Below are 130,977 nucleotides of genomic sequence, written 5' to 3'. Positions count from 1 at the left end.
CTCGGAAACTCGATGCCTGACCGCTTCAGGATAGGCTGATCCTTTTTTTCCGGCTGGCTGCCCCGCTTTCCAGAATACATCACACCGATACGCTAGGACGGCGCAAATTTGCATAATTAATCCACGGATGATTTATTAATTCCTCTCACAGCTTTACGCCCTTGTGGAAGGCGGTTGATGGGGAGACACGATGCCACTTGAAACGGGCGGCACTTATCCTGCCAAGGGCTAGACTGTTATCCTGCGAATGTCGGAACCTCGTCTGGTGAAACCCCGGGCGGGGAAGGTTGATACATTTTTATTAGATTGCCACGAATGTTGCCCAAAATCGCTACAGACCGTCCGGAGCGTGGTAACATTATCTAATGAAGTGGTACCACCTCCAGCCATGATTATCTTTCGGTTTTATCCTTACCGGGAGCGTCAGGACACCACCGCCCGTTTTCGGTTATTGTTAGTGAGTGTTTTTCTCACGCTCTTTGCAGTGGTGCGAACTTCGGCGTTCATTGATGCATTTTCTATTCATTATTTAACATAAATGGCCGTTTAATTTCACTAATTAGCTTGTCTTTGATTGGCTCTTTGTTGTTATCAAGCTGGCACGCTGGAGCGTCTCTAGAACCGGAAGGAAGTTGATTTCGAGTCCTTATTGAAGTCATTTTTTTCTCTGTTGAAACACCCGAGCCAATCAGTGATAAAACCCTTCCGGATACCTGTCCAAACAGCGCACTGGCCCAATTCGAAGAACATCCTCACCGCAGGATCCGGTCGCCTTACGGACGGCATTACGTTTCAATATGACTGCGGTTGGGTCACAGCTGTGCCGAGTCACAATCAGGTCGTCTAATTGGTATGCACGGGAAATTGCCTGACAAAGCCTCCGGGTGTTTTCTTTGGCCAGACCAAATTTGCCATCGAATGCGGGGTTGCAGTGCATGGCTTGCTGCAACAAAACACCACGGCATCCCGACGATAAGGCATCCCCACATGCGTTCCCGCTGTGAAACGCATACGTAGGCTGCGTGTGCCTGCTGAAGACGTCCGAAAAACCACACACAAGGTACAGCAACAGGACGTCAGGAGCATCAGGTCATTTGCATACGTCACCTGGTGAGTAAATATCCGAAAGGCTGCAAGCCACAACTCCCGAACCCGGTGGAGTAAATGAACTCACCCCATCACCGTCCATTTTTGGATTGTAAACGGATGTGATAGAAAAATAGTTCCCATCCAAGCAGGCCACCGCATTTCGCACTCGAAATGGCACCGAAATAGCATCGAACGAGTGTTTGCTTCCCAATGCAGAGGCAGAGGTGATGTGATTTGGTATTCATTAGAAACCAGTGCCAGTGCGGAAATGAAAGATGGCCGTATGGTCGCAAGCTGCTGGTTCAGCACGATCAAGGCACTAAATGCCAGGCGAGTCGGGGCAGCACACAACCAGACGGGGCAGCCTTAGGTGAATAACTCCCTTAGCTCATTACACCTTGATCTGATGGCGAGTGCTGGCGAGTGTGTTGATGGCAAGTGTCGAAAGGTCCGGGTGGAAATATGAGTCCCTAGGGCTTGCAGCTTGCGTTGGGAAGTCAAAACAAAACCATTTAAATGGTTAGCCTAATGTTCTTTGCTGGGCTTGTTTTCGTTGCTCACTAGCGTTCTTTAATTTGTCCCGTTATAAGCAATTTTGACCGAACTAAACAATGGTTTTTCTCTTCAAAATAAGAAAAATGACTCATGTAAGCTCTGTATCTTTAAACATAAATTTTAAGAAAAATTTTTGTCATACTCCATTAAATAGTACACTTTCAGTTGGTGTTTGATAGAGAAATGGAAACAATTTGAATTATAAATCTACAGAGCATTTTTAAAAGGCCGTTGAGACACAAATTAACAAGCAAGAGGCCTAGAAGGCTAAACGCCCTCGAAATCTAAATAAATTGAACGAAAGTACTAAAACCCGTGCCTGAGACAAAGCTGCATGAAAATGTAATCCATTCTCCGGAATTCTAACATCTCCTAATCAAAATTCCCACTGATACAAGGCATGTTACCTTCGTTTACGTAGGTGAGGCATACCTGAGAGCGTGTCATTAGCAACTTGAGTGGTTTTGTCCAACGGCCCCATCGATGCTAAGGGCGATGCTCGGAAAGTTTGTGAATACTGATCAAACTTTCGTTCGCCAGCTCGCTTCAAATATCAAACCTGCACACCCTTGGTTCAATTCCACGCCCTTTTCAAAAGGGTTTACAAAGGGGTACCCATCCGATCGGGTTTCAAAAGTTTCGCACACTGTGTCAGGTGTCTTTTTTCACTTTAAATTAAATTCCGTTTCCATGTAGCCATGTTGCCTTGTTTGTTTCACTTTTCCGTGAGCGTTCCGTGAGCTTTTCCGAGCGGTTTTTTTTTTAAGAGAAGAATACCTGGTTGTCTGAACGCCTACACAACCAAGACATATCCGATTTTCAACCGCTTGCCGACACGTCTTTGAGGAGCGATCAAATATCATCAGTTTCTTCACAACGTGTACGCTTAGAAGCATTTCATTAAACTCTAACTGAGCCACTTTCGAGCGGCACATGATTGCAAATCGCAAATTGGAAACGTCACCGGCCGTGGCATTCGCGAAATGGAAAGTTCGTTTAATTTTCGATTAGAGATACGTGAACGTGAGCATGTGCCACATATTAATGCTGGGGGCTAAGTTCCCGTCAATTAGCAGCTCTCTCAACCCGGCACGGTTGCAGCATCCTTGGGGACGTCTTCCAGCTCTCCAGCTCCAGGTCGCCTGTTTTGCCAGGAAAACCCACCACACCGTGCAGGCCCGAGATGGCTAATGGAACTGTTGACATACCATTTGGCCGGTGAGCGTGGAATTAGCATTTCAACCTCCCCGACAAACCGAGCACCGGCGAAGAAATCTCGACAAAGATTCGCATGCGAAGGCGCATACGACCGGGAGATGCATTTGCGATTCACGTTGCAACGTTCCAGGCACATTCCGTTCTAATGAACGGTGAGCCAGCCCCGGCACATGAAGAGCTTATTAAATATACATCAACAACAGGGCGCACCTTGGAGGACTCCGCTGCCATCGTCATTTGCAAAAGGCGCTGCCGCTGCCATCGTCATTTCCATGAATAATAACAATTCAAATGGGCCCGGATATGCCCGGAACGGACGGATCCGCATCCGGGTGTTTCGGATGCGTTCCGGGCGTCCGAGAGCCCGGGTGACCGGATGACCTTACGGAAGCATAAAAATAGCGCTGAAAAAAAATAAATACTAACTGTGCGGGCGAATAATGGCGCGTCGGTGGCAAATGGCGCGCTTTGACTGGACTCATAAGCGACCTTTTTCTCGGAATTATTCTTCCCATGAAAGGCGGGCGTCAGTGGCGCTGGCGGTTGTTGGTATTCTATTCTGGAAGCTGTTTCCATTAACAAATTAACGTAGTTCGTTTCCACGGGCGAATGATCATGCTAGATCGGTCGTTTCGAGCACGGGTTTTTTTTAAGCAAAAAAAATTACAATGTACCCTTTTGCATAAAAATAACAATACACATTTCGTGAGGGTGTTGCTGCAAACAAAGAGAAGTGGACATTTTTGCATCGAATAATAACCATTACACTGTGCTTGCTTGAAGAATACTTTGCTCTAGCCGCAAGGTCTGAGTTATAAGGAAAAACACAGAATAGCTTAAAATAAGTACAATTTTTTATACGGAAATTCATATCAAGCTAGCTTCTGTCTAAATGAAAAGCTCCTACCAACAGTATAAAATATGCTATTAACAATATTACTTTTGATGCACACATTATGGTTTTTTTTAAATAGAAAGTATCCCATATTGGCTGCCGAACAAATTTGATTACATTTTTCCCTTAATTTTCCGCATCCTAGCAAAAGCAAAACAAAACCCTCAATTTAGGTTGTGCAAACAGTTGAGTAAAACATTTTTTTCCAATTCCCCTGCATTATCTCTTCATCAGCTCGTGTTAGACAAGAACCTTTTTTTTGTAAAAACGCAACAAAACACACCCAGCAAGCACGTACAGACTACGAAGAAAAAAAAACAACATTCGCCTTAGTCAACACGAGCTGAGTTGTCAATGGAAGTCATTTCCCCTCGCTAGGACTCCATTCATCCGTGGCAGTACACATGGAAAAGCTCGGCATTAAAACCCGACAGCATGTTCGTGGCATGCAACAGTTTATCCCGACGACCGAGCTGCGTCTGGGGCGCCTGGAAGTGTACCACCTTCAGCTGGAAGCATCGTCTTTCACGCTCTATTAACCGCAGGTCGCCAATGGAAGCACCTGCCAGTGAATCGCTGGTTGTCTGCTGGCGAACATCTGAAAGCGGCACAGGAACCTCGTTTTGGATTATGCCTTTTGTTGCAGGACGCCAGTAAGCATAGGATGGCATTCGATCGAAGGTGTTTGGGAAAGAAGGAAAGCTTGTTTTGGGGGCGCTTTCAATGTAATGCACCAAAAAGCGTTACACTCCAAAAGCAGCAAAATATGACATTGATCGAAAGGTCAATGAACAAGGATGCGGCTGTATATGCTAGGTGTTTCGTGCACTCGCGTAAACTCCTTATTAAATGCTTCTCTGTTCCATAACACTCGTTTGGCGCTGCTATCGCTCTAGCGGAGACAGAAACATTATTTCACGCGTCTCGTGACTCGCTGGCTCCCAGGCGAATAGCCAGTTACACTGTGAGAAGCACAAATTTGTACCCCTGCTTAGTATAATGATAGCTTGTGTTGTATTTAGAAAGCAAACCAACGCAATTATTTCACGCTCAACACGGTCAGCGACCGGTGTGTAATAGCGATGGAGGCGCCTGGTGCCCCACGATGGCATGCGTCGAAGGGCAGAATTAGTCGAAACCGTTGGCGCCAACCGTTGGCGATATTCTAGCGGTACAACATAGCGAGAAGAGCCCGGGAGCTGGTGGTGTGTACTTTGTGGCCAAAGGATTACGGCAATGATTACAGCGTCGGCTAACATTGGATGTAACATTCAATTACCGGTTTCAAAATGCAGTTGACATTGCAAATGGCACAAAACCGTGCGTCAATGTAAACCACCGGAAGTGTTTAACCGCACGGAGGTCATTTTCGCGAGCAGCTAAAGCTATTTTATAACCATACAAGCTATCCTGGCGTGTGGAAGGGTGGCAAACGATGCTGTAGAAAACAAAATAATTACTGAGCAAAACGAAACAATACAATCTTGGTTAAGTCAATACGTACAAATTACTTAGAACCATGCGATTGTATTTTTAGTAATTATATCATATTTGTGTTGAGCAGATCATTGATTTTTGGTATGAGACAACCAATAACTAACGAAATAGGGAATAGTTTCACAATTGCATCATAAAATCAAAGCATTAACAATCAAAAACAAATGCAGTTTTCTTTGATCTTAAAATTCTCTTCTTTTTTGTACCAGCGCTTTATCAATCATCAAGCTTTGATTCAATCATTGGATAAAACCAATAATTTGTTTTTTAAAATTGGACTCATATCAACAAGTTTGTCGAACAAATAATCATAAATCCAAATCAAGTGTTACATGCTCTTAGATAATCGTAGAGCGTTCTAAAATTTAATTCATGCAGCTTTCATCATATGTATACATAAGATGTGGCATACACCAATCATTAACTTGCAGAAAAAACATTATATCATAACTCTGCTCAGTTGCACTTCACTTCTTACTTGTTATGTATTGGTAAAGACTTATTCATTTAACGTTTCATGCGTAATCATCAAAATGTGATTATTTACATTGGTATTTTGTTAGTTTAAATCTTATAATAATCATGATATTCTAAATTGTTTCAAACAATATTCTCTTTTCATCATACCTAAATTTTACTCGAAAACAAAACAAATAAATCAAAATGAAGATACGCTCCTTGTATTGTAAATGATTAAAATACTGGTTATTTTTATGCAAATTGAATTGCATAAAGGTTGATAAAATGTTGTTTTGAGCTCTACGACGATTTTAGATTATTTGAAAACCTAGCATCGCTCAACATTTTTAAAATAAAATTGATGTTGAAGACAGAATTAAGGGAATAGAAGCCTAGCAACTAGGGAATTGGAGCAGTGGCGTCCTTTACTGCTTTTTTTTGCTGAGTTTTTAAACTAAACTCAATGCATCCAATCAAATTAGTTGATTATGTTTTGTTGAATAAATAAAAATTAAATTTTGCATAGGCTAAATAAGGTCAATTTTAAACCTAACGTAGACCTAAGCTTTTGATTGTTCGTTTTGGTAAGACGTAAATATAATTTAAAGCCTTATCTACCATAAAAATTTTAGGTGTTTTGTATTTAAAGGTTTAACGGTTCTAAGCAAAATTTAGAAAATAATTTATTATATTCAAGAAATCGAAATTATTATTTTATATAACTCACCGGTGCAACTCTAACAAAAAGTGCCAACGGAATTGCTATTTTGAGGTAGAGACAAATTTCGAGGCATGATATGAAAACTACTACATACGTGTACACATACTCCTTTTGTTAATAAACATTTACAATCATTTAAATTCCGGTTTCTTGATTTTTTTCCAAGTTAGAAGAGCATTGGCTGCATACTTTCAGTCGTTTCCAAACATTATTTGAAAACGACAGCCTCTAAGGGTTAAATACTGAAGAGTAGCGACAACATGGTTGGCTCAAACTTGTTGAACTTTAACAGATTAAACATAGTTTATTTTATGTTATCTTTTGCAATACCAATCTACAAAATATTGTTAAACAGTGTGTTTTAACTGAATTGCCAAATTTTCAACCTTAAACTCTTAGGCGAATTTTAGTACAACGTGCAGTTCTGCACCGTATATTAGAACGTCCGTTGCCCCTCAAATTGTGTCCAGTGTCATATTGCTTTCTACTACTTGGAAATATTTATAAAATAAATCATTTCCGGACACTTTTCTTATCTTTCTACCTACATTCTGCCCCGAAGTGCATACAAATACGGCTCATTTTCCCTCGTTACCAAATTTTGGGTGCGAACTGTCAAACTGATAGTTGCTCAGTTTGCTCAATTTGCTGCGACGTCTCGGGCGCCCTTGTCAGTTGCGGAAACAAAAAAATAAAACAAGCAACAAGAAAAGCAAGTCCTCGGACTCCTCCGCACGTGAAAAAAAGATCATTAGCTCGCGAGGAGGCGAAAAGCAGTGCGAAAAAGAAAGACCTCCTGTTGGACGTGAACAACGGTTCCTCGCGCCGCCAAAGTGTACGGGAACTGCGTCCGCGATCTAAGCGATACGTGCGTGAACAAAAGTGCGTGTTCCCGTGTTCACCGACCAGCAGAAGGTGTTTTGATGTGTTTTTGTTTTTGCTGTACCGTGCATCCGCAGTGAACGCGGTCGCAAGATCCTGCATACGCTAAAGGGAAGCGTACGTGTAGCAGTTCGCACAAGGCGACGACGCGCTTCAACAGCAACGGCAGAGCTTGCAATCACAACCCGCATAACCGTCTCCTGCAGTGATAGGTACGTCGGTCGGGGTCATCGTGTTTCTTCCCGCAGCACATCATCCCCAGGCACGGCTGAAGGTGCACGCTTGCTAGCAAATAGCAGTGGATGCCCTCGTTCCTTGTGCGAACGGACACCCGTTCGGTGTCCCCACGGTGGACTTGAGATTCGGTGCGGAAATTCCCAAAACGCGCTTTCCAGTGCAGCTGGCTGCAGCGCTACAGTTATGCGCCCCCGTTCGCGCACACATTCACACACACACAAACACGCTTTCGCAGCAAGAAAACGCAAAGAATGTGCTGAAAATGTGCAAATTTAAAAACAAATTATCGATTATCTCCTCCCGCAAAATCGCAACCCGCTGGTAGCGAGCGGGTCGAGAGCGCAACGTACGGCAGAGAAGAGCACAAGTATGCAAGGGAGCCCCCCTTTCGGTGCGTCGTCGTCGTCGGGGGAGAAGGTTTGCAAAAGGGAACACGACATGCTGGCATTGGGGTGTAGCTCGACGAAGCGCGGGGAATTTGACCTTATGGTAAATTGAAAGTTATAGTACGTCCGTTTGGCTGGAGCCCTGTGTATGGTTTTTTTTTGTCTTTCCCCCTCACACCAGCCAGCCTTGCTGTTTGTGGGTTTGTGTGTGTGTTTTTTTCTTCCCCGCTCGATACCCTTTACTCGATATGGAGCGCTTCACCGTTCCGATCTCGACGAGTGACCCGGCTACCGTGGCCAAATCGGCAATCTCGCAGTTCGCCACAGGCTTTTCGGCGACGTGATTGACCGTTCATTAACGATGACGTCAGTGGCACCAGCGGGCGCCGGAGGCGATTCTAATTGCCGCTCAACCAACTGACCCTCTCGGTCGACCAATGGGTGATGAAACATTCCACAAGAAAGCTGGCTGTTCTCAGCTGGCGCTGGTTCCATATATCCCGTCCCGGAGATCGTCGTTTGACAGCCGACGTTTTGCTGCATCGTGAAGGTGCGTTGGTGGTAGTGTATGCTAGCTACCATCACACCCCATCCGTCGTGGCCATCTAGTAGGCTCCGGTCCCGTGTGGTCCATGGCACACTTGGATGCATTTTTTTTTTGCCCCACGTACGTGTCCGCTCTCCAGCGTGTGCATTCGAAGAGCAGCACCAGCATCTCGCGCGCAGACAAACACGTGCTTTTGTGTTGTCCTTGGCAGAGGGGGTGGCTCGTGAAAATTGGTGCCAGAAAAAGAAAATCCATTGATGCAATCGTAGCTCGGGAGTGGATGCTAAACGTTTAAGCTAAACGTAATAACTGAAGGGAAAGGGTTCGAAGTAGAGAACACCCCCCCGGGGTGTTTGGAGCAGCCAGCACATATAAAGGCACACGAGGACCTTCAGCGCTAGGCGACTGCACCAGTCACGTCCGATTAACGGGCTGTGTGTGTGTGTTTGCGCACCGTGTACCCTTTTTTCTTTCTTTCTTACAAACCGAAGGACGCGCGAGTAATGGGCAAACGTCCATCAACCTGTTGAATTTATTGTTTGCAGTAATTGAGCAGGAATACACACATGGGGGGTGGTGGGTGGGGAGGGGTGGTCCCTCACGTTTGGCCGCTCTCACACGTTACTTGGTGTAATCTCTCGCCGCCCGCTAGCCCGTTCACTTTTTAATGTTGCCTTCGCTTTTTTTTCTCTCGTTCTTGTTTTTCCGTTTCAGAATCCTGTTTGTGTGTTCCCTCCCCCCGTGCCGTAATCAGTAGTGACAATGTTGTGCCTGTTGCACTAGCAAAAACGAAAGAGAGAGAGAGAGCACGAGCACGGAGAGAAAGAGAGCAAAACAGCAAGGGTGCCCGTTGGTGGCGAAGAATTCATTATTCCGTGTTTGTCCAGCTTTGCAGCTTTTCCCCGTGTGTTTGTGCCCGCATTTGTGTGTCGTGTGTGTATGTGTGCTCGTGTGACTTGTGTGTCCCGTGTACGTGTGCCCGTCCGATTATGTTGGCCATGGCACGCGAAGCCCACTAAATCGACCGTGTTGCAGCAGCCGAGATAAGCCTGCTAAGAGATCGCGTTCCTCCAGGAGCGCGCGCGCGCGAGAGAGAGAGAGAGAGAGCAACAACAATCACAAACCCAGAAGGCACACACCACTATCGGTCGAGGTGGTAAAGGGGCAAAATCCTGCCAGGAACACGCGCCATAGTACACGGCGACGACGACGACGAACCGGGTTGTGGCACGGTTTCGATGGTGGCACAATTTGACGCGACGGAACGACGCAACGGAACGAGCGCACAAGCGGAGAAACCGGCACCCGTTCCTTAATGCGCCCGTAATCAACCACCGGGAACCACCGGGACGTGTACGCTGTAGTGGGTAGTGGTAGTAGTGGTGTAGTAGTAGTAGCAGTAGTAGCAAAAACTGATTGTGTCACTGGCCACGCTGGCTTCGGCGCCTTCACAAAACGAGTAACGTTTTAGCAAAAAGGGCCCCTTTTTTTCGCTGAAGGACAAACGGTGGGCGAAACAAAGAAAAAAAAACCGCCAGCACCCAAGCGAGTAGAACCCGTCAGCATCAAAGGACAACAGCTGCAGTAGCCAGTGTGCACCATTGTTACCCGCCGGGCCCGGCAAACCAAGCAAACGCAAGAAGGACACTGCGCACCGGAAGTACCGCAAGCAGCGCGTTTCCCGCGCCCCAGCGGGTGCTTAGTGCGCGAGATGCCACTGTTCGGGAAGAAGGACTCGGGCAAGAAGGTGCGCAAGGACGTGAAGGATGGCTGCGACAAGCTGCCAAGCATCGACGACAAGTACGTCATCAAGGAGCTGCTCGGGACGGGCGCGTTTTCGGAGGTGCGGCTGTGCGAGCACAAGGAAACCGCCCAACAGTACGCGGTCAAGATCATTGACAAAAAAGCGCTCAAGGGCAAGGAGGACTCGCTCGAGAACGAGATCCGGGTGTTGAAGCGTTTCAGCGCCCGGCGTAGCGATGGAAGCGGTGTGCACACGACCGGTCCGCCACTGGGAGGGACACCCCGGTTTGCGCATCCCAACATCGTCCAGCTGCTGGAGACGTTCGAGGACAAATCGAAGGTCTACCTGATCATGGAGCTAGTGACGGGCGGTGAGCTGTTCGATCGGATCGTGGAGAAGGGCTCGTACACGGAGCGAGACGCGTCGAACCTGATCCGGCAGGTGCTGGAAGCGGTCGACTACATGCACGAGCAGGGCGTTGTGCACCGGGACCTGAAACCGGAGAACCTGCTGTACTACAGCCCGGCGGAAGACAGCAAGATCATGATCAGTGACTTTGGTCTCTCGAAGATGGAGGATTCCGGGTTTATGGCGACCGCGTGCGGTACGCCCGGTTACGTCGCACCGGAGGTGCTGGCCCAAAAGCCGTACGGCAAGGCGGTGGACGTGTGGAGCATAGGCGTCATCTCGTACATCCTGCTGTGCGGGTATCCACCGTTTTACGACGAGAACGACGCGAACCTGTTCGCCCAGATCCTGAAGGGTGAGTTCGAGTTCGACTCACCGTACTGGGACGAGATCAGCGACTCGGCGAAGGACTTCATCCGTAATCTGATGTGCGTGAACGTGGAGAGGCGGTTCACGTGTAAGCAGGCCCTCGCGCATCCCTGGATCTCGGGCAACGCGGCCAGCAGCAAGAACATCCACGGTACCGTGTCCGAGCAGCTGAAGAAGAACTTTGCCAAATCGCGCTGGAAGCAGGCGTACCACGCGGCAACCGTCATCCGGCAGATGCAACGAATGGCCCTCAGCAGCGGTACGTCGGCTGGCGGTGGGGGTGGCGCGTACGGACGCTCTGCGTCACGAATAAGCAATGCACCGGCGGACGAGCAAGCGGCGGACACTACTGCCTCTAGCAGTAAGTAATTGGCCGAAAGCGGCCAGCCAGTCGGGTGCCCTATAGCCGTAGGTTAGAAGCGGATGAATTTGTACGAATTGTACGGTAGGTCGCAGGCCGCGGGTTCCGAGAGCAGTGGAGAGTGGGATTACCGATCTCTCCGTGCATTTTGCGCGTCCTAGCGGTCTTGTTTGTTCGCTTTACTCGTGATCGTGGTCCTTCGAAAACTTGCGCTTCAAGTTGTTAGGTTAATTGTTCACGTGACGTGGAGAAAGCTCCTTGTTTTGTTTGTTTATTTGCTTCTTATCTCTTTCTCTTTGGTTCACTCTCTTTCTCTCTCATTGTTTCACTCCTTTTTCGTTTTTATTTGTTTAGTAATTTTTTCTTTTTTTTTAATAAGGATTAGGACAACTACGCGGTACAAAACGAAACACATCCGCTGTTGCTATATAGACTAAAGCAATGTACTTTTTACGGGGTAGATGATCAGTTACTACCCCTTGTGTGTGGCATGCTTACCGAATCTTAATCTGTCCATTTGACCACCTGCGAGGCAATCAGTACTTGATGGGCCGATTTGTTGCCTAAATCGCTTGCCAATAGATTGATACTTAAATGATGCGGAAACATTCGCGAAACCACAATTGTGGCGCTTAAACGATCTTCTTGAGTTTTTACACTAATAAACTTCTTTTATACAAAAGATTCGAAGCGGTTCCAACAAAATTAGGGACGCTAAATGATTCCAATTGTGTGCAATAGCATGCGATACTCACTTTTAAAACTGGAATGACTTCCAGTTTTTCACGAAGGGAGACGATCATTCCAATTTTCGTAACGGCTCAGTATTCGGTCTTGAGCATTCAAATGATTCCCTTCTTTCAAGCGCTAAATGAGTGTTTTGTTTTTATTCTTGTTTCTTGATTACCACTAGTAATAAATGATTTTCCTTTCGCTTCTATTCGCCCGCTCATCCTAAGTTTGTTCAGCCCATTAACGATAGCATGTAAATGATCTTTAGCTCCGGCGAATGTCACGGAGAAGAGGGTACCCGCCGGGCTCTGGTGATAGTTGGGTTGAGCTCAGCATTTCTTATAACAAACACACTCACACAAATACACAACTCCAGTAACTAGCAATACAGAATGTTTAAGAAAAGCCGATGAAAAGGCTTCGTATTGGATGGAGGCGAATAGTTTGTTTTTAGTGCATCTTTCCACAAAACAAATGCAGATCGGCTTGTGTGCCGCCGTGCTCGTATTTGGCGGCACTAGACGATTTAAAGAGCGAGCATTACTGTTAGCATTCTAGCCAGTTTGATATTGAGATCGGGTATTTTTTCACAGTCAACTCCTATTAAAAAAAAGTGAACCGAGCATATTACTATAGACTAAACGATGTTTCATGACTTTCTCTACATCCTCTAATGAATGCGTTTCCGTTATCTGTAGTGAAACTTAATGGAACAACCGAACAGCGGTGTACTAGGAATATTGTTTAATTGTTTGCGAACGGCATTAAGAGCTAGCAGGAGTCGTTTCGTCACGGAACGGGAAGCTAAAATAATTTGTATCCTTCTAGCGATAGACACAGCAGTAATGCTCGTTTTAGGCACACGTGCGTGCGTGAATCAGCAGGACTTAAAGACCGGAAGACACCGTCGTTACGGTCACAGATGAATATATTTAAAACGGTCTTTTTAACCATTCCGCTGCAACCATAAGGGTGCCGTATTTTTCTTTTACCGCGAGTCGTGTTAAACGAACAGCAGCAGGAGCGCGTAGGGTATTGTATACTTATGAAAACGAAACAAGCTGAAAACCTTTCGAATCTCGGCCCACAGACGGCGTCGACGTCCGTCGCCTTTCATGAAGGGCAAGCGAACGAACGAACACTTAATAACAGATCCATATCATCCACATGACGTAACGAAATAATCTCTCTGTAGCGTGTTTCTTTCCTTTTGGAGTTTGCCTTTTTTTATACACATCATTTGTTTGTGATCTTACCCGTACTTCCTACTAGTTCGTTAGTTTCGCTGTACTAATCTCTCTCTCTCACTCTCTCCCGTTGAATGATCTTTTTTCTCGCCTCGGAAGACTTACCGTAGTAGAGGGCAACAACGATCGAGGGTTTGTAAACTATATTACTAGGTGGGAACGGGCACTTATTTAGGGATAGCTTTGTTTGTCCGTCTGGTACGTTACGTTTTGGCATTGTGATCGTTGTGAGCGGGCCACATGTGGACATGAGGCGCATGATGATCCTCTGGTGGCTAGTAAACCTCTTACCACGTAGTTGAACGTTGAACAAGTAATAGAAATACTTAGCGGCTAACTTAAACTCGTTGTTGTGGCTTTCGGGGGTGAATTCGCCGCGTGATAAACGAATAATGATCAGGAGGAAGCTAACCAATTGGACACGAAAGTCCGCCACCGGGCGGGAATGGATAAACAATAGACGAATCAGGTTTTTAAAACAACTCAAAGCAAATACTTGAATTACGAAGCATTATGCCGATCATCATCTGAATGTGTTTGTTATCTGCGGCGTTCTTGTAAAAAAAAAATACACACAGAGAAGTAAAATAGAATCACATCTCATCGATTAAACGATGGTGGCAAAAGGGCGATGCTGGTAAAAGGACTTAAAGGGGTATGCTAGCAAAACGGACACGTATCGTAAACAGTTCTTTGCGCTCTGCTTATCAAACAAAAAACAACAAAAAAACAGGCACGATCGTGCCGGATGTCCACTGGTAATGGCGGACAATATACAAATCACTAGAATATGAAAGTAAAGTCCCTATTGATAGCATACACGTTAAATCAATCCGAGCGTGCCATGAAGCGCATGCGTAATAATTGTACTAAAATCGTGGAAGTAGCGTTCCACATATTATTTGTTGCTACCGGGCGTCGCCGTCTCAAGCTAAACGAACGAAAGCGTTTGCAGTTCTCGAAGGTGCAGGCCAGGACTAGGATAGAAAAGCGAAGCTGAGCTTGGGCATCGACAAAAAAAAACAGCAAACAAACAAACAAAATATCATGCAAAGTGTGTTCCTGCTTAGCATTGAACTATGCTTTGATAACGAATGTGCGTGGCGATATCCTGGGTGTGAACCGTTATACAGTGGTAGGGAAAATCTTCAAAAACAAAAAAGAACAAAGAAAAACAAAACACAACAAAAAAAAGCAAACACGAAAGACTTACGAGGGATGCGGCAGTAAACGGGGTAGTAGAGCTTTTTATATACAGTTTTATTTCCGGTGTTCCCGCGTGTATGTTTCCCACCCCAGTTTAAAAAACAAACAAATATGGCTCAAATTAAGGCATGCGACATACGAAAACGCAGATTGGCGGGGTGTGTAAGGCGAGGAAACGACTACTAACATTCCATTTCTGCTTCACTTAAGCAAAGACTTAAATATAGATATATATATATATATATATATATATATATATATATATATATATATATATATATATATATATATATATATATATATATATATATATATATATATACATAAACGTACATATTACATACCACATTACCGCGAATATGCTTTTCCTTTCGATGGTATTTGCTTGTTCTTATTTTTTGCGTTTTCGCGACTTAACGCTTCGGCATTCCACTGGTTGGCCACGTGGCTCGTGCCATGGGCCAACACAACCAGCATAAAGGTGTTAACGAACGAGCGAGCCCTAACCTAACCACGTGGCTACTTCTTTCAAGCGTGTAACTCGCGCCAATTCGCGTTATCACGCACGCAAGTTCCTACGGCGCACGGGCGCGATCCGATCTGCTGCGTTGTTCGGTTTGATTCCACCAATTCAACTTCGAGGCCATCAAAAACAGCAAAGCTCTGCCGGTGTTATATGGAAACTGGCTGGCACATGACCCTTCGATTCCCCCATCAATGCTCTTTGTTTTTTTTTTTTCGTGTATGAAGATGGCTCGGATTGCGATTTGACCTAATAAACCAGCCAAGATAAGGCGCATTGGAAGTCGTTATACGGTACAAACAGCTAATAGCATTACAGCGCCAAGAAACACTACGGAATCTCTTCAAATCTCTCGAACGGTTTAAGCCGACTGCTCAGATCGCAGTAGGCAGTTTAATATTTTAGAGGCGCAGCTAACTAGATTCGTGGGCTATTTTTTTGTACACTGTACACGGGGAGGGCATATATATATATATAAAAAAAGAAAGAAGTAAAAACAATCCGTCATCTTACATCACACCCATCGTCCAAACGCTAGGGCAGTTTATTGATTTGTTAAAGTGATGCGGTACTGCGGCCAGAGCAAAATGTATATTAACGAAGTAATTTTACAAAAACCCGGGCACGTGGGCAACACAACATTTAAGAAGCGGGAACTGCAAAGAAAAACCGATAAATTGACAGTAAAACCTAACATAGCGAAACCAACCAGCGTGGATGTGGAAGGAGGCGGAGGGGAGGATGGGGGGGGGGGGCAGTATGTGTACCTTTATTATTATGGCAGAAGTAAAACAAAAAAATATATATACATATATACATATACATATACGGATTAAAATGAAGCTAAATATTTTTAAACTACTTAAAGGAAACCCCAAAACAAACGTGGGCAGGCATATATTTGTAGCTTAACCGGGGACTCTCACCCCCCACGCGGGGGAGAACCGGCGGCGGGCAGTGGGAGGCAAATTTTTTTCTAACAATTTTTAAGTAGATAAAACACAAAACGTACCACCACACTTTTGCCCGCCAAACCGTACGGGGGTGGGGTTGGTTGGTTGTTAGTCTGTTTCTTTGTTGGTTCCTTCCGTTGGTTGGTTTGTTGACTGTGTATGTGTGTGTGTGCGCGTGTGTGTGTGGAAAGGAATCAAAATGTGTCCAAATTTCCCGCAGGGCGCATGTTACGCGTGAACGGAACGACGAGATAAAAAGGGGAAAAGGGGCGCGACGATCGAGACAGGTGCATGCATAGCAAAAGGGGTGGGTTTTGGAAGGCGCTGCCGGGTTAGGAGAAAGTTCAACTAATACAATAATTTTATTATGTGGTCTATGAATGTGATCTATATATTTAACAAAAAATGAAGAAAAAAAAGAAAAAAGTAACAGCAAAACCTAGTGCTAGATAAGTAGATGTTATTTTTAAGGACGGCAATTCAGAAACGCAAAAAAAGAAGGCAAGAAACAAACAAACAAAAGCAAACCAAGCGAGAGAAAGAGAGAGAGAGAAAGCAGAGATGCAAGGATGACATGCAAAGCAACACATAAACTCTCACAAACGCAGAAGAAGAAAAAAAAATGCAAAAGGACTAGAGCAAGGGACGGATATTAATGAAGTAAAGCGAAATATACGCACGACGAATGTAGTAGGGGCAAAAAGTAAACGATACGCGAATGCTGCCAAACAGAACACAACGGGAAGGTGGAAAACAATCGAAGGACAGGGACGTTATATACACTAGAGGCGCAACAATTATATCATAAAACTCATCACAATCGCCATCGTCGTCGTCGTTGTCGTCGTCACTGTCCAACGTTCACCGGGCGTCACATTTTTCGGGCGCGCTTGATCGAAACAACAAAAAAGAAAACAGAGAAGCAAAAACGCAAAGCAGATACAACAAAAAAACCCACAACAACAACAAAGCAAACAGCAACAAAACAATAGCAAAGCAAACAAACAGAACCTATATATATAAATATAAATATTAAACGAAACGTGTAAGCTAAACAAATGAAACAAGAACATATTAAAATAATCTGGTTATACGAGATGCAGCTTGCTGAATAGCATTTAATAATCTCAATAAATTCGTTCATTGTGTAACTGAAGCCCCCGTTCCCCAGGCCAGTCGTAGTTTGAATTGGTTGACCAATCGGAAGCTGTTGCCAGTGCGGCAACAAACGCGCACATAATTCACGTAAGTATGGTACGATCAAACCCGGGTTAATGTAAACTAACGATCGCGTCGATGTACGGTTGGGCCTGCTGGCCAACAGGCTGCTCGAAAAATGGCGGCATTCCGTTTGAAATTCACCCAAAATCGTCCACCGACCAGCAGCACATCCACGACATCATCTCACGCCCCGTTGGCCATTTGGAAATGCGTGTGGCGTGATGTGAGCGATGGCAGGCATAATTCGGTTTGCTGAAACAACGGCACATGGGTAGGCAGGCACAGGCTCCCGTAACGTGTGAACAAATAGGATTTCAAAGATCAATTTAACGCACACCCGGGCTCTTGGCCACAGACACACACGCACGTATCGTGGAAGGGTCGTAGGGTGGTTTATTTTCGGTCCGGGTACCCTTGATTGGGGTGGCCATGACGCATACGATGCCCCCGAATTGAGCAGATTGGACGGGGGTAATGTCGTCTGCTGGTTGTCGGCAGTGGTGTGGCGTTTTTTTTTGTTTCTTTTTTGTAAGCCTCTTTCAGCCACTGCAACGTTTCTTGCCGCGGTAAATTCAATGGAGAACACTTTTTTTTGCTATAAAAGGTCGTGCTATTTATAAAACATGTGCTTAGATTGTCTATCAAAACAAACCAAGCTTTAAAGGCTTTAGTAATGTGTGCCAATATTTGTGTATAAAATATTGAATATTTTGTACATTACTAGTGTTTCAATATACTTGAACAAAAACAGAATTTTTATCAGTTCTAGGTTTCGAGTATTAAATACACACATATATCATACGCTATGGAAAACCAAGAAGGTTCGAAAAAACTTATAGATACTACTCCGTTGATTCAAATATGGCCCTAAAATTCAATCCAGTGTGTTTTTCCATCATCTCAATAATTCTTTAACTAAAAGAAACGGGTAAGGACATGGTCGATATGGTATTGCTTGCATTACAATGGAAGATATTTAATAAAGATAACTCCCGCAAGTGAAGCAGAAATATTATTACATCTTACATCATATGACATTTCGGCTTATCAAGGATTTCCCGAAGATTTCCTTGTGTGATCTTTTTGCGAGTTGATCAAGCAAGAAATTTCGAATATTCAGTATTCTCTGAATAAAATGGAGGAAAATATCCTATAAATGAAAAATATAGAAACACCGGAATGAAAGATATATTCTCGGTGGGATGATCAAAATTTACCAGAGAAAAAAATTCAAATCCATCTTTTGCACCAAACACTATCTACATTCCCGCCACCCAAAGTGATATAAACATTCCATCATAGAATGTAAATTATAGTCGGAAGGAAAGAACTCTTAGTCGTTGGCACGAAATATACCTTGAGGAAGCCGCTGCTCCAATTAATCATTAACGTTAAGAGTGAGATCTTGTTTCCCAGCTAACATTAAAGCAAGAATGGCAAATTTCACCGCACATGACTACCATCACTCCACACATTGTACAGCCCGGCGCGATCATCCATCGTCGATACGTGACTTTTTTCTAATTTGATCATGATCGTCTCGGTTGCTTCCCCGGAGCCATATTCCAAGACGTGTACAACGTCTGTTCCATGGCATGCTTTGTTTCACTTGACCCTGGCTGTTGGCATTTGTAATAATTATCGACAATTATGAGTCTTTAGTCAATAACCCCCATAAGCTTCGAGCACGATACTTCTTCCACAACACTCGATATTAATCAACCGAATCCCGCTGCTCAGCATCAACCAGGTGCGAAATAAAAAACGCTGATAAAAAAAACCCTCCCAGAACAGAATGCGAAACGCGGTGTGTTTATATGGACAGTTTTCGTTTATTTGTACCTTAAGTATAGATAGCGGTTAGCGACATGTCGTGGCCGTTGCGCTCGTTGCCGTGGCAACCGTGGCAAAGGCCTGTTGAATTTGCAAAATCAATTCGCACACACCTTCTCTCTCTGTCTCACACACACACGCGGCGGAGGGGGCGGGGAGGCCTCACTCCCGCGAGCGGCGCATCACTCCACTGTCTCAGTAGCAGTTTTCGATTACAATCAATCTAATGTTTCACCTCACTTCGACTTGTTTCTCGTTTTTTACTTTTTTTTGTTGCTTCATTTATTTATGAACTTTTAGTTATACGTGGTTTTTTGTCATTTTCAATCATAGATACTTTTAAGAATGAGTTTTACTTTAAATTTGATGAGTTAACACACGCCAAAGTGTACTGCTGGGGATTTTCTGGGATGGTGACGGTCAAAGGGAGGGATCTCTCTTTGCTATAGTGTTTTACATAATTTTCTTTTTTATTAAATTAACCGTTCTGCTACCCTCCCTGCAACGCAGCTTTGGACCTATTATAGAATTACTGCTGCCTATTCCGCCGAGCCTACATCTCGCCTAGTTTCGTACCGCATTCGCTATCGGTTTGAGTTCTACAACTAAATAGCAGCACGCTTCGCCTTGTTGGCTGCTGATGGAAACGCACTGAAGGATTGCGGTGGCAGGAAACGTATTCCAACAATAAAAAAAAATAAAGAAAGAAAGAAAGAAACCGCCATGCCGCCCCTTCCATCGCCCTAAAACATCAGCAGCAGCATGTGTGTCTGTGTCTGCCTGCCTGCACAATGAGCCTAATTGCTTCCGAAAAGGGAAACCCCTTCATGGGTCGCGTAAAAAATAGGTTGGCCTCGCAGCACACCTAGCATTAAATAATAGTTAAAATACGAATCTAAAAGCCTTAAACATAAGGTTACCTATATTGGTGAGGAGCACTGAGCGGCAAACATAGGTATAATTATTTTAACATGGTCGTCTCGCTGACGAACGCGAGAGGAACGAAATCAAAAGTCAAACAAAGGAGAAAAAAAACCGATAGAACGGCAATCACGACGTGCGCCCGGATTGCCCGCGCTCAGACCAATGGTGACCCAAGGGGTGGTGACTACACATATGTTTATATTTATAGATGTAAAAGAAAAAGAAGCAATCCTAACGGCCAATCCGCTTCCCCGCTTACCGTGCTAATGTTGAACATCGAGCTTTGTCTTAGGTATTTTTAAAACATATTACACATAAATTACGCCCTTCCTTTTTTTTGTCGCACCCGCTTACTCGCGTCAGTCGTCGCAATTCGCATAATTCGATCCTTTGCCCTAAAAACAAACAAAAAAAAAACACACACAAACCGAAATGTTCGTGCCCTTACAGCTAAACGAGACCTGTATGTGTGGATGTGTGTTTTTGTCCTGATTACCATAGCCTGGACCTGCGTGAAGGGAAAGTAAGCTTCCCGTGTTGTTAATAACGCTTCCCATGTACGACTCTCTTCTGTTAACGGCCATACCGTGGGTTTTCTTGAATGCCACCTAAACTCACTACTCCCGGGAACAGATTGGGGCCGCAAACCGAGACGCAGGTGTACTAGTAGCATGCTTATTTTTTTCTTCACATGTTTGAGAGGAGCTTTCGGTGTCTATTTTGTGGGTGCAAAACCAATCCGCCATGGAAACGGATCCCGTGTCGTGTATCGAATGCGTGTTTACCATTCGTAATGCGTGCGTGCGTGCGTGCGATAGCCGCGTGTTGTTTTGTGTGCTTTGTAACTGGCGCCGGGAAACACTTCCGCTTCCTCCTACTAATGTTTCTTTTTGTTTTTGCAAAAGGTGGCAACTCATACACGCGCTCAAGCGCTACAATTCATTTACATTTTTTACGGTAAACTTTACGTCAGGTTCGATAGCTTAAACGATGTAAAGGAAAGAAAGTAAAAACCACCACACACAAACACAACCACTGCAGGTCGACCAGCTTACGACATGCTGGTGGAACCGCCACCGCCGCCACCGGAACCCTTCGAGTTGTAGCCACCGTATGACGAGGACGAATGCTGCGCCCCACCACCGTACTGATTCCATTGGGCCGAGGACGAACCGGATGCGTCGTCGTTGCTGCCGTTCGGTGCAAGTAGGTTGTTCAGGTTCGACTGTGGAGAAAAGCGTGATAAGGGAGAGAAAACAGAACGTTAGAATGTTGTCGGACCGTCAAGGATCTTTTTGGCGGGGGGCATGGGCATGGGGGGCGTCTCTGAGCAGGGGGTGGGTTACGAATGGTAGAGGACAGAAAGAGGGGTGCAACGCGGGATGATGCGATGTGTGTGTAAAGCGAGCGAGTGAGGTGAGGGAATTATTTGAAAAAAAAAACACACGAAACAAAACAAAAGGACACTAACGGGACAACACAAAACATTGAGAGAGAGAGAGAGAGAGAGAGCCATAAAGCCCCCCAGCCCTACACCGAGAGGAAGCAGAAAGAAAAATGCAGCAACCACCATTGGAAAAGCCCTAGCCATTCTCTGCTAACCGTAATTAGGGGGGATGCATTTTGGAATGAAGAACTCAGGACTTGAGATGGAGGAACAGAAAAACGAAAAAAAAGCATATGCCCACAACACCCAACAGTGAACGAGCCAATATGTACGCTAAAAGCGGGAAAGAGGAGTGGTGGTTCGAGTGGTTAATCACCGGCAAGCTCCACTCCACGTGTTCCGGCTCCATTGTGCTCCCTGTTTAGCAGTAGAGGAAGAAGAAAAAGGATATGCAAAAAAAAAGGAACAAAAATGGATACCGCGCAGAATGAAATCAGCTGGGTGTGCGCAAGAACAGGAAGAACAAGCAGAACAAAAAACAGACTCTCATACACACACACACACACACACTACGATACGGTGAGAGCACGACGACGAGGACGAGGATCCGCTTACCTTCCACAGTCACGATGGACAGGAAGAAAGTTGGAGTCAAGTTGGGGCGCTCGATAGAAGGGGCCTTCTCTCCATTGGTCCTCTCGCTCTCGTACTGGGCCGGGGAGGGAGAGGAAGGATATGCGGGGCTTTCCGGCATCCGGCGGCGCTGGGTGTGTGTGGCGTGGTTCGTGCTTTTTCCTCTCGGGTTTCCCTTTTCCCACTCAAAGCACTCTTCCGACGAAAACACGCAACGCAAGATCGCAACGCGGACGAAAGATGCCGAAGATGATCATGATCGTGGTGGTGGTTGCGATAGTAGTGGTGAGTAGGTGGTGACAATAATGGCGATGAAGTTGAAATGGATGGACCACGGCTTGTGGTGCTGACCATGGGAATGGATCGCCTTCCTCACAGAGGTTACAAATGATGTATACTATTACTGGTTTGCGCCCGAAGATGCGATTTACAACAAAAAAAAACGTTAAGATGCGGTACTTCTCTGCTCTATCGGTCTAACCTGATAATTCGCCTCGAACGTGCGCCTTTCCGTGCGTGTGTGTGTGTCCGGCCCCCCCTTTACTCACTCTTTTTGCTCAAAAGCTCGACGAAATTACGAGAGGGAGGAGATTTGGGGGAGTTGGTTTGGAGAAACAGTTGGTAGGGCCGTTCATTTATTTACCTCAAAACGAATCGCAATGCTTGAAATTATTCACGTGACACGCTGCTACATCTAATAACACACTAAATTATCCTTTTCCTCTCACTCGTTCGCTCGCTTTTTCTTGCATCCTCACTATCTCTCTCTCTCTCTATATATCTTAGCTTTTATCTCCCGTCTGGTGCTGCGGGTCGGGCGGATATAGGGTATCTTGCGGTCACCTCAGTCAGTTCAGTGTGTGTGGCGTGTGTTACACTATAGCTAATCCTCGAGGATAAGGGGGGACACAGTCTAAGCACTATGCGCGCATGCCTTCCTTCAGTGGCGTTAATGATCCTAGATACACAGCAACATAGACAATGGACACATTGTATTACGCGCGGTCATTCTCTTCTCATCTGAAGGGTAGTGAGTGGGTGGAGGGAAAATAGAGGGAGGGGGGTGGGGGGGGCGAGTGGTAGATGACGCAAATGTTTGGATGCATATTCGAGCGGTTCAATTTTCAGGCCAATTTTTGCTGCCTCCGAGTTCGCCCTGAAGCCATCGCGAACTGAGCGCATCCACGCAACTATACTATCGTGTCGAGGGGTTGAGTACTGATTTGGGACGAGGTTTGCTAACGAAACGTAACCTCAAAAATGCGGCTCGCAATGTACACCCAAACATTTCATCGCCATGTTGTAGAGGGAGGAGAGAAAGAGAGAGAGATAGCGTAGAACAGAGCTGGGGGGATGTGGGCTTAAAAAGGGCGATCACTTACTTGCCACCATAAGTACCACGAATCCGAGTTGCCCGACTTGGGATAGCTGTTCCACTGCTGCGACTGTCCACCTTGCGAATTCCATCCCGAACCGTTGTTATATCCTGCAATGATGCAAACACGTCAATAACATATTATCCGTTTATCATGGTATGATTATGAGTATGGCATAAAATAGAATAGCATCTCCTCTACATCTGCAACAGCAACAGAAGTACGTCCTTAAAGAGCGAACGATGTCACATTCGTAATGGAATATATATATTTCTTAATATAAACCAACTTACCCCGACGATCGCGACGACGTCCATCGTATCGGTTATTGGAATGATCCTGCTGTTGCTGATGATAGCCACGGTTGGAATAGCCACGATCGTTGTAATATCTACCAAGAAAAGGACACAAACAACGTGAGCAACGTGAACAGCACCATCCCAGGCGAGCCGTACTCACCCTCCACCTCCACCACCGCTATTACGAGTCCACGAATCGTACCGGTTGCCTCCACTGCCATAATTTCCCCCACGATGATGATCGTCCCGGCGACCGTATCCATTGCCGCTGCGATAATCCCCAGCACGGTGGTGGCCGTACTGCACGTCGGTCGATTTGTTACCGTACCGGTTGCCATAACCCCCACCCTGGCCGCCGCCACCACCACCACCACCATACCGGTTCTTGCCGTACTGCTGGCCACCGCCTTGCTGGCGATTGTTGTGGTTCCAGCGTGACGTGTAGTTGCTGTTCGCGTTCGCGTTGTTGTGCTTCTGGCGGTTCGACTGGTTGGCACGGTTTCTGCGCGGTGGCAACAGCTTCCGGCCTTCCTCGTTGAACTTTTTGATCACTTCCTGTGCTTCCGCTTCCGCCAGCTCGGGAAACACGAGCTCGGTGTACCAGTTTTGTTCGAGCGATGGCACAAACATGTTGGCTGCAGAACGAGAATGAGAGGAGGAAAATAAGCGTTACGGAACCACTGGGCCACTTGGGCGCGTGATCACTCACCCTTCATTGTATTGAGAGACGTTTCAGGTACTTCCTTGCCGTACTGGGCAACCTTTAGATCATACCGTCGTTTGTACTCTTCCATGCTGGGCACGATCGCCACAGCACGGCGTGTCTTAAATCCACCGAATCGCTTCAAGCGTCGCTTCTGCTCTGATGCAAACACATTTGTCTGAAAAGGGAAAACACGTGAACCATGAGAAACATGTCCTCCATACCAAACCCAATCGCTAGCAAAGCTTCCTTACCTGATCGATGATGAAATGTCGTCGGCGTTTGCAGGCTACTTCGATCAACCGAGCCATGTTGCGAGACAGCTGCTCGATTATCTTTTGCCACTCGGGAGTGTTGGAAGGTTCGCGAGCTTTACCCAAAACCTACGAGCACGAGACGTGAACGAATCACACACAGAAAGAGAGAGAGATCAATTAGTATTGTTTGCGCGACCTTTTGCCACAGGGAGCTGGTCCTGGTGGTCCGTTCTCACCTTCATGTTTTCCAGCAAACTTTCGATGCTCAGCAGCGTGAACGTGCTGTCCGGGTTGTCCTTCAGATACTGTTGCAACCAGTTAGTTTTTCCACATCCCGGAAGTCCGATCGTCATGATAAGCTGCAAAAGAAAAGGTGTCATATTGAGTATCGGAAGAACACGCCTCACCGGGTGATCATTCCCGCACCGCATACCTCGCAACAGTCCCTCGCCGACGGTCCCTTCAGCCCTTCGGCGACGAGCTCCTCATTTTCCTCGGTAAAACGGTTCAGAAATTTAAAATCTTCATCAAAAGGTACACTTTCGACAACCACAGGTTCGGCCGGTGGAACCGCTTCATCGGTCGCTACCGCCGGCTCGTCTTTTTTCTCTTCCTCGTCCTTCTTCGTGTCCGCGTCCTTATCCGTGTCCGGTTTTATTTCCTCCTTGCCATCCTCTTCCATCGCCTTCGCTTCCGTCGCCGTATTGTCTCCATCGTTTTCCTTCGCTTCTTCCTTGGGCGTTTCGGTGGCCGCCGATTGCTCCGTGTTTGAGGGGGCCTTCTTCTCCTCGGCACTCAAGGGGAAACCTTCCGACACCGTGCCAAAGTTTACTTTGAACGCCAGATTCTTCGCATAGACATGCGGAAACAGCGCCTTGCCGTCCAAGCTGTCCTTCTCGAACTCGAACGCCTCGCCCTGCCGCACGCGGTTCACGGTGAACTGCATCCTGCACGGAGACGACTCCATGTCCAGGTATACACCGACCACATCGTTCTTGCCGTATGCCACGCCGTACTGTTCAAAGTTTCCGCCGGTCACCTTCTTTCCGCAGCTGGAGTATCCGTACGAGTGTTCCGTTTCGCCGAGCTGCAGCTTGCCCTCAACGGCCGTCGACCAGCCCAATCGCATCTCCAGCGTCGGCGTTTCACCATCCGGAACAAACCGTGACTTTGTGGCCGGTAACAAATTGTCCGTTACTAATACTTCGTAAAACACCTTCCCGCCAAGGACGCCCCTACTCGCACGGGCACCGGCCCATACCAGCCCGAATATACCGTCGGAGAGGGTTTTCGCCGAAAGCAGATCCTTGTCATCGATGACCATGTTCAGGTTGGAATCATCTGTAACAAGCGAGAGATGGTTAGGGATGAAGAAAGTCTCAAAAAATCATCACACGGCAGCACTTACACCAACTGAGCGTGAACGTGTTAGCAGCCTCCTCCGGCAACTGCGGCTCGACCTCTTCCGACACAAACTCAATCATGCTGTTCTGTGCCTGGTTCTGTGACGAGTCCTTCTTGTCGTTTGTTTTAGCGCCGTCCGTCTTTGCTGTCTCGCTGGGCGCATCCTCGGCGGCCTTAGCGGGTGCCTTCTCGTCGGATTCATTTGCTGCCACTGGGTTGTTGGCAGACTCGTCCGGTTTAGCTTTCGTGTCGTCACCCTCCGTTGGTTCCTCCTCTTGCTTGCTCGCAGGCACCGATGCTTCGACCAGTGCCGTCTCGTCAACCGTTTCAACCGCCGGAGGAGGCTTGACCTCTTCTTCTACCTTTACTTCCTGCTTCGCCGTTAACACCGGCTCGAGGGATTCTTTGTATTCTTCGACCTCCATAGCGGAAACAGGCTCCGTCGACGCCTCGGACGGTGCCTTTTGCTCCGAGGGTGTATCATCGGGTACGGAAGGCAGTTCGTCACAGGGAACCACGGTCGGCTGGGGCGTCGGTTCCTCTGTGACTAACCGCTGCTCGGTCCCTGCGACAACCGGGTCCGGTTCTTCTTCTTGCACCGACGCCAAACAGGGCGCTTCGCTCATGAGCCGCTGCGGAGAGGGTGACTTTGTCATTGATCGTGATCGGCCCCGTTTGCGTGCACTTCCCATCAGTGACGCGTGTGGATTGTCCGCGGAACTGTTTGTCGGGGATGGCGATCTTGTCATTGAGCGCCTCACACTGCGCCTTCTAACCGGTGTATCGACGCGTCGGTTACCTAAAAAAGGAAAACGTTTATTATTAGGCAGGCTCTAGTGCATTCCTCCATTCCCGCGGCTTTGTTCGATGTGAAAGACGCTTTAGTTCGATCACCGGGCGGCACATTTAAACCGTTTTCAAACGAAACCCCGCAGAAACATTGCACCAGACACAGGCAAACATAACAAACAACACACGCGTGTATTGCTCTTCCCAGTGCGTTGTTTAGTTGTTTACAACGTGTTCTATTTCTTGTTCTCCTTCGATATTCGTACACATCGCGGGGGAAATGAGCGCAATCTTTGCCACCCTCCTTTGCTGCACGACTGACTGCGCGTTTACGCACACTTTCTCCGGTCTCACACACACACACACGCGCAAACCTCCCCACGAGCAGCGCTTTAAAAACTACGCGCGCGACGGCGAGTGTGTGCGTGCGCGTACGTACGAGTGGAGTAAAAGTAGAGTGAGAGCGACTATTTGGACGCGCAAGCGGGTACGAGCAACTTTTTCCCTTCACAAACAAAATGGCGCGCTCTCCGCAGAGCGACGAGCGCACGGCACTGGCCACAGAATGCGACGGGGGGGTGGACGAATCGAATTACATCTTCTTTCACAATGATGCAAAAACGGCGGACGCACAAATGCACTCACTGGGCATGGAAAGATCCTCGATGAACTGCTGCTCTTCGGCGTGCATCTCGGCAGCCATCTGCAGCAGCTCGGTCTCGTCACGCTGCTGCTGAAGAAGCTGCTGCTTCATATGTTGCTGTTGAAAAAGGAGTTGCTGCTGTTCCTTCTGCTGCCGTTGTATCATTAGCAGCTTTTCCTGGTGCTGCTGTTGCATTAGATACTGTGAAGTCATATCGACGTTGGCGTTGGCGGAAGAGCTCGATTCTCGTTCGAGTGCCTCCTTCAAGCGCTCCAATAGCACCGCTTTCACACCTTTGGTATCTAGGTTTCGCGCAGCAAGCTCGGCCTTAAGGTCGGCCACCTTGAGTTTGGCTAAATCCATTACTGGTCGGCACCGTACGCACGGGATGCACCACGCAAAACAGGGCAAATAATATGCTTTCACGGGTTTTAATTTTACGCACAGGACGATTTGCAAATCTCAAGCCACCAACACGCGACGCACATCAAGAATGTATTGAAGGGAAAATCTTCTTCTTACTCGTTCTACTGCGATGACGGAACCGCTCTCGTGCTCTTATTCCGGAGCCTTGCTGCTTTCTCTTTCGCTCTCACGCGCTGCTGCAGATGTTTATCAATAGCAGCTTCTCTTTCTACAATTTGTAATACTGCCATGCGTTCAAACTCATGCGTTTGTTTCTTGCGCGTTATGACATACCCTGGGTTTTTTCTAACAGCCACTGTTTGAAATGATATTTTGAATCTCTAAGGAATGTATTATCAAAGGATAAAAATTTTCATTGCTCATAACTAATACAAAATATTGCCACGAATCGTTATTCTTTCCAGAAAAATTACCTTACACAATCTCACGTATGCCGTACGTGCAAAGCATTACAAAGTACATCCTTGTGAAACTGTTGTAATGCTTTCATTAAATTTCATTCCACAAAACGCCTTACAATTTGAAATATTTCACACGCGTGTTCAATTTGAATTTTCATTAACTTTCCAACGGTAACAATACATGTTTTCTAAATATTTCTTTTTGTAAAGCGTAAATTTGACTTTTCGCTTGGCTTGAAATATCAATACTACACAAAATACTAGAAAACAGAAATTCGTTTGCAGTCATTCTACATTGTAATCGTTATTCCGATCGCATTTATCAAATAGGCTATCATTTCAAAAGAAGTTTTACATTCGGGGAAGAAAATACACAAAATAAAACAATTTTTTCGATAAACATGTCACATCTTCCTCAAAACAAATTCAAATCGTATTTTCCTTTCTTTCAGATATCCTTTCTATCCAGAGAGCCAAAAAGGTAATACAATATGTCTCAATCTACTCATCCACCGACTCATCGAGTTTGGGAACAAAATATCAACCAACCCGTACAGTTTTCGGATAGCCGGGTATTAGACATAGAGTTCGTAACGATCTCACGCTAGTGATTATCTCAACGATTTATTGTTTGTTATTTGAAGCAAAATATAATCATTGTTATTGTTAATTTTCCTACTGTTTGCTCTTTTATATCTAGTGCACTTCAGTTAAGCGTCTATTCGATTCGTGTGTATTATTAGATAAGCTAAGAGATATAGCTAAGAGAATTGGTATTTGTTTGTTGCAGTGTATATATGAATGCTGTCGTAAGAATACTATCCCCGAACCATGCTTCTCCATGCAAACGGTTCCGCCCGCTCAAACCCCGTCCCTATCATGTCGATTGCTTGTTGCATACGCGCGATACGTTTGAAATTTGTCATGTAAAGAGAGAGTTTGCGGATGTAACACGCCACGTGCCACCCCAAAAACATTATGTCGATGTGTGTGCGCCCAAACAGGCGACGGCCTGTTGCGTCTCTGCTGCTGACCTCCGGGGACTGCTGCACTTGCCTTCCGGTGTGGACTCCTTCCACCGGCCGGCATCCTATGTACAGATACTAGCATTAACCTCTTTGTGTGCTTGATCGTGCTGGCTGTACGGTCTCGTCTATAATATCAATAAAGTAACAGAGTTCGATATGGCGGATCGCGACTTCCGGTTCCGTGGTCGTGGTCATGCTTGCTGCCACCGGACGTCGGTGGCACTGGTTTCGCTGGTGGCCGGGCTTTCACATCACTTTGCACTTGTCCTTCAGTGTGCCGCTTCCTTCACCCGCCTGGCCCGGTTGTGCGGTTCCGGCCGCTGCCTTATCCTTCCCATCCTTCGCTTTATCCTTCTCCTTCGCTTGCTTTTCCTTGTCTTTGTCCTTGTCCTTCTCCTTGCCCTTTTCCTTGTCTCGTTGCATCTGTTTCTCTTTCTTCTCCTTCAGTAGCTTTTCTTCCTTCGCCTGTTCCTTCATCATTTTCTTCTTGTTTTTCTTCTTATTCTTCCCATCGAGCTGCAGTGACACGTTGCGGTTCTTCTCCATGTTGAGCAGCTCCTGTTGAGTCAATTACCATTACCATTCTCTCTTCCCGAATGTCCTTGTTGAGGAGCTATCCTTGCTGGATAGCACCTAGCCCAGCACACTTACCTGAAACAGTTCGGTCACGTTGTGGTTTTCTTTCGCAGACGTTTCCATAAACGACACGCCCCAGGTAGCGGCTTCCGTTTGACCCTCGATGTTGGTCACCTCCCGGAGGTCCTCGCTTTCGTCACATTTGTTGCCCACCAGCATGACCGGTATCTGGGATATTTCTTCGCCCTTTAAGCAATGAAAAAAAAAGACACAGCCGTGCACACGATCAGTACACCAAACGCGCGATGGCACAAACAAGCTCGAGCATAACGGAAGGACTCCTTCGAAACCCCCACACCCGGACACACGTACCTTCAGCTCCCGGATGAGGCTCCATATCGGTCGCAGCTCTTCGAGGCTCTGTTTCGAGCAAACCGAGTACACCAGTATGAACGCGTGGCCCTTCGTGATGGACAGCCGCTGCATTGCCGGGAACTGGTGCGAACCGGTCGTGTCGGTGATTTGCAGGGTGCATATGTTTTTATTGCAGCTTATCACCTGTCCTCGGCATCGCCACCAAAAAAGGAGGTGAAGACAAAACCAAACGGCAAGACGATAAATAATTTCGTTTTCGAAGCGCTCTGGCGGGGGACGAGCGGGCTTACCTGCCGGTACGTATCCTCGATGGTGGGAATGTAGCTCTCACGGAAGGTTCCCTTGATGAATCGAAGCACCAGCGAGCTTTTGCCAACACCTCCGGCACCGAACACCACCTTCCGGGGGTGGCGAGGTGGAAAGATACGGATGCGTCCAGTGGCAGACGAAAAAAAAACAACAACCAGGGGCCATAGAATACAGAAGGACACCCACCCCCACACACGCACACAAACACGCAAAAGGATTCCACTTAGTACATATGCGACTAATCACGGTTTGCATGCAAGAAAAAGGGCTCTAGAGGCACATGACCAGGAAGGAAGAAGAAAGAAAAACAATGACAGAAACAAAACAAAACAAAAAGATAAGCGCTAAGGAACGCCACTAGAGGTGCCTCTAAAAAAAGGTGCCAGGCGCTACGGGCTGCCTTTCCGAGCCTCTCTATTGGGTGGGATGGTGTGGGAAGGAGGGATGATATGGGAATTTATACATTACGCTCGTACCACTCGGTAGTCATTGCTTTGCTCGGGCATTTTGATGTTTTGCAAAATTTTCTTGTTATTCCTATCCATTTCGCCCATCTTGGTGGATGTGTTTGTTGATGCGGTTCGCTTCCGGGACTACTGGATGGGAGGATGTTTGTTGCTTGCTTTGGTGCAGCTGGTTTTTTTTTTGCCGTGACCGCTAACGGAGCTAACCGCCCCCAAAATGCACTCTAGCCCAAATGCACTTTCTCGACCGAAACGAATGCGTCTAGTGGGGTAACTACTGATTGGCGTGGGGACACTGTGCGTGTATCCTATGGTGCGTACTTGAGTGTGTATATATATATATATGTATGTACGTTTGTATGTATATATGGTGTATATTATTGTGTATATAATATATGTATAATAACTCTAACAAGAACTGGTTTTCGCTTCAACTGGCAACAAATCGCGATTTCGATTCCCTTTTTTTTGTTTGTTCTAACTCTGCGTGTATGTATGTGTGTGTGTGTTTGTGTGTGAGTGTTTTTTGTTGCTGGTTTCCTTTCTGCTTTGCTTGCTTCCAGTTACTGTGCTCTCACTAACAACAACATTTGTACAACGCCAAACATCACAAATGCTTGCTCACAGTGAAACGACGTGACTAAATTAGCGAAAAATTCGATGTTTAGCTGAGGACGAACTGCGTTCAGTATTGCGTTACATTTGCCAACAACAACAACAACAATAACGAGGGCGAGAAGTAGTAGTAGTTGTACAAAAAAAAACAAGCGATGCCTCGATTTTCCCTCGATATCACTCGCGAGCGCGACACAACCGTGGGCTGTCCGAGCTCGTCGCCTATTAGATTTCCATTTTGGCGTTTTGTCCTGCCTGCGTGTACGCGTGCCTGTGTGTTTGTACGCTTATGCTAGTGTGTGTGTGTACCTACGCACGCATATGGGTGTGGGGAACTGGCCGCGAGCAACGGAAAATGTATGCTATACGCGTGTAGGAGGGTTGCTGGGAAATTCGCTGAGTCGCGCGAAAAATTCACACCCCGCTTCCGAATGAAAAAGGATAACGGACGATACCGCACGAGCGAAGGGAAATGCTTGCTGGCAACACCTTTAAGAATGGAGCCTCCCGCTGGTGGTGCCTCCCGACGCAGGATAACACGCCCGGTTGGTAAACGACATAGAATTTCACTCCTGCTCTATTTACGGTGGGTTGCCGTTTTCTTTTTTTTTTGGTCGTGCTGTGGGCACCGTCGAAGGCGCCTTATCTCTCGCTCGCTCGTGCTCTTTCTCCCGTCGAGCGTTTTTCGCCCTATGGCGTTTTTCCCCGTGTCATTTTCCACGCGTGATAATGCTTTATCGCCCACCGAGGCGCAACTGTCAAAGTGTGGGTTTTGTTTTATGGCACATTTAACTGGACGGTTTCGAGAAATAAAACCGATCCTTGTGGAGATCCTGCCGTGCTGCGCATCATTTGTATGAGCAAAGCATGACCCTCTGTACGAAGGATCGCTTGGAAAGGTACAATTCCTCACGTCCTTTTTGCAAAATGTAGCACGCTTTCCCTCCCAGCCGTAACGCACGGTTTTTCACGCACCCCATGCCTTGTGAGACAACCCTGCCACACAACCCTGCAAAAGGATCACGGTCGGATCCTTTTCCCTTCACGCGAGCATGCGCACGATGGGATGCCACCCTACTCCGTGTGCCCTCCAGCCCGCAGGCGTTGCTCGCATTTTATTGATAAATCAATACCAACCAGCCAACGGAAATGTCAACGAAAGCGCTAGCAGTGCTGACTGGGTCGCTGGATTAAACCGCACGCGGAAAAACATGTGTGACCACCGGGAGTAGTAGCACCGGAAAGGACACCAGCTAACGAGCGACAACAAAGCGGACCGACGGTTTAGCGGGAATCCATTTTTGGAGTCCATTTTTTCACACACCATCGCTCTCTCTCTCTCTCTCTCTGTTCTACACGTGCGTCGTGGGTGAAAGTAGAAAGTGGAAGTGCAAGTGAACCGCCACCTACACGCGTCAAGGATGCACGGTTTACCGCGACAACGAGCCGCATTCTCGAGCTGGTGGTTTCTTCTGGTGGTGCCTTGCGAGTGAAGCTGTGGAAGCCGTTTACTTCTTCTTCAACTTCGTCCTGCGAACGGCAGAAACGGGGCGCGAAAAAGGCTCGTTTGGTTTTATTTGTTGATACTTCCTTGCGGTGCTGTGCGGTGAAAACGTCGCAATTCGCGGATACAGAGGGATGTGTGTACCATATTTTGCTAGAGGAATGTCTTGAAAGAGCGGCTAAATTTGCGACCGACGCGTACGATAACAATCCTCACTATTTCTTACACACACACACACTCGCACACAACAACAAAAAAAACACAGTACTTTTTACTGGCTTACCATATCTGATACACAACTTTTGGCTGTTTGGATCGAGTTTTACCCGTCAGGGCGCGGGAGAGGAATATATTCAGCACATTTTTTACACACACCGTAGCCCGTAGTTTGGGGCTGCTTCGTACCAAAAAAAAACAAAACCTTTTAAACCTATTGCCCTCCTCCCAGAGTCCAAACCGGCGGCCAGTATTATCAGCGGATTGTTGCGGAATCGTGCGTTTGTCTTGCCGTTTTTTTGGAGGGCACGCATCGTTCGTCTGGCAGGATATAGGGAAGAAAAAAAAACCGAATGCATATCAGAGAGTCCCTTAGTAGCGTGTAGGTTCGTGCAAAACAAACGCAAACACAACAACAGCACACACAACAACAACAAAAAAACATACAAAAAAAGGCACACAAAAAAGAAAGTCCTTTCGCCGGATCGTTGAATCGCCAGCGCGTCGCGGCGTCGTGTGTTTATCAACAAGTGGAGCAGTGTGCTCGGTGGCGTCCTCGTGGTTTTACGACCGCGTGGGGAGGTTTGTGGGAGCAACAGCAAAGCGATTGAATTGCGGTTAAGGACCCTTTCGAGTGGTGGAATAGCGCCAGTAGTGTGGGAAAGTTCGGTGCGGGAAAAAAGGAAAACAGTAAGCCATGAAACGCAGGAACGACTATAAGGTGGCGATGGCCGAAAGCGTCGAGCTGGAACCGTTAGGTGGAATGGATAAGCTCTCGGAGACGGACAGCAAGAAGCGCAACGGCATAAACAAATTCGGTAAGTTTACGTTTTTTTTTTCTTTCTTCCTTTAAATGCAAATTCTAGAAATTTCCACAAATAACCTGCAAGGTGAGAGGATGCAATGCAATTTCCCCTCGAAATGGGGGCGCCTTTTGCGCTATCTCGCTCGCACGTGCAGGGGTTGAATTTTAATTACTCAACTCGCCTGCCTGCCATCGCTTCCGGGCGATCCTGCTCTCCGGAAGGTTACAAATTGGTGCCATTTCCTCATTAGGACCTTGCATTAGGCCCGCGCTGTATGTTTGCATTGCACACATGCTGACTCGACCCGTTTCTCGAGGATGCACGGCAAAAAGGACACCGTTCCTTTCGGCACGTCACCAACACAGCGTGCTGCACTGCCACCGTGCGCGTGTGTGTGTGTTTGTGTCCTTCCTTCTGGCAGGACAGCGGCGACGTCGACAATCCATGCAAAACCCGAACCGGTGCGCATGTGCCGTGGATGTGTAGATGTAGAAAAGGTGAAAAAATATTGACAGATTCGCTATCATCAGTGGCGAGCAGGCCCGTCCTCTGCAAATAAAGCGAAACGCTTGCAGGCCTTCGCCAGTACGCTTCCGTCCTGACTATTTATACGCGAGATGGCCGCCCCACTAGGCCGCCGTGTCCGTTGTTGTTTCGCGAGTTTGTGATTTGTGATTTTGTGTAGCACCCAGCGCTGCAGCATCCTTCGCACCAGTAGAGCTCCGGACGCGCAGCGCAGTCAATAGTTACCACACATTCCGCTTCCGGGAGCAGGGCTGTCGAACAGAAAAAAGGGATACGCCGTTGGGAATTGGTTGGCAAAAGCTGGTTGCACGGTTTGCAGGCAAAACGCCACTATCTCGCGCTGATACGCGCGTGTGCTTCACCGCAATGGCCGACCATCGATAAGGCGCTGTTGGCTGGGAAGGATTGCGTTACATGTCGTAACGAAAATACATCGAAAGAAAAAAGAATACACAATTTCCAAGCTCGCTCGTAGTCACATCCGGAAAAGCGGCTCCCGTTTTGGAGTTGGTGCATTTTGTGAGAGCTTGTGTTTTTGTGCCTCGTCGCCTACTGCAGCAGGATCGTTTCGTTACTGCACGCCATTACTTTGCTCGCACGAACGAGCTGTCACTTTTGCTTGTGTCATTCGCCTCCCCCAATGTCTTGGTTCTTGCGAAAGCAATTTGGAAACGCCAACCACTCCAAAGCCTACTGAGCTCGCTGTTGGGTGACTTCCAGCGCAAGAACAAAGCTAAATCCCTGCACCAGGCCTACGTGTGTGTGAGTCAGTGGAACACCGAATGTGTTGTGACAGTTGGGCTCATTTCAAATTCCTGGCCGTGTCCTGCGGCGTCACCGTACACGAGTATTCCTTGCGAAGGATATGAACGGACGGTTAATTTCGCTGCATCCTGCATCCACCAGACGCGTTATCCTTGCGTGTCCTTAACGTGTCACTCCATCCCCCATCCCCCCATACACACACACATCCACTCCGAACTGCCAGAGCAGAAGCGCGCGAACCCCTGTAGCCGGGCTTGCAGGGTTGTTCTTAATTTAAGTCCCCCCTTTTTCCCGTCCTCGTAACGAACGCGCGAACCCGTGCCGAAGGCAGCCGCCGGGTTGGCTGGCGAGCAAAGAAAGGGCGGCCCCGTCAAAGTATCGGTCGTTGGCAGTGGTGGCCCTAACAGCAAACCGTGGCGAAGAGAACGCATCGGCATGACCGAGCCAGACTCTGACGACGATGCATTCCTCACAGGTAATCGAAGTCCTTTTGCATCCTTTTGTTGGTCTGAGCTCCTGATGGGTTCAAGGCTTCAGCTTCCATGAATGGTACAGCCTCAGTATAAACGATAATTTGTTAGGGCTATTTTTCCCATCCATACAAAAAAGCATCCCATTTAATCGTCTTTTAATTACGATTTATTTCCAGGAGGCGACAGCTCGTCACGCCCGGTCCGCGATGGGGTGGCCGTTTGTTCACAAAAGCGGGCCCTTTTTGTGACGGCAATTGTCCTCGGGACATTACTGGGTAATTATCGGTCTACGCCACACCAACGGAACCTAACGTAGCTAGCTCGAGAGTTCATACTCCTTTTCCTTTTTTTATTTTTTTTATCATAGCGACGGCCCTAGTGATAGCTTACGCGGGTCCTCAAACAGGTAGGTGTTGTTTTATTCGTTAGCTATTTAAAAATTGAAACCATTGATTTTTGGCGTGCTTGTGGGCTTCCCTTTTATTTTTGATTTCGGATTTTAGTTTGTCCATGTGCTGGAAAAATACCGCCCGGGTACGTGCCCGATGGGTACAACAGCTCGGAACCATTTCAACCGATCGCGACCAACGGGCAGCCGTTTCCGTGGCTGTTACCAACGTTACCGAACAACGTGAAACCGAATCGGTACATTCTAACGATACACCCCAATCTAACGACGCTGGATGTTAAAGGTAAGAAAAAAAAAGAGAGCTGGCAATAAAATACATTAGCCACATTTATGTCTTGGGTGTGGGAGGCGATTTACGTTGCCGTTTAAATGATTCTATCCATCATTTTGCTCACCTCACAATGTAATGCCGTTTTTTGTGGCCAACCTCCCGGCCAACCCCACAGGTCAGGTATCGATAGAGCTGTTCGTGGAAAAGGAAACCAACTTCGTGGTTCTGCACGCACAGGATCTAAACATCACCGAGAAGGTAGGCGGCGTTATCAATATTGCATTTTGTTTGCCTTTCCCTCCAAAAAAAACCCTCTCCGCCGGAAGGATCTCATCAAACATGCAGCAGGTGTACTGAATTCATTTGTATCGCTTTTGTTTTTGTACCAAACCCACGACTCGTTGTAGGCGCTGGTGGGCCCGAAAGGATTTGCGCTGAAAATTCTCCGCATGCTTGAGTACACACCGCGCCAGCAGCTGTACATCGAGACGCGTGAAAAGCTGCGGAAAAAGGCCAATTACACGCTCAGCATACGGTGGCACTCGAAAATGATACTGGACCAGTTTGAGGGAGATTTCGACATGAAGAAGTACGTGATTGGTTCGATAACAGCGTCGTGCTGGTGCTAAAATTGAGTGTTATGTTTTCACAGGACTCTGGCGGCTACGGTGTTGAAGCCTGGTAGTACAAGGAAGGCGTTTCCGTGCTTTGACGAGCCGCATTTGAGGGCTGCATTCAAAATATCGCTCTTTCGCGATCGGTTCCATATAGGGTTGTCGAATTCCATCGTGCAGGACACTGACGACGTTGGCTTTTACATGGGCACTGGATTGGTAAGTGGAAGGCTGGTTTCGTGATCGAGTTTTACGGCTAAATGCTCATATACACCCAATCGTATTATAGCTGAGAGATGATTTCGCTGAAACTCCACCATTGCCACCGGATTCTGTGTCCTGGGTGATCAGTGATTTTAAGCGAGAATTGCTTAAACCATCCGCTAAATATCTGCGCGTGAACGCGAGCAACACCGATGCTGAGAGCGTGGCCGCAGGAAAATCGGCACCCGACACAGCTACCCAGGCTGGACCGAGCAATGGAAAACCACCTGCTGGCAAGGTCGGAAAAACGGAGAAGAAACCATTCCGTAACCTAACCACGGTGTTGCTGTCGAAGAACCTGTTCAAGCTCACTAGCAACCTGCCGACGAAGGAACCTGCCGTGAGTGAACCCGTCACTGCGAGTCCTGTTGATGTAGGGATGGCAGTCAAGTCGACACCTGAGCAGGACGCACTGTGGAATGGTGATACTTCCATGATCCGAACGGCGCCGGCTTACTCATTCTACGCCCCAGAAACGCACATCGCTAAGGGTACCTTTATATTGCACACATCACGGGACATCCTGGAGTACCTGCAGCAGTGGCTTTCGGTGGCATATCCACTCTCGAAGCTCGACTTTGTGGCTCTGCCCTCGCTGCTTGATGATCTTTCCAGCTCACTCGGACTCATCGTGTGCCGGACGTCATTTCTGAACGAACCGACAGCCATCTCCTCCAAGGAGTACCACATGTCGGTAGTGAAGATATCCGAGGGCATCGTGAAGCAATACTTTGGGGGATTGATATCACCGAAAGCCTGGAAGCACAAGTGGCTCTGGGAAGGACTGATACGCTACCTGAGCAGGTTCTTGCTCGCCACCATCCAACCACTGTGGCCGATGAAGGAGCTGTTCCTGATAGACACCCTCACGAAGGCGCTCGATATTGACGCCTTGCAGGGTTGGGACAGCATAAGTGCCGGAGCGAGTGACACCGGCGACAATGATCCGTTTTATGTGGACAAATCGGCGGCCCTGCTGTCGATGTTGCAGTCCGCGATCGGTGAGCGCAACTTCCGCCAGTGTTTGGGGAAGTTCCTGAAGACGTACCAGTTCCAGACGGCGGAACCGAGCGACCTGTGGGCGATCTGCTCGAAGCAGGTGAACAACAGCCGATACGTGCGGGAGATGATGAACCAGTGGACCAACACGGCCGCCTTTCCGCTGCTGAACGTAACGATGAACGGGACCAGTCTCATTGTGAGGCAGACCGGATTCCGGCCCGCCGAGTACCTGGCAATCTACGACGAACCGATGGAGGAAATCGAACGAGACGGAGACACGACGATGAAACCCACAACGACTGCGACTTCGCCGACGGATGCCACGGGCAGGGATCCTGCCGGATCTCGGTGGATCTTTCCCATCCACTACATTACGGATGTGCTGAACACCAACGATACGGCTGAGGAGGATAAAGAGCAACCGAGCCTGATCACCTGGCTAAACTCGAGCGAAGGTATGACAATAAGTAACTGCTTGTGAACAACACTCCCCAGTGACATCTTTCTTTTTGGTTTTCCAGTGATCATTACACTGAATCATACAGCACAATGGATCAAGCTTAATCACGGCCAAACGGGATACTATCGTGTTCTATACGATGAAGCCAACTGGGCGAAGCTGGTCGAACAGATGCACATCAACAATGCCGTTTTCAGTACACAGGTTTGTGAGCGTGCTCGTGGTCTTTTTTGCGTATTTTGAGCACCTTAGCTAATTCTTGTTTTCCCTCAAATGTTAGGACCGCGTTGGGTTAGTTTCGGACATCTTCACCCTGTGCCACGCCAACCTGATACCCTGTCACGCTGCCATGGAGCTAATATCGTACTTCCCGAAGGAAAAGGAATGGGGTCCGATCGTGTTAGGCACAAGCCATCTGGAGAAGTGGCGCAAGATCCTGAAGTACTCCGAATGCTACCTAGTGTTGGCTGAGTACGTCCGTCAGAATCTCGCGAAATCGATCCAAGAGCTCGGCTGGGAGGATAAGGGCGAGGACGAAGCCAAACTACTGCGTCCGGTGCTGATGCTTAGTGCGGCGCTCTGGGAAGAAGCGGACACGATCAAATTTGCCAAGGGACTGGTGACCAACTTTACCACGAACTCCGTACCGATACCTCCAAATTTGCGGGCCGTGGCCTACATCGGATCGGTTCTGTCCGGAGAGTTCCAGTACTGGCAGTTTTGCTGGGATCGCTACATCGCCGTGCGGCGTGAGAAAAGCTCGGTGTTGGAGGAACGCATGGAACTGCTGCGATCGCTAGGAGTCACCAAGGACGCTTGGCTACAGAATCGACTACTGTCGCACGTTATCACGCTGCCGGTGTTTGAGATCGTGCAGGTGTTGGAGGCGATTGCCGGTACGCCGACGGGCGGTGCGATGGCTTGCCGGTTTTTGCAGGCAAAGTGGTACGATTTCCAGTCAAAGCTTGGTCGAGGTACGGTGCAATTTGCGCGCGTCATTTCCGCCATTACGCAGTACGGCTCAACGAAGTTTGACTACGATGAGGTGAGTGTTTTAAAGACTTCATTTAGAGAGAGCAAAATGACACCTTTACCATTCCTTTCAACAGCTAAAATCCCTGGTGGAGCGTTTCGGAGACGGACCAGGTCTGAAGCTTCTCAACATGACGCTCAGTACGGTGGCAGCCAACGTGGAATGGGTGAGCCGATCGCAGGCTTCCATATACAGCTGGATCGAGAGCAAATATCACTTTTGATTGAAGAGGCGAACGACGGGCGGCAAGGAGTAGATTTCTTTTATATGATAGTCCAAGGGTTTTCCATCTATTCGCAAACTATGTTTCGTTTTTCCTTCTTCATTACTGACATACTTTGGGAGACCTAGTTTCGCGATACGAATTTTGAGGACAGACAACACACACCCACATACACTCACACCAAAGCGAGCGAACAGGAAGATGAAAGAGTGAAAGTGGGTCTAAGGAGCAGGTAGCAAAAGACAAGACAAAGAGATAGTGAAACCGAAGGACAATTTCGAGGACAAGCAAAAAAGCGGCAAGAATGCATTTATCGTAGTACAATCTCAAGACTCCTTTTATAGATACCAAGAGGACGACGCGTGCAGGAGGCGAAGTGTTCTTCAATCTTCCACTGTCTACGTTTAGGTATATAGGTGTAAATATATATATTCGATAACATATAAGTTACCAAAGAATGCAAAGAATAGTTTGTGTGATCGACAATTTATATCGTATATCTCGCCAGTAAAAGTAAGAAACATAGCGAAAACCAGGAAACGAAAATCATAACAACCGAAACCGCAGTACCGATAGTGATTGGATGGGGGGTGGGCACATCGTCGGCAGCAAACCCTTTGGTGTGTTGTTCTTTCATGTGCGTTTAGCTATTTAGGCTGTTTTGTGCTGAATATGCCCGCTCGGTGTATGCAACGCACCTCTTCGACTGGGTGGACTTCTCCTTAATGTGCTTGTTTGAGCTATGTACAAAAATTAAGGGGAGGAACGGCGAATCGAAAATCAGAGCAGGGGCTGCTAGTAATGAGTATTTAACAACAATCCTAGGTTCGGTGTTCAGTGTGTGCAAATCCGCCTGAATGTCGCAATTATGCAGCAGCGTCAGCGATTTATGTTGAATATATGAATAATCAGTGTTCAGTATTGATTTAGTGCATATATCATCTCTCAAACTCGTGTACTTTCCTTTGCAGGTTAAACAAAAAAAATGGAACAAGCAATCTTAAAGCCGCATACCATTGAGAACAAAGAAATAAAAATGGTGTGATCTAAAGCACAGTAGTTTGTTGTTTATTCATCGGTGCGAGTAATATCAATCAGTCCATGGGTTAATCATATTCAAAAGTATCATAAAATTCGAAATCCGCTGAACGCCTTTGCGGACTTTTAAATTAATAACGGATCATTAGCCGTGCTGATAATTTGTTTGTATCCTGTAAATGTGTTTACTTCTTTTTTTCGCATGTAACCAGACGTTGCGGACAACGGCATATCTAAATCATTTGTATCAGTGCTCTAACTCTGGCCGCACATTTCTAAGTCTTCGGCACATTTTACTCCACTAAATTATTCGCTTCACTTCATTTCACTCCACTTGATAAGAGACCAGTTTTGTATGATATGGTAGTGACACAAAGCTGAAGAAAAACTTGGAGCGATATTGCAGTGTTCCAATAAATTTTCACCAACATCACAGGTTATCAGACAGGTCTGCTGCACTGTAGCTTTACTACGTGGCGATCGCCATTAGGCAAACGTACGTTAGGAAACAAAGAGCAAACTTTCAAAATCTAAAAAAAAACATTTGTAAACAGTAGCAAGCCCACGTGGTGTCCAAACACATGGTGCGTCTCCATCTGAAACATCAGAAGTTTAAATATATTTAAAGGATTGTAGACGTTTAACACCACTTGTACTGTTAGACATCAAACTAACAACGTTCTTCTAGACGTCCTCACTTACTTATCTATTTTCTTTCGAAATAACCCTTTAGCCAATCTACTAATACGCTTTGGCATGTGTTATACATTTTGCTCAATGAAACAATTCGTCGTTATCCAAAGATAAGAGTAACTTATATTATCACCATTCGTGAATAATCGTACAACGATGAAGCCGCAAACAATTTTCGTTTTACCAATGAAACTGTTTGCTGCTTTCGCTTTTAAATAGTTCATGCGCACATCTAACACACTTTCGTAAGTGTGGCTCTTATCAGCTAAATCAGAGTTGCTATAGTTGTTTGTATTTGCTTTTGGTTTTTTGAAAATTGTAGTAGTACAAGAAAGATTTGTAGTCGCTGTATTTTGTTTTTGGTAATAGATTTCATCTTGTTAGCAGTTGAATAGTGCAACGTAAAATATTTGATGAGCAGATGTAAATTTCAAATACACGGTTTATTCGAAAATGTCCTTCATCGACACCGTACTATCTGAGATTAACCTATATGATTGGATCTTCCTCGTTTTCCAACACGGGATATAATTACAGCGTTCGTTGTTGAGAATGAAACAGAGGATTTAGTAGAAGATAGCGAGAAAGAAAACTCACGAAAGAAAGAGGAAAGCAAGGAAAGCGAAATAACAAAACAAAAACACCCCACCCCACCCATGACCATTTTCCTTTATTCGTTTCATTGGGTTTTTCACATTCTGACATTTTCGGTTACACGAACAGAGCGGTTGACATTTACGAGGCGTTTGACAAGCGTTTGGGAACTGACAGCGAAGTCTTGGTCAGTGTGATTAATTTCGTACTCGTGTGTCCAAGAGAGAGAGACCAAAATCCCATCTTCGTTCGGCACAGCGCGTGAAACTTTGATTTTGAACACTGTTTTGGTCTATTGTTTTACGAAATAAGCGTGCAAATCTTACGGTGTAAGTATTTACAATGCAATTTGTGTAGTGCAGCCGCCGACGGTGTGTTTGTTGTTCGCGCACAGATTCCTCCGTGGCGCACGAGCAACAGGTCCCTTTTCTTGATTACATTCAGCCGCAGACTCTGTGCTTGCATAAAAACTCCGGTAGTGGTAGTGGTGTCTCGGAACAGTCGGCACCGATGCGAGATAATGCGCATCGGACATTGGCGGGATGTTCTAATGAAATGTATGTGTTTACCATAGGGAATTTGCACATGGTTTTTTTTTCTGCATTTTAGGCCCGAACTCCGATGGCGGATTTTGATTTACCGCGTATGCAATCGCTGGCGCCGGAACCTGATAACATAACGAGCCCTTACAATCATCGACTAATGGCAAACCCACACCAGGTAATGTTGAACAGCTGTACCTTATGCTGATGAAACCCATTCCATGCCTCGATCCATTTAGCAATCATTATATAAACACACTAAACCCGCTTTTCTCCGCTCAGCATATTGTTGTATCGCATCCTATTTGTAAACGTGCTGTCAAATATAGAGTAAATAAACCGACATATAACATCGCAAACTAAATCAACATCATGGTCATTTTTCTCATCGGAAACATCATTCTATATACTAATCATCGTTGTGTGGCTTTGTAGCCACAAAACATCACTAGAACGCCTTATCAGTGGCTGAAATGGCAAGCAAACAATATCATTCCCCGTAAAGTATTTCGGGCGCACCACTACCATTCCGTTCGGCGGGCCATAAACATCCGGTAGTGGGAGAATCATTTCACGCAGTTTTATGCACGTAGTCTGCGGTGCAAGGAATAATAAACATAATTGCAAGCACGCGCGATCATACCGCACAACTTACGATCCATGAGCATCGAATATTCATGCTTTGTTTGTGTACGCCCAAAAATTAACATCGACAAGGGAGATCACCTAGTAACCGTAATTATTGCCGTGAAGAGCCGCAAAAAAATACGGATCTATGCTTTCTGCGTGTCATTATGTATTTAACAACAAAAAATATAAATAATTCGTCTTGCTGATCCGGAACGAACGAAAGGGCGAGCGAGAAGTCGCATATTGCTATCCTTACGCAATCTGCTCTTGACGCAAACCGGCATGTATTTACACATGACACTCTGGAACTTCAAATATCTTGACTCATCGTTAGAGAACACGCATTACTCACGCGATGGGCTGGCTGGACGAGGATGTTACTCACCTGCTACACTGCTCGCACATGTTTGCTCGAGGTGTTCTATGGCAATACTACCGAGAAACATACACGTGCTTCCAGTTTTATTGGCAATCCTGCTGGAAATGCTTTTTTCCGCTTTATTTTCACACTTGCCTATGTTATCTACACGCAGTCCGTTGTAATTGCTTCCTCCTCCGGATGGAGATTGATTCCAGTGACATGAGCGTTACAAACAAAAAGTACGACGCATATGTGCGCTCGTTGTAAGCTGAGCGTACGTACGGTTTGCTTTCTAGAAGAATCGAGCTTGCGGGTATTGCGGTCAAACCGGCGGGTTGTCGTTAACCGCTGGAACGTATGACCACGTCTGCCCAGGCCCTTTGCAAAACAGCCCTGCCGCGACATACGGCGGTAGTGCGGCACAGCGCTTGACGCGGCCCTGTAAACGCACCGCCGCAGTTGAATGTTTGCGGCGTTAGTGCGAGTGTGCGAGATGGTTGTATGATAATCGCGATTTCACCATACGGCTCCCTCTTGGGGACATTTTCCCGTCTCTGTTTTCTTTTAATCTTTGTTTCCAAATAATAACTGTCGTTCGGTCGCTGTAACGCCGTGAATACGCCCGTCTTGCTGCGAAACCCCGTAGGTCCGCGCGTTCGCAGTCGCCTGCCCTCGGCTAGCCTCAGTTACGTACTCAGTTTCGACGGATGAAACGAAATTACTCACGCAGACAAGAGGGCAAGATCGAACGGTGTTTCCTAGTGTGCTGTGGCCCGTGGTGCAAGAGGGGCCGTCGAAAAGAGTTTCTCTGATGTGTACATTTTCCTTCCGTTCGCCCATCCGTCAGTTGCGAATCGCGGTGGCGTACCGTCGCGCACGAAGTCGAAGCTAAAATTGGGAACACTCCATTGCACACGCCATCTGGAGCGGTTGAGGTGCATCCGAGTGCAGTGCGCTTTTCGATCTCCCTCTGTTGTATTTTGCGTGCGCGTGAGTGTCGCTCGGCACGGTGCAAGGTGCATAATTAAACGCGGCTGCCTGATAATAAAGGCTAGCGGGCGCGCACGGACATTGTGCGCTTGTGGTGTGTGAATCATACAGCAACGGCGTGCGCGTGTACGACGTGTGTGTGCATGTCCGGCGGGTTCGACTACTTACGCGGAACAAAACGCGGCCTGCTGTGGTGGGCTCGTAAAGAGCGAATACATTAACCGGTTCGGTTCGCTTGCTGATGTAAAGCGACGAACCTCTTTTGGCTCTCAAGCAGCAGGGGCCAAGAGGAAGTAAAACTGTCTACGGTAGTGCGTACGGTGCGTGTGACTGTGTGTGTGTGTGGTTCGAGTGAGCCACCCAATCGCGGTTGTGGCGGTGTGATTTTGCGTGGCGAAAGCGTTTCGTCAGCCAGTTGTTGACATACAAATTGTGCAAAAAAACGCACAGAAACCTTCCATTTGGTGGACCGAGAAGAGTGACAGAGAGAGAGAGCGAGATCTGACCGGCAACCCGGCGGGTGGGTTCGATGTGCGTGGAGGCGCAACCCGCGTCGTGTCCACATCACCGTCCCCACCATCATCGCTAACCGGCAGCATTAATTATGCTCTCAACGAAGAAGCTGTTCACCGAGCACCTGCTAACGCTGGTGCTCACGCTCAGTCTGCTGAGGATCGATCCCGACCATTACCTGGATCTACAGTGGGGTGGCCGATTGGCACGGGTTGGGGATGCCGGTGGATGGCAGCTGGAGCTGTTGGCCGCCGCTCCCGACTACTCGAACCAATCGTACGTAAGCCGTAAATTCTTGCCACCACTCATCGAGAACCTTTCCCGATTCGAGCAGCCCTTTATCGAGCAGAATTACCGTGGGCTGCAAACGTACCTGCTGAACGTCCTGAATGCCACGGAAGATGCCGGTTCCACGGCCAGTACCATCGCGGAAGAACGTCCCACGTCACCGGTACCTTCGGTGGGCTCGGTTACAACCGGAACCGGACATCCGGTGGTGGCCCACAACGCCACGGTGAGCTCATTGACGAACTTCGACGTGGATGCGGAGGACATCTTTCTCAGCACCAACCTATTCGAGGAGACGACGTCGGTGTTTGAGCAGAATATGGCCGATTTAAGCGAGTACGATGCGGTGGCGCTAGAATATCCCACACTTAAGTTTGATGCTGGAGCGGCCCTGCCGGATCTGGAGGGCACCATAATGAGGGCAAGGTCACTGATGAACGAGGCAAACAAGAAGCTAAACGTCAAGCAGGAGGACGAAAAGGCCACCACGAGCAGCACGACGACGTTGGCCACGGTTGGTGGAAGTTCACCGAGAAATGGGACACGTCCGGATGAGGGAGAAGAAGACGATAAGAAGACCGTGCAGCAGCAGATCAAGAATATCCAGCAGAAGCACCTCGTTAGCACGGATTTGGACAGCACCACCGAGGTGACGGTGAAAGAGGAGCCAATTGCGCACAACGACACCGCATCTGACACCGTGACACAGGATCTAACGCAGGAGGTAAAGATGATCGCGAGTGAGCGCGTGTTTTTTTTCTGTCTTTTTCAAACATTGATGTTTGAAAGCAAACGGCCAGTGCAACTAACCGGTGGTACACAAAGGCGCACGACCGCCATAAATGCGCCACGGACACTGACACCCACGACGAGAGATGGAGAGAGAGGCCATTAGGGGGTGCGTGCGTGGGCGAGGAGATTTTTTTTTGCGTATAAATTATTACATGACGCGGCCCATATTCGCAGCCGCAAAATGTTCAAGCAGCGCAAGAGAATGCACGCCGGAGGTCGTCGAATCGTCCTGTCCTCGTCGTCGGCACCGAAGGAAATGGCAACACAACACAAAGAACACCGCCGGCGCCACCTTCCCGCGCGCCTGTGTGTGTGTGTGTGTGCCGAATAAGATTCGCTGACCTTTTTCGCGGGTTTTGGCGAGTGCAACAATTTCAAGGCGTTTTCTTTCTTTCGCCGGCTGTGATGCCGGCCTTTCTCGAGAATCTGCCATCTCGCTCGCACGTTACATCCTCCGCACGCAGTGGCCACAACTCTGTGCGAGGATCATCGGTGCGGCGTGGTGTTTCTTTGTTTCGAATATTTTTTTCGAAAATGCACCGAAAACGGATGATGGCCTCTCGCTGGTGAAAAACGGAAAAAACCGATGAGAGGATGTGTAAAAAAGGACTGTATACAAACCGTGTTATTTATAAGGCCGGGTCAGTGCGTCAAAAAGGGGAAGGTGGTGAACGGAGGTGCGTTCGACCCCCCCCCCCCTGTGTGTGGGGAGGTTGTGCATCGTATATGGGTGAAGTGATTCACACAGGTACATGCACTCGCATGTCAACAAGCCGCCTTCTCGACACGACGTTTAATGCGCAGCCAATGGCAATCGCGATTTGATAAACGGGCAGGAAACGGCCCTTTCGTGACCTATTTTACGTGCGATATTTGCCAGATGGTTGAAGTCATCTACGGTTGAGGCGCACAAAGGTAGGCATGCGAACCTACGCTACGGAGCATCGAGCGCTCGGATGTTGCGTGGAAGGGTAAAAGTATCGCCACTTTCCCTCCAGATTTGGAAATCTGACAAAAAAAAGTGAATTTTAAACCGAATTTAACCGGTTGATGGGTTTCGGTGATGGTGCTGCCCTCTATGAGCAAGCGGTGACACTAGCGCGAGCTGTACTAAATGTCTGTACTAAAAGCTCAGCGAACGTGGAAGGCGAATGTATGAAGCTTTCTGTTTTGTGGTTTTGAGCTGGTCGGTTCGGAATGTTCAATTTTTATTGCGAAACCTCTCCAAAATCTTGTTATGATTTTCAATGATGATATACAAATAAGTTATGAATCGTAATAATTCTTGCTAATGACTTTTTGAATGTGTTATGTTCGTTGATGTTGCAAGCATCTTTGCATGATGGAAGCTGCGGAGAGTCAATTTGATGCCAAAACGTTACCTCTGAAAACCATACCTGCAAATGTTATCCATCTGTTGGCTATTTTAAATAAGCCTATCATCAAAATGAGTGCTTTTGAGAATTAAATTAAATTAATTTTCAACTAAAACAGAATTGATAAGCGAATTCCCTAAAGCTCGATTGCCGACGAATTAATATCTCAGCTACTCGACGATGCGCTCGGAGATTATCGATGAAACCAGCATCATATTCAAACGAAATCGATAGCTCAATGTCGCTGAACGCGCACGAGGCTATTTACTTTGCCTTTGCCGGCTTACAGATCCCTGCGAAAGAGACAGTTAACGTGGACGATCCTTTTTCCACAACGAACGCCGCGACACAGGAGGAGCTTCGGCCGATGATGGATGGACTGTCGGAGCAAATATATAAGCTTTATGTGACTCATGGACGCGCACACACACACACATACGGTCAGCCTCACACACATGTATACCAGCGGTCGCAGTGGGTTTGGTGCTAGTGGTGGTGATGGTTGCAACTAATGAAAAGCAAACCGCGAAACTCCACGATTACAGTAATCTCTCTCGGACATTGATTATTTTGCATTCGATGCCCAATTTTCCACCTTCCGCGTTCTATTGTGGCTTTTTTTTTGTGATCACCCAAGAACCCTGTGCCTCCATCCATCCATGGTGGCGTGGCTAATGATGCTTTACAGATGAAGATTTCATTCGGGCGCGTTTAAACCGCACGTTGCAAAGTCAACCCTCTCCGTTTTGAAGTGGCCTGGAAAGGCGTAAATAGAGTGCCGATTCGCAGCGGCTCTGTACAAACATTACCCTTACCGCAATTAACGAATGTACACACCCGATGGGATCTCGTTATCTGCTATGCTCCAGCCAGGAGAAGGAAGTCAGGTGCGCGCTACGGTGGCTGCGATATGTTGCTATTCCATCGTTTCCCAAAAAAAAAAAAACTGGGGGCCCTTCAGAAGGACAGATTGTCGCGTCGCAGCACCACGCTAAAACCATACCATGGGTTGAACGGCACCTTCCTTTTTTGTTTCGACGGAAACCCCGCACCGACGGTGGAGACTACGGCTTTGGTGCTTTATCTAAATTTGGCTCTTATCTTGCGCCGTTTTTGTTCGCACCCCGAAGCCCTCCCGATAAAGGGAGCACTTATCAGTACGGAGCTGCGAATGGCAAACTGACCGTGGGGGTACGGGAAAATAACCATTTCTGGCTTCAATTAAAACGCAAAGAATCGCAGACCCCCGTGCACGGTACGGTCGCACGGTTGCGGCTGTGCTCATCTTGGCAGCAACAAAAAAAAAACGGTTAAAGTGCTCCTGCTGAACGAGAAACGAATGTTTGCTCGAACGTTGCGCGGGTGTTGCGTTTTTTGTGTAAATTCGTGCCACAATTAAACACGCGCCTCTTTTCTCATCAGCCCACAGGGAATGAAACACATTAAAGAGGTCATTTTTGGTGTGGTGCAACGTTTTCGCTTAACCCATCCTTCGGTTCCAGTGTTGCCAACGAATTATCACGAAAAAGCCACTCCAGGCGATTTCGCGGAATCTTTCAACTCGCTAATGTAACCCTACTGACGTGGATTTGTTTTTTGTTTTGTTCTTCGATTGCGATTGTGTTGCAGGAAATGGATCTGATCGAGGTCCTCTGGAAGCAGGATGTCGATCTCGGCTTCACGCTCACCAATGCGGCACTTTCCACCACATCGCAGGGAACGGGAACGTCGGACCCAGCATCGGCCACCAGCATCAAGTGCGACAGCGAGGACGATCTGGAGAAGCTAAAGGTGCTGCTCGAGATCAAAAATGATAAGGTACCTGCGGTCGCACGAAGGGCCTCTAATTGACACCTGTTAGTAATCGGTCTTTTTTATGTTTTTTTTTTGCTTGTAGAATGCCGACAACGAGAAACATCGCGATTCTGCCGATGACAGCAGCCTGGTGGATCCTTGGGCCGGTCTGTCCTACACAATCGACACGGAAACAGGTACGTGGAGGAAGAGGGACCCCTTCATCATCACCACCTCTGCACTGTCAGTTTAAATTAGGCGCATTCAGCGGGCAAAATTCCTTCAGTCAGCCTCTTGAGCATGAGGGCAATACGCGTGCTTTCATGCGCACTGGCCACGCCACGGTTTTCGGTGGTGTAATTCATCCTGCCCCGCAAACAATCGGCAAACATACGCACCGGGGCCAAGGATCAACGACGTGTATCATAGCATAGGTGGTGGGATTAAATATTTAGACGCTTTTCACGTATCGCAACCAAACAAACACTCGCGGCCGATTGTTGTGGCCCTGTGGCGGGCGGTTTGAATACGGTGGGAGAATGGCCCCATGGAAAGAGGCAGGTAGAGACCCGCTGCTTTGAGGCTACACTGCGTGGACACGGTTTCGGTGCGTCGGTTGCATGGTTTATGAAATCAGAGCATATGAAATCGATCGACGGATCAGCTTTGGCCACCAGATGGCGCTGTGCTTGGTGTTGTTTTAGGATTGCATTTGCAGAGGCCTACAGATAATTGAGAGGGCTATATGAACTCGAGAACGATCTAACAAGCGGTCGACTGCTTTACGACAAGAAAGCGAAATCGAGCCTCATTCAAGGGAAGCTTTTCAAACGAACCCACTCCGGTTCCGGATGTTGCGCATCTTGTTTGGGGTCGTTTCGCACCGTCGAATGTTGCTTTCTCGCTTCGAGCTGGTACCCATCCGTTTCGACGACGGCTGGCCACCGCCCTGGACAGAAACTAACGCCCCGCAGTGTAGTAATCCGCCGAAAACCGCACCGAATAGAGGTGAAAAGCTAACAAACGAAAATCCCCCCGTTGGTGTGAAGGCTCCGTCGGGGTGTACCGTGGGCTCTGCGGGTGGTTTGCAGCGGTTTTCCAATTCCGCCACCGCAACCACCAGCGTACAATATTTTCTTCTCTTTTCCCTCCACCGATCGCTGCCATTGTAGCCCCCAAGGAGCAGCATGATATTTTCTGAACTGTGGTTTCATTGGTTCCATGATGCTACCTTCCCCCCACCTAACCAAGCCTCCCCCCCCCCCCTCATGTGTGCGACCTGTGGCCACAGTGTGTGTGTGTGTGTGTGTGTGCGCCATTTCTAAGGGAAGAAAAATGTGATAAAGAAAATAAAGCGCAAACAAGAGGCCGACCGATGACCGGTGGTGAGGCGGCGGGGGTGAGATGGAAACGCGGCGGCGATGCTTCTCGAATAAAGGGATCGTTGATTGCCGCTGAATTGTGTACACCCATCGCCGTCGTCGTCGTCGTCGTCAGTCGTCAGTCTGTCAAACTGGCCAGGGCGGTGGCGGCCATATTAAGGTGCAAGAGGCCGCGTGCGTGGGGTGTCGCGTTTGTCCGTTACTAACACACATGCTGGGTCCCGGAGGTCCCGGAGAGGCTCCCAGGGGGTGGTGAATGTGTGTGTGTGTGTGTGTATGTGTGTACGCACACTCAGCGTCCTTTGGCGTCGCGTATGTGTGTGCGCGAGGCGGCGCGTGTATATGGAGCAGCAATAAAAGAGATATATAATTCGGCTTTCCATTATTTTTCGGTGGAAACTGCAAGTTCATTTCACGTTCATTTTTCATTCCGACCCGCCGCCGCTGCCACCACCGCCTGGCTCGACGCAGCAGCAGCGATGGTACGTTCTGGTAGAGGGCTTTTCGCTTGTGCATTTCGCTCCGTTGCCCACCATCGGGTCTAAGGGTGCAAGCAGGGTGGTTGGTTGATGGCAGGGACGGAGATCGACGATCCAGACCGTCGCCAACCATGTGGTGTGCCGCGTTTGCCGAAGGGAGTTTGTATCCCGGACCATGCCGGAGGAGAGTAATACGTGCTACGTTCCGTTTGTTCGCTTTCGCGGATTGAAAAGTCGATGGGAGCGCGCCGTAAGGACGCGGGTTTCGGAATGGCTAGCGGCGTTCGTGAGGTCCTTTTCGGCATTTGGGCACCTTTCATTTGAAATATTTAACGGTTTCGTCTTGGGTTGGTTAGCAAGGATGCGAGAATGTTTGAAAATGTTCGTTGTAATATACATTTTTAATTTTTCTAATTTACAGATATTTATTTCTCAATTTATTCATTGCTAACCATTTGAAGGACCAATATTTATTCAAGGATACGGTTCATACTAACTTACAATGTAGTTCATTTATGCAGTGATTGACTTTCCCACTGCTGGACAATATACATTTGGTTTAGTAGCTTAAGTTAATACTATCTCTTTAATTTAGTTTATATTGTATTTATTATATTAGTATTTTCCTATGATAATTTATAAGAGAAGCATGAGTACGTAGGTACATGTGCAATATATACGAAAATATTTGCAGAATTGGAATATTGTGATCCTTTTAACAATTGCTAGATATTCGACTCATTTTCTTGGTAGTTTTACCATCTTGGCCATTTATTTTATATAAACTATGTTAAACTATATCATTGATTTGATCGGCACTTATTGAAATTTGCTACAACTCTTATTTCACTTTTTTAAGAAAAGCTTGTTGTTTGTTTCGTTTTCGAAACGATAATTCCATTCGAGCATATCATGCTTCAAATAGATAGTAAATGTAAAAACATGTGAAATGCAAAAAATGCTTCCTGCCCAGAGGACAGAAAGTGGTTATGATTCAATAGAGCCCCTTGGTGTAGTTGTTGCAAAACACCTTCTATCTTGCATAGTTCAATCGCATCTTGGACCATTCGGACCTTCAGCTTAGTCTCAAACGTGACGCCGTTGTGCAGCTTGAGCTAATCCATTGCCAAACTCTCCCCACTGGCCATTCCACAAACTTATCGAAATCCGCTTCTCTGCGTGGTTTCGAACACGCGTCGCTAGCTTAGCTCCTTACGACCGTACGAACCGTGGAACGTGCGAAAGTGCGGGCGCCCTCGTCCCAGGCATTGATGGGCGGCTTAATAGGGCTCTCGGCTTCGGCCTCGGCCAAGAGAAAAGTCCTATACCACCAACTCCCCCCCAGGGTGGTCAGACGAGCGACGGGAAATAGCATGCGAGCCCCGAAGCGAGTGTTATTAAATGTATCATCTCTCTCCCCGAGCATTATCTGGCCCGTCAAACGACGAAACGCCGAGAACGTGGTGGAAACGCGGAACACCGCGATGGAAAATGGTTGTGGGTGGCTGGCCTGAAGGTTGAGGGAAGAAAAGCGCGAAGGTAGCTTTGTTTCGCGGTATCATCAATCAGTAAAAAGGACGACGCCCAAACAAGGGAGGGAGTTCTCATTCTAGGCGCGCATGTATACGTACATATATATATATTGCCCAGTTCCGTGCTGGTAGGTTCGTTAAGGATTCTCTTTTTTTCGGCGACGACGACATTCGCTCCAGCATAAGTAACGGTGGGACTGGGACGGGAGTGGCCAATGCTTCGATCGAAGTTAGCCTGCACGATATGCAGGCACGGAGGGTTGCTCCTTGGCCCGGACGGGGTATGTTTGGGACAGCAAGGAGCTGGGTAGAGGGAGTTAAAATAAATGAACATAGCACAGCTTTGGATGGGCACAGGAAAGGAGTTCCTTTTGGGGTGGAATGGAAGCGTTAGAGCCTACATTGGCTTGGCCAAGTCGTTCCCGTTTCCCGTTGGTGGAACAATGGCGATGAAGAAAAGCGATGCCAGTTATCAATCTTTTATCATGTGGTATACTTTACTGCCCAGTGGCATTCGATGATTATATTGGCAGTATACTTTGTATCTTATATTGCGCATCTATCAAAGCGTTCGAGGCAAGGGATGCTCGTTACCATTCGTAGAATCTCTGCTTTATCTATGCTTTAGGAGGAGGTCTTTTCGGTTGCAATTTCGGTTTTATGATAAATCTTCTTCTTCTTCTTAATTGGCTCGACAATCGGTGTATGATAAAGGTCTACCTTGCTATGTTTAGCTAAGGCTTTCATGACTTAAAATTACACGTAGCTAGATAGTCAGTCCTGCGTGCGGGGGGTATAATACCTTTAGATAAATACCCTTTGAAAATTTGTGGAAAAATTTAAACAATAGTCCATTGCACTGCCAAACGAAATATGCAGCCATCAAAATTAATCTAATAGTTTGTCTTCTTGTGTTACATTTTCAAATTATTGCTCATTGCAATATCACATAAGTGATGCAATTTGCCTAGAGCAATCATTATCAGCAATTCCAGTTAAACATGTGTGGTGCAATTTTTCTCGCCCACTACCTTAGCGCGATTCTTCCAACGCCCAAAATTTGTTGCGTCAGCAGATGAGTTTCTATTTGATGCGTTCCTAATTAATTGCCCTCACGTGGGTGGGTGAGTTGAACACGAACAAAGTCATAGAATTGCTCAACTTTGGAGCCACCGATTGCTTAATCACAAAAGCGTAAAACGGTAGATCGGAAAGGTTCTAACGAAGCGATAATCTAAACGCTTTGGTGTAGCTATTTTATGCTTCCATGAGTACCGCTGACTGTAATAATGCTGTAAGATATCGGCTTATTACACCCTCATAATGGCGGTCATAATTGAAACAAACGGGTTTTGGAGCTGTATTGTAAATGCGTTTAAATAATTGCCGTTTGACCAAAGTTTGAAATAGGGCTTGTTTTTTTGGTTGGCATCTACATGTATGTTACAGCTTGCCAGTGTAATTTATGGGAAAGGATTTAGGCTCAAAATGGCACTGGTTTCGATCGGAAGCCGTTGTGTTTGATGTGAAAAATGTATTAGCATTTTCGCGCGTGCTCGTGTCACGTTGTGTTTTCCATCGCGTTTATCAAACTCGGTGCCTTTGGAATGTGGATCTCCCGAACCACGAAAGACACAAGAGTGATGGGAGGAATGTTTTTCCGACATTGATAAATTGTTGCCATTGTCGTTTGAAACATGAAACCACCACCACCCACCCCCTATGTGTAGCGCAAAACGCTTCGCTTGATTGAGCAGCACTCGACGCGACGTGAAATTGGGATGGAATCTGTTCGTTCGTTCGTCCGCCGTGATCGAAGCACTGCGCGGCGTCACCTTTCTTGAGGCACATAAGGCGGAAGAAGACGGAGGGCGGAAAAATGGCCACATGGAAAATGGCAAAGAAAAGAAAAACCACCACCCCCGGGAGGAGACTCCATTGCGCATGTCTCGTGGCCGTGTGCGCTCACATACGATTTAGGGCGTTACTTGTACTTGCGTTGATGGCGATCCTCGTTGTTGTGGAGTAGAGTAGCGTAGAGTAGGTGGCTCCTTTTGTGTCGAAACACACACCAGCACCGCGCACGGTCGGAAAAAAGGACGTTCGAGCTTACCACCTCTCGTGCACATGCTCTTAGGCATGTTTAATGACATTTTCTACTTTTTCTACATCAGCACATCTCAAACTTTTCGCATGTTCCATTTGCAAGGAAAGTTTGAAGAACTCGCAAAAAAAGTGTATATGCCTTTTTGAAGTATGCGGTGGTTGGCGGCTTAGAAAGCCAATAAAAAATGGATGAAAATTTATGCTGATAAGCGTGTGTTATAAGCCCATTTACCCTTATCACAGAGCTGTCTGTCAGAGTGCCGCACAGAGTATTGAATGAATTGTATGTTTGACAAAAAAAGCAGTTTTTGCCCGTTCTAAACCCACTGGGATAATGGGATATTGAAGAAAGTGCATATTTTACAGAAAACTTTTCTGTTGCTGATTTGTATTTTAAAGTTGTTTTTGATTGAAATTTACACGTAATAACCAATACGCGCCTGTTGGAACGCAATGTAGCTTGACCCAGTAGTTTAGCTGAATTCACCATCATCCAATCCTTGAGAATGTAAAAATCATCGTTTATTGCGCAGCAGATTTATGCTTTTCCAGGCCGTCCCGTACGGGCTGAAGGAGCATATTCGGAACTGCTAACACAATTCTTGTGTATTGTAATGATCTAAAAGCGATCAAATCAATTTTGTCGTATGTTTTACTTTATTATACTATGTTTATGTGTTTATGGTTTTGTTGAATTACATTTGTTTTACTATATACTGTTTATTCGTGCCTATTCTATTGCACTACATTTATTTATCATATTGTAATTTATATTTCGCTATTCCTGACACTGACGAAAAAAGTGTTATTCTTTATAACAATATTACAGCTTTATCTTTATAAATATGTTCTCGAAACAAGTTATTTTTATCATACAGATATATTAAGTAGCACCATTAGTATTATTGTAAACTCAAGTTTTTAGTATGTTACGCATTCTATGGATATAGATTATGCATCAATCGTCGAGGGAAGGTTATTTTGAAGTACACAGCAGTGTGTTTTTTATTCTCATCCATCTCCATATTGATCACCGATCACGAAAGCGATCTATCTATTTTACAACACTGAAAATATACCCAATTGTCACACATAATAAGTCAATAATATGCTCGTCGAGGCGCAAGGCCCATTGGAATGATACTTCCAAAACATTCGCCCAAATCTCAGGCCCCGCATTTGCTGCTGGAAGAAAGTTGAGAATTAATATGACAGACACTTTTTTTTCACATTCGTCACGATTGTGCTGCACAAACGTTTGATGATCTGCTACTTTCGTAGACCTAGACCGTTCCTCCGTCCGAGTGAATGAAGTGAAGAGGAGTTTGAAACGTGTTGGAACCACTCGGACGAATTGGCTGAAATTCGTGTGCTCTCCATTGTATGGTTGAGTGTTGATCATGGAGTACGTTGTTACTTCTTTTTTTTTGCTCGTTCATCTACAGCTGCCCTGCTCTGCCGGGGCAACAAACGAAATTGTGAATTCAGGGGAATTATCGGCGTCTCTATTACGGTAATCGGTGTCGGTGACTAAACAAACAGGTGATTTTTCAGCGGATCATGACTGTGACGTGTTGACCTTTCGTGGGTCAGTCTGGGTGTGCATGTATCATATGAAAATGGTTCATTTTTTGAAAAGGATAATTCCCATTGCTTTGTGGGAAGCCATTTTAATTAGAATCTCACCATCACCCGCTGGGGAGGCGATGGTTTCGCAATTGCTTCTTTGCATCTCGATTTCTCAACCCCCTCTGGGAAGGAGGTCGAAAAAGGGTCCGTAATATAGCGACTTCATTACTCTCCTGTGGCATGGCGCGTGATTATGAGCGATTCGCTACGGCAGCAGCATTCGCACCGAGCGTATTAACGAATCGGAAAACAAAAATCTCCCACCCGTGGATTTTTTCCCATTATAAATTATATGAGCACAAGATATTTGTCGCCCACTGGGAGGGGAAACCCAACGTCGCACATCTCATCTCGAGTTCATGCCCGTTTCTCTCGATCGGTCGAATTAAACACGCTTCTCCGGCGGCAGCGACGGGTTGGGTATCCTTTTTTCGAATGGCCCCCCGTTCGAGAGGCGGCACGCTTTATTTCTTTTCTGTTTTCCAAGCGAATTCCCCTTTTCGAGCCGGTGGTGGGTCACAGTCGGGAACACAACCGCGGGGGTCTAAAAGAACCAGAAAGAGAGTGAAAAAGAGCGAGTGAGAGAGCATTTGGGGGGATGTAAAATAAAGCGCGCCATTCGGGAACATAATGGCGCGTCCGCATGTGTGTGTGTGTGTACGTTTTGTGTAACTCGGCAAAAAAAAGGCAAAGATTAAAAGGGAACCCTGCTCTCGCGCGCGCACGTACACTCGCACGCACACGCGCGCTCTCTTTCGCTGTGTGCGAGAGAAAAATGGGAACCGAATCAAACCACGCCCTCTGCGTACGAACGTGCGCGCGCTTTGCTTAACAAACATGGCACACTACGATGGTTTCCCTGAGCATGGCTGCTAGTCGCAAGGGGTTGCCCTTTATTTACTGGTCGTTTGATTAATGTTACAGCGCTGTGGGCTCCCTTTTGTGGGTTCAGAGTGTTACAGGCAACAACATATCAGAACGCCATCAGGGGGCCCTTTTTCCGTATGTTATGGCGTAGGTTCGAACCAACAAAGGGCTTGCGAACGCTTGCAAACGTGCAAAAGCACATATTAGCGACAAAATCCCAGCTCGTACGCGCATACGAAAGGGCTTGTGTGTGTGCGTATGTAAGCGTGGTCTCTCCACAAAGGGCGAACATGAGGGTGCGCACATAAAACACCCCCAACCCCATTTGGGGGGCTTTAGTTTGTTTCTCGCGCCTCCATGCTTTGTTGCGGCATGTGATATGTATTGAGCATTGTAATTCCACCATATAAGCTCGGTCCCACACACGGGCACACATACACACACACATGCCTGCGTGCGTTTGGGCGGCAGAACCGCTGTAGCGAATGGGACACGACCATTCGTCGGCTCAGCAGTTAGTAAAGGCCAGCAGTAGGTTTTTTTCTCGCTCCTTTATTTGGTGCCGTTCTGTTTTATCTTTTTTTTTCATTTCCTTCGCTCTCCTCTCTACTTCTGGTCCTGCTGCGGCACACAGCACACAACGATAATCAGAGCGTCGCCCGCTCGTCCGTCCACCACCACTACCACCATCGTACCGCCGGTTCTGCTTCACCACCGGGCTCACTTCGCTCTGGGGTCATCCTTGTGCAGAACATTTTTCCTCGAGTCATTATTACATGGTGATTTATATTGTGTGGTTTGTTGTTCGGTGCGCGCTGCGTGCTGGCTGCCTAGTAGGCCGTGTTCTGACCGTCGCTAAACGCCACGTTCTGGGGAAAAAGATGGCGCATCTCTAGGCGCAGTTTGTGGAGTTTGCATTTTTTTGTGGTCACCCTGAAAAGCAACATTCTGGTGCATCTTTTGCGTGAGTGCAGTGTGCTGTGTTGGAGTTGAGTTTTTGGCCACCCCTGGTTGGTTTGTGATTTGTGTTCCCTGGAGCTGGGAGAAGTAGAATTTTTGAGCTCACGGTGAACGAAACGAAAGCGTGACAAACAGAGGGATATCCGTTGGGAAGGATTTCTTGGGTCTCGCGAAACGGTTACTGAAGGAAGTGCCGACTTTGCTAATGTCGAACGAGAGGTGCACTCATTTGGCTTGGTTATTGGTGAAAAAGTCTCAGTGCTCAGGAACGGGAAAGCGTAGTGTTTGACGTAGGTGATTCGTGAGAAAGCGATTGCAGAATATTCACTGACGCATATTTATCGAATATGGCGTAGTATGAAAATCTAACCCGTGAAAATAGTACTTATTGACGTGCGGTTGCAAAGTGTGAACATATTGAAAGTAACAGAAACGAAGCAATATTCGACACAAGCGACAGAATATCGAAATTGCTCGAAGTGTATTGTTAACTATAGAGTGTTAAATTGATCTCGAACAGTAAGCCGTAGTGTTCGATATCTCAGCTTCAAAAATTTGCTCCTTTAAGGATTCGACGTCCCTTGAGAAGAAGGTATGTCTCATAAATGATAAGTCATGTACTGATGCTTGAACCATACTTTCTGTTATGTACTGATCAAACTACATATATTGTTATACAAAAAGTCTTGCAAAAAAATAATGCGAGTTGGAATACACTTCAATATTTAAAAGTATTGCGTTTGATGGCCGCATAGCCAGCATTGTTTGGATTGATGGTTTTGAAATATCATTCAATTAGTCGGTAACTTGAAAAAATACGGAATGTTCATACCTTTCCAATCAAACGTAGATCGAATTGAAGTTGATGCGATAATTTCCAAACTTCATTTTTCGTATTTTAACCATAAAATTGGCTCAAAAAATTGCGCAATTCGGTTTGTATCAAACTCTGAACAGGTATTGCGATCCATAATCTAGTGAATTGACTGCACTAGAGACAAACTTTTACTCCGCATATCGGATATGGATATTCGTAGTGATAGCTTTTGATAGCCATGTGAAATAGATTTGACGCGTGCGTTTTCCGATTAGTCATTGACTGTTGAATCACGAAAAATAAATATATATTAGTTCAAGCATACGCGGAATGCGTGCTATAATATTGCTATTTAATATCGTCTATACCTTAAAACTGAATGTGAAATATACAGCCTTTGAGATATTTCAATCTTGATCATAAAACCTCTCAATCTTGGTTACAAGGAAGGACATTTGCTGTTCAATATCTTATATGGTAATGCCCTGATTTATTTATTATAAAATAGAGCATAACTAGCACAAGGTATTCCGCCATTTTTTAAGAGTTTCAAAAACTGGTGCAGAACTTCACACATTTTGCTGTGGATTATCCTGTGCGATTCCGACGCGACTAACGGCTTGTGGCTGCAAGGTTGCTCAATAATTCGATATTACATTCCTTAGTGACAGAGTACGACCCAATCAAAACCAAGGTATATAGAATTTTAATGCCTCCGAACCGATGATGTAAAAGTACATTAATATAAATCAATGGTGGCCTATTTTTATTCTTACAAAAGTATCTAACGTGAAAAAGAGAGCTTTGTTATATTGTTTTGGAGTTCAACAAATATCCTTGTGTTTTAGATGGTTCTTAGATTCCCAAATCAATCTTTATTTTTTCTTCGCTAAAATTCAAAACGCTTTGGGCGTTTCCTAAACTCCTAGCGCAAGACGACATTAATTGATTTGTTCAAATATCGAAGCGAGAAACCATTTTGGATCACAATGGGATGCAATGGGTCCAATTTTATGTGGCACTATTCCACGATCACGCAAAAGGTTGCTGCTATTCAATGGCATTGTGCGTGACAGACGGAGTCCTGCAGGAAGTCCTGAAAACCCCTTACCGTATCAATGGCTTATGTCGACGAGGGGTCCTAAAAATTTACACATCCAAACGAGCAATCACGGTCACGTTTCCCAGTTCGATAATTGTATTTATAAGCTGTACATAGCCAACGACGGCAACCGGGCAGCTGGACTCTGTTGGTTGGTCCTACCGTAGCCATTTTTCCTCACCTTTTGTACCGCCGTGTATGGCAACATCTCTATTCCCTGGAGGAAAAAATGGAGGCATTATTTATTGCTCGCCCAAGCCAAGGAAGCGATCCCGGGAATAGGGACGAGAAAAAAAAAAGAGATATGAAAATTGAAGAGGAAATCTCCGTAAACGAAGGTAACTTTATTCATACGGATACAGAGCGTAGAAAGCGGAGCGAAACCCGGAGCTTCATTAATTATGTTTCTGCTGGGCCGATGGCTTCTCATTCATTTTCAATATTAAAAATATAATGGAACAAAATTTTGAACCACTGGGAAAAAAAGAGGTCCTTTTATCCTCTCGGTTCTCGGGCGCGCCCTCGGTTCGGGCCCTGTTCGGTGTTATCCCTCGGCATCCTACCACGCAGCTCGCGTCGGGTGCCGAGTGGTTGGATCATTAATCAATTTTTCCTTATTCAAATCCCACACGAGAAGCGCGGTAGTTTTATTGAACTGTCGCCGTGGAGGCATTAGAACCATTAGTCATATTTTTCTGACAGAGCCGCCTTTGCCGTCTTCCCCAGTGCTTTTTTCCCGCGTAGCACAGAGGCGGGGTTTTCTTTCTTTTGCTAATGAATGTTTGCCAAAAAAATGCAGCGGGAACGACGATGCCTAGAAATTGAGATTGGTTTAATGGAAGTTGTGTTCTGGTTTTTTTTTTATCATCAGCAATGGTGGAGAGTTTTTGCGCTTCGGTTGGTTCTGTTTGATAGCGCGCATAAAATGGCGTTTCAGGACGTGGCAAGGTTTCTTGTCACCGCGGCGTTGCAGTTACTCTGTTGAGATTTATGCAATCGCGTAGAAAGTGCTCCCTTGCATCACTATAAGTTGGAGGTTTTGCATCTTTGCCTTATATTTCACACTCTGCATGGTTGTATGTGTATTTTACATGCATTTTTACTCAAACTTGATCATTCTGTTACTATAAATTATTGATTAAAGTAACACAATTCAGGATCTAAAGTTCGTTTTGTTGAGAAAGCGTTCTACATTCTTTAAGCGCCCACACGAATGGCGTAAGTGAAAACAATAATGATAATACTAAAAGCACATAAATTGTAGATAATGGGCCATTGTAATAGTTGAAACCGTACCCAGGCGTCGATCGGTAGGGCCAAACCACGCCAACCGACGGATTGGATTCTCCGGTGTCGATGAGACGGGATGATGAATCAAGCAGCGCAAGGTACCTCATCAAATAGCCAATAATGCGAGCGATCCTCCAACCACAACACGCGATTGCTCACTCTCGTTGCCTATTTCATTAGCCCACCGTGTCTCGGGGCTTCTGTGGCGAGAGTCGAAGAATTTTACTTTCGTTTGGCCACCTCTACCCTCCTGCTTCTCACTCCAGGCTGGTGTTTGGTTTGGTGGAAAATGAAACCGCAGTCTAATGAAAATATTACCAAAATTGATCGCAACCCAATTCTCCAATTTTGGTTGAATAACAACTACCCCTTCCTTCAAGCACGCGCGGTAGCGGTGGTGGTGCTTGGAGGTGGCGTTTCAGGTGGAAGATTCAGGAAGGAAGCAATTGGGAAGCAGGTGGATGTCTAGAGCTGTGCGTGTGCGTGTCCGTGTTTGTGTGCACGTTGTTTTCTTTCGGGAGACGCTCGAGTACGCTTGAAGGTGGTTGAGCAGTCGATTGGCTTCATGTGCATATTCCGGCGCCCCCCGGGAAGATGAAGTGGCACGATGGTGGAGTGTTTGAGATGTGCTAGAGTAGTCCCTCTGTGGGCTACAGAACTCCCCAAGCAGGTTGGCTGGCTGGCGTGTGTAATTTGCAATGGTTCACAAGCTTTAATGGAGGGCATGGAGGTTTTTGCAATCATCGCCTTTTTGATCAGTCGCACCCCGACGAGGATGCACACTAGGAAGCGAACGTGGACGAGAGTTTGTGTGTGTGTGTGCAAAAATTAAACAACCAAAAAAAAAACAGCAAACTCTGTCCAAATTCCCCACATTCGAGCCGGAGAGGCGCAGCTAAAGGAAGGCTCAATGTTAAAGAACAATAAACTTAAATGGACGGTGCGACGCCGCGCCGACGGATCGTGATCGAGCGTGTGAGCGATGAAGAGAAGAAGAAAAAGAAGAAGAGCGAGAAGAAGAAGAAAAAAGACTAATTTAAAAAACATTTTGGTATGTTTTGAAGTTGAAGGTTATTTCTCATAATTGATTTCTATGTAAAGCAAAACCGAACGAGAGCCAGCAGAGACCTCCTGAGACCTGCTGTTGTATATAGCAGAGGTTGCCGACGAGAGAAGCAACAACGACGTGTACGACCGGTGGCCATCGTGGTTAGATTATGGGCACGCATTTTTTTCCTTCTCTCTCTCTCTCTCTCGCATTCTCTCTCGATCCCTCGATTTTGTTCGATATTTCAAACCCATCCAAAGACGTTCACGATCACGATCGAGGATCGTTTATTTACGTACACCGCCGTCAGTCGATGCTTGTTTGCTTGTGCCGTGTTACTGACGCAGAGAGACAGAGACTGCAATAGAGAGCGAGAGAGAGAGAGAAAGAGAGAGAGAGAGAGATTGAGAATTGCGTAGGGCGCGTGAAAGAGAGAGCGGAAAATTAGAGGAAGATTAACGAAAAACGGCTTATATACAATTATCTAGAAGCCGCCGCTCAAAGCCCGCCATCGTCAAATTCGGATCGCGTCCTGCTGCTGTTGCTATTGTTGCTATTGCTGTTGCTGGCAGAGGGCTTGTGTGTGTGTGTGTGTGTGTGTACGTGCGCCCTCTAGAGAGACGCAGATGCCGCGACCGCGATATTGCCGTCGGTCAACGCCACAACGGAAGAAGCCGCCGCCAGGGACTGGCTGGGTCGGCGATTCGGCTAATTGGAAAATATAGATTTTCGGTGCTTATGTTTTTAACGTCCGCGCGTTCGGGGGGGCTGTATTTTTTTTTGTTATTATTTATGGTCTTCTCTTCTGGTTTTCGATTGGTGGTTTCGTGGTTAGAACCTCCATCCGTCCGTAGCGACTCTGACCGTATTTGTGGTAACGTAGTCGCGACTAGCGAAACTAACACCGCCGTCAAGTTTATTCAACATGGCGTAATAACGTGCACGGGGGTTTGCTCGCGTTTTGTTCGCTAAATTTGCGCTGATAAACGCGATATTGCTCTACGGACGTTGAAAGGACGTCAAATTTTGCTGGCGGTTTGTGCGGTTTCTGAAAAATACTGATGACCATAGCATCGATTTGTGTTTCTATGGTATATGAGGAATGATTCGGTAGGTTAGTTCCTTTGAATGCGTTTCAAGATTGGCATTCTTTTGTTTGCCAAATAACATATCTGCTGTGCAATTTTGTTGCAGTATTGTATGCTTACCAGACAGTCCAAAATAGCATCGGTTGTTGAAGTTTTTTTGCAATCATTATCACCTCCGTCTTATGTTGCAAGAAAACTGTTTCCGAATTGTACGAAGATAAGTTACATGAAACCAAAAAGTGAACTGCGCTTATAGAACGTTTGATTCGATACGAATATATAAGTTGTTCTCATGTAATTTATTTCACTTAAAATACCGTATTGTTTGATCATTGATATGTGTGATGGATAGATTTGTTTGCGTCTGATATATAAAAATAACTTTCATCCGTTGATAAAACGTTGTTAACCCCTTGATAAAACTATACTTTGAAAGATATAAAAATATAGTTTTAAGAATTCCAATTGGTATGTTTCTTTTTGCAAAATTTCTTTAAGAATGTACCGCTGAAGAAAAGCTACGATTTTTCTTGTTTCTCATACACCAGTTTTGCATTTGGCAAGAATTATAAAAAAACAGCGACCGTTGTTAAACACGACGACTAAACATTGTTAAAATCGATTTTAAGTTTTCTATCCTTCAATCTGTGGACAATCGAAGATCATATGACACTTCTAGCTATGAAGTATTGATTTAAATTCTGTTTCTATAGCTGCGAACACTTATACTTGATATAAACCTCATCATTTGGACGTGATAGACTTTTGAAAGAACAAATATTTCAATCATGTCATCAATTTTGCTGTCGTACGTGGCTCTAATGCTTGGAATGATAAAGAATTAGTTCAATCTATCCACCTTCAAAAAGAAAAAGTTGAATTTTCCTTTCGCTGTCGAACACACAGAACGGCAGGTAGTTGACTTGCACGTTTCCAAGACAAATGTTTTGCAAACGAACTGCCTCCAGCAGTCCCCAAACGAACCCAACAAATACCTACCAAGGACGAACGGCGCTAAGGAATCGCACCCCAAACCGCCCTAAGGCAAGCACATTTCCAGCATTGGTGAAATGCTTCGGATAACTCCGACTCAAACACCATCGCCTGCGGACAGAGGACATAAACGTCAACGTTGACGTCGTCACCCACGCTTCAGAAAATGGCCCCGACCTCGTGGAACATGGAGACGATGTCGTGTCCCCCCCCCTCCCCCTCAGGGAAACCTCAAAAGCTCCTTCCCCCCCCCATCTGGCCTCCAGAGGTTGCAGGGTCAAAGCTATGATGGGAAGATTATTACTTCGCCGAGGCACTGCCACGACGGCGGAAAAGCGTAGCAAATTGGGGTCTCTAGCAACGAGAAGTGAAGAAAAAAAAAGACACGAAAAAAAAAACAGTCAAGCAACGAACATTCCTGAAAGATGGTGTGGTCCAACGTTCGCTTCCCGGTGGCTTCTCCAAAAGGTTGTGTTTGGGCTTTTGGGCCCTCGGGCTGCGTTGAGACCGGAGCTATTTCCCGCAGACAGAGGGAAGTCGAAGTTGAAAGACGAAATGCCGACAGAAATGTCGAATCTCTAGCGATCTTCGTCCGCGTCCGCTCAGCTGCTCCAAGCGTCCGTCCTCCAAGCGATCGTTCGACAAATTGTTGTTCGAACAAATCGAGATCATGCGACGCCCGTGGAGGCCCGTGCGTCGTCTGCACCCTTGTCGACTCCCCTCCAGGAGGGGGTGACGACGTGCGGGAATGGGTCCCGGCACCCCTTATACCCGGCCATCAACCGCTCTCCAGCGCGGAGGAAAATGTGTATTACACATTGCGTCCACAAGTTGACTAATAATCAACCGATATCTCATGGATAAAATCAATAAGGAAAGAAATTAATAGCATTCCCTCGTGGCCCCAGCTTCCTCTCCGGGTGAGACCCTCGTGCTCTCTCTCGCTCTATCTCTCTCTCTCTCCCTTGGCCACCGATCCCGCCCTTTTCCCCGATGGGTTCGAGCTTTCCATGTGCGCCTTCCAGGTTCCTTCGCTGATTGAAGTGTGTTGCTCCGTCCGTCCGCCGTCGTTGTCGTCGTCTGAGGCGTCGTTGTTAAAGATTTCCAACCCAAACCGGTGGCGGTCCCTGTATCGAAGAGCCTCCTCCAGCAGGAGGTGAAGGTGGAGACGAGAAATCGTGAAGAAAAAAAACTCCCAACAACACGACAGCAAGAAAAAAAAGATGTTCCAAAATCACACGCGAGCGCGCGCGCGCCTCGGAGGAAGAAGTAAAACAGGCATACGAAATTAAAGATGATGGAAAGACCTTCATTATGGCCGGCTCGGGAGGTGGTGGGTTTTGCCGCGGCTAGAATCGTGATGAAATAGGAATAATTTCAATCTCCTGCTTCTAATCAAACGCGCATCGCTCGGGAGTTGAGTCGAGTGTGCTGGGGCCGGCCTTTGGTTTAGAAGAGGAAACTCGATCTTCGCTCTTGAGATCGCTCGTACCTCGTGTCGTTCGAGGTTTTGGGGAGTTTTGTTCGGTGGAATGTGGGGAATCGTGCGAAATTGGGCTACATTGGTGTGTTCTACAGCATTCCCTTGCGGAACGATTGGCACACTCAACTATTTCTGTACACGGTCTAGTGAAGAAGCTTGGACATTACTTTATTGTACTAAAACATGAGGATCGAGGTTAGTCCTCGTTGTGGTTTTTGTAGAACCGGGCAAGCTTTGCGAGTAAAGTCCACGTGCGGCGTTTGAACAAAGAAAAAAAAAACGTCCAAAAGCTATAATAAGCCTTTTGGGATGATTATAGAGTAAGCAGTCCGCTCCCGAACACCAGTAGTCGCGAAGGTTACATTAATTCTTGCTTCCCTCTATTCTCCGCATTCTAGGCGAGTACGTCCTTAACAGCTCGGACATCGACAACAGCCTGTCGACACCACTGGCGGATCTGTTTCTCGAGGAAGGCCTAACACTACCGGACCTTGGCGAAGCAGTGGTAAGTATCCGCGAACGTCAGGAAGCATCGGATATCACGTCAGTGGTGAATACGTTTTTGTTGTTTGTCCCCTTTCCAGGAGGACACTATCGCCGAAAGCAAATCGTCAGGCGACAGCGAACACCTCCAGCAACAAGAACAAGCGGATCGCGAGGTAAAACGCATCGAACAGGAACTGCAGCAGGTCTCAGTGGATGAGATTTGTCTAGGAGCGGCTTCCGGTTCGTCGAGTACCGATTCCAGCAGTACAAGTGGTGTCGGTGCGACCGCGCTGAACGATACCGACGAGATCCTTGGTTCCGCGGTTACCGATTCTACGGTGAACGTGACGACGTCCGACGACGGCCTCGAAGTTCCACCGGTGCCCGATGATCTAGATGATCTGCTGTGCGACATGATGATACAGACGTCGTCCCACTTCCAGCATACGCGCCAGAACACGCAAGGCTACGGCCATGGCGCCATGACCAGTTTCCGGCAGACGACGACAGGTGGCTCCGGTTACCATCATCATCATCACCATCATCACCATCACCATCAGGTGAGTGTTAAATTTTGAGAGGGAGTTTTGGATGGGAGAGACCCTTGAGATTCCGGGAAAGGGAATTTTGTGAACAATTGGTAGAATCCATCGATTGAATCGGTTGGCTGTGGTGAGGCTTTCTGGCTGTGGTTTACGAATTAGCAACGTTTTGTTTGCATTTTTCGAGAAGTATGTTTAGGACCCATGTTTGCTCCGATTTCATTGGTAACGTTGAGTAACATTTCAAGAATCCATTCTAGCACCCGAGTTGGTATCCTTTATGTCGTTGTAAAACTCCATATATGGCCAGATATTAGGTTCAATTTTTTAAGCAAATTAAGTATGATGAATATCTTTTTATCGTATTTAAATTAATATGGGGTTAAAATGTTTTCAGCTTATTCCAAACTTTTATGATTCAAAAGTTCTGAATGTTACAGTTTACTAAACTTATTGTATCTTATTTACCTCTGTTTTTACCGTTTTGATTACACTTTCGATGGACAAGTATTTATTTTTATATCAACTTCGCAAACGGCTTGGTGGTTTTATAATAGCGATAAAACTAAACAAGAAGCTGCATGAAAGCTCAGAAGTTTTAACCAGGTAGCACTCGCTTAATCAACAGCCGAATATTCTTTCATTCATGATAATTTATCTTATCGATCAAACGTTGTGTTAATAATATTCGCTTTTGGGATTACCATATTATAATCTTTCCATGGAAATCATATTATTGGATTAACATCTATGGATCAATTTAGAAGTTCTGCGGATCAAATGTTTCAACTCTCATTACAATGCTGGTGATGAGAAATTTCAAAATTGCATAATATTGTACCAAGAATCCCCAGACCGGGCTGGGCCTATACGATTCGGCTCGTGTATCGGTATTTTAATTCCCCTGAAATGGACTCCTCCTGCACCCTGATAATGATCACACTCGATTTTTCATCACTCAAGTGACTTGATGCGTGTTAGATTCGCCCAATCGATTCCGTCGTTTTGACAGCATTAAGACCCACCGCGTCCTCAAACGATCATTAAGAGCACGCTCGTAAATGTCTACCAGCATCAAAACGGCCAGAAAAAGTGGCCAAACATTCCCATTCTAAGCCCATCAACAGTAACGTTTAGCGTGCGGTTATCGATGGTTCTTTTTTTTTTTGCTTGCTCAAAGCCCATCCTGCTACCGATCGCAAGCGATCAACCACAGCTTGATGCCCGGTGGGTCCTGGTCGATTTCCCGCATCGATCGATTGATTGTCACTTGCCGCCAATGATCGATGGCTTTTGTGGGCGCACGCTCGATCGATCGATGCTCGAGATGCAGCATTCGTTTGGTCCGTTCTCCCCGGGGAGAAAGGTAATAAATGATCCCTTGCGGAGATGCACGAATGCTTTCTCCGTGAGACACTTTCAACTCCCGCACGAATCCGGGACGAAACGGGCCCAACAATAGCGAGCGGGCGAGTCGTCGGTGAAAACGGTGTAATCCTTTTATGCATAAAAAATGATGCACCCTCGACGTGTTTACAATTAATCATTAATTTGCCACTAAAAGCCAACCGGAGCCCTTTTCGAAGGGGTCTTTCGTTTGTCCTACCGCCGCTTGAGCATTGACCATTGGAAGGGAATGGAAGAAAGCCTTAAAGATGGGACGTTATCCGCAATGTTATCTCGGGCTTGTAAGCCGTCTCGAAGGCGTCCTGTGGCTCATGGAGAGAGAGAGAAAGAGAGAGAGTGCGTGTGTGTGCTCTCACTGAGGCTAGGTGTTGCTACTGCTGTCGTCCTGTTGTAAATGAAGGACCCCGGAAGGGCCGAGTCGTGGTCAAACCGGCAACAAATTGCGGTGAATTGCCGTCCCGTTGTCCGCTTGTGACCGCTGCACTTGTTGGTGGTGCGATTGCGGTTCCTGTGGTCCTATGCGTAGACCATAGGAAGGACTAAAAGGAGTGGTTCAAGAGAGAAGCTCGTAAAGGGCTACAACACCTCGGTACCTGTCGACGGGGTGTGTTCGAAAACGACAATAAAACAATAAACGAAGCAAACAGGACTTGGAGAAACCGTGAAACTGTGAACCACATCACATTCGATTATCGTCCTTCATGTGTATGTGTGTGTTTGGGTACGTGAGGTGGGGAAAAAAGTGAGCACAATTGGATGAATTATTGCCCACTTTGCTACTGGATGCTCGCAGTTTTATTGCTTGCTCGGTGAGAAAGGACATTCCTAGGGGTTGGTACTTCTGACTTCTGGTCACTAAACAAGCCATCATACCCCGTCCTGCTGGGTTTCGCAACGGGAATAATTGAGGGAAAATTATTAAAAGTTCCCTCTACAACACACACACACACTTTAGGAGGAAGGATAATGAAGTGAACTCGACCGATAATAATTCGACATTAAATTGTAACCAACCGGAGCAGGAAGATCTCGATTGTTAAATTGTGTAGCTTCTGGCGGGTCTTTGTGGGCTTTGCATCGTATAATTTGGCGAGATATGCCTTCCCCAAGAATGCAATTGTGACCCCATTTTGGCTTTGATCCTGCTGGTGCGTCATAATTGGCGCTGATTGTGTCCTGCCATCGTTTCCTTTTCGCGATCGCTTGCGATCGTCAAGAGCACGAGTTCTGCCTTGGCCAATGTTGGCGTTCTCGAACAAAACGCGCCACTCTTGGGATATAAAGTGAACAAAAAAAAAGCCAAGAAGCCAGAAGGCGCGTCCCATTAAAAGGGAACGAAAGAATATTAAGGAACCTGCCCGATGGTCGTCCATTCCCTCCCCTCCTTGGTCGCGTACGGAATTCTCTTTACGCTTCCGTCACCATAATTATTACCACCGTCGCTCAAAAGTGCCAGTGCTGGCAAGCGAACGCGCGCCTGGCGTTGGGAATCGAAAAATTCTTAGTCTCGCGCCTCCGTCCCTGTGATTACGCGGAATGCCGAGGTGGTGGTGCTCGACGCCACAGCCTCTGGCCGCCTTCACCCACCCAGGGTTCAACCTGTCCCGAGAGCGGGCCCTAGGGCCGTAGGGCCGTGCCGTGGGCCCGGTAATAGCAACCGATGCCAGCCACTCGAGGCTTACGCGGGCAGCGAAGGCCAAAAGAATAACAGAAAAATAGAGATGATTTCGATTGATTTTAAAAACGCATTAAGTAAGAGGTCTTGGGCGTCGGTGGGGAGGATGTTGGAGTGAGAAAGAAAGAGAGAGAGTGAGAGAGAGTGAGAGAACGTCCCTGCCGCCGCTGAAAAGGGCCAATAAGAATTGACGGGGCCAGAGCACGGCAGAGTGTAGCAGAACGGGAACGAAGGAAAAACACTCTGCCGGTGAAAGGAAGCAGAACGGCGGAAAATGAACCTACGAGAGAGTGAGTGAGTGAGAGAGAGAGACATTCATCGAAGAAAAGATGATGGTCGAAAGAACGAAGTACGAAGTTTTGTGCTTGCGCGATCAATTCCAATTCTCGTTCTTTTTCCACGACCCAGCAGCCAACATCGATGGGTGTACGTGTGTTTGTGGTGCCTTTTTTGCCTTTTTCGTTCTCGCGCTTCGTCCTTAAGCAAGATGGAGGATCGATCGTTGGGCGCACCAACAACCCGGCCCTCAAAGACACACGCAAGTACGTAAGCCGCAGCGCGCACAAGTGTTGTTATTTTAAAAAGCAAACTTCCGAGACCCGGGACGACCCGGACCTGGCTATCTGTGTTATTTTGCGCCACACAAGGGATGCGGTTTCGTTTCGGTCACACCGTCAGGAGTGTATCCTTCGACGGAGTGTTGTTTTATCCCCCATTTCCCGGAGCTCTAATTCCTCCGGTGGGTTCTTGTTGTTCTTGCTCCCTCGTCACCAAACGGTGCGACTCGGTGTGTATTTGCGAGAGAGAGAGAGAGAGAGAGAGAGTGACACTACACTCCTCCACGAACGGGGTTTTTAGAGTACTTGATTTTTGGTCATTTATTTATTTATTTTAACCTTGCTTCAGTTATCAGCCCCTCCCGATCGGTGTTTTTGCTAGGTAGGGGTTTCGACATCATCACCACTTTCGGGGCTGTTATCCTTGCGTCCCATCGAAGGTACGCTTTTTGGCCGGTTTGAAGTGGCTTTTTTTTTCTTTCGTCCTCGCGTTCCCTCATCTCCGGGGTGTCGCTCTGAAAACATGCATTTCTTGTGAATTTTCCTCCATGTCGCCACCTCATGTCGATGGTGTTTGAAGGCATTTCCTTGCGGCACATTAAGGAGTCTTTGTTTTAGTCACTGTTACTCAACCACCTGTTTGAGTGGAGATGAAAGTTAAGCTAGTGAAAAGCTGACAGCTTGGGAGAACAAAGCAATTTCGTCCTTTTTATTGACGGACTCGATTTCCTTTTCAGTTGTTACATTACGAGGTCAAATGCAGCAGTATAAATTGGCGGATATTTCAGGACGCGTTTCCCGTTTGCAATGCCCACAAAATGGCTCATCCGTTCGATGGGTTTTCCCCCCTCATAATGGATGGCGTTCGTTTTATTATCTGTTTGTGCAAAAAAAACAACACACACACAAAAAACAATCATGTCGCAATTACACGGTGATTGTGGGTGATTGAGACTCTCTATCTCTCTCTCACTCACTTCGTCCTCCCGACGACCCTGCAACCCCGTTCACTTGCCGGGTTGATAGATGGAGTGAGTTGACGATAAACGTTGTTCCGCCACAAAGTTCATCGCGAACGATCCGGAATCCTCTCCGGAACAAGGCCCACGGGGTAACCAAGGATGAGGCGAGAACCGACCAACGCGCTTTTAAAGCAAACAAAACCAAATTATCCCCAATGTACACACGATTCGCAAGCAAGGGCAGCTCGACATTCGATTTTTTGTTTGTATGTGCGCTTCTTTTTTTTGTTTCGTCTCACTTTGTAGAAGCTATCGAACAAAACAAATCGAACTGTTGCTGCTGCTGCTACGCACCTTTGGCTGCTAGCAGGAACTTGATGAAGGAACCCGCGAAACGAGAAGCAAACTCGGGCGCAAGCAACAAAAAATCAAACAAAGTTACAAATCGGGCACAACAAACCAAGCAAAAACAACCGACGACTCGATCAAGCGCCAGAGACGTCAAGTTCACGATCGAGTGCAGGGGGGAGGGGTCCCATGTGTGTTAACGCTTCTATCGCGCAATAACGTCAAGTACGCACGCATATCCGCCCCGCGGGAGAGACATTCAAAACCACGCTGGACAACGGCGCTGAACGAAAGACTTGAGCGCGACCGCAAGCGACGAACCGCGGGCGAATGGATGGCAGAAAACGCGTCACAGATTGAGAGGGAGACTAAGGGCGTGCGAGAGAGTGAGAGAGACGATACGCAAACGCGTGCTTTGTGCATTGCGTGTGTTGCGAGCAACCCTTCGCTTCGGGCAGCATCTCTATGGCAACCCTCTGCGATAGACACCCTAACGTTACGCCAGATAGAACCATGGACGAGGCTTCTGATTGTGCGTCTCTCTTCACTGGACACGCGGGCGAAAAAAAAAACAACAGAAACACACACACACACACTCACCCATCCAGAGCCGGCTGGAAAGAGAACCATCATCAACGCCGTGAAGCCCCCTTTTCAGGCGGATGATGAGAGTTTGGCAGGGCTTTTAGTTGAATTTCGTCTTGTGTTCTGTTAACACAGCGCGTTTTGCCGGTGCTGCCACTGGCTCGAGGTTTCGAACGCTTTGCGCGAGAATTTTGTGGTGTGATTTGTATCGTAGCCGGTTCGAGTTTTATCGCGCGAGTGCCCTCATTAGAGTGTGCGCGTCTTTTTGGTGTTTTCCTTTACGGTTTGGGGCGCGAGAGCGATGCTAATGGCCGCAGCACGTGGACGCAGGTATTTGGTGGCAGTGGTTGTTTACAACCGCACGTCTAGCGATCGGGCTTGTGCAGGAATAAGATCGTTTGTCGATCGAAGAACCAAAGGAAACTCCAGTGAAGAGTGAAAATGTTTTTCAGTTAAAGTTTTTTCACAATTAATTATACTTCACGTGGGTGTATTGTGCAAAAGAAAACGCAGGAAAACAGTACGATTGTTCCATTCCTTGCCCCCATTCACGATCAACGAACTCCTCCCCCCCTTTTTGGTACCCTCTCTCTTTCTCCCCAAAACCCATGTAAATAACAACCGAAGACTTGACCTTTCCTCCTTCTCTACGGTCATCAGTCAGGTTTTTTTTGCGTGTGTGCCGTTTTTGCTGTTTTATTCTTAGCGCAAAACTTCTGTACCAACCAACACCGATCACGCGGGTCCGTGTCCGGCTTGTACACGACCTGTCTTTCAATCGCGTTCATGTGTTTTTCTCCTTTTGGTACAAGCCAGACGAGTTCCTTCTGTTCCCATCAGTGCGACGTCGACTTCGCGTGGCGTTTTTTTTGCTTGCTCTACCAATCGACGGTTCAAGATGAAACAAAAAAAAAGAGGGTACCCAAGAGAAAAACTTCAAGATTACTTTCGGGCGGTTAGTTTTTGCTGCCTTCGCGCTTGTGCGCAGCTCAAACGGAAGATTTCTTTTAAAGTGTGCACACTGGAAAAAAGAACCTCTGCCATTTCGCGTCGAAAAACGTCACACAAGCTTTTGTGTGATATTGTGAAGCAGAAGAGGGCACCTTTGACAGTTTGGTCAAAACTGACAGCTGGTAGTTGCTAGTTCCATGGACTACTAGACGACGCAGCAGGGTTCGGGTTCACTAACCGCCCGCTAGGTGGCGATCTGAACCGAGCACAAATGAGATCAGATACTATTAAGCGATATAATGGGGTCCCACTAACGAACTAAGCGACACTGCACGCGATCGAAGGATGTAAACGATTCTACATTTTTAAAACAAACAGCTTATCTTAAACACCACCCCTTCGGGTGCTTGTGGGTGTGTGTGTGTGCATGCATCTACGTACATCTGGAGGCGTTCTCCATCACTCAAACAATACGCTCCCGCGCTAATGAGAGCTCTCCTTCTTCGCTAATTACAACGCTTTCTGAGGCCGGCTTCCGAGCTCGCCAGTCGGTACGGGTCCGCAAAATGATAATAATACGCCAGCTCTAAACCTTCACTCACGGGTACTCTAGAGGTTGGATTGCACTTGCACCGGAGAGGGAGCCAACAAAAGCCCTTAATCGGAGTCGCGCGTCTCGAACAGGTGGGCGTTAGCCATCGAATTCGAATTGCCCTGCTCGAATTTGGCTCGCCGCCGGTTAAGCCCCCTGTGAGGTCTCGGGGTTCCAGCCCTTGCGTGCCATCCGCCCTCTCCACCTCCCACCTCCATCCCTTTTGTTAGTTGACATTGTGGATGTGTGTCAGGTGACCTTCGCGGTAGCGTAAAATTAGAGAGCAAATTATATACAATTAATCTGTTCTAATGTGACCTGTTCGATTGTGGGCTGGTGGGGTGGCGGGTCGCCGTCACGTGGGAGGGGGGAGAAGCTGGGAGGATGGCTTCCCACACCCAACCCGTCTCTCCTCACCGCTTTTCCGCGTGTGGTAAGAGTCCCATCGCGGAACCGTTGAAGGCAAACTGTACGTAGTGGTCAGTTGCATGGACAGCGTCTCTAATAGCAGCTAATGTGGAGGTCACATTCTTCTGCTGGATATCGCCAGTAGTTCGCGGTAACCACTTTTGGTACTAGTGAACTGATAAACGACACCACCTTGTCGGATGTAAATCAACATTTATTAGACAGCTCTGGCATTTGTTTCTAACTAACGCGTCCTTTTGTCCTTTTATTTCTTCCATAGCCCCGCGTACCATTGAGCCGAGCAGTTTCGATGGAACAGCGCTGGCAGGATCTAGCGAATCTGCTCAGCTTCCCACCCGGTATGGGTGTCGGGATGGGAGTTGCCGACATGCCACCATCGCACCCATCTCATGCCCACTACCCATCGCATTACCCCTCGTATCAGGTAGGTGTTGTACTGCTGCTGCTGCTGCTGCTGCTGATCATTTTTAAACCGCTGCACACTTTCCACTAACGACCCGAGTTGGGGGGGTTTCTCTCATTTTCCACAGCCCACCGGAGGAATCGCAGGACCTCAGCATGGCCAGTATCACCATCCGTCACATGCCGCCGTACTGCAGAATGCTTCACTGGCCGATATTTCACCGGCACAGCCACATTACGGTGCAAACCTCGGATCGGCGGTCGCCACCAGCATGCACCTCACCAACTCCACATCTGAGACGGATGCTGGCACGTCCGGGTACAAGATGGATCCGGACATGATGTACTACTCGGTAAGTTGTTGTGCATTAGCCCGCGCAATCAACCCGGCTTCCATCATCAACCCGTAATCACCGGCCAATTGATTGCCGTGTACGACGACGATAAGTTAACCTGGGAGTCCTTTTTTTTCTTTCTTTCCTCCTCTCCCTCCCGGGAACTGCGCAGAACTCCTCGTCGGAAATGAACCACACCGATGGCTTTTTGAATTCCATTCTGAACGACGAAGACCTCCAGCTGATGGACATCGCCGTCAACGAAGGTGAGTGTGCGAGCAGAAAAAAAGGTTGATTGAGTGATTACATGATGTCGTTCGGCCGGTCCGGTAATGCATCGGTTTTCTTGAAGCCCGTGTGGCCAATCGGAAATGGGGTTTTCCCGGGGCCGGAATGTGCCCCGGCGGTGCTTTGGATCGATAGGAATGTGCTGGGAGTTGAATTTATTCCATCAACCAAACAGCTTTCCTGCAACTACCAGCAGGAGCCGGTGGAGTACTCCATCGTGTACCGATTGATAACCACGGATTATCGTGGCAGTTGGTCAATGAAAGAGCAAAGCTTATCTTGCGTGATGGCGTTACGTTGCAGAAATGCCGAATAGCCATCGAAAGGTGGTCTCTCAAGCTGCTACATCATTCGATGGTCAAATTTGTGCTAAATGTGTCCCTAACAATTGGCTTCAACTTGGCAGGAGCAAACAGATGTTTTAGCTCCACGGGTGGTAAACAGATGCATGTTGAGGTTATACTGTAGTGGAAATGTTTGACATCTCCTTAAAATGGCGTCGTCGTGATAAGCTGGCCTAAAGTTCTATAGCTTATAGGTGCAGGAAAAATGCTTCTTAAGCTGGTTTTTCTAACCGGTTCCTCGGAAGTACATGTTGTTAGAGATTGACCAATCGATAGTCCATCAAATAGCCTCATAAACATGGCTGTTTTGTTCCCAAATAGCTCCATCGGCCTGCATTTGAGTTTGATGTACTGAACAGTAGAAAGGTTAACAGTGTAACGGCATATAAAGGTCACATGTTGGTGTTTAACAACAAACCGTCATTGAGGGACCGTTACGGATGACCCACGGGGACCTTCGTAGGACGTTTGTTTAGGCAAGGGATCACTGAAATGTCCAGTTCTATGCTAGTTGGGACCATGATGATGCACTGACCAAAAGAAGTGACACCGTGACGATGGGAAAACAGATCAAACAAGCCACCAGTTCGCGTCACAATTTGATGATTTCTCCCAATTACACCAACGCAAACAGCGGCTGTTGTCCTCAGGGCCGACCTTCGGGAGTGACACGCGGCTCGCGCTCCCTTCCGGAACGTGGTTTCAAAGATGGCGCCCCAGGACCGTTGGAAAGCGAACGTTTAATAACGTGATGTTCGGAAGGGGGCATAAAAAACGTAAAAACTAAAACCCTAGGCTCTCCGTTGTGCAGCATAATTAAACATACCACATCGCTCGGGTCAGGTCCCTCGCGCGCGGGTCAGACATTTTTCGTTCTACAACACCGGGGCCAAAAGAAAAGCCCAAACAAAAGTCCAAGTCATGGCTCAGCTCGCACACCCACCCTTTTGCCGCTGGTCCCGAATGTGTGAAACTCAAAGAACTAATTTCTATCCGACGGCGGCAGCGGTGGCGTCGGCTGTAGTGAATATTCCCATCGACGCCCTCTGCTCACCCGACGTTCTGGCCCGTGTCCCGCATGTTCCGTTTGCCAACAGGAGTAACGATATGAAAAAAAAACTGCTATCTCACCCCCGGGAACTCCTCCGTGCGCCGGAAGAAACAGAACCGCGGTGGCGCAGGATATACGACGCAACTGCTGGCGTCCCGACTCTCGAACGCGATGAAAAGCGGTAGACAATGTTTAATAGGCTTAAGAACGTAATCGAGAAAGCGGAAAGAGCGGAACTCGTCAGCCTGAAAAGTTTGCCCCCCCCCCCCCTTGAAGGGTGTCCCTGTTTCTTAAGGCTCGATGAGCCCCGGGCTTCGGGTTTAGTATGCGAAGAAAAGAAGCCCCGAAAAAGGATGCCCAGGGTTGGCTTTTTTCCAATTAAAAAGAAGAAAGGAAGCTCACAAGAGTGTCGACGTGAGAACACCGGCTTTTCGTGTCCTTGCTCGATGTTTTGCTTTGGTGCTAGCTTTAGTACGCACGTTTTAGTACTGCCGGGTTGGCTTCAACCTCTAGCGCGTCATGCCGCGCAATTTCTTCCCAGTACTGCTGCGTTACGTGTCCCGGGGCTCGTTTTTCTAGCCGCCGCGTTTCACGACAGGAACGGCACACAATCTCATTCGCAAACACACGCCTGCGAACCTGTGGGCGAATGTGGCCACACACACCGTCAGGGAGATAAGATAACGATAAGCCAGCGAAGAAAGGGAATACCCTAGCCTCCCGTTCGAACGTTCCGTTGCCCGTGGTGCAAATGGTGGTGTTGTTCCAGTGAAATAGAGCAATACCGCCACGGAAAAACGGGGTTTTTAAAACAATGTGGGGTTCCAAAAGGATGTGACGCTGTGACCTCCGAAACCAGTGCCGGCAGTACGTCGATCCCCTCCGACGAGTGTGTGTGTGTGTATGTTTTCGTGGCCGCGCGCGCGTTTTCGCTCTCGCCTACTGTGATGCACGGTTGCGCCATCTACATGTGAGCGGCGGAAGCTTAGTTCGATCGCTGACAGCGCACTGTTTGGTGCGGTTTGTTTTCCGGAAAGTAAACGGTGTGTTGTGTTTTGTGTGGTCCCCTTTTTCGCCACAAAATCCGTGCCGGGAGGTTGTGAAATGGCGTGATTCATGCTGTTCTGTGTTTGTTTTATACATTCCTCGCGATTAAAACAAAGACAAACGGTGTGTGTGTGTGTGTGTGAAGTGGTTACCACCGCCTCGATACCGGAACGTCGTTGCGCTGTTTAATGTAAAATAGTTGCAAACTAGAGGCCCCGAAAAACCAAGCAGAGCAAAAAAAAAGCCACCACGCATCATCGCATGACTCAGCGTTTGTGTTATCCCCAGTTGAGTATGGGCGCGATAACGCGCGATCCCTTTCGCGACACGAAAGATATGAGCTGGCGGCGCATACACACGCTTGAATAGTGTCTCCCCCCAGGTTACAATCCCCCCCACTTTGTGTCGATGTATGCAGTGTAGCCAGACACACACACAAACACACAGAAAGGGCGTTTATCGATCACACGAGACGGACGGGAGATCGCGGGAGCAGGCGGTCAGCAGATAATCTATCGATTCCGCTTTCGGTGTTGGGGTTGTTGAGGTCTTATCACACTGCACCGATTCGGAGTGGCCGGCCAAAAATATCCACCAACGAGAGTTGTACGCTTACGAAACCGCCCCATCCGGGACATGTGCAAGTCAGCATTATTTACCTCAGTCATCGTCATTACATCGGAGTTCTATGCGAACCGGGTGTTAGACGAACGTTTGCCGGACGTACCGGACCTTTGAACCTGCGTGGGTGGTTCGCGATTAGCGACCCCAAAACACCACCCACACCATGCTGTCCCCGTACGCGTTCCTCGGTAAAGGACGATCGCGATCGAGTCCTTTCGGCAGCTCGCATCACACCAGACATTAATGTATGCTTTTCTCTCTCTCTCCTCCTGCAGGTATGTACACGATGCGCATGCTGGAACATAATGGCACACCCGGTGGAGTTAACAACAGCGGAACGGCAGCGGCAGCGGCTTCAGGAATGCTGAGTGGTGGAGTTGTCCCCACAGGTGCCGCCTCCAACCTCGTGAACCATGGAGCACATCCGCACCATCATCCCCATCATCATCATCACCTGTCGCTGATGTCGGCGGCTAGCGGTGGGGGTGGAATTGGTGGCCAAAATGCCATGAACGTGAGCGCACTAGTCAATGGAACGGGTGGAGCATCCTCGGTGGCTGCGGCTACGACGGCTGCTTCCGGTGCGACATCCGGTGGAGCGGCCGGAGATCGGTTGGATGCATCCAGCGATAGTGCCGTCAGTTCGATGGGATCCGAGCGGGTGCCCTCGCTTTCCGACGGCGAGTGGGGTGATGGTGGAAGCGACAGTGCCCAGGAGTACCACAATGGCAAGTACGGTGGACCGTACGACTACAGCTACAACCAAACGACCGGCGGTGGACCGGGTGCAGCGGCAGCGGCAGCTGGCGGTGGGAGACTGGTGGGAGGTGGTGAGCATGGAGGCCGCCCAGGACCACCGGTGGCCCAGAAAAAGCACCACATGTTCGCGAAACGCTACTTCCAGGAGCAAAACACGACCACAACCGGTCCGGCGGCGATGCATCCATCGTCGAATGTGACTGGAGCTGGTCCGGGACTGGATGGAAGTGGTGCTGGAGGTGGTGGTGGTGGTGGTAGTGGCGCTGGTGGTGGAGGTGGAGGAGCAGGTGGAGCCACCGGAGGGGGTGTGTTGCTTCCGACGGCGATTAAATACGAGTACGATTACATGAACGTGGTCGTGGGTCCGTTGGAAGGTGCGGGAGCAACAGGAGGCACCAAGCAGGAGCAGCAGGATCACACGCATCCAGGACATCTGCAGGGTCACCATGGCAATCACCACAATGGAGGTGGTCACGAGCCGGGTGGTGGAGCGGCTGCAGTAGCGGCGGCAGCAGCAGCCGCAGCTGCTGCCTTAACCGACCTGAAGTATCCTTACGGGATCGAGTTCCCACGTGGAGCAGGCAACGGAGGACACCACGGAGTGTTGCAACCCCAGGACATGGTGCATCACAACCACACGTACACGCTACCATTCGCAACACCGGCCGCAACTGGTGGACCGGGAGCTCCGGGACAGCCGGGTGTAAAGGTACAGACGCGCGATCGTACCCGTTCGTTGCATGGTGGCCGCAGGGCGGAAGAGGAACACCTGACACGGGACGAGAAGCGTGCCCGTGCGCTGCAGATCCCGATTCCGGTGCATGACATCATCAACCTGCCGATGGACGAGTTTAACGAGCGGTTGTCGAAGTATGACCTCAGTGAAACGCAACTCTCGCTCATCCGGGACATTCGGCGGCGTGGCAAGAATAAGGTAGCAGCTCAAAACTGCCGCAAACGCAAGCTCGATCAGATCGTTTCGCTGGCTGATGAGGTGAAGGACATGAAGCAACGCAAGGAGCGGTTGATACGCGATCGTGAGATCGTCCTGTCGGAACACAAGAACATCCGGGACAAGTTCTCTGTGCTGTACCGGCACGTGTTCCAGGTGAGTGAGCTCTCTCGTGGCTGCTTTGTCGCTGAGTCTAATGCATTTTCTTTTCGAACGATCTTTCCCACAGAACCTACGTGACGCTGATGGTAATCCCTACTCACAGGAGCACTACAGCTTGCAGCAAAGTGCCGATGGTGCTGTCGTGCTGGTACCACGTAATTCCGAGCGACCTTCTGGCGGTGGTGCGACACACCTAAACGGTGGCTCGAGTACGGCCAATGGTGGACATCATCCGACCCTGCATCATCCGCTGTCATCAGCAACGGGCGCTGGTCATCAGCACCAGCAACAACAGCATCACCAACAGCAGCAGCAGCAGCAGCAGCAACAACACCATCATCATCACGGTGGATTGCAGCATCATCATTTAACGCATCATTTGCAACAGCACCACGGTCTTCTGGGTGGTGGAGGTGCAGCAATTGCGGCCGGTGGACCCACGGGTGGTGGTCCGCTTGGTCTGGGTGCTGGTGGTCCAGTGGCCGGAACGAGCGGTAATGGCAACAGTACCGGTGGAGCGAGCAGTAACGGCACCGGTGGTCCGCTAAATGGCACGGTACCAAGCGTAACGGTGGCGCATCACCAGCGCACGAAGGAGTAGTGTCGCTGGGGTCGGTTGGATCGCTCCTTTCGACCACCGTAATCGCCTCGTAGATGGGAATGGACACGGACACACGGACCTCGGGCGTGTGAACACGTCCCAATTGAAGTCACTGTTCAAAAACAGCATCAACCCGTCTCGGGAGGACGATGCGTCACGATCTCATGTCCTTGCATTCTGCTTAGCTTCCTCTTCCTTTTGTGAACGTACGATTGCAGCATCGAGAGAGAGAGAGAGGGCAGAGAAAGTGTTTGTTCTGTTTTAAAGAAGCCGGCATTTAGATGGCTCCATAGAGAGAGCGAGAGATACGCGTCGAGGTGATAAAGAGTCCGGCCGAGAGTCCTTCCGGTTATCGCGGGGGACGATCCTCGTTTCTCGTGGCCGTCAGCTAAGGGCAAAAGGACACTCCCCTAAGGAAGAAAAAAAAAGGCTCGTGGTCCGTGTGGGTGTATGACAAGGCGCAACGTGTGAAGGCGTGTTCGCCTTCTACGAGTGGCAATCGCCACGAGAACCCGGGAATGTGTTCCCATCCCGTAGCAGATGTGTCTTTTGTGCTGGATTCCCCCATCCGGGTTTGGAATGGGGACACAAAGGCTCACTAAGCAGACAGACAGGCAGGCAGGAAGACGTAACACAACAGAAAATCCCTACCATGTACCGATTCCGAACAGTCGCCACGTGTTTGTCAGCGTGTCCTTCTGGAAGAGGAGCAATCCATTTTTTGATAGAAACCCCCCGTCTACTGTTGTGGGGATTTTGGGAGAGATCTCCGCGGGATACTCGCCGGCCAAAGAGGGACAGAAGCGTTGGGTGTTTTAAGGTTCCCGCTACCATGCAGGCAGGCAGGCAGGCAGGCATACAGACTGTCCCTATTTATCAGCGCGTTATTAATGTTATTAACAAACCTATCGCTATTTATGCTATGCAGCAACAACGAAAAGCAAAAATCTGCGGAAAACACAAACACACACACACACACCTGTACATACATTCCCTCCCTTTTATTTCGTGATGGCGTGGATTGGCTCCCCCCCCCCCATATTTGGGCTCCTTTTTCATTCTTCCCTTGTTTTGTTGTCGCTCACCCAGCCCTGAGGGTTGGCAATAAAATAAAACGCGGTAGCAACAGATGAAGTTGCCTTCCTTTTGGGTGCCAAGGATGTGTGCAAAAGGCTCCAGCAGCCGTGTTGAAAATGTCCTTGCTGGGAAAAACAGACCCCGTTTTTGTTTCTTTTCTATTTGGGACGGTTGCCTCCCGTGGGACAAACTGGTGCTTATGGCAATTGGATCTTTCGGTCGGTTTTTTGGCTTAAAGCAGCATACCGATTGCCAGGTCAGGTGGGGTGCTATCCTTTTTTTTAAATTCATTTTTTCAACAAACAAAACCACTGGCCACTTCATATGCCACCGGGCGAGGAGGGTTGCTGCTAACGACAGCTACGTTGGTACGCTTGTTGTTTCGCTGTTGCTGTTGAACCGAGAATCGTGTACCGGACCGATGTGATGTGATGCATAGTTTTTTTTGTTTTGGGTTACATTTTTATCGATATATCATCGCTTAGCGTTTAAGCCCCAAACCTCTTGTACATACTTATACATACATGGATATGTAGCGTTAACACCATACAACACATAGCTTTCTGTACCGTCGTAAGAGATATTTAAGGCAGGAATGGAGGGAAGAAACTTTGGAGAAACGTAGCACTAGGGGAACGCGAGAGAGCGGTTGAGCGGAATGTGTAATATAATAATTATACTAAAAGCAGATTGTTGCAACAAAGCAAACAGACAAAACGAAAATGAAATAGCTGCTGCGCACTACTTACAGATAGCTAAACCGGTGGAGATCTAGCTTTAGTAAAGCTTTACTAATTAAAACTCAACTTAGAGAGCGGAAGGGCGATTGTAAAAAAAAAACACAAAACAAACAAACAAAAAAAAGGTGTGTTTAAGCTCCGCCGAGCCACGACAACGACGGTGCATTGTAAAGCCAGCCCTGTTGCGTGTGTGTAAGTGTGCGTGCGTGTACGTGTGCTAGAGCAGGTTTCACTAGCGTGTGTGCGCGCGCGTAACGTGCGCGAATTTAGGGAAAAGTAGGACTCCTTTTTTTTTGGGGTCCTTTTTGTGTAGGAGCATAGTAGGGATGGTAAACCGGGCGGAACGCGGACGGTAGCAAACTTGGTATAACGCGAACCAAAATGGCATCGCCCTACGGGTGGATGAGTCCTCTCTGGGTGCCCCATCCCCCACCCACAGTCGCCCTTCGCCGGTGGCTTTGTTTTTCTTTTATATATTTCCTTTTCATTATTAGTTTCGTATTAGTTCTTTGGTTGTTCTTGTAAGGCTTTGGAATGTGGTAAACGAAAATTATATGCTAGAAATAAGTAAGAAGGGAAATGAAAACCCCCAACTGTCTTACTTTGTTATGTAAATAAACAAAACTGGAAATAAAACGAAATATAAAACGCACTAAGCCAACACTGCGTGTGTGTGTGTGTGCACTTTTCCATGCCGAAACGGAGAACGAAATTCTACCATCACGTGTGGGGCTGTGTGCGCTACGAAAGAACGGTAATGTAATCCTTTCTTCAGTGGATCACTCTGCCAAAACTCACAAGCATCTGAAACACAATCTCAAAAGTTATGATGGAATGTAGCGAAATTGGAAATTTTCTCTCATCAGTAGCCATGTGAGCCAGTGGCGAAAAGTAACAGGGTCGCAGGAACTCTAGCAGGCGGCTGTTCGCGCGTACACAACAAAACGTAACCCCATCTCACCCATGACGTAATGGAGCCGAGCGCGATCGGACGCCAATCGGTTTGCGATGCGAAAGCGAGACAGATACTGGTGTTCGGAAAGTAATGATCGCCTGCTTGGATGCATGTTCTCCTGGTATCGCAACCATTCGGTGGGGCTGATTTTGGCGATTTCGTCGGCGCTTCATCGGATCGCTTTTTGTAACAAAAAAACGAGCAAAATAGAACGCGTCCGAAATGCGCACAGGATATGGAATATGGAGTTTTGTCGCCGCAAAAAATTCTTTCAAACACAGTGGGAAATCATTTCTACCGTAAGATCGGAAATAAAAACGCTTTGCAGTATTATGTGTACGGTATAATTTATTTGTTCCGTTCTAAGCCAAACATTTACAAAATCGTCACAAAAGGCAGTTGTAAAAGATTCACAGTTTGATTAGACCGAAGATAACAAAGAAAATAAAAAAAACAGAAATAAAATAAACATCGATGTTCCATTTACAGTTGGAGAGGCTTGAAAAATCAATGTCAGCGCTGAGTACCGCGTGTTTCTAAACGCTGTTGCCATTGAAAAGGTTTAAGTAAAGCTTTGAATAACAATGCTAGAAGGAGAGAGAGGAAAAAATAAAGAACAACAAGTGTTGCTAAAACTCGTAAATACAACGTTGATGTAACTTTTGATGTAGATAAGTACACGAACATCATCATTGGCGGGTCTGTCACGTAGCGCTACAGTTTACAGTTTTTCCCTTCTCAGTTTTCCTTTTAAAAAACTCCGATCCGTTGGGGGTTTTATGAGTAACACGAGACACGCCGAATTTACAGAATTCGTTCTCTCCAATATGCAAACCCGCTTAGCAAGGTTGCAACTGTGCAATGATAACGAGAAATAAACTGAAGCTGAACCGCATCCGTGTTTTGGCTTAATTTAGCACGCGAAACAAACCAACGACGCACATGGTTGAGAGCCATGGATGGCCAACACGGCATCGGAAAACGGAATCTCATATGCGGGCATCTCTTCCCGAGTCTGTTTTCTCCCAGCCCCGGATGCATTAGATACAAATTAAAATACAAAATAAACCTAACCCAGCGCACACGCACGCCAGTGTAAGCTTAATACAGCTCCTCATCAGTACTGGAGTCAAACTCGGACAGCTCCTCGTAGTTCAGCTGCTCATCTGCTTCGGCCGTCACCCGTTCGATTAAATCGAAATCTTCATCAGTCTTCAGATCACCGTGCGATTTGACCGTAATGTTCGTTCCGGACAACCCGTAGAAGCTCTTCGGCAGCACGTTCTTCTTCTCCGCGACAAACTTCCAGCCAAGCGGTTGCCGACAGTTGGCACAGACCTGCGGGGAGGAAAGCGTTTCATCATATGCATCGAGCGCCAAAACCGCTTACTTACAATGATTTGCCAGGCGTATCCCGGAAACCAGCTGAAGTTGGTGGACGGACGCTCAACCGGGAGGGTCGAGTTTTCCTTCGTCTTGTGTACGGTGAGCGTATCGTGCACGTATCCCGCCGGGTTGCAGTAGCTCGTTTGGATGCCCTGCTTCGACATCGCGAACATGTCGTTATAATTGGCGATTTCGCTTTCGCACCGCTTGCAAATGAAGTACCACATCTGGGAGGAGGGAAGAGATTTTAAAGATAAAAGATGAATAAAAAACAGGGTCCATTTGGGGCCCTCCATTCATACGTTCTTACACGATCGAGGGCTTTGTTGATGATCAGCATCCGGCGCAGTACGGAATCGGTGCAAAAGATCATCTTGCGGTATTCCTCCGAGAGCGGGATGTTTCGTGCCAGCCAGAACGACAGCTTAACCTTGTCGGTTTGGACGCTGGTAATTTTGAGAGCCGATAGGAACCGTTCCACCTTCACCATCACCTTCTTCGTGTCGTACTGATCGTACACGAACGGTGGCCAAACCGTGGATTGTGAAACCATGCGCTTAAAGTGTGACAACCGGTCCTTGCGGCTGCTGTGCGCGTATCGTACCATGGCATTCGAGCAGCTGGTGATCAGCGGATCGGGTAGTACGATTTCGGGAAGAATCTGCACGTCAGCCCTACGGATAAGCCAGCAAAACGGGTTAGGGTCGCGAGTCATTAAAAGTAACGCAATACGAACGCGCTTCATACCTTCGTTCCTGTGATTGGCGTACGACGTAGAAACGTTGCTGGGCAACCGTTTTTAGTAGGGCCGACAGTCCGTCCGCACCACGTTCGTAAACTTGGCATGTGACGCCGTACACGCGTTCGCTTCCGCGGTACTGATTTAGAAACACAAGCCCAAACTTCAGCCCATCCGAGGAGTCGTTTGTTCCGCCGTTGTACAGATTCGAGTCGTTCAACATGAGTGGCACTATTTCGCCCGGGTACACTATCGAGTGGTGACTGTATATTGGCAGGCGGTACACTTTGCCAGGTTCCAGATAGTCAACCCCTTCCACTCTTTCCATTTTGCCGAGGTACTGTAGGAATGGTGAAGAGAGTCCACAATTAGTGCATCTATTAATTTGAACTTATTTTTTTTTTTTTTGAAAGACTTACCGCATGTTCGGTAGGAAGTTCTATGTTGTAGATCTCTGTGGCAGCTGATTCCCGCTCGCGAATGTAGTCCTCGAACAACCGCGCTGCTTCATCCTCCGGAAGATCCTGGGGGGCCAGCTCAGGGGACAAACCACCGACTGCCAGCATGTCGTTCTGCAGCTCGCCTCGATCATCGATCTCGTTGTTGTTATCCTCCATTTCGCTGAAGCTGCTGCTACTACTGCTCCGGCTGCTATCGTCCGTGTCGATTGTACGCTGCGTTATGCGCATTAGCCGATTTCTTCTGCTGGCAATGTCGCGCTCATTGCTGCCACTCGCTGTTGGAGCACTTTGCTGCGAGTTGGATGGATTATTTTCCATCCTTTCTCATCCAGGCCACACACTCGGGATGGTTGCAAAATCTCGGCACAAACTACACGCGATTGTATACTGCACGCTCCTCCTTCGAAAGGACACGGTCGGGTTTCTGATGCGTTTTTTCCTCTGGGACAAAATACTCTTCTGCTAAATGTTATTACTGTTGTAATTGTTGCACCAATAAAAATACACAATCGACAATGGCATGACAGCTGTTCGTTCACAGTCCTGCTCCATTGCAACGAGCGCATTTAAACTACCCAATTCAGTTCTTTGCTGCACTTTGGTGGCTGTTTGAATGGGGTTTAAATATTAAACTAACTAAACGTTCGTGAAATCAAAGAGACGTTTTATACGCGCAAATATAATCTGCTTCAAATTCTCCCCTAGTTATTAGCATAGTTTTAGGGCTTTTAATTTGCGAATTCCTTTCCCGAGCTACGTCAAACAGGGGGCTAACTATGTAGCATGTCACAGAAGGAGAGTTCTGTTGAAAAATGCTATACATAACATGCCAAAACAACACACAGCACCACATCAAGCTAGCGCAGTCAAAACATACAACGGGATAAACAAAAATCTGCTCTCGGAAGAAAACGAACGAGTGGGTCGCGCGTTGTGTTGTTTCAAACACCGAAGCCAACTCGTGTCACTTGTGATAAACTCCGCGCGGAAGATGGCCCAAGGCAGTGGACAGGAGGAGCAGACGTTTAATGAATTTTATACAGAGGTAAGCGATGCGCGCGGAAACGCGCGTTTTCCGTGATGCTAAAACTCGACCCACTCTTGTGTCCCGCAGGTGAAAGAGATAGAAAAGCGCGACTCAGTGCTGACGTCCAAACAGCAGATCGATCGGTTACTACGCCCGGGAGCGACCTATTTTAATCTGAACCCGTTCGAGGTGCTACAGCTCGACTGCGACACGCCGCTGGAGCAGATCAAGAAAAAGTATCGCAGTCTCTCGATACTGGTGCACCCGGACAAAAATCCGGACAGCAAGGAGCGCGCTCAGCAGGCATTCGAAATCATCAGCAAAGCGTACAAGACACTCGAGAATGAACCGACCCGCAAGAAGTGTCTGGAAGTGTACGAGGAGGCGAAGGATCGCACGGACATGATGGTAAGGGGGGATGAGGAGGAGAGGGAGGGATGTGACATTCGATCATGCAATTCAAATCGTGTCCGTGTGCTGTGTGTGTTTGCAGATCGCTGAAAAGAAGAAAAAGCTCAAAAAAGAAGGTAAACACGACGGCGTGCCAGAGGACGACCCGTCGAAGTACAAACATGCCATCTACGTGATGGTGATGAAGCTGTTCGCGGACATAGAACGCCGACGGCAGCAGCTGGAGGTGCGCGATATGGAGGAACGCAAGCGTAAACGTGAAGCGGAAATCGAGGAGGAGGAACAGCGCGATCTGCAAAAGGAGTGGCAGAAGAACTTCGAAGAATCGAGGCAGAGCCGCGTCAACAGCTGGCACACCTTTCAGGCCGGATCGTCTTCTTCGTCTGCGTCGTCCTCGTCTGCGGCTGCGGCAGCGACAGTTAAGAGCAAAAAATCGAAAAAAGCCAAGTACACCTCGTTTAACCCACCGAAAATCAAACCGGAAACACGATAGAGCACGGCGAGCAGTGTCCTTTGCACATCCGCACCCGAAGCCAGCGTTAATGGCGGTGGACTTTAGTTTTAGTGCAGCCTCCCGTACCAACTCATCACCACACTTCTCCCACTAGAATCCTTCCGATGCCTGAGGATCTCTTTTAAGCTAAATGAGAGCGAACTGGCGAACGTTTTCGTCAGCCTTTCTGCAGTTATGATGTAAATTGTTTTCTTCTTTTGTTCTAGAAGGTGTGTGTGAAACAATTTTTTCAGTTTGAGCATAGATATCGAGCATATTCCATCAACGGTTTTGTATTCCCAACCTTATACAGGCACCCTGGTCCCGGAAGAGTAATGCGATGAAATGCGCTTGAAGCATCTAGCTTTTGTGACAAAATAAAACGATCATTTTTCGTGAACATTCTTCTCTAATGCGTTTTTTTTCGAAAATCGTAAAATTATGTACGAAATACCATTTACATTCATTCCAAGAAAGCACAGAACATCAACGCTTCAAAATATAACCGTAATATACGGCCATAGTTGTGTATTTAACCATACATTCATTGAGCATTTTTTTAGTTTTCGGTCATATAAATACAAATACAATGTGTTCTTTGTTTTTAGATTCACTACGCAAGCTACTCTCGCGTTCTTATCCCCCAAATGGACGTCCGTTTGGAGCCGACCGTGGGTCGTGCGACGGAACTGTGATAGTACTTGTTGATTCCGACATCTCCCAATGATTTCTTCAGCGTGTCGATGGCATTTACAGACAGTAAGCCAAACAGATCCAAGTACCTGAGCGTCTTTAGCTGAGCGAGGAGCCTGAAAATAAACCATACGTAACCAAACCGTACAATGAACGAAAACGAAGAGCCTCTACTTACAGGTAGGACGTAATATTAATGTTGTAACACCGAGAAAGCGATAAATACTCCAGTTTACGTGACTTGCAAAGTATCTGTATCGCTTCGGATGATAGTAGCGAACAGTCGGAGAGATCAAGTGAGAGCATTCTTGGACATCGTTTCATTAAGCTTGCTAACGCTACGGAAATAAAAGTCAGTAGGGATGAGATGAGCTTACTGTCGGCTTGTTTAGCACGTGTTTCAATGTGATTACCATCGTCACTCAACGTTGTTCGACATCCAGCAATATTCAGATGCAATATGTGTGGAGAGATGTTAGCAAACAACTCTTTAACTGCCTGTTGGCTTAGATAAGTCCAAGCCACGTTTAGACTGTGCAATTTTGTTAGGCTTTTAGCAATCGTCCGCATGCCCGTAGCGTCGATGCCGAGGCACATGGTGAGGTTAAGAGTATCTAGGTTCCGGTTTTCTGCAATCTCTTCACAGATTGCTCCATCTAGCGGTACGTTCTCTAAGCTGAGCTTTAACAGACCACGACAAGCTGCCAGGAGGGCCCGCAGCAAAGACTTGCTGATTTGGCACATACTGAGATCTAAATACTGCAACTTCACCTGTTGCGGAATGTCTGGGCAGATGTAGACTGGCGGATCCAAGACGGATGTTTGCGCCATCCGCAGTACGACCGCATTGCGACTGAGCACTTCGGACAATCCGCTCACTTTAATCCGCCGGTTGCTTAGGTCCAGTCGATACCAAAGGGTTTCATCTTTCGTTACCCGATTGAATCGATGGTTCACCTCACCGCATGTAAGTAGCGTTTTCTTCGGTAGCCATTTGAATATCTGTAGTAAAACCTCGTCCGACAGCATGGCGAAGGGATCTGTAAGGCGGGAAAAGATTAGAGCAACTTTGTCATCTATGAATCGTATCTGGCTAGTGCCATGCTACCTACCTGTGCCAACGAAAAATGGTTTGCGATAGGTTTTTCGAAACATAAAAAATGAATCATCGTTGCAAACGGAGTAAGAATTTCTATGCAACTCTTCCGGAACATCGACGTTTAGAGATCTTTGCGAAGAATGGTTAACATTATTGCTAACATTTGCGAATGGCAGCCTTGATTTGTTGGAAGGTGGATCCATTTTACGCGCTAATTTGTAATGCCAAACACCAATTAGGTTAGAAACTTAAATACTTATTCGCCGACAACAGTACAGTTGTACACAGTAAAAAGTGCTAAAGCAACATCAAACACTCGACGAAGAAATTTGTTGCATTAAACTACCAAAATTTCATATTCTAGGTGCAATGCGAAAAAGAACCATTGTTTACAACGTTGTGCGCCGTTTTATGACATCTGGTTTTACCTACAATCAAAGTCAGCAATGGAAAGACCAAGATAGTTATAACAGAGATATGTTAGAGATGTATATAAGGGTAAACCCTGAAATGAGTACGGTTGCACCAGCCAAAAACGAGAATTTATCAGTAAAGCCAGTACAGAAAGATTACAGTAAGGAAAAAAATACGTGGCTTCATATTTCTTACTAAACTTTCAAGCTGGCACTTGGTCGTAAGCAATTGTTTTCGTGTATGTAGATCTACATCGTTGCAATGCCAAAAAAATCCTTCGTAAATTGAATGAGATAAAATTTGAAATTTGATTAACAAATATGTAGAATCTATAATTTTAGATGTGATATTTGGTTAATGGAAAGCAATTTAGAATACTGCACAATTACACTTTTCGTCATGTGTGGATAAATTCATGAGATACAAACTAACTTATGAATTTGTATCAAACAAATTTGTACATTCGATCTTATATTTATATGACAAAGTTTTGGTTTTGGAGCTATATTTATGAACACATGACACTATTTGCAATCTTTTAAATACCCTTTGCATAGGATACTACCATAGGTTTGTCTTTTAAAATGTACCCATTCGTAACAGACAACGCACGTGCAATACACGATTTTAGCTTGTTGTTCATAGACGGGTTTTCATCATCTGCTGCTTGAAACGTAACGAATGCCTGCCCTTTCATTCGGCCCGTTTTCATCAGCCTCACGTCGATCTCCTTGAGTAATGTTTTCGCGAAGAATATGCTAAATATCTCCACCAGATCCTGTTCCGTGACTTGTTTGGCGAGGTTTTTAATGTACAATTTGCTCGTTGGATCTCCGGTGTTGTAGTTTTGAAAAACGCTCAATGTGCTACGCTGTTCATCGGGAATTCGGTTTCTCAAAATGTCGTCTACAGTTAGCGAAACATTTTCACTTGATTCTGCAGCTATTGGTGTAACGGAAACGACAGCATCGTCTTCTGTGATGGGTGGATGGGGTGCTTTTAGGAACTCCCCTGAGAGTTGTATCTCTAGTTTGGTTTTTTTCAGCAACTTTGTAGCTGATTGGGGCTCTAACGTTTCTGGGTTGTAATTTAACACCTTCATAGTTGGAGCTGGCCGGTGGTATTGGGTTTTAAGTTTTTTCTTTTCCGCTTGTTCCGTATCCGACTCAAGTTCTGATTCTTCTTCCGAGACACTGGCATAGGATGGCACCGTATCCTGACAGCTGGCGGAATCTAAAACAGCGCTAGTTTCCGTTCGACATTCGAATGGGGGTTTGAGATTCATTTTGTTCATTAAATGTAACGTTTGATAGTAGAACACATGATTGGATGCAAGCTCTCGTGATATGTTTTGTAATATTTCCGGCGATGACTTTGGATACCGATACGATAAATGTGCTGGCGGAAAGCCTTCGTATTCCAACGGAAAGAGTCTGTCCTCAATGGCATCCAAGGCTTTTCTCTTGGTTGTTTCCGCGTTCTCACTAGACTCGTAGGATTTAATATCCTCGTTAGTATCTTTTTTATCTGAATATTCTACCTTTAGTCTGTGAGTTTTTATGAGCAACTGATGCAACCGAGCGATTACTAAACGCGCTTCGGATTCACTATTTACGGTCACTATCGCACCGGTAGTATTTCTCCTCCTGATGAATCCCAGCGTATCCAAACCAAACAGATGTAAAAACTCTCGTATATCAACGCTAGCGAACATTGGTGGGAAGTTGAAGATTCGTAAACTAATTGACGACATGCTTTTGCAGTTGTTACTGTTGCTGTGGCGCAAAAAAACTGTTATTCACGCGAAACCGCTAGTAAACAAACAACAATGCCGCTGCACAGCTGATTGTCACATGCGTGCATTTGAAATTCCATACCATGCTTTTGACAGCAGTATGTTATGACACCAAAATCTTTACCGCAAATTTGCGTCGATTGTAGGGTGTAGAATTATTCGAAAACATTACGCCAACGATGCTGCTTACACGACATCTAAGGCATGGGATGGCCATCCTCCGACTATCGACAGGACTCAGCACCTCCCTGCGGCAATGCAGCTCAGAATCGAAGGAGGAAACCGAAAAACCAGCCGATAAGAGAAGCTTAGTTGTCCGTACGAACCTCTTCGAATCGGCGGCCAAAAAGGACAAACAAACGTACATTGATATGGTGAAAGTATTCGAAAAGCGCAGCGTCCATCGACGAAACCATGTTGAGTTTATTTATGCCGCCCTGCGCCACATGGAAGAGTTTGGCGTGCACAAGGACATCGCCGTTTACAAGGCTCTGATCGACGTGATGCCGAAAGGCAAGTTCATACCAACAAACATATTCCAGGCCGAGTTCATGCACTACCCACGGCAGCAGCAATGCATCATTGATCTCCTGGAGCAGATGGAAGATAACGGAGTTATGCCCGACTATGAGATGGAAGCGATGCTGATCAACGTGTTCGGCCGGAAAGGACATCCGGTGCGCAAGTTCTGGCGCATGATGTACTGGATGCCCAAGTTTAAAAACCTTTCCCCCTGGCTATTGCCGAATCCGGTGCCAAACGACGCCCTAGAGCTAGCCCGGTTGGCAGTGGAACGAATGTGTTCGATTGACCTACGTAGCAAAATCGACGTGTTCGATACAAAAACGGTAGAGAATGCTCTCGATCACACGTGGGTCGTTAGTGGGCAGAGTGCGGAACAATCGGAACTTTTAGAAGCACACGAGAAGAAGGAACCCGTCTATATAGAGGGACCATTTGTGATATGGCTGCGAAACCGAAGCATCAACTACTACGTTCTCAAGAGCGCCCCGAAACCGTTGCCACAAGCAGAAGAAACAAATGATCCGGATGGTACGCAAACTTGCAAGTCCGTCACTTCAGTCCGATAACACAGCTAATTTCCTGTTTATCCCTTTGTTTCCTTAGATGTGAGCAATCTGCATAATCCGTACATTGGGCTGGACATTCGCTTCCGAAAACATCAGCGCTCGGGATCGGCACTAAGCACCAAATGTCGGTCAGTTCACGAACAAGACGATGGTGTCATATACGCCATCTGCTGCACCGGAACGTCCTCCAAAGATTCGCTGCTGTCCTGGATCCGCCTGCTAGAGAAGGAAAACGGCAATGCAGTCCTTGCCACGCTTGCTGTGTTGTTTAAGTTTACTTCTCCCCCGACCGAAGTGGCGGTGCTTGAAAAAGACGCAAGCAGTGTTCAGCATTAACTAACACTAGGCGCGACGTTATAAATAGAACAATTCAGAATCACGTTGACGCGTTGGACGACTGCTTTTTTGTGCAGATGCGATGACATAATACTCGTCGTCATTCCGATGTACGTGACAAATGCGTTTTGCTGATGCGTTTACGCGTGCTGAGGGATGGTCTGGCCGTACGTTTTGTTAAAATCACAGAAATTTTATTCCCAATTCAATCGTCACGCTATGTTCAAGTAATTCATTTGTCAATTTTTACAAGTATATATATACGTATAAGCACTTTATATAAGCATAGACGAGGGCCAGCTTCGTGCGTCGGTGTAGTCAGGATGCTGGCCGAGCCTAGCCGGTGGAACTGAGTGGTTTCTTCAGCGGAAACACCTGTGTCACCTTGCCGATACCCTTGCTGGTGCCTTCGCGAAACAGTATCCTCATGCCCGGACGCACGTACTCCGGATGCCGCACGAACCGGAACAGCACCGAAGCGGACTGATTTGTACCGATGCCGGTATCCCCGGCGCCCATGATACCCTCGATAATGGCCGTCTGACGGATGCTACCGATGTGTACGGTAGTTTGAAATCCCTTAAAGATGCGCGTGGCGTGGAACAGCACGGACACTTGTGCCTGAATCGGGTGGATAAATGAGTACACACACATCCATTAGTTTTGCACATCAAGTTGTTAGTCCATCCCAGTCCCAGTCGTACCTGAAAGAAAAGGCACCCACACGCCACTTCATTGCTCTCGTAGTCCGGCAGTATCACCATACCGCTACGCAGCGCTGGCATCGGGTCGATCGTGTTAAACGAAAGCGAAGCGCTCTGGCCAGCCCGTACCACCCGGCAAGGTGCCTTGTTCCGGTGGATCGTCTGCACGGTCACGGAGAAGAACGAACCGTCCTGCAGTGGACCCACCCTTACCTGGCTGTTCTCCGTGAGAACGCCTTTGCAGAGCAACCCACCGGCCACGGTGCCAACCTCCGCGACGCGAAAAATTTCATCAATCTGGAACTCGATCGGTTGCTGCTCGAGCCGTTCCTTCTCCGCGTTGCTGATGCCCGGGGACAGCACGTACAGATACTGGATGAGCAGGTTCAGCCCGGCACCGGTCACATTCGATACGCAGAAGATCGGCACGATCTGCTCGACGGTTTGGTGTGCGTTCGCGTTCAACACATCGTCCTCGTTGCTGATTAAGTACGGTACCTTCCGGTACCCGATCGAGGTGAGCAGGTTCTTCAGCTCGAACAGAATCGGTTCGGGCGGGGCGAGATCAATCTTGGTGACGATGATCGAGAACGAGATGTCGAGCGCGTGAATGATCGCCAGATGTTCCCGTGTCATGTTGCTGATGTGACCGGCCGCTATTACGATGAGTGCGTGATGCGGACAGTACCCGGACAGGGCTTGTACGGTGGTTTTCAGGTAGCGCCGATGCCCGGCCAGATCCATGAATGTGACCAGCTTCGTCGAGCGGTCGCTAATTTCCTCCGCCGTCATCATTTCGGTGTACTTGTAGTTAATCACGCTGCCCTGTGCGTCGAAACCGAGCGTTTCGTGCGATATGCAGGACGTGCGGCCCGTTTGAATTTCGTGCATGTGCCGGAACATGTTCAACCGCGCCAATCCACGCCCGTTATCGAACTCACCCTGTGTCAACACGCCCAGTAGCGTGGATTTTCCGGCGTCGGCTCCTCCGAGTACGGCCACTCGCACCTCTATGTTGTGCTGGTCGTCGGGAATTTTGCGCACAAGGACCTCAACCACGCTCCGGTGATCGGCTAAGCTTTTCCGCCTCAACACGCTGGTGGAAGCGTCCAGCTTTCGTGCCATTTGGTTGAGCGTTTGCAGTGAAACCGTCATGTCGGCATCGTTCAACCCGTGCAGGTGTCCCGAGTCGGACACACCGATTTCGTAGATGGCCTCGCCGTTTCCTTCGCGCAACCGCCATTTCATCTGCGTGACGAGATGCTCGAACCGTTGCTTCGAGGGGTTGATTAGCTTCAGTTTGTACTCGATGTTGCCCAGCTGCGGTTCTGGTGGCAGGAAGCCGCGGTTAAAATCGATGCCCTTCAGCACCAGCTCGTTGCTGCTATCGGCGCGTCGTTGTAACAGCTGATTTACGGGATCGTCGAAGCTGGTGTCGATGTGCTCGCTGCTATCGTCGTCGTTCCCATTGCGGAGGTCCGTGTCGCTGTTCGAGCCCGAGGAGGGTGTTGGGTCGAAAAGGTCGAAAAATGAGTCCATCGGAGCTGTTGGTTCCAGGTCCCAGGTCGAAAACAGGTCCAGACGGGTACGTTCCAAGGTAAAAAAAACCCAAAAGAGAGTGGAAGAGAATCGAGTGCATGAGTACCGAGAGCCACGGGACACACGGGAGAAAGGAGCAAAAATAAAACTATTCTTTTTTTTCTTCTACCGCGATAAAACACCTCGCGCGACCTTCAACAAAGGAAAAAACGGAGCCCAACGTTCGTAGGGCCCGTTTGCAGGGCTAAGCGTTCACTGACTGTTCACTGGCAGTCAGTAGTTTTTTTTGCATCATCAGCGAAATCGATTTCATCATAACTATTTATCAACAAACGCCAGCGCATTCACTTTTAACGCATACTCTGCCCCCACCCTGTCGAGTATTTTTCACAGCTTCTAAGCCAGCCCCGAGGGCCTGAGTTTTCGCTGGTGTTATTTCACAACAGCAGCGCGAGCGTTCGGTAGAGGCTACGCAAAGAAGAAGCAGAACGTACCAAAATAGAAAATTTTCTTTGTTGATAAACAGACGAGCGAAATTAACACATCAACAAAGCCACGGTCCGTCCCGCGTCGAGTCAATGCACTTTTAATTCGGCGGCACTCGCGGCTCACTTTTCTTCAGACGGTCGCGGGGACGATTGCAACCCGCTTGGAGAAAAATGGCCCGAAAATGCTGCACCACGGCCGTTCGGATCAGCGATCCAATTTTGTTTGTTACCCCACACACGTATACGATATTGTGTTCGCGACCACCGCGGTCGGATCTCGGTTTTGACATTTCCCTTGCAGCCCCTTGACATTTGCCGACCAGTAAATGTTACCGGGTGTACATGTGCATGTAGATGAGATACGCGTACATTCGGTATAATGAATGGGAATGAACTCGTGGAAGGGTTGAACGCGTATGATGGCCCATGAATGAACACCAGCCATGTGTAGATGAACACCTTTAGGAAAAACGATCCGTTACACAGGGAAAGACATTATTATTTTTACGATGTTTTGTAGCTTAATTGAGCTCTCTCAACTACAGAAAGCCTTAAATTGTATCATGTATGTAATGTTAATTAGTTCATACGCGAACGTTGGCAATAAAACGCTAAAAATAAAAAAGGTTTAAGGCGGTTTTGCAAACGTACATTGGCTTTAAATTTGGCTCAGTTAAATATAAGTGCAGCTAATCAAATGTGACTAAACAGCGCTTAATCACACTGCAAATCTTCTTCCCATATCTTTCCTCAGTTGCGTCAAACATCCGCGCGACGCGCCCAATGTCAGGTAAAGGCAATCTTATCTTAACAAATCCAAAGCTTAGCAAATCTGTTTGTTCTGGATGTGTCAGCCTGTGGATGCCTATCGTGGAGCCGTCTTTAGTAAAATCCGTTTTATTTGGCAATAAAATAAAATATTATCTAATTTATTGGAATTTTACACGCAAGATATCTTTTATACGCTCTCCCGCACAAAGAGAGATAAAAAATGGCGATTTGCGTTTAAATTTGCTATATGGTGATCGCGCCTTGCCCCCGCTTGTCGATCTGTATGCCAATTACTACCCATGGTCCGCTAGTAGCTGTCTTTCGCTTGAATGTAAAAACTAAAAGCAAAACAAAACACGAACAAAACAAAACTCAAACAATCACAAACATAAGCTACTCCTGCTGCTGCTCCTCCTCCGGAATTTCCTCCATCTCGTCGTAGTCCTCGACGGCGGCGTCCTGATACTGCTGGTACTCCGAGATGAGATCGTTCATGTTCGACTCCGCCTCGGTAAACTCCATCTCGTCCATGCCCTCGCCGGTGTACCAGTGCAGGAACGCCTTGCGCCGGAACATGGCCGTAAACTGCTCCGAGATGCGCTTGAAGATCTCCTGTATGGCCGTCGTGTTGCCGATGAACGTGGCCGACATCTTCAACCCTCGTGGTGCGATATCACACACGGCCACCTTCACGTTGTTCGGGATCCACTCGACGAAGTAGCTGCTGTACTTGCTCTGAATGTTCAGCATCTGCTGGTCGACTTCCTTCATCGACATCGTACCTGAAAAAGTCGGGGAACAAGCGTTACCAACACCTTCGCGATCGCGATCGCAGCAGTCTACGTACCACGGAAAATGGCGGCACACGTCAGGTATCGTCCGTGGCGAGGATCACAAGCTGTCATCATGTTCTTGGCATCGAACAGCTGCGCGGTCAGTTCCGGCACCGTCAGTGCACGGTACTGCTGCGAACCCTTGGCCGTCAAGGGCGCAAATCCTGGCATGAAGAAGTGCAATCTCGGGAAAGGCACCATGTTGACGGCAAGCTTACGTAGATCCGCATTTAGCTGTCCCGGGAATCGCAGGCAAGTCGTCACACCTGACATCGTCACCTACCGCGTGGAGATGAAACGTTTAACAACGCACACAAGGACGAGGAGATCACTCACAAACACCCACACACACACACACGCAGAACGACAGGAAAAGGATGAAGGAAAAGTGTTGACACCGGGAGTTGAGTTAGAGAGAATGAGAGGCGCAACAGCCCAACACGGGCCAGGATTCCTCAGCTTACCGTTTTGGTTGTGTTACTTACAGAGATTAAATGGTTCAAATCGGGATAGGTAGGATTGAAGATCCTAAGCGTTCTAAAGCAGATGTCATACAGCGCTTCGTTATCTATACAGTTGGTCTGATCGGACGCTTCGATGAGCTGGTGCATCGATAAGGTAGCGTTGTATGGCTCCAGTACTACATCCGACACCTGCCCCCACCGGAAGTGCGTGACGGGCACGGGCGGAAACAGAGAGAGAGAGAGAGAAGGGAAGGGAAGAAACGGTGTGAAAAAAAGCGCGGTACTTACGGACACCAAGTGATTGAGATCCCCGTAGGTGGGAGAGGTAAGCTTAAGCGTTCGGAAACAGATATCGTACAAAGCTTCGTTGTCGATACAGAACGTGTCGTCCGTGTTTTCGACCAACTGGTGGATGGAGAGCGTTGCATTGTACGGCTCTACAACGGTGTCGGACACCTATATTACCGGGTAGTTCCATCGGAGAAGAATAAACGAGCAGGCCCGCAAGCCAACCCAACAGAGAAGCAAAAAATCAGAACGCTTGTGTTTTTGCTACGATCTCCACCATTCACATTGCTGCGATCCGGTAACTTCCGGCAGCAAACGCTTCATGCCATTCCGGAAACCCTTAGTCCGAGTCCCGCACAGTGTCCCCAGAGAAAAACCACTCATACCTTGGGTGATGGGACAACGGAGAAGGTGTTCATGATACGATCCGGGTACTCCTCGCGAATCTTCGAGATCAGCAACGTGCCCATACCGGAACCGGTGCCACCACCGAGCGAATGCGCTAGCTGGAAACCCTGCAGACAGTCGCACGCTTCCGTCTCCTTGCGGATCACATCCAGCACGTTGTCAACCAGCTCGGCACCCTCGGTGTAGTGGCCCTTGGCCCAGTTGTTGCCTGCAATCGGATACGGAAGGTGACGGTGACGATACCCGACACCCGGACACCCGGACCCCGGCTGGCCCGTTCACTTACCGGCGCCTGATTGAGCGTAGACGAAGTTGTCTGGCCGGAACAGCGCTCCGTAGGGTGACTGCCGGACGGAGTCCATCGTGCCTGGTTCGAGGTCGACCAGCACCGCACGTGGCACGTACTTGTTCCCGTTCACCTCGGTGTAGTACACGTCGATGCGCTCGAGCTGTAGATCCGTGTCCCCATGGTAGTGCCCGGTCGGATCAATGCCATGCTCGTCGGAAATGATCTCCCAGAACTGAAACGGGTGGAGTTGCGAGCCGTCAGTAAGCGAATCAAACAGTGCGCATATGCGAGCTGCGTTATCAGCAGAAAGGTGGCGCCAATCGTCGGTTTAACCGGTAGGATTATTTAACGCCTGATCGGTTTGCTCCTCGGTTTGCTGATTGAGTCGACGCCTTTCTGAAGGTGAAATGCCTTCCATTCATCAACGAAGTCCACATCGAGCGATAATCGACTTTCTGCCCTCACGAAAAAAAAACCGATCTTATCGCATGAGTTAAAGTTCGAGAGCGGATAAACGTATGATAAAAGCACGGTTGCGGTTTGTCCGTGCAACACTGTACAATGGAGAGAACGGCGCGTGCAGCATTAATGACGTACTTAAGCTTCGCTCATTCAAATGGCAGTCCCGTGGCCGCAATTGAAGCAACGAACGAATTAAAGGTAGCAAAGAATCCATTACATCCACAGCGCAGTTGGCCCCAAAATTGAGCCTGTTGCCTTATTTTCACCGGTTAGGTTTTGTCGCTTGCTTTTTCGTCTGGCCGCACCCGCCACACGGGGTTTTTTTCTATAAATACCGGGTAACCGATGAGTCTAGAACGGAAGCACGTTTGTGCGCCGCTGTCGTTGCTTTTCTTTTTTTTCTTTTGCAGTCATTTTACCGACGTGGAGGGCTTTTACGCCCCGTTTTAATGCCACGTCGATCGATGGCATGGCCACGCAAGGCCCAAACCCTGCGCCACCGGGTGATGGAGTTGTCACTTGCCGACTGACGGACACCTCCGAAAACATGATTCATTGATAAGATATCACCGTTCGGTTATGTAAGCGCGCACATCTCGTCCGATAAACACACTGACGCAAACACGCTCGCGATGGGCTTGGGGGCGATCTTGCACCGGGGGCGAGTAGGGTGTACGTACCTTGGACCCGATCTGATTGCCACACTGGCCGGCCTGAAGATGTACAATTTCCCTCATGACGACGGTGGTGCGTACGACGAACTGGCGGCAATGGCCCTTCGACCCAACACGCTGACGATGGGGGACGTTTTTTTTTGTCTCGCTTAACACGACGAGAGTTAATCCAATTTCGAACCGAAACGTGCACTGCTCTACGCGACACTGCTTGCCGGGCGCAGGGGTTTGACCAAAGAGAACGAACAGAGAGAGCGAGCGAGAGAGAGAGAGAGAGAGAGAGAGAGAGAGAGAAAGTGAAAAGCGTATCAAGTGAAGGAAACACACAAAACTATGGCCAACAAATGGACGCACACCGAGCACAGGAATTTAGAGCACCGTCAGCAAGCCGGTGAACAACGGAACCAGCGGGTGGGAAAGCCAACGACACCTGCTTTCGGTCAGTTTGTGCACTCTGTTCCGCGGTTCGGCACTGAATAGAACGCGAGTGTGAGCTCACGCAACGCAACGCGAACGGTTTGCGTTGTGCGCGGCTCATAAACGTGTGTTTGCGGTCGGAGGTTTGCCACTCACACCGAGACCGGTCGTTGATTGGGTGCCTCCCATCATCACCCCCAACCCCCCTGCACTCACACATGGGCGTGGAAAGGCTGTGGCGGGTGCGATGCGATGATAATGCTATTTTCGATTGCGTATGCACGTGCTCCATTATCACTGCGCAGGGTGGATGTGGAGCGCACTATGGGGCACGTGCGTGTGTGGAGCGAGAGATAGACGACCCTGTGTGTGTGTGTGTGTGGTAGGTGAGATGAGCGAGATGGAGATGGCGCCAGTGGAGGATTTTTCTAGCTTTTCCGCGATGCGCTTTCGGTGCTGGTTTGACGCCTGGTTGTATGCAACACGCTGAGCGAGTGGAAAATTTATGGGTTGCGAGGAGGAGCAGTCATTTTTAAAGAGGAATTGTTGCAAATGCGTTTAGCTATTTTTTTCGGTTTAGATTGGAAAATGAAAAATGTAATATGGAATGAGAATTGAATAAACGTCTAAATCAAAATGATTTAATTATGAATCCACGCATGACTGGCTTTCAACATCAGGCACGATAAACAATTAAGTCTTTAGTAAACATAACTGCACAGTTTGTGCAGGACACATTTCGAACATTTAAAACAGCAAAACATGTTACGAAAAAACCTTATTACAAGGTAGAAAATAACATCAAATCTGATAGTAACGATATTTAATCACATAACATCAACATTCTACTTTTATCTTGCGATAGTATAGATGTTATATAAATTTTATTTTTTATATATTAAAATGGCTAGGAAGCATAACGGAAGGTAAATGCCTTCCATCTAATGTATAATAATCAAAAAACGGCCAATCTCATGTTAAGCCCATTGCAGAACGCAACGATGTTGTGTGCAAGAAACGTGTACAACACAAACGAAGCATGCAAGTTGGTCGATTGCAAGAATAATTTCTTTTTCGTCGTATTTTCTCTCGCTTTCACCTGTACAGTGTTGGGAAAACTGTGCAGCGAAGATGTTGCTGCAAGTTCTTGAGGAAATTTGCAAATGTGCTGTAATAAACAGGAATTCTTCTATGATTGTCCAACATGGGTTTGTAAATACTATAAATGTATATACTATAACTCATTATGTTTTAACGATTTCCAGCTCAAGTACGTGAGTGGATCACACAAAAAGGGACGTCTCGTTTGAGGGAAAATGAGACTCCCATGGCTGCATTATCAGCCCAGGTCCATTAAGTACCAAACGAAAAGTCCCAGCGACAGCATCGGGGACGGTGTAGAATATAGCAACAACTCTTCGCCCCAAAACGAAACCCACCTTTTAACGCGAGGAGCCCTGCGTGTGGGAATGGATCAAGTTGCTGGGAGCGTTTTTTTTTTGCGTAGAAACAAATCAAAGGATAAAAAGATAAATATTGCGCAGCGTAAACACTCGAAGAATCTTCAGTTGGGCCAACAACGGCGCAAAAAAAAACACTGCACACTCAAAGTGCAAAAGAAATCGGTCTGCTTGCGCGAGTGGGCCAACGTAGGGAAGGTATATTATTTATGTACCCTTTTTTTTAGCGAGGATAAAACCGTATCCTAGCTTTTTACGCAGCAAAGATGAAATGGGATACTTTATCGCAAAGTTTTAAATCACAACAACCCAACACGCTGGGGCGTGAACGATGAAAACCAAGCTTCAAGAATGCATTAAAGCAACGTCTTACAAACGCGTCGGGGGATAGCTATTCTGCTCATATCTCGCGCACTCAAGCACCGTGTTTAGATTGGAATTTTGACAAGGCTTAATATTCGCACTAATGTTCAATGAGCGAGCGCAATTAATGGGCATTTCCACCCCAAAAATTACACAAAACATCGGCCTCGACCGCGTATTCTGGGATGCCATTCCGGGGCGTTTGCGAAGACCGGGGCAAGAAATTAATGAATTTATGTGTACCGAACCGCGGCGGCTACCGGTACGCGCGAAAAACATTTCAACCGATTTCCCCGAAAAACTTGTCGGCAAAATATTTCCACTTGCAAGCCAACGTGCCTTGCTTTCTACGAGCGACCATGCGCCTCCATGGGCTCGCTACCATGAGGTCCCTGGCGAGTCGCGTGCCCCATTCGTGCCTATTTCGCTGGCGTTTGTATCGAAAAACGAACCACTGTTTACCGATCCAGCTGTACTGGGCGAAACCCGGCCCTCCCCCCCCGTGGTGTAAAAACAAAACAGCAACAGCACCCCCCGAAAACAAGCAACAACGAGGAGAGAGAGAAAAAAAATGGAAATAAAACCAACAGCCCACAACAGGGCGCTTGTGTTCGCGCGCGCAAGGACGCTGAGGAAGGCTCTTTTCTCTTTTGTTTTTTTTTTTGCTATTGGCACAACACAAAGGCACGGAGCCCGAAAAAAAAGGGAGCCCTTTTCGGGGGGGCTCGCACCTTTAATGCAGCCACAAGCCCGCGTGCGTCTTCTAAACAAAGAAACTCGGGCACGGGCACATGCGCACACGTGGCGTGCGTGGCGTTCATACGCAAGCAATTTCGAATAACTCAACCGTCGAAAAGCCGTCGTTATTTTGTCGGCTACGGGCGAGAAGAGAATTTTGCCGCGGCTCAGCCTCGGCACGGTGAAAGTAGTTGAAAGGATGACATCGAGGGGTCGGCGAGGAGAGTGGGAGGAAGGATCAGAAATCTCAACCGTACCCCGTACTCCCTACGGTGGGAGAGTGGGTGAGGGTTTTCAGATATTTTGAACCACCCCAGCCCTGGTTTTTAGTGCTGGAAAGGAGCCTTTCTACCACGTTCTAGCGTGCAAACGGAGCACCCAAGAAGGGCTTTTTAGCGAAGGGGGTGCGGGAAGCAGGTGGAAAGGAGTCGAGGGCCGAAGCGAACACGAAAAGTAGCAGTTTTCCCACCCACGGCCCACGTGGGTGGACGCCAAAGAAAAGCCACTGCGCAAAGCGGGATGTTTGGCTGACGAAAGATGGGGCGGGTGGGTACGAGGGCATGGAGAAGGACGCGGTTGTGGGTGGTTTACTTGTTGCTTAAGCACACACGCACAAAGTAAGTGGGTGGGGGAGAAGGTGTGGTGGCGGTGTATATGTGATATCTATTACATTAGTGAGTGTTTGCAGAGCGAATCATTTTCCGCTGAAGAGGCGACGGTAGCGAACGCAATTCGGCACAAATATGCTTCAACAAAATGATGGTGGAGCGAGGGCGGAGGAGGGGGAGGGGGGGGGGGGAGGGTGGAGAAGAAGAAAGCCTAAGGGCGGTGTGGTGGGTGGGTGGCTTCTAGAAGCTTGCTTTTAATTATATATTAGAGCAAATTGCTCCGCAAGCAAACCGAACGGTGTTTCGGGAAAATCAAACAACAGCCAAACATATTCAAAGGAAAACTCGGCGCAACACACCCCGTCCCTGGGTGGGGGAGGGGGGTGGGGGGAGAGAGAAAGCTAAAGAGGATGGGGGAGAACGATGAAAAGAGAAAGGAAAAGCGAACCCGAACCAGGCTCGCGTGCGCTTTACTCGCAGCACTGAGCCGAGAAGCGCCAAGGCGCCAGGACTTTAAAAGCCAATAGAGTATCACTGCGAAATAGATACGCCCTAGCTGGAAATTAAAATATAAATAATAAATTCATTGCCTTCCTCTCTCTCTCTCTGTCTCCTTTGTCCTCCCCCAACCAGCCGGCATTACCTCCATCGTTCTCCCAATCCCAGCCAGTCACGGACGATTATGCCTGGCCGGGCAAGATGTGGCCCGCCTGGCTTTCGACGATGGGTTGGGCCAAAAAGCCCCAACCTAGCTTAGCACAAGACAGCTCCAGGCGCCGAAGGACGACTACGACGACGACGACGACGACGCAGCAGGGCGCTGCAGTACATGAAAACATTAATTTAATTCAAATCGCCCGCTCGGATGTTTTATAATGACGCTTGGCCCCGTTTTTTTTGTTTTTTGGTCTTCGTTTTTCTCTCATGTCCCAGGGGTTTGGTTCGCGTGCACAATCCTTCCGACCATCGGGTGTGAGGCAAAACGAGGACCACCCCCGCCCATCCTCCGAGAAGGATTCCTCGCATAGATAATTTTTTGTTTTTACAGCCCACCCGAACCGATTCCACGGTGCGCCTGGGTTTTTCCCTCACACGTTTCTGCACCCAGAAGCAGGGTGTCTTTTTTTGGGCCGCCCTCCCCCCAAAGGACCCCCAGGAACCGCAAGGCACTCTCGTGTACGACTCCTTTCGCTAACTCACACCCATGGCCACTTTAAAACGCCCTGTGCCGGCGGCGTCAGAGTAAAGTGCCGAAAACTGCGTCACCTCTCGCTTGTCGGCTTCTCTTTTTATCTTCGGACTCTTCTTTCCTACTTCGGCCACTGCCAAACACTGCCACTACGGCTGCTGCTGGTTGGTGCTGCATTCCGGCAGCAGAATTAGGCCACACCATCATTGCGAACTTCTCCGGACCAAGGGGTTCGTGTTCCCGAGCCTGCAAAACCCCGCCGCCACTGGGCTCGCTGGCAAACGATGCGGTCACACCAACACCACGATAACCGGTGGAGTGGAGTGCAGAATGGCGAGGGTTTGCAGCAAGCGTGTCCTTTTTGTTCGTCCGTACTGCTGTTGCTCTGTTGTTGGCACTGTTGATGGGGATGTTTTTGGGCACTCACTGTTGCCGCGCCACACGTACGGTTGGCTACAGATCAAATTAAACGAAAACATATAAACACACACACACACACATACCAAACGTACGCATACATGCGGGCTCTACCGACATGCGAATGTGATGACAGGAGAGGGAGGTTGGAAAGGGGAGCCTTCCCCCACACCCTTCCACATGTATATATATATATCCTCTTCACCACCCACTGGAGCAACAGACAGCAACAGAAGCACAAGCCGCTCGGGGCGATCCTGGCGTGAGGAATTGGGCGTCCTGAAATTCGTCCTGGCATTAGAATATGGGCTGGTGGGATTATTTCACTCCGCCACGGGGCCCTGTTTGGACAGCAAATCGAAAAGAAACCGAAGCTCGGCAAACTTACTACAAACAATCGGCAAAAAAAAAAAAACCGGGACGCTGGACCGTTTGCGAGTGATCGTGCAGTTCGATGCAGGGCGCATCCTGGTTATATCTCGCATGCACGCGTGGTGCTTATTTCTTTTATTTCGAGCGGGGGGAGGGCCACAAAAAAAGAAGAAGAAAAAGAAGAAGGAAAATAAACCCCAACCATCCGGGAATGGGGATGCGCCGAGAGCCGGAAATGGTTGACGATACGGCTGGGGGGTGGTTTTGGAATAATTTATAAATTTTCAAACAAAACGCAGCGCAGCGTACCCGCGAGAGGCGCATTTCTGTTTTTTTTTGTGTGGTGTTTTTTTTTGTATTATTATTTCGCCTCGCTATTCGCTTCTATTCCAAACCCGGTAAAAAGCACCTAAGCAAAGGCTGCGCGCAAAAGAGGAGCACACGCGCGCGCGTATCCTGGTTAGGACGTTCGGGCGGAATAGAAGAAGAAGAAGAAGCAGCAAAAAAAAAACAGGTATGAAAATTGAGCAACGGACGAGAACGAAACGAGAATGGAACAACCAACAGCAACAACATCAACATGAAGCAAAAAATATGACTACCAACCGGGCACGAACAGAACAGGGGGCCCATTTATACATAGGTAAGGTGGCCGTGAGCGGTGGCATGAACAAACGCACACACACACACGGGGGTGGGGGGTTGCTGCCCCGTGCTTTGTTCTTTGTCCTCCCGCAACAACACCGGGGATGGGGGAGAGATGAAGAACAACAGCAACAACAACAACGACGACTACGACAGGAAACAAAAAAAAAGGCACACAACACCCGCCGCGAGCACGATGTTTTAGTCGACATTTGTATGTGTGCCTTTTTTCTTTTGGCGTTGGTGTGCTGCTGGTGGTTCTGGTTTAGCCCCGAGAGCCTGCTGGAATTTCATCCGTTTCGCGTCGTTGTCCCTTCTTCCCTGCCCATTCTACCCCTCTCGTCGTCGTCCCTGCCGCCGGGAGGGAAAACACACTTGCTCCACTGGTTTTTTGTTGTCGTTGTTGTTGTTGTTGGAGGAGCAAGAGAAAGGCAAAAAAGAAAAGAAAAACCGGTCGGCTCTTCATACCGCACACAGCAGACACAATCAATAACAGACTCACGCGCGCGCACGCACACACCGGCGCGCAGCAAATGTCCTTTCGCTTCGCCAACCCCGTCACCCACCCATCGACACACGGCGCACGCACACTAGCACGCCGTGTTGAATGAAATGCGCCCTCTCACACGTGCCACCTCTCGCGACCACCCACAGGGTGGCGTGTGTGCGGAAGAACGGCCAGCACGCAGAAAGGACTCGCGCGCGTGTGTATCCTTCAAGCAGGGGCCGAGCGCCGGAGCATGCGCCGTCCGCACGCAAGCAAGCAGGATCGCAAGGATTCCAGTTCGGTGGCCCGGAGGTGAACCGCAACTTTTCCCCAGACGATGCGGCGCGAAAAGGATACCCATTTCCCAGCCAGTCTACAAAGCGAACAAGAGTGTGTGAGAGAGAGAGAGAGAGACCGTTTTTGGGCGGAAGGACACCGTTTGCGAGCGGGTGGGTGGACAAAAAGGACGAACGCGGTGAGGCCACGAAGCACACAGGCCAACCCGAACGGTGGACACGCGCTCGTGCCTTTTGTCTGCCTGATCCTGGCACGAGCCCGTCAGTTAGAGCTGTGTCCGCCTTACGGTTAGTACGATTTAGTTAGGACCCCCCGTTGTGCTTTTGGCTATCATGGTATAGTTCCTGTACGTTTCCCTGGCTGGCAAACGCCATCATCTTTGCAAGCTGCTTGCTACATACGGTGGTCTTTTTTAGTTTCGTGGTTTGCGTGCCACAAATTTTTTGTTTTTCGGTGTTGCGTTTGGGTCCTTTTTGGCCCAGCCACAGCTTCCATTTTTCTTTTCGGAACGGGATTTTAACCCAATGGAGCAAACAAAAAAAAATAAGAAACGAACCGACCGAACGGCACAAAGGGAAAAACATAAATTTTCCACTGCTCTCAGCCACCCTCAACCCTCCGGCAACACACACGCACACATGCTCGTGTGCGCGCGCGCGCGCGTGCTCGATACATGTGTATACACCATACGCACACACACACACACATACACACGGGAACGCGCACGCACATTTCGCTGGTGGTGAATTGCGAATCCGCAGCCAACTTTGATCCTGCGAGTCGGTTTCGGGCATGAAATGTCACGCAGAGTGTGCTAGAGAGTGTCTCAAGAAGGGCTAGTGTTTGGAGTCCTAAAAGGACACGCACGGTGAGAGTGAAAAGAAAAACGCTAGTGACAAATGCCAGGAAAGTAGTGCAACGGTGTGGATTGGTGATTTTTCGTCCCCAATGCAAACAGACCCGTTTCGACAAGGTGGCACGCGTTTGCATGAGCGAGAGAAAGAGAGAGAGATCGAGGGCAAGCGAGTAAAAGAGAGGTAGAAAGGGAGCGAGTGAGAGAGAGAGAGAGAGAGAGAGCAGTGGCGTAGTGCAGAAGGAGACCGAGGAGTGTGTTGTTAATTGATGAAAGGAGGCTCGCCAAAAAATGCCGCAGAACACCGCCGCTGCTACCCGCACTTGACTCCTTGCAGGTGCCGCTAGAGACCACTACGACCTCCTCAGTTTGTGTGTGTGCGTGTGTGTGTGTGTGAAAAAGGCAGGAAAAGAAAAACACGCGCGCCAGCAAGGACCTTCCGGTTCGCTTCCCGCGGGCGCAAGCGGTGGCAATTTTATGAATTTTAATTTATGCTGATGTATGCCAAGCAAGCAGGAGCAACAAAAAAGGACCCACATATATATGTGAAAGGACACAAATCGAAACTCGGCACTCGACGCAAAACAAAAAAAAAATGGTAGTGACTCGTCGATTCCGCGGTGCGGTTTTTGTGCGACTCTCGGGGGAGGGAGGGACTTTGATTCGCATGACGAGAAATGTGCCAGCATGGGGACGCACTCGATGGTGGTCGCAGGACGTCTCTCCTGCACGCATACACGCGCCCACAGCACACGTACGTGCGTGCCACACAAAGGCACACGGACGCTAAAGTGCGACACGCGATTCACCTGCCACGAGAGCGCTCCTAGACGGGGAAAAAACGGGGTGGAAAACTGGTGAAAAACTGGTGGAAAAACTCACCCAACGAGGCCACGAGGTCCTTGGGGGGGTTGCTTGCAGGATACGGGATGGGGGGGGGGGGGGAAAGAGGAACGCAACCGTCCCTGCCAGGATAGTGTCTCACGGCCTTTGTGTCGGTCGACGTTTTCCTTTTCGATTTTTCGCTTCCTAGTGCTTCCATCCTTGTCGCACGCGTGGTGCGTCTCCATCGTGGCGTGTCCATTATCCTTCGCCGTATCTCCACCTCTTTCCCTAAAAGGCGCCTTTTGCATGCTTCTTCGATGCCCAAAAGGCGCCACCAGTTTTTGGGGTCTGTCGCGTCCTTCGAAGGAGCAGGTCGCGTCCGTTCGCGTTAGCGCATTCTCGCTTTAATCGCATAGCCATCCGGTCGCTGCAGCAGCATCCGGTTTTTCGTCGAAAATCGCAGAACAAAGAATCGCAGATCCTTGTTCTCGGTGTCGGGATGGTGGGTGGTTGTTGCGCGCGCGTGTGTGTTAGTGCAATTGCCAACGACAGAGACGACTGACCGGCGAATGAACTGCGGAACTGTGTGTGTGCGTGTGTGCATGAGCGTGTGTGTGTGTTGTTGCTACCCAAAAAGCTGCCGGGGAAGCCACAAAAAAGGACGATTTTCCGGCAAGAGGGAGTTGCGCGGATTTTGCGTCAATTGCATCCTGTATCACACGGCCACCCAGATACACTCCCATACACACTAGGGCACTCACACACAAGCACAATGCGTTCGTTGGGTGGACGTGCGAACAAAAAAAAGCAGCATTGGCTGTTGATAGGGCTACATAAAAAAAATACACGTCCTTACACACATATACCCCAAATCACACAGACATCTAGCAGCGATCGTGACAAGGACAATTCGCTTGTTTTTTTACTCCTTCCCCCCTTTGTTTCCTGTAGTGTCCGGATTCGATCATTCATGCCGACGCAGCTATTAAGGGCCGACCAACCAGACAAACACGCGGATCGACCCGTCTACTGCGGAGGAACAATTAGAGCAACGCATCGCTAGAACCCGAGCAGCTGAGGCAGCGCAGAGCAACAAGCAAAGCTTACAAAGGACAGTGAGAGAAGGAGAGAGTGAGTGAGAAAGCGAGAGAGAGAGAGAGAGAGAGAGAGAGAGAGTGAACAGAAAATAACACTATAAACCCAGAGGACCACAACCTATTGCGTAAAAGTAACAAGAAAGTAGCTGTTTTATACTGACCATTTACACATCGAACCTATCGAAAAATTCTTATCGTGAAGCGTGAAGCGTTTTGCGTGTGCCCAAGTACACAAGCGCAAGCCCACGCACAAGGACAATTCGTCAACTCGGACGACGCCGGTGACCGGAAATCAAACGAGCGGCGTAGGGCCAGTGCTCGATTTTGCTTAGTACGTTTCAACGCAGAATTGTCAGTGCTGGGGTACCGGTACGTGCAGCCCGCAGGCACCATGCTGGCCATGTCAACGCTGATGATGCCGGCCCCAACGATGGCACTTGGTGCGCCTCAGTTGGCGGTCGGTCCGCACCAGAAGCCACCGGAAGCGAAACTGCTCGCGATCCACCCGGCACACACGCAGACGCAGACGACTCCTCAGCATCAGCTGCAGGCGCAACAGCAGCAACAGCAGCAGCAGGCGCAGCAGCAAGCCCAGCAGCAGGCGCAACAGCAGCAGCAGCAACAGCACCAGCAGCAGCTTCATCAGCTGTCTGCCATCAAGCAAGGTAGGCCGTGGGAAACGTTCTGTTCTATCCGTGCTTCAGGAAGCTGTTTCAGAGACCTATTTTGGGAGTTGGCAATACGGGGTTTGCCAATGTCACCGAACTCTCGCCAGTCCTGCTGGCGGAAGGATCGCTAAAAGGCAAACAGAATCATGTCACGTTACCAATTGCGTATGGAAATAACGCACCGAGCTCGTCGGCACACCCAGAGTGGGGCTTAATGATTCAGTAAATAAACTTACATTTTATTTATGATTCCCCCGCCCCAAAAGGGACCCGGATGGGGGAGAGGGAAGCAGGACGTTCCGGGGCGGGATACGCATTGCAGTATTTACAACCGATAAACCCTATGTACATCGTGTGTGTGTGTGTTGAGTGTGTCGCGTCGTGTCGCCCGGACTGTGAGGCGTCGTCCGGACGTCCGATTGCGAATGTGACCCATCTTCCGGGTCGGCCTCGGGGGGCTTGGTTTAGCACATTATTATTGGCACTACTCGGTATGGTTGGTTTGTTTGCTGTTGTATGTGTTGTTGGGTCCTGCTGGTTTTTGCTGGCTCGCCGCCATGCGCTTAGTGCGTGTCAAACCGATCAACATTCAACTCAGCACAGGTCCTTGGGGGGGATCGCCCATCAGGACGATATTGTTTCACCCGTTCACTGCGTCAGGGTTGGAATTTTGGTGCCAATAAGAAGTGAAATAAATTACTCCACCGAGTGCCAGCAACAGGTCCGGTTGAAACACTGCACTAAATGTACTGACATCATCGGGCACGGCCATGTCAATCAGCTTTATTGACATATAGGGCCTCCCACAGTGTTGTGACAGCTCCAAAACAAAAAAACTACAAAAATGAAGCCTTCTACGATGTACTTTTTGGCGATTACTTTCCAACCGACTACTGACAGTATGTTTCGTCCTTTTGCACGCGTCCGTTTTGCAGAGCACTACCACATATTCGTCGGCGACCTGAGCCCGGAAATCGAAACACAAACGCTAAAGGAAGCCTTCGCCCCGTTCGGAGACATATCGTAAGTATACACGCTAGTACCCCTGCGCTACACCTTCACCCCTGAGCGGCCAACATCCGGCAAGGCACGAGCAATTGAATCCGTTCGATTTGTTTTTTTTTCCTTTCTTCAATCATTTTTGCGTGAATGTTAGGTTAGGCGTTACCTTTTTACGTTATCGTACGTGTCGTTTTGTTTCGTTGTTGTTTCCCCACCACATTTTCGGTTCCCCGTTCCCCGTCCAGCGCGATTCATTTCCATTAACGTGTGTGCACCCTTCAGTTGCGACGATGCCACCGAGAAAATGAGTCTTGCCGTGCTGCCAATGGCCAATGGCAAATGATGGCGCTGCCAATGGTAGTCTAAAAAATGGCAAAACCCCCCCCAAAAAAAAAAAACGACTCGTTTTTCCGCACCCACTCGGGCAAGTTTTCCGAATGACGCGGTGGCGGGAGAGAGCCAGACCAGCTTCGCAGGACATTCCGTTTTCCCTGGCCTTTTTCTTTCTTTCTTTTTGGTTCCGTTTCCTTTCTTCTCGCTCACCCACCAAACTCTATAGAGGCGCTCTCGTTTTTGTTTCACTTGTACATGAGTATAGTTTTCTTTTTTCGCTTTGAGTATCAAACCGTACCGTTCTTTACTAATATATTGTACCGTGTACCATTTTTGCCGCTTCTTGGTTCGTTAGTCTTTTATCTCTCACCCATTATTTTAGCTCCGGCTCCGCTCCGGGCAGACGTACACGTTTGAAGTTGCTCCTTTCTTTTTCAAACCTTTTCATTGCTCAGTATCCTTTATCCGTGTTTCTAGCTTCGTAACTTACTACTTATAACGAAACAAATAGCGTAGGCATTAGGCGTTTTGTTCATCGTATACATTGTTTGTTTTATACCAAATACTAATCCTAAATCAGCGTGCAATAAATACATATATATATTTATATTTACATATGCATATATATAGAGCATTCGATCGGTGTATATATGTATGTATACACATATAAGTATATACCTTTACAAGCTTTCTTCCTCGTTGTATTTCGTCGTGCTGTTTGATGGTTTTTATCCCTAGGCAAACAAAATATATTTCAGCCGGCTCGGGCTCGGGGTGCAGCTGCGAGCTGGCTTTTACTCTTTAAGCACTGCTTCTAGAAGTGTGGTGTTTTCAAAATGTGTTAGCGAACATATATCAAAAGCAAAGCCAAACCCTTTCCCTACGAAACAATTACGATCGTGTGTACTAGCGTTTTGCAACACTCTGTATGTCGTTTTGTTATTCAGTTGTTCCTGGATGTAAAATATGTTTGAATGTGGTTTTTGTTTTCAAATTTTTAAGTTTTCAATCTCTCTCTTTCTCTCTCTCTCTCGCTATCTATTTTCCTTCGATCCAATTTCTTCCCCGTCTTTGGTTTCCTTGTTTTTTTTTGGGTTGCTCCATTTTCCCAATCCCTGCCAATTTTTATATTAGTAAAGCTCCCGTTTTTCCCCCTTATTTCATTCCTCTAGTTACTACTCCCCTTACGCCTCCATATAGAGTGCAAATAAACAAGTTTTCATGTTCGTACCCTAGGCCGCTTTTCCTGTTGTTCTCATATTGTCGTACACTCGTATTGACTGTCGAATATTGTTCGTTATTAGCGCGTTATTTGCGGTATGTGTCGCCTTCCTCAGCATAGATATTTTTCTTTTAATTGTGCTCGATAGTGTCCCCCATCACCCGCCAAAAAAAATTCCCGCTTCCCATGAACCAAGGAACCCTTTCTTATTTCCCGCGAGCCACCCAAAAGTGCACCGTTCGGTGCGAAAGCTCACAAAGAGCTCCAGTCACATCGCCGGGTTCGGTACTCGGTCGGTGCAGCGAACCATAAATCGCAACAACAAAAAAAAGGAAGGATACGCGTAGTTTGACGCAACGTAGCTACAACGCATGCTCAAGATGGCCCTGGTTGGTTTGTTTTTGTTTTTCATCCGTTTTTCACCCACACCATCCCACCTGCGCCGTGATTCTTTGTGCGTTATACTCGAATTGCGTTGCGTGCGTGCCTTGTTTTGTTTTTCCTTGCTCCGAGGATCCGAGGTCCTGCACAGGTTCTGTCGCAATTGTCACACACAGAGACACATGTTGGCATTTCGACAAACGCATTGGGAGGAAAACTGGATCCCGTTTTGCGCGACCTGCAGCACCTCCTTTGGCTCCTTGGGACGCGTGATGGGAGCCACGGCAAAAAACATCGGTCAATACTCACCGAAAGCCGCAATTCTATTGCTTGCCAAACGGCCCCACCGAAAGCCGCAATTCTATTGCTTGCCAAACGGCCCCGGGATTCGCTTTCGGGTGTCCTCAAACAGCCACCAAAAGGAAACGATCAGAATAATCGAGAGAAGAATCATTTGCGTGGGAGTATTATTGTTACCCATTCGTGGAAAGCGTTAGAGAAGAGAACGAAACACAGCATCCGTCTGCTTTACTGGAACTCGCGGTTGAGACTGCTTGCGCCTTGTGAACAAAAACAAACATCAACAAAGCTAAATCAAACCAAACCAAAAAAAAACAGATCCTATTAATATGTTTGTATAATTAACCCACCCCCCCTTTTTTATAGCGATTGTCGCGTTGTTAGGGACCCTCAGACATTAAAATCAAAAGGATACGGATTTGTTTCGTTCGTAAAGAAAACGGTAAGTAATGTTTCATTTCTTTTCAATACTCTTCTAACAAAACAAGCCGCACATTGAATTGTGCAGAACTCCCCTGTTACAATATAGAATGCAGAAGCAGCACTAGAAAAGGCTATCGAAATGCGAGAGCGTATGTGAACGGGCAGGATACGTGTATTGTTTCTCGATTTGATGTATTATGCAAACTTTCCTTGCGCCCGCAGATATAGACAGAGGAAAAGAATTCCCAGAATGGGATTCTGGAGAGTGCTACTCGCTTAAAAAAGCAATCACTTTAGAGTAGGGTACTTTTTCAACAATTCATCCATTCAAAAACACGTACGAAGAGCACACGTAGGCGATATTCATGATTTGAATGTGCTGCAGCTCTTGTAAGGAAGTTCGTAATATACAAGAACGTGAAAACGCTTTTCCAAGTAGATATAGTACTTGAACACAACAAAACACGTTTAGAAAATAGGGTTCTTAGAATAAGGCTCTAAGGCAGGGAAAGATTATTACCAACTAAGCGATACAAGCTATACCTGGAAATTCAACCGTTAAACCCCAAACCAAACTAACTAACAATTCTAGGAGGCGGAAAATGCAATTGCGGCTATGAATGGGCAATGGCTTGGTTCGAGGAGTATTCGAACTAATTGGGCGACTAGGAAACCGCCGGCTAGCAAGAACGAAAGTAAGTATCTCGGACCGTACGAACAGCGTACTCGAATTTGCATTTTGTTTTAGTTCATAAGCAAACAACGAACAAAAAAAATCAATGGAAAAATATCTTCAAAGAGAGAGAGAATGGGGGGAAGGCCGAGAACGTCTCGCCTACCTCCGGAATTTATTGTTTTCCCTATTGTTTCGTTCTCTGTGTGTGTCCTTTTCGATGGCGAATAGACAGTTGAGTTGTACAAGTAGGTTTTGTTTGTTTGAATGAAGCGAACTGAGGCACACGGAAGTGAATAGAATAAGAGTAAAAAAAGCGTGACAACGAGTAAACACACGTAGCTTTGGGAGGGACTGCTCTGGCGCGGAGATTGTGGCGTAAAGAAATGGGGTCGACAACCCTTAAGTTCTTACTGCTAGTAGTATTAGAAATCCAGGGATGGTAGAAGTAGCGATTAGCCGGGAAGGTTCAGGACAGCCTGACGGATTGAGCTATTGATGTATCGCGCCAACAAAACACACTGCAAAAAGCACTAGAACTAACTCTTCCCCGATGCATTCGAAAGGTACTCTATTTTACTCTGTTTTTCCGAACCTCAACCTAGATTGGCTAGCAATTTTCAAACTTCTCCTGCCTCCTAGAGGGGGCTGTTCTCCTCTACGCTCACGTACACACTGGCACCACGAACCGCAGGAATGTTTGATTGTGTTTTATGTTTGGTTTTCGGTTTATTTGTTTTTGGTTTTTGTTTTGTAACTTCATCCTTTCGTTCATCGATTTCCGTTTCGGTGGTACATTGCCGGCAAATTGTTTTCTCTGTTCCCCGATGGCGTGGCGGAACGATCGTCAGTTCCATCTGCCAGCCGGATATTGATGATTTGAAACCATGATTACCACCCAGCCAGCGGTAATATCCTCCTCGATTGGTCGAAATGCAGAAACAAAAGCAAAGAGAAAATCAAAAGATAACGCATTTGTTTTCATTCCATTCCTATTTCTCGATCTCGCGATTAACACCACATTACGATGATGATGATGATGTTGATAATAATGATGTTTATTATCCTCTTACCTTCTTACAAAGGGAAACTAACTCTTCAAATTATCTGTATAACCCACGCCTCTTGCAGTAGAGCTTTAAGCTTGACTTGAACCCAACACAAACATTCACAATAAAAAAAATCTGTAGACCTATTAACCTGCGTGCGGCCAGAAATATGCTTTATGTAAGTTCACGGTGCATGTACCGCATAAAATAAGAAAAAAAAACCTACAATTACAACTATTTCTCCCAGATCTTTTTTCCGTCTTAGTTTTACATATATCAATCTATTTACAACTATCCTCTGATACACATCTCTTTCACTTGGATTTTCCCCGTTCATTCGTATCTATCTCTATCTCTCTCTCTCTCTCTCTTTTTATCTCTCTGTTTTAGTTTCTTCTGTTTTGTTTAGTATCAGTTTCTGAATGCTGCATAATAATTTACCTTACTTCTTTTCCATTCAACTCATCTCCGATCCTGGCGCTTTCTGTACATCGTTATTGTTGCTTTGGTGCATTTCAGTTTGAATTTAGTAAGATAAATCTTCCGATGATATCGAATAACGCCTGCTTCAGCCGTGTTATCAAACGCTGCTGGAGCAGAGCCATCCCTTCTTGGAGATGGTCCCAGAACCGGGCCTCAAGCTTCATCGGTTTTGAATTGGTCTTTTCTTGAATGTTTTGTGCAATTTACTTCCAAACGTTCGTTCAAAAATTCGTTTTTCCATTTCACATCCATTTTCTATCCACGCTGTCCATCCCCCATAATCACACATACAACACACAAGCATACACACGCGCGTACCAGCCTATCTTATACAACCCACCTCTCTTAGCATCCTTGCTCTATTCCCTTCCCAAACCAACATTACCACACTGACACGCAAAAATCAAAGAGCTGACTGCAGTGTCAACAGTTGAAGGGACAAAATCTCCATCGGCAGATTTGCCCACTTGTGTACATACGTTTTTTTTTCTCTCTCTTCGATCTTCGATGCGATGTGTATAGCCATGTAATACTGTAAAACATTCCTTTTTTAATATATACATATCCATATATATATATACATATGTTTATAAATTATTCGTCAATAACTACTCTAGTTCGATATATCAACCACAAAATATGAGTGTTGTATTTTTTTTTAAATTACTAATTACGTACTTTGTAGATTGTTATTCGATTCGCATGCATGATCAATGTCCAATCAATCAAACAGCAGTGTCTACAAGCTATGTTCTCCATGAGCGTGCCATTGGTATTGATATTGGTACCGGGCCAAATCGTCCGTTACAAAGGACTCACTAGCGCCTGTCTAGAAGTGTTGAAGGTTTTTTTTGTTGGTTTCTTGAGTTTACACGTGCCTCGTTGCAACAGCCGGGTTGCCAGACTGCAGGTTTTTTTGTTTGTTCAGATTACTGTCACTGCTACCGCTGATGCTAATGCTGCTAGCTACTACTACTACTGCTACTACTACTACTTCTACTACCTCCACTAACTAGTACTAAACAGCAATCCATCTCCACCGCCCTTATACTAGTCGCTGCAAAATGCTAAACCCACTAAGTGCATCCCCTTGACCGGTGTGTAGTGGAATCGGATGTGTTTCATCGGATTGTTTGCTGCGGTGTGTGTCGTGCCCTAGCGTGCTTACTGTGCTTTAGCCGTTTTCCACCGACCTTCTGTCGCTCTAGGCGAGGTTTGGTCTTAGACTTTAGGACGTTTTATTCGCGGTCGGTGTGCATCTCACAAACCCTCTTTAACCACTCTACGTTTGCTCACTTCATTTTGCTTACCAAACGCCCGAATCCTGCTCCTCTCTCTCTCTCTCTCAATCGCCATGGCCAGATCAGTACACAGCAGCACTAGAGAATGTAGCCTTACGATTAACCGGGTCCAACCGATCTCCAGACGCTAGACCCTCGCAAGTACATTCACACAACGCATTGAAGCTCATTGGCAACGATATTTAGCTAGCATACTTAGCGGCTTGCTTTGATGTTTATCCTCTACAATATCTCTCTCTCTCTCTCTTTATGTTGTTTTTGTCTTAAATCTTGTTCCGCGGCGCACTAAGTTGCCTTACCCAGTGTCGTTGTCAGGTAGGCAGCATATGATCAGCATTAATAAAAAAAAAGAACCAATAAAGCAAACAAACGAAAAGGCCTACCAGTAACGCTAAAATTCGATCATGTAGTATTTTGATAAAAGAGAACGCTTTAAATATAGCCAAACCCAAGAAAAGCTTGGCTAAGTTTTGGAAAGGTAGCAACCACTGTAAAGGTGGAGCAGAAAACGAACCTGGATATGATAAGAGAAGATACAAATGATACCGAAACGCCTAAACGAAAAGTATTGAATGTGTTGGTGAACATTTTAGCTGACCTAGTTTTTAACAGTATTTTTCTACCATTTTTTTCTACCATACAAGCTTATTATATTAGTACTATACTTCTTCGAAATTTTATAATACTCCATATGTATAGTTTTATATTATTATTATGATTATTATACATAAATATAAATACTTACACTCGTCTGAGGAAATATTGTCGCTGATTGGTATTATACGAATTTTTACATTCAACCTCACATGCGCGCACACACCACTCCTTGCGTCAAATGCTATTGCTAGATCAAACGTTACTCCAGCATATTTCCACCTCGACGATCGACGCCGTTCGCGGTTTTACGGCACACACTGTAGTATGGCTTTCGATGTCTTTTCTACTAGCATTTACTTTAGCCCCGTCTTAATTGTTTGTTTTGAAGATCAGCTTTCGAATGGTTTGTGTGTGTGGGGATGTGTGTGTGTAAGTAGTGCTATCCCTGTGCTGGCAAAGCTCAGCACAATTTGGCCACCCAAAAGGGCGGCCGAGTTAGGGTCGTGCAGTCGCAAACGAAGCCAAGAAGCGCACATTAGCCTGCTGCGGCAGCTCCCATGGCTCTCGATTCGCTACTGATGACTCAGGCACTGATGCAGCTCAGGCCAGTCGCAGGACGAAGCTACTTACACAACGGAAACAAACCAAGCATTCTGTATTCGTTTGGGTATTCGTCCTTATTTCGATTGATATGTTAGTTTCAGTTTTCATTCAGGCATCCTAGTGCTACATGTTATCTGTACCATACATTTGTTTCACTACTACTACTAATACTACTACTACTATTACTACTACTACTACTACCACTACTTAGCATTGGCTGCAAGGGATGCTGTGTGAATTTTGCATAATTTTTTTCCATTATTATTCCAATCAATTTTGAAGTAACTACTTTCTCTAGTAAAATCATGTGAGCGCCAGAATGTAAACGCACACCACAATTTAGTTTGCAATGAAAACAATAAAAACCACACATACACGTACACACACACACACACACACACACACACACAGAGACACTCAGGACACTTAGTAACGCGAAACCACTCACCCCAATGCGATCTCCTTGGTTGCCATGCTAACGATTGTCTTTTGCTTCCACCCTTCTCACCCATTCTTCTCTGCCCCTCCCCCACCCACCCCCGCAGTCAACGCCAAACCACTGACGTTTGATGAGGTGTATAATCAAAGCAGCCCGACTAACTGCACCGTTTACTGCGGTGGCATCGGTGGTACTTTGGCCGGCGGTTTGAACGAGGACATCCTGCAGAAGACCTTCTCCCCGTTCGGTACCATACAGGAAATACGCGTCTTCAAGGACAAAGGATACGCGTTCGTCAGGTAACGTTCGTGGTGTTGATGTTGTGAGCCTAACAACTCGCTTCTAACAACTCGTTGTTCGGTTGCAGGTTCTCCACGAAGGAAGCGGCCACCCATGCCATCGTGGCCGTGCATAACAGCGAGATCAACTCGCAGACGGTGAAGTGCTCGTGGGGCAAGGAAAGCGGTGACCCAAACAATGCACCTTCGCTGGCCAGCCAGGCCCTTGGACAGACCGGATTTCCCTTCAACACCGCGTACGGGCAGCAGGTGGCCGGGTACTGGTATCCTCCGGCGCCAGCATATCCGGCAACACCTGCACCGGCTGCTACGCCTCTGCAGGGTCAATTCCTGCAGGGCATGCAGGGCTACACGTACGGCCAATTTGCGGGCTATCAGCAGGGATATATGGGGTAAGATCGGTGGCGAGGTTTGACGGTTCTGGAGTGTTACTAACGGAGCACCGCTCGTGTCCTTTTCAGCATGGGAATGCAGATCCCTGGGGCTTGGCCAGCTGTACCGGCTCAGGCGCAATTGCCAACAGCGGCTCAGCAGATCACGGCTCAGGGTGTTGGTGGAGCTTTGCCTCAGACAGCCGGTGTCGTCGCCTATCCGATGCAGCAGTTCCAGGTGAGAAACTAAGTAACGCTTTGATTTTGCAACCGTCAAGTCGAAGGCTTATAAATGGGCGTCTCCCTTGTCCAATCGTTGATTGAAATCATTAGAAAACCTTCGTAAACTCCACATAGTAGCGCTCTTTCAAACGGGAAAGTTTTACGTGAAATGTTACAGTGTCAACATGTTTTAGTCTTCATCACTTGGTTATTCAAATAGCGTTGGGACAAGAGGTTATCCGAGAACGTATTCCAGTAGCCATCGACACAACATACATTAAAAGCTGTCCAAGCATTTGGTGTATTGCTGGTAGTTTAGTAATTACAGCAGGTGTCATAGTGTTCATGGTCCATGCTGGTTTTTATTATTATTATTTATTTAAAGACAGCCAAGCCGTATTGAGATTTTAATAATTGTTTCTGGACTGAAAGGCATTTCCTCCCAACAGTCGCTGTGAACCTTATCCCGGGCTAACTCAGTTAATGCTGAGGTAAAATTGGTTTTTGTAGCTAAGTAAAATCTTCACAACAAGAAAAGATGTCACAGCAGTTGGATACTTCTTCTCCTTGTTCTAGTTTGCTTCTTCTTTGTAAAGGTTTGATAACGGCATGGTGCAAGAGTTCAGCTTACTGAGCACTTCTGTACTGCTCCGTAACTTGGAGTGTGACTCCTCGGTTATTGGTAAGACCAGATATGTCAGATATGTCAGATTATGGCTTTTTTTTTACGAAAAAAGGGATTTTTACTTTCAACATTAAGTGTCGAAATCTGCTACCACACACAGGCTAATGAACAAGCTGAAAAATTGGTAGTTAAATCGACCTGGTACAAAAAGGATGTTTCCGTCAAAATCTAATAATTCTGTTATTTGAAGCAGACTAGTAGGAATACGTTTCTCTAGTACACGGTTATTGATTTGATACTGAACGAAGCCTAGGTAGCATCGTCTAAGGTTTTTAAACAGGCTCCTCCTGTTAAAAAAACTAGCCACATTTGATCTTGCTTAGACCTCATTGTTAAAATGCAAAAAATTAAGCTCGTCATCGACAATTCTCTCAAAAATGTCCAAAACACAATCGATTCATTCGCTTTAACGTTCTCTCCTTTCGTTCCCTTCCACAAATCCAGCTGGCTGAGGACGAGTGGTTGGCGCCAAGTCTGCTAGTGTAGCTTCCCTGATGGCCATCAATGTGCGGCTGTGTCTCACAGCGAAATTAAAGTGCGGAGTACTGGAGGAGATATTTGCACACCTAACGCGCCCCTTCATCTGCATTTGCCCCAACACACTCCCAAACACACAAGACACGACAGGAAACGCGCAAATATACACACGATTCCGGTGGTACAAAGTGAATTCGAGGCACGTGCGCCCATCTCATCCGCACGTGCTCCCAAGAGTGCATGAGAAGGCGTGATGCGAAACAAGCAAGAAAAAAAAACGAAAAGCCAAAATGAAAAAAAAAATAGAAAAATCATATAAAAAAGCAAACAAAACAAAAGAAGGTAACAAACCGAACTACTATCGATGGACAGAGCCCGGTGCAGAGCAACGGAACATGAACGAAGGCACGGAGTACTCTAAAGTTAGCCTCAAACTGTGGCTAAGTAGAGCGAGAATCATCACTTAATCCAATCATACGTCAGCAAGCTGACGCACGGCAAGGGGGAAGGACCTTTGCAGACGAACGACCGCACGAAAAGGACCCAGCAGAGGAGCACACGCAGAGAAAGAGCACTAAATTTTACTCCTGATATTTTTCATGATAGATAGTACTCATTCAAATGAACAAATGAAACTACACAGAAAATACAACGCTGAGGTAAGCTGAAATATGAGATAAACGTAGCATTTACACGGCGATACTGATTTTTAGAGCCAGAACGGGAGCATCGCCAGAGGGTGGCTGGGTGGTACAGCACAAGCACATGTTTCGTTCAGCCCTCGAGCTACACAGTGTGGTGCAAAACATTCGCAGAAGCAGAGATTGTTACGAGGGGATAAAAACAAGGCGGTATGCCGTTGAAGGACCTTGTCACGGTGCAAGGTGCAGGTGCGAGAGAGAAGCTTTGTGAAAACAATAATGATTCGTCCAACCAAACACTAACTAACCGGAAGTGGAAGGAGTTTAGACATGAATGGGGCCTGTCGTGGGCTGTCGTCGAGCTAGAGTGTTATGTTCGGTAGAGAGCTAGATGGGGGTTGCAATTTGCGTTCTTGTTCTTTACCGTGGTGCGGTTCAGTTCGCTCCTTGCGTTGCCTCGTGTGGAGAAGATTGCAGGTGAGTGGCAATTGCTTTAGAAAAACCATCGCGAACACCGCGGTACGGTGGTGAATCTGCATGCAAGACTGAAGTCCGAGCCGGTCTGGCTTCTTAGGCCTTTCCGGGCATTCAAGTTGGTCCGCCAGGACCGGACCGTGCGGGATATCAATTTACACACGTACCATGCATGTCCGCGGTGCATTGCCGCCGTGACGCACTTCCACTGCAGATCAGTCGCGTCCTGTTCAGTTTTACACGCCAAAGCAAACCCGAGCAGCTCGCGGCCACCCACAGGGCGTTGTGTTTTGAGCTTCGAATTTTGTGGATCTTTTTCATTTGTCGCCAGATTCGGTGCGATCACGCAGGCCATCTGATATTTCTGCCGCTAGCTTGTGCTTTGTCTTGAATGATTTGGCAATTTCCCGGAAAGGATTTGCAAAAACGCCACTCTGTTTTATCGTTTCGCGAATATCACCATTTTTGTGAATTTTTCCTACAATTTTTTTAATTTCATGAGTTTTTCATGCCGAAGAACGACCGCTGCTTTACGCTGTCTGTCAATCGGACACGTTACGTATGTTTGCTGTGTTTTATCCTTTTAACAAACTGCAGCTGTTGTTGCGTATATGACACGATAGCATCTGCACGAATTACATAGAGCAGGTTTAGTTTTTTTTGCTCCACATAATTTTGCGCGTATGAGATTCGTTATCGCCAGTTTACTTTCTGCCGGATTTATTGCAAACGCCGTAGTTCTATTTCTTGCTTTGAAGATGGACACTACGCGAACAAATCGTATGAAAGTATGCGGAACGGTATTAAAAATTCCAAAACTGCTATATATATTTTTTATTATTTTACCAGTTTTTGCGAATATACAATGTTTTTTATAAACGAACGGTGAAATGAAACGAAACATTTGTTTAGACCAAATATTTTTAAATAAACGGAAGAAAACAACAGTGTCAATACAATCAAAATTGCATAGAACAAACGTAAAAAAAAGATACATTCATTTGAAACCATTGTGATGAAAACTATAACACAACAAAATAAACATTAAATAACAATGATTCACACTCACACAGAACAAGAATGGAACAACATAAAAACGTAGATGAAGTTTACCCGAAAAAATGGAATGATAAATGATATTGACGACTAAAGCAAACAATACATATATGGAAAAAATATATATATATATTAATTATATATATATATATATAAATATATATATTATATAGGAGCATCATGAAGCTCCGGAAATAAACGTACACTTATACATATACACAAAATAGATAGGAGATATTTAATTAACTGTGAACAATTTACCAAACAACAACAGCAACATAAACAGCAACAAACAAAATGAGAAAATGAAGTTGAATCTAACCGAGCTCTAGCACAACGGAAGTGTAGTGAAGAAGAAGCCGTAGATAAGTACGTGAGAGGTTTTGGATCAGTACATACAGAACATTAAAATAATGCGGAAATAATAAAAGGATCAAACATGAAGAAGAAGAAAGAAAAAATACCTTCAACAAGATCAAAGCATCGAGTTACTTACAGCAACACTAGAAACTCTTTTAACAAAAGCATTGTAACAGATCGTTTGTAATGTTCTATTTTCTTGAGTACCCACAACCCAAAAACTATCGAAGTAAAATTGCTACTCAGAATTAAATAACGAGTTAGTGAATAGCGTTAAATCTACGGGATTTTGAACCTAGATCAAACCGTAACGTTAAGCAAAACTTATAAACCAGTAAAGCAGAAGCTCAATCAAATCAAAACCAAACACTCACGTAATTTCACGAGAAAAAAAAACAAAAAGGCAAACATGGTGGTATTCCAAAAATGGGTGAATGGAAGAGTGACTAAATGAGGAATAGTAATTGAAGCAATTAAACTAGCACGTGGCCGCCGCAGACGCGGTAGGCTCACGAGGCATTAAATTATCCATTTTAAGCGTTGAAGCATCGGTAAGCTTAAAGATCCTGAAGGAAAACGGTGCTGAAGGCAAGCATCCCGTGCGCCCGTCGAGCGGGAAGCGCTCTAACTATTGAATCGGTTCATCGTTGCCGGAAGCCACGCTCTTTTCACCGTCAGGATGCTTGCTCTGTGATGGCGCCCAAGCCCAGCCCGTGGCGGAACTAGCGAACGAGGCAGCGAACGACGAACTGTTTGTACATTGTAGATGCACATCATTTTAATGTATTTCGTTTCCAAACCAACCAGTTTATGCTTTGTACGTAACGTGGTTTAGTTCTTAGGCGTTGCTTTGGACCAACCGGTGACCGGTTGTGATTAAAGTGTTCAGTTGGGGAAACCAAACTTTTAATTTGTTTGAATGTGCCGACGAGGTGAAAAATCAATTTCTACAGTAGCAATTAAAAACGATTTAAAGAAAAAAAACGTGACCAGTAGTATCAATTCATTGTGACGACGATGATGATGAAAAACGATGATAATGACGATGAAGCTGCGAAAGCAGCATGGAAGAAGATTGCAAGAAGCAGAGCGCAGAAAATAGTAATGCAAAGCAAACAAGTCTTCTTACTATTGGACAAGATCCCTAAGACACATTAGAGGAGAGATTCCCATATCTCGTATATTAAAATAATATATTTACATATATACACGAGTCCCTGAAACGAAAAAAGGTGTTTGTTACTTTATTTACAACTATTGAACGTATTTGATTGGATTTCAGTTGTGTAGCCTTTTTGGAGGATGGTTTTTGTTTTTAGATAAACATATATATTGCATATAGTTTGGAAATCTACCTTCAGCCAAAACGGAGCGTTCCGGAAAGGGAACACAAGAAGTAATACCTAGAGATCTTAACAAACTGAATAAAAGAAGAAGAAAAAGACACAAACAACTTACAATGAACGAACAAAACTTCGCACACAATTTCTATACTTAAACGGGACGGCAAAGCTAAAAAATAAAAAGAGAACGTGAGAAAATGTGCATCCGGAAGCGGAGCTAATTAAGCGCAGTCGAAAAACGAATGCCACTAACCAAGGGACAGTGTGGATGTAAGCCCTTTACACAGCAGTAACATGTCATTTAATCATATATTATAACCTTAAAGCAAACAGCAACCTAACATCACAACCAGCAGAAAACACAAAAACAAAACAACTAACTTAAACGGCATAACTACCAAGGCATAGTTATTAAAGGCAAGCGTGTGAGCGAGTGAGCCAGGCAAACTCCGGAATCTCATAGTTCGGTTTACTAGTGCGAGCGTTAGATAGGTATTGGAATCTTTAAATCAAAGTAAAAGCAAAACTAAACCCAAAACTAATTGCTAGAGAAGGGAACGGGGACGAGATTAACAAAACAAAGAATGAAGAAAAAAATCAAACACTACAATCGTGAGCTAAGCGAGGGAGAAACGCACAAAAGAAAACATTAGCGCAACAAAGCAGTACACAGTGGTGTGCTAAATATTAGCACGCGCGGAGATATGTTTTGTTACTACACTGATTTTGTTTGCCGAGCGATCTCCACCGGATGTGTTGGAGAGTATTTAAGCACACTGACACACAAAACACATACACCTAAACATACAGAAAAGCTCACACATGTTCATCCATGGAAGCAGCAGCATTGTAAGGATAAATCCTATCAATATCGGTGCTCGAGGGCGGAAACATTTATTAAACAAAAAGTGAATTAAACGTAGATTGTCATGTAAAACAAGTTTGGGTTGTGATGGAACGACAGTCAGTGGCAGTAGTGTCGAGAGGGAAATGTGGCCGACGTGCAGTGGTAGAAAAACGAAGGAACAAATATAAACTAGAACAAGGGTGTGCTGTGCGTGCGTGCGTGCGCGCGCGAGTGTGTGTGTGTATGTGCGTTAAAGGGCGGAAAATTTGCAGCTAAACATTATAAGATAGATTCACAGGTGGTGACCGTGGCGGTGGCACGACAAGCAGAACGTTCTTCGATTCAGATAGAAAATCTATTTTTAGTGCATATTGTGTAGCATGTTTTGAGCATTTGAAGCCGAACCAATAGCAATGTTCTCTCTTTGAGTGTACAGTGTGAGCAGAGTAACAATCGTTGGCGGGAACATTTTCCGAAAATAACAAAACACTCGCGCACACATACACACACTCACACGCCCACAAACACACGAAAGAAACGCACACATAAGAAAAAAAATACAAAAATAGATAGCAATAGCGACGTAAGACGCATCGAGGAGCGATGTGAATTGATTTACTAAACATTAAACAGCTCTTGAAACAAATCCATGCAAAAACGGAAAGGCAATCGATTTAAAAAGAAATAGGGAGGAAGAACAAAAAAAGGGAAACAAAAAGAAAAACTGTGTTACCAGTTACTACGGGATTTAGCAAACATGGCTTTCAAAGCGGCACACATGCAATTATAAAAGACAACTAAAGCGAAACAGCAAGGGAGAGGCGAAAAAAAAACGAAGTAAAAAGAAACAAACAAAACCTATTATCTACCGTAAGAACTTCTACAGATACTACTAGTATTACTAATAATCTATCAAACTAACCGTCACTGCTAGTGATCACTGGATACTATTACTACTACAATTCCGATGCTACCTCTACCGGGAGGAAAGCACCACACGAGGAACTGAAATACTGTGATTATTTTTTTTCGTTTTCTGCTCATGAAACCTTTGGACCTAACCCCTTTTCTAGGTTGTTTGTTCAGCAATTTGCTCAGCTAGTAGCTCGTTGGTTGTTTTGACTTCGTTGTTGGGTTCGTTATTAGAGAAATCATTAAATTTTCGAAAAATTGGAAAGAGAAGGAAAAGGCAGGTAAATTCATCTAAAATGCAAATCGAAATGCGTTGTTTCGCGGAAAAACAAAGCAAAAAAACATCTAAGTGAGCAAAAATAATACAGAAAGCGAATATAATTATATAAAAATATGATATAAAAGGAAAAACGAACAACCTGCGAACGTAGCGGAAAGAGTTTGTGCAATTGTTGATAAGAGCTCAACCGGAAGCAAGGCAACGATATCGGCTAAGTTCATCCGCAATAATGTGCAATTACCGTAGAGAAATTAGCGATATATTATTAGAGAACGTTTGCAACGGCACGACGGTACGATGAGGGCAAAGGAACGCTTAGAGGAAAGAAAGAAAAGGACACCCTTGAGGAAAATCGAAAATGCCAAGCTTACACACCCAAATACACACTGACACACACACACACACATATATATATATATATATATACTTTCGCTTCATCATCGGTTTTGATTAGTTTCCACCCGCTCTAGCTTCGTATTCCTTTAGAGGAAAAGGGCAACATTTATGGGCAAAGACTGCCAAACGGAAGGAACAGCAAACAGCATTAAAGAAGTGAGGTTAAGCAAAATGGATAGTTTGCGGGTGAAACCATGAAAAGAAAAAAACATCAAAAGCACATTGTGGAAAATTCAAGAACTCGTATGTTTAAGACACAAACAACACAACCACACAGCATTGACACATGTAACTAAATGAAATATAAAAGAGAAAAAAAAACAAAATTTGTATGTAAACGACCGAGGGGTTGAACTGCAAGCTACTACTACATTATAATTAAATATTGCAACAAGCAGAAAAGAAAACAAATCAAACATATTATATTTATAAAATGAAACGAAACAATGAACTGTTTGTAAAACACATATTTGCTGCTAGCGGTAACGAATGGAATCGAGCAAGGAACAAAATGGCGTACATCTCAGCGCATCGTAATAGAGCGGCCACAAATTAGCCTCCCCACGCCCACTATTACTCCATGGGCCAGGCAGGACAATTGTGTTGCCATAGCGATGGCGGGCGACGTGGAGCGTGTTTTTCCGCACCCGTTCTTCGGGAGGAAAACCCTTCCATATCGGAGATGGCCGTGAGGTAGCATTAAGGCAACAGTTTAGCAAAAAAAAAACAACAAAAAACAATGAAAACGAGATGTTTTCTCAGCACAAAACCTTACAGCACACCAAAACATTGGGTAAAACGTGTGTGTGCGTGTGTGGGTGTATTTACTATCAAACCGTATTTTTCATCCCTAAACGGGGGGTACGTCGGAGCGGGGGAGGCAATGTGCACAAAACTAACTACAACAAGAAGGTAAGGAAAGAACGCAGCAACACAAAATACTTGTAAACGGTAACAGTTGCGCAAATTTGATGAAATCATTAAATTGTCTGGTGCGTTTCTATGACGACGGCAGGGGAATGTGTGTGTGTTTCATGAGCAAGATAAAAGGATACAAAATAAGTAAATAATATAGTGAAATCCCATGAAATCGAGAAAAAACAATCATACAGACACACAAGCGACACAAACACATAAACAGACATGTTAGCACATTATAGATGTAGAAGCACGTATTTAAATTCATATAATTAAAGCAGAAATGAGGAAAACCCGATGAGTAAAGTACTTTGGCACCGGAATGTCGAAAAGGCGCGAATTAAAGTAACAATTATTGGCACAAAAATCCTACAGAGGATTCGTAATTGTGCAGTGTGTTGCATTCACATGCTTGCTTGGTACTCATACTTCCAGCTGCTAGCAGCTCTGACTCTCTTTTTTATATATCTTCCATTGTTATAACTTATATTGAATGCAGTTCATCTGTCATTCCTTTATGTTGACTATTTACGTATGAGTTTTATACTCATTTGTCTACACTTCTCATTCTTATCTTGTTTGAATTTATCATTACGTTTGTTACTCATTTCTTTTCACTTTAAGTGAATGTTTTCACGTTTATGAAGTAGTTTTTTTTATTTTTTCCTTCTCATTGTTCCTTATGAATTGGAATGCTTTCCGCATCCTAACCAAAGCAACGGCTAGTAGATGTATAACGCAACATGTGATGAAGTGTTGGTTTATTGGAAAAGGTGTCGTGACATTGTTTACAAAAAAAACAGTTCAATTCAAACTATTAGAATTAAGCCAAACACATACACACGTACACACATACACATGCGCGCGTAAACGTGGCAAAATAAACCAGTTACACAAACAAAACAAAACAAATAAAAAAGAGAGTGAAAAGTATATACCAAACAACGTTTGCAAAACCTATTATTTTACAAGTATGATAATACTAAACGAACGAACGCCGACGGCAGGCAATAGCTATAGCGAAAAAAAAGGAGAAGAAAAAAGGCAAATACATTGTGCTAAGCTGTTTTAAAA

The 130,977-nt window shown here is 47.0% G+C and overlaps 13 protein-coding genes across 16 annotated transcripts; 6 read left to right on the top strand and 7 right to left on the bottom strand.

The window, feature by feature from the left end:
- Positions 1 to 10,197: 10,197 nt before the first annotated feature.
- LOC128725298 (calcium/calmodulin-dependent protein kinase type 1-like) lies at positions 10,198 to 11,376 on the top strand. Its single transcript, XM_053819031.1, has one exon. The coding sequence runs from the start codon at positions 10,198 to 10,200 to the stop codon at positions 11,374 to 11,376; it is 1,179 nt and encodes a 392-aa protein (XP_053675006.1).
- A 7,699-nt stretch (positions 11,377 to 19,075) lies between these two features.
- LOC128727277 (heterogeneous nuclear ribonucleoprotein U-like protein 2) lies at positions 19,076 to 27,861 on the bottom strand. The gene is made up of 10 exons (XM_053821172.1): positions 27,501 to 27,861; positions 26,071 to 26,865; positions 25,096 to 26,003; positions 24,899 to 25,021; positions 24,660 to 24,788; positions 24,412 to 24,583; positions 23,863 to 24,337; positions 23,697 to 23,794; positions 23,410 to 23,513; positions 19,076 to 21,232 (listed from the first exon to the last, which is right to left on the bottom strand). Exons 1-10 carry the CDS (start codon positions 27,859 to 27,861, stop codon positions 21,059 to 21,061), a joined length of 3,339 nt encoding a protein of 1,112 aa, XP_053677147.1. The 3' UTR covers positions 19,076 to 21,058.
- Positions 27,862 to 28,934: 1,073 nt separating this feature from the next.
- Positions 28,935 to 31,226, bottom strand: LOC128722900 (GTP-binding protein Di-Ras2-like). The gene is made up of 5 exons (XM_053816587.1): positions 31,090 to 31,226; positions 30,595 to 30,702; positions 30,302 to 30,487; positions 30,005 to 30,175; positions 28,935 to 29,911 (listed from the first exon to the last, which is right to left on the bottom strand). The coding sequence occupies exons 1-5, from the start codon at positions 31,165 to 31,167 to the stop codon at positions 29,600 to 29,602; spliced, it is 855 nt and encodes a 284-aa protein (XP_053672562.1). The 5' UTR covers positions 31,168 to 31,226; the 3' UTR covers positions 28,935 to 29,599.
- A 2,380-nt stretch (positions 31,227 to 33,606) lies between these two features.
- LOC128727822 (glutamyl aminopeptidase) lies at positions 33,607 to 41,296 on the top strand. The gene is made up of 11 exons (XM_053821766.1): positions 33,607 to 34,230; positions 36,158 to 36,256; positions 36,349 to 36,387; positions 36,485 to 36,673; positions 36,837 to 36,919; positions 37,069 to 37,250; positions 37,314 to 37,494; positions 37,565 to 38,996; positions 39,063 to 39,205; positions 39,282 to 40,046; positions 40,111 to 41,296. Exons 1-11 carry the CDS (start codon positions 34,110 to 34,112, stop codon positions 40,255 to 40,257), a joined length of 3,381 nt encoding a protein of 1,126 aa, XP_053677741.1. The 5' UTR covers positions 33,607 to 34,109; the 3' UTR covers positions 40,258 to 41,296.
- A 4,252-nt stretch (positions 41,297 to 45,548) lies between these two features.
- Positions 45,549 to 81,772, top strand: LOC128726287 (segmentation protein cap'n'collar). Its single transcript, XM_053820087.1, has 11 exons — positions 45,549 to 46,630; positions 49,704 to 49,892; positions 49,972 to 50,065; positions 67,043 to 67,149; positions 67,229 to 67,690; positions 75,438 to 75,602; positions 75,709 to 75,933; positions 76,088 to 76,181; positions 79,545 to 80,495; positions 80,532 to 81,136; positions 81,210 to 81,772. Exons 1-11 carry the CDS (start codon positions 45,710 to 45,712, stop codon positions 81,741 to 81,743), a joined length of 4,347 nt encoding a protein of 1,448 aa, XP_053676062.1. The 5' UTR covers positions 45,549 to 45,709; the 3' UTR covers positions 81,744 to 81,772.
- Positions 81,773 to 85,036: 3,264 nt separating this feature from the next.
- On the bottom strand, positions 85,037 to 87,419 carry LOC128725560 (protein cereblon). The gene is made up of 5 exons (XM_053819313.1): positions 87,060 to 87,419; positions 86,649 to 86,980; positions 86,212 to 86,575; positions 85,910 to 86,128; positions 85,037 to 85,853 (listed from the first exon to the last, which is right to left on the bottom strand). Exons 1-5 carry the CDS (start codon positions 87,417 to 87,419, stop codon positions 85,617 to 85,619), a joined length of 1,512 nt encoding a protein of 503 aa, XP_053675288.1. The 3' UTR covers positions 85,037 to 85,616.
- A 655-nt stretch (positions 87,420 to 88,074) lies between these two features.
- Positions 88,075 to 89,400, top strand: LOC128723623 (dnaJ homolog subfamily C member 8). 2 transcript variants are annotated; one of them, XM_053817382.1, is made up of 4 exons: positions 88,075 to 88,146; positions 88,216 to 88,536; positions 88,622 to 88,920; positions 88,966 to 89,400. In XM_053817382.1, the coding sequence occupies exons 1-4, from the start codon at positions 88,093 to 88,095 to the stop codon at positions 89,030 to 89,032; spliced, it is 741 nt and encodes a 246-aa protein (XP_053673357.1). In that variant the 5' UTR covers positions 88,075 to 88,092; the 3' UTR covers positions 89,033 to 89,400. The 2 variants fall into 2 exon arrangements, with proteins under 2 accessions (XP_053673357.1, XP_053673356.1); XM_053817381.1 differs by having other exon boundaries at positions 88,622 to 89,400.
- A 156-nt stretch (positions 89,401 to 89,556) lies between these two features.
- LOC128724438 (S-phase kinase-associated protein 2) lies at positions 89,557 to 91,027 on the bottom strand. Its single transcript, XM_053818164.1, has 4 exons — positions 90,838 to 91,027; positions 90,139 to 90,765; positions 89,904 to 90,063; positions 89,557 to 89,841 (listed from the first exon to the last, which is right to left on the bottom strand). The coding sequence occupies exons 1-4, from the start codon at positions 91,025 to 91,027 to the stop codon at positions 89,655 to 89,657; spliced, it is 1,164 nt and encodes a 387-aa protein (XP_053674139.1). The 3' UTR covers positions 89,557 to 89,654.
- A 749-nt stretch (positions 91,028 to 91,776) lies between these two features.
- LOC128724437 (RNA-binding region-containing protein 3) lies at positions 91,777 to 92,991 on the bottom strand. Its single transcript, XM_053818163.1, has one exon. It carries the CDS (start codon positions 92,989 to 92,991, stop codon positions 91,777 to 91,779), a length of 1,215 nt encoding a protein of 404 aa, XP_053674138.1.
- A 221-nt stretch (positions 92,992 to 93,212) lies between these two features.
- Positions 93,213 to 94,468, top strand: LOC128726370 (evolutionarily conserved signaling intermediate in Toll pathway, mitochondrial). Its single transcript, XM_053820175.1, has 2 exons — positions 93,213 to 94,086; positions 94,162 to 94,468. Exons 1-2 carry the CDS (start codon positions 93,213 to 93,215, stop codon positions 94,458 to 94,460), a joined length of 1,173 nt encoding a protein of 390 aa, XP_053676150.1. The 3' UTR covers positions 94,461 to 94,468.
- A 176-nt stretch (positions 94,469 to 94,644) lies between these two features.
- Positions 94,645 to 97,418, bottom strand: LOC128726367 (GTP-binding protein 2). Its single transcript, XM_053820172.1, has 3 exons — positions 97,198 to 97,418; positions 95,165 to 96,708; positions 94,645 to 95,081 (listed from the first exon to the last, which is right to left on the bottom strand). The coding sequence occupies exons 2-3, from the start codon at positions 96,701 to 96,703 to the stop codon at positions 94,797 to 94,799; spliced, it is 1,824 nt and encodes a 607-aa protein (XP_053676147.1). The 5' UTR covers positions 96,704 to 96,708; positions 97,198 to 97,418; the 3' UTR covers positions 94,645 to 94,796.
- Positions 97,419 to 98,078: 660 nt separating this feature from the next.
- LOC128726368 (tubulin beta chain-like) lies at positions 98,079 to 101,849 on the bottom strand. 2 transcript variants are annotated; one of them, XM_053820173.1, is made up of 7 exons: positions 101,735 to 101,849; positions 101,387 to 101,587; positions 100,242 to 100,476; positions 99,934 to 100,163; positions 99,548 to 99,715; positions 98,810 to 99,074; positions 98,079 to 98,744 (listed from the first exon to the last, which is right to left on the bottom strand). In XM_053820173.1, the coding sequence occupies exons 2-7, from the start codon at positions 101,441 to 101,443 to the stop codon at positions 98,356 to 98,358; spliced, it is 1,344 nt and encodes a 447-aa protein (XP_053676148.1). In that variant the 5' UTR covers positions 101,444 to 101,587; positions 101,735 to 101,849; the 3' UTR covers positions 98,079 to 98,355. The 2 variants fall into 2 exon arrangements, with proteins under 2 accessions (XP_053676148.1, XP_053676149.1); XM_053820174.1 differs by lacking the exon at positions 101,735 to 101,849 and having other exon boundaries at positions 101,387 to 101,612.
- A 9,175-nt stretch (positions 101,850 to 111,024) lies between these two features.
- On the top strand, positions 111,025 to 129,381 carry LOC128723553 (nucleolysin TIAR). Of its 2 annotated transcripts, XM_053817306.1 has the most exons (8): positions 111,025 to 111,813; positions 112,752 to 112,839; positions 115,421 to 115,496; positions 116,070 to 116,172; positions 120,729 to 120,921; positions 120,990 to 121,313; positions 121,383 to 121,530; positions 122,644 to 129,381. In XM_053817306.1, the coding sequence occupies exons 1-8, from the start codon at positions 111,540 to 111,542 to the stop codon at positions 122,683 to 122,685; spliced, it is 1,248 nt and encodes a 415-aa protein (XP_053673281.1). In that variant the 5' UTR covers positions 111,025 to 111,539; the 3' UTR covers positions 122,686 to 129,381. The 2 variants fall into 2 exon arrangements, with proteins under 2 accessions (XP_053673281.1, XP_053673282.1); XM_053817307.1 differs by lacking the exon at positions 122,644 to 129,381 and having other exon boundaries at positions 121,383 to 121,542.
- The last annotated feature ends 1,596 nt before the right edge of the window (positions 129,382 to 130,977 follow it).

The sequence above is a fragment of the Anopheles nili genome, chromosome 3, assembly GCF_943737925.1.
Source record: "Anopheles nili chromosome 3, idAnoNiliSN_F5_01, whole genome shotgun sequence".
In the NCBI taxonomy this organism is placed as follows: Eukaryota; Metazoa; Arthropoda; class Insecta; order Diptera; family Culicidae; genus Anopheles; species Anopheles nili.
Note: the sequence above shows the minus strand (reverse complement) of the source record. Positions and strands in the feature narration are given on the sequence as shown.

Bases quoted from the DNA above. Each gene is read 5' to 3' on its own strand.
- LOC128723553 (XM_053817306.1), top strand. From the start codon at position 111,540: ATGCTGGCCATGTCAACGCTGATGATGCCGGCCCCAACGATGGCACTT. The intron at 115,497-116,069 runs GTAAGTAATGTT...TAACAATTCTAG, and splicing joins TTTCGTTCGTAAAGAAAACG to GAGGCGGAAAATGCAATTGC. The intron at 116,173-120,728 runs GTAAGTATCTCG...CCACCCCCGCAG, and splicing joins GCCGGCTAGCAAGAACGAAA to TCAACGCCAAACCACTGACG.
- LOC128722900 (XM_053816587.1), bottom strand. From the start codon at position 31,167: ATGGGCGAAATGGATAGGAATAACAAGAAAATTTTGCAAAACATCAAA. The intron at 30,176-30,301 runs GTACGTGTGTCC...CATTGCTTAAAG, and splicing joins GCCTCATCCGGGAGCTGAAG to GGCGAAGAAATATCCCAGAT. The intron at 29,912-30,004 runs GTAAGTGTGCTG...TTGACTCAACAG, and splicing joins ACGTGACCGAACTGTTTCAG to GAGCTGCTCAACATGGAGAA.
- LOC128726367 (XM_053820172.1), bottom strand. From the start codon at position 96,703: ATGGACTCATTTTTCGACCTTTTCGACCCAACACCCTCCTCGGGCTCG. The intron at 95,082-95,164 runs GTACGACTGGGA...CACCCGATTCAG, and splicing joins GTGGGTGCCTTTTCTTTCAG to GCACAAGTGTCCGTGCTGTT.
- LOC128726368 (XM_053820173.1), bottom strand. From the start codon at position 101,443: ATGAGGGAAATTGTACATCTTCAGGCCGGCCAGTGTGGCAATCAGATC. The intron at 99,716-99,933 runs GTATGAGTGGTT...CCGGTAATATAG, and splicing joins CCGTTGTCCCATCACCCAAG to GTGTCCGACACCGTTGTAGA. The intron at 98,745-98,809 runs GTACGTAGACTG...CGACTTTTTCAG, and splicing joins GTGTGCCGCCATTTTCCGTG to GTACGATGTCGATGAAGGAA.
- LOC128725298 (XM_053819031.1), top strand. From the start codon at position 10,198: ATGCCACTGTTCGGGAAGAAGGACTCGGGCAAGAAGGTGCGCAAGGAC.
- LOC128726370 (XM_053820175.1), top strand. From the start codon at position 93,213: ATGCTGCTTACACGACATCTAAGGCATGGGATGGCCATCCTCCGACTA. The intron at 94,087-94,161 runs GTACGCAAACTT...TTGTTTCCTTAG, and splicing joins AGAAACAAATGATCCGGATG to ATGTGAGCAATCTGCATAAT.
- LOC128727277 (XM_053821172.1), bottom strand. From the start codon at position 27,861: ATGGATTTAGCCAAACTCAAGGTGGCCGACCTTAAGGCCGAGCTTGCT. The intron at 25,022-25,095 runs GTATGCGGTGCG...TTTCTTTTGCAG, and splicing joins CGGCGAGGGACTGTTGCGAG to CTTATCATGACGATCGGACT. The intron at 24,338-24,411 runs GTGAGTGATCAC...CTCGTTCTGCAG, and splicing joins GTCTCTCAATACAATGAAGG to CCAACATGTTTGTGCCATCG.
- LOC128724438 (XM_053818164.1), bottom strand. From the start codon at position 91,027: ATGGATCCACCTTCCAACAAATCAAGGCTGCCATTCGCAAATGTTAGC. The intron at 90,766-90,837 runs GTAGGTAGCATG...CCCGCCTTACAG, and splicing joins ACCATTTTTCGTTGGCACAG to ATCCCTTCGCCATGCTGTCG. The intron at 89,842-89,903 runs GTAAGTAGAGGC...GTTTATTTTCAG, and splicing joins ATTAATATTACGTCCTACCT to GCTCCTCGCTCAGCTAAAGA.
- LOC128725560 (XM_053819313.1), bottom strand. From the start codon at position 87,419: ATGGAAAATAATCCATCCAACTCGCAGCAAAGTGCTCCAACAGCGAGT. The intron at 86,576-86,648 runs GTATGAAGCGCG...GCTTATCCGTAG, and splicing joins CGCCAATCACAGGAACGAAG to GGCTGACGTGCAGATTCTTC. The intron at 86,129-86,211 runs GTAAGAACGTAT...CCCTCCTCCCAG, and splicing joins TCAACAAAGCCCTCGATCGT to ATGTGGTACTTCATTTGCAA.
- LOC128727822 (XM_053821766.1), top strand. From the start codon at position 34,110: ATGAAACGCAGGAACGACTATAAGGTGGCGATGGCCGAAAGCGTCGAG. The intron at 36,257-36,348 runs GTAATTATCGGT...TTTTTATCATAG, and splicing joins TGTCCTCGGGACATTACTGG to CGACGGCCCTAGTGATAGCT. The intron at 40,047-40,110 runs GTGAGTGTTTTA...TCCTTTCAACAG, and splicing joins CGAAGTTTGACTACGATGAG to CTAAAATCCCTGGTGGAGCG.
- LOC128724437 (XM_053818163.1), bottom strand. From the start codon at position 92,991: ATGTCGTCAATTAGTTTACGAATCTTCAACTTCCCACCAATGTTCGCT.
- LOC128723623 (XM_053817381.1), top strand. From the start codon at position 88,093: ATGGCCCAAGGCAGTGGACAGGAGGAGCAGACGTTTAATGAATTTTAT. The intron at 88,147-88,215 runs GTAAGCGATGCG...TGTGTCCCGCAG, and splicing joins TTAATGAATTTTATACAGAG to GTGAAAGAGATAGAAAAGCG. The intron at 88,537-88,621 runs GTAAGGGGGGAT...GTGTGTTTGCAG, and splicing joins AGGATCGCACGGACATGATG to ATCGCTGAAAAGAAGAAAAA.
- LOC128726287 (XM_053820087.1), top strand. From the start codon at position 45,710: ATGCTCTCAACGAAGAAGCTGTTCACCGAGCACCTGCTAACGCTGGTG. The intron at 76,182-79,544 runs GTGAGTGTGCGA...CTCCTCCTGCAG, and splicing joins GGACATCGCCGTCAACGAAG to GTATGTACACGATGCGCATG. The intron at 81,137-81,209 runs GTGAGTGAGCTC...TCTTTCCCACAG, and splicing joins TGTACCGGCACGTGTTCCAG to AACCTACGTGACGCTGATGG.